The sequence below is a fragment of the Cydia splendana genome, chromosome 1 (assembly GCF_910591565.1).
Source record: "Cydia splendana chromosome 1, ilCydSple1.2, whole genome shotgun sequence".
Taxonomy (NCBI): Eukaryota; Metazoa; Arthropoda; class Insecta; order Lepidoptera; family Tortricidae; genus Cydia; species Cydia splendana.
This window is the reverse complement of record NC_085960.1, coordinates 12,607,459-12,749,167: the sequence shown is the minus strand read 5'-3', so window position 1 is coordinate 12,749,167 and position 141,709 is coordinate 12,607,459. Positions and strand designations below refer to the sequence as shown.

Here is a 141,709-nt window from a genome sequence, read left to right as displayed (position 1 = left end):
GCCAAAGCCGTGTCAAAATAGATATAAGTAGTAAAAAATGTTATTTGTTTAAGAAAATCTACAATTCTACATTGATGTTAGGTTATTAAAAATTAATTTTAATGCATATCGTATTTATTTATGATCCTCTGTCAAATGCTATTACACGCAACACGCATGTAATTTTAATAATTGAAATTTTAGGTAGATACTATGTTTATTTAGAATTGCACCATTAGATACCGGTTTTTTTTTTGCTTGTTACAAAGCGGACGACCAGTGTTGAATGCACATGTTTTGTCACGAAAAAGACAGCTTTGATGTTAATACATATATAAGTTAAATTTATAAACCCTATGAAAGGGTAACTTAAATTAAAATTAAATTGTGCAATTAAATCAATAATGCATGTTAAAAGTGAGTATAACAACGACAATATACTGAAATATTCAGAACGTAACCGATATTATTTCAAAACAACCATCAATAGAATTAAAAATGCTCATCATTACACGATCTATATGCCGAACAATACTATTGAAATACTAATGTAATGAAATCCGAGCAAAACAAAACCCACTCGAACTGACCGCTATTGTCCGTTGCAACTATTGACGGATTATTGCATTTCGCCTGATCGTATCACAGTAATACCATCTATATATGAATGGCTTAATTTCTCATTTGCATTCAAGATCAAAGATGGACATGGTTGCCCTCCACATAACTAGTAACTACAGTTTAGGGCCACTAGCACCATCCAGGGTTAGCCACTAACTCGGAGTTACCCAGGGTTAAATTGTACTGCTAACTCCGGGTTTAACCGGTTAACCCCGAGTGAGTGGCTAATCCTGGGTGGCGCAAGTGGCCCTAATAGGGAATATTAGGCAAAGCTCTGCGTAGGTGGCACCTTTGTGGCACATACAGTAAACAAACCACATTGACACATCACACGTCACGTCAATCACATGGTCTACCGCGAAACAAGAAAATCGAAATTTCGTTATCTAATCTCTCTATCACTCTTGCATATTCGAGCGATAAAGAGGCAGATAACTAAATTCCGATTTTCGCGTTTACCGGTAGCCGTAGGGCTTGCAATATCGGACGGTTTCCAATTCCGGAACTGATTTTCGATATTGGGTCCCAATTCCGGAATTCCGGAACTGGTTCCGGAGTTAGGGCTAATCATATTTCTATCCGATTTTTTAATAAAAACCAACAAAAAAAATTGAAATTCTGATACTTTACGTTTATTAAAGATAGTATTGTTTTAGTGGAATTTAATTTGCAGTATTATTAGTCGAAAAATGTTAATAAATTGAGTAGTTTCGTCTTTGCACCTCTTATTTTAGCACCGTATTACAATGGTCACTTTTATTCACTTCAATGATACGGCGTATTTATTTGGGGAAACTACGAAAGCTGGCAAACCATTTGATGCCTAATTTCATATTATAATGTCTAAATATAACGGCTTCGCAGACACTACCTACCTAGTGGCTCTATTTACGAAGATGAAGGTCCTGATGGGGTTCCTATCTCGATAAGGGCATTTATTGTGTTATAAGGTTTAACGATTATTTGTTCCTGGATTAAGGTTGTTTTTTATGTGCATATTAAATTGATATTCGGCTATATCTAACTGTGGCCCTAGTGAACAAGGGTACAAGTCTCAGGCAGCGCAGTTGTAAAAGGGCCTAAGTTCCACGTAACACTTATGCCCTTTTACACCTAAGCTGCGCGTGACTTGTACCCTTTTTCACTAGGACCACAGCTATTACCTTAATACATTGCCGACTAGTGTCCAAAACGCAAGCCTTGTTGAAAAACCAAATGGGCTAAATTATTTCATTATCTCTTCATTAGAGCCTGGTGAGAAAACAAGTAAATTTCCGCTTTTTCTTATTAAGTACGTGTAAAATAATAAAATCCGTTATTCAAAGGAGGAGGATTTGCGTAGGTAGGATTCTGGGCAAGTAAATGTATGGCTTGGCTTTAGCAAGAATCAAAAGTAAAAAAATCGATGGTTAAGTTAATGAGGCATGTTAATGCATGCTGCTAGACATCAGACTTTTGTCAGCCATAGCTAATACCACCAGCATAGTGTAGTTTCTTGGCAATTTTCAATAGTAAACGTACTAAAATCTAATAAAAGTACTTAAATCCAATTCCGGAATTTTCGATATTCAGTGGTTTCTATTCCGGAATTGTAATATCGGAAAATTAGTCCGAAATTCCGGAACTCCGGAATGCAAGCCCTACCGGTAGGCCCTTGTTAACAAACCGCCTTGATGCATCAATGTCATATTTTATTGTCTGTGAAAACTTGTCAAAAAACAGTTTAAGGCACAGTATGTATAAGTTACTCTATGAATTTACTGACTCGGTAGTGCTGCACTCTGGCGGCAGAACATTGCAGTAATATCCCCTATTGAAATAAATTTGAAAATACAATAAAAAGTACCTTGCCACTAAAATGTAGGGTGGGACAGTACAATCGCGGTCACAACATTACCTAATGGCATATCATAACCCGCATGTTAATTGTTTTTAATTGATTCTGCCCACATCAGTCCGCTGGATTAATTGCACGCACTCTGACCCGTATTGTATGTCGATTCGATGTGAATGGACTCATTGGTTGTTGCCTCATGGGTGATCGATTGTGTCATTATGCCGATGTTCCGGCACCTTAGCTGGGAGCCAAAATATTTTTTATTACGACGCATTTGTAGAACACCTACAGCTTAGATACATTAAAGTTACAGACATTCAGTCACGTAAATTATGGTATCGAAATCATTTTCATACGTCGCGTTATTGACGTATTTTTCACGTTGCTGCTTAGATTAAAATTGTGTTAGATATTTTTTGGTAACACTTGCATGAACTAAACCTCAAGATTATTATGAGACTACGTGCTTTTAATTTGAAGCCTTATAGTAGGTAGGTTAGGTACTCACAGCCGTTCCGGGAGTAGGCAGTCAACGTGAAAAAATGTTCAAACGCTGGAAAGTGCAGGGGTCAAAATGTCCATACGGAACCGGCTGTCTATGTGGCAAAAGTAGGTAGGTTAGGTTCGTTAGGTAGCTTCAGATGCCCGAAGGGCAAACCGCCCAGAAATAGGAGCCCCGCGAAGCGGGGCTCCGTCTAGTTACGTCTAGTTACATAGACAGCGGGTTCCGTATAGACATTTTGACCCCTGTACTTTCCAGCGTTTGAACTTTTTTTCACGTTGACTGCCCACTCCCGGAATGCTCACAGCCTAACATAAATTATGTACAACAGTAATCGACATAGCATCTAAGAAAATGTCATAACGAAATCTGTTTTGGATGGAAATTCATTGAATAGATATGAATCTGTCAAATGCCCCTCATTGGATGTTATCAAGATTTCCTCACGGAAACTTACTTCCTGCCATTCAGTTTGATTACCTACTGAGATTTAATTCCAATATCGCTGTATGAAATAATACGAGTGCGGTTCTGTTTTAATAATTTGATAAGATTTTTATCCTGTTTTGATATTGAGGCATGTTATTTAGGCATCTCGCTCGCACACATTGGTGATGAAGATGAAAACCTTAACAAATCATTAAACCAGAATTGGCCTCCGGTGGTGAGGCGTTCAATGAATATCACCGGCATACTTACATCGAGCACCGTGTGGGTGTGTGAGAAAAAAGCAGGTCATAGTAGCTCCGGGTTGTCCCACGGAAAAAAATATGTTTGACATTTAATGATTTCATAGGTCAACAAAGATAAGTATCTTATACAGGTTGGCTAAAAAATAACTGCATTCCCGTTGCCAGGGAGGTTTTGGGATTATACTGAGCAACTTTTACTATGTTCCCCGAAATTGCGAAAAAAGATTTGCCTGTTACATGAGCGTTTTCCAAAAAAAGTTTCATTCATGTCTTCAAAATATTGACTTCTGGGGCTCATTTTACTCAGAATCATTTGTACATTCACGCCTCATACATGAAAAAATGTGTCCAAAGATTTCCTTTCCAGATCGTCACATATTCTTGTATGATTTTTTTTATTCGTATGAACGTGACGCACTAGAAAAAAATTTTTCATACAAAATTTTGGGACACATTTTTTCATGTATGAGGCGTGAATGTACAAATGATTCTGAGTAAAATGAGTCCAAGAAGTCAATTTTTGAAGACATGAATGAACTGTACACTTTTTTCGGAAAACGCTCTCATACATTTTGGCTGGTCCATTTTCTATGAGAGGGTAAATTTTCGCGATTTATGTTTTAGCCACCCTGCATAGAAGGTAGCTAGTATGCAGGGAGCTCGCCCTTTTTTCTTTCAAACAGCAAATCCATCACTTCAATAGTTCAATCACACTGACCGTAAACCACAAAACAAAACACCGTGGGAACCTCTCGGCAACCATTCAACAAAAGGCAATAAATAATTTACATGCTAACAATGTAAGCGTCGTTTGCCGTTCTTAAATCAGCAGGCATCCTAATCACAATGATGTAAGGGTCCAATTGCTTTGTTTCGATTGAGAGGCTTTTATAAGAGACAATCTTCAATGATTTTGCTTATGTAATACCTACAATAAGAAGAAGCCGCCGCCGCCTACAGACTTACCACGAGATTATCGTCAAAGATTCAACAAAAGTACTAATTAAGTAAAGCACTGTAATGGGGTTAACACAAGTAGAGTTAATACTGACCAGCTTATTTATACTCTGTACCTATCTTTAGGTATTTAAATGAAAGTAAACAAACAATTTGTACATTTTCGGGTAGTTATAACATTTATTGGTTAATCAACCAAATACAAAATCGCCTGGATCAGTCACTGAACGACCTGACTTTAACCTACATTATTTGATCATGTAATGTTTTCGTATACCCTCAACTGGCTTTAGGAGCCATGTGAGTAAATTACAGACTAGACTTTAACATTTATGGTATCGACACACATAAATACGAGTAAACTGGCCCGCCAGTTTAAAGCCCTTAAGGCTTTAAACTGGCGCGATTATACTTTTAGATGCTATAAAATGCCTAATCGATTGTATTCCAATCTTCCTGTTTTGGAAAGAACCCCACCGTTATCACATGTTATCCTGTAATTTTATGGCGAATGTATACGCAAAGCAAGATAGTATAAATAATACTAATTTGGTAGATCGACCACAAAAGGTGTATTTTGCATTTATACAGGGTGTCCCGAGCCATTGTACAAAGCCGAAATGTACATATGCATTAGGGTATTTAGAATCAGTATACAAAGTATCATAACAATCGGTGTAGCGGTTACGAAGAAATTAACAAGTTACATTTTTTTTACTTTGGAGCAACCTGTATGTGTTATTAGCTCCTGAGGTAATAAATAGTATGAAACCTTCTTCGACCGTTTTGATTATCTTTTTTATTTGTGACATTAATAAGATCCTGACTTTTGACAAATGTCATCATTGCCGCACATTTTCAAACAAATTGTCAAAAGCACTGCCAATGATTAATACAGTATTTTTCTTTTTGTTGTCGATTATTGGAAATAACTTTTGTTTGATAATTGTTTTTTTTATCTTTTGTTCTAATTAAAAAAATATTACTGTTAGAGCGTTTCTGAGAAGTAACCCTACGTGGGATTTCAGGGTTTGTCCAATGGCTAAGGTCACCCTGTATAATAAAAATAAAATTCTTTATTTCAGGCCAATTTGCCCATAAATTGTTAGTTATATACAGACTTACATTACTAGTGTTAGTAGATCTTAACCTAGGTCTCACAGATTTTAGACTCATTTCTCATTTGGGGTCCTGGTACACAGGACGATGAGCAGACGCCCAGTGTCTAAGAAACGGACAGTCCCATCTCTCCGCTATATCTACCAGCAAGCTAAACCAAAAAGGATGATTAGTTTTTGGCTGAAGATGCATGCTGAAGCCTATGCTTGTGGGCAATGGATGATGGTTTCTTCTCAGATGCATGATATATAATATAAACCGCTTCGTAAACTGTTAAACCAGTTAATAAAATGGCAGCTAATAGTCACTTATCTTTAGCGTAGGTACCAATATGAATATACTGACGTTACCTCAATGACCTTTTATTTATGTAGACGTGTGACGTCCATAGTTGACAAAACTAAAATTTGATCCAACGATTTTGACAACTTGACAGGTTGGTGTCACCCATACGACTAACTAAATATAGGTTCCGGAACCTATATTTAATGGCTCACGATCGTGCGCCTGGTACCATATCTACCTCAATTTACTTACATCTATGCGTTACCTACACTATTTTTAGTGTTCCGTACAAAACTTTGTTCACGGAACACTTATTCATATTTGACCTGAATTATGGAAATTTAATCATTTTCATTGTCTCTCAATATTCATCAGCGCGTCGCTTTCTTACACAATTAATATTGTAAGCGAAAGCGTAAAACTTTAATATCTGACTATTATTTTCGTTCAAGAATCGAAACTCCCTTGTCTTTGAGTGACCTTGACACATCGCAACAGACACTGACCAAAGGGTAAAGCATGGGTAAAGACACAAAGACAAAGTAGGTAAACGGGTCAATTGCTGTCCTATAACCTAAGGTAAGTTATCACCTCATTATAGATACCTACGCCAATACCGCCCACGTCGCCAGTGAAATTGGGTGTGACCAAACAATAGGCCTGCTAATACAGCCATTTTCGTCGCCATCGCCCGAATTGCGTTCATTAAGGCTTTTGTGCGGGTTGGGCAAGTTTTGTATGAACTATTTGCGATGCGCAACACCGGGTATTGCAGCTTGTGCGCATATTATGGAGGTGTAAAGAGAACTGTAGATGGGGTTCACCAAGTTTAGCACCCAATTTGTAAAATTGGGGCTAGCTAACTGGAGTAGGTAGGTACGGTAAAAACCGTCATTATCCGTCACATCAAATCATTGATTTACAATAGAAAATAACACTGTAAATAAATACATATATATACTTATACCTATTTATATGCGTAGCAACATAAAAACTAGTTTGATGTATTCAAAAGGTACTTAAATACACAATACAGTCAGTAGCGGCCCGCTTTTTTAAATACCTGTCGTTAAATTTAAATAATCACGATTATTTAGCAGTGGCGCTAGTGTCCACGTTGATGGGCTCTTAACTAAGAAAGCCAGCCATGCAGTGTGTCATTGACTATTGATGTTTCAATTAAAAACTTGAAGGACAACAACACACTTCGTAGGTAAGTAGTTTAGTACTTACTATTTTCGATAATCTATCATCTTAAGGGCCTGACATTTAACCACAAATTGACCGTGCCCTTGCATCACCATACATCACAAGTTAATAAAGCTCAGATCTCCGCGCCGTATTCAAATCTATTGTCGTCTAGTTTAGGCCATCGTATTGTTACAATTCTCTAGGGCCAATTGATATTAATAGAGTTTTGGTTAGTCGTGTAATAGTAATCAGCCTTGAACTTTTGCTAACGAAAGGATGATTAATTTTTGGCTGAAGATGCATGCTGAAGCCTATGCTTGTGGGCAATGGATGATGATTTCTTCTCAGATGCATGATATATAATTGTCTGTTAACTAACTGTTAGTATAGTCTGTTCGGAAAAGAGAAGAGTCATGGAATGTATGGGGTCCAATATATTCAACGACTCTTCTCTTTCCGCACAGACTCTAGAAGAAAAACCTAGAGCATCCAGTAGGTAGGTAGGTACCGATTTTATAATCATGATGCCAATATAATATTATTATAGATATAATCTCACACAAAAACTCTGCTTACATCACTTTTAAGCTGCTTATTCTATATCATATACCTACACTACCTACGTTATCATTAATACCGTTTCAACTACCTATGCTTAATTTTAAAACGTTAGATTACGTTAATAAATTGATTAAAGTTGACAGTGTGAATTTATGTAGGTACACACTTACCAATTATGCTGCATTCTCAGAGTGCCTAACGAGACATACCTAGTTTTTGCAAACACCTAACACTTGCTAAAACTGGTTTCTGCGGAACATTTCTGAATAATGTCACTTTGAAACAATACCCAATTCAATCAATTTCACACGTAACAGGGCGATCGATACATCAACTGTGTTTTTTGTGGTATTTACAAAATAACCACATAAATTTTCCACGTAAATCTAGGAAAAATAGTTTCTATTGTCCATAGGGTAAGAGTTTCTAATGCCGCAACGTCATTATAGTTTTCAAAATATCGTGAATGGTGACACCCGGCCGTTTGTTTTCTCAATATTCTTTTGAGTGTGAACTTTACTTGCGCACGTAGAAACATAACATATTAATATTGCTAGTCACGAGATCGGAAAATTTGTGAGTTAGGTGTATGCCATTATGCAGTTTGCCTGGATTTGTGACAACCTAATAAATCGATAAGAAAAACTAGACATGAAATGTGTAGAACGACATATTCTCATGTTCTGTCAATTTTGTCTCGTGCCGGTGTCGGGTGTTCTTATGGCAGTCGAAGTTATGTAAATTTGACAAACATCATGTGAATATCTACTCTGAACATGCGGAAATTCATCGTAGGTAATTGTGTAGGTAACAATAGTCATAATTAAATGTCATCAGTTATTATTGTAACCTTTGTGATAGAGGTGACAAATTTAATGTGACAATGTATAACTAACGATGTGAGTGTAACGGTAGAGTCAACAGGAACTAGTTATGCGGTTGAGATGGTCATTCGAATATTGGATAGTGTGTATTTGACGAAGTATTTCTAGATTTTTTCTCACTGCACCCACCATAACAAATTTTCCTATTGCTGACATAGAGATGTGCGCCGATGGCAAAATCATCGGCGGCGGCGTCCGATGATTTTTTGACCGGCGGCGGCGGCGTGATCGGCGTGAAATCGGCGTGGCATAATTTTTGATACTGCATGAGAAGGTGGCTGTAGAAACTCTATATTAAAGCCTTCTGAGTATTTACTAGGCTATCCAAAACATATTATGTGTGTTTTCTAAATTATTGCCGAAAATTATATCCCATCATGACACCTGGCAACCATTTATTACCAATACCAACCTAACGGTTACCAACGGTATGTTTTAATATTAAAATAAAAGGATACTTTAAAACGCTACATTTTAGGCAGTATTTTTACTTACTTTGTAAGTGGAATACAAGTAAAACAAAAAAATATTTTTAAGTTAAGTCTTAAGTTAAGTTAAATCTATGTATATTGACTTTTCCCAGCCGCTGTCGCCTCACCTAGGATTTGTTACGAAATAATGATGAACATACTTTACATTTGTCTGAACTGAAGTTTAACAGAAATGTAATGTTAAATTAAAGATGTCTTCGTTTTCCAAAGAAAACGTCTCTGGCAGGTAGATTCGCTCAACAGAATGTCTTTGAAGTGTCCCGTTTTATGGAATACTAAGGTCTACTTTGTTTTCTTTACTACTGCAGCTTAGTGATGAATTGATGATAGTTGGTGATTTAAGTTCCTATAAGTAGGTATAATTGTTTAAGTATAGCTTATTGACGAAGAGCGGCAGAGTATAAAAACAGCAGTGACGTGAAGTTCAGCTAAGAGCACTATCGGAGAAGCAAAACGTTCAAAAAATATGGAATGGTTTCATAAGGAATACGAGGAAGCCCTCAATAAAAAGAATGAAATGCGGCTTAAATATCTCCAAAACGATGGCTTACAAAAAAAAGAACTTTAAAAGAACGAGAGGAACAAATGCAGAAAAATGGCGAGACGCAAAAAGAGAAATATGGAAAGGGAGAGGTTTAGGAGAATGGAGGATTTGAGGGTGCGTCATTTCGTACGACCTTTTTACAGCCTACGTAGTGGATACCAGCCGAAAACCAATGCATGCCAAAATACCTCTGGAAGTCTTCTCACGGAAAAGGCAGATGTGCTTAGGAGATGGAGAGAACACTTTAACGATCTACACGTAAATTAAACATCAATGGGCTGATCGACTACAACACAACTCAGCTTGCTGCGTATGCCGATGACATTGTCATTACCAGTAGGTCGAGAAACAGAATGGCCGATCACTGCCTAAACCTGCAGACAGAAGCCGCCACGTTTGGATTACGTGTAAACGTATCCAAGACTGAGTACCTTGCGACATCAAGGCAGACTGGACTGCCAACAAACATCTCTGTCGGCAATCAGGACATCAAAGGTGTGAGCAGCTTCAAGTATCTAGGAGCGACGGTTAACTCTCAGAACAAAACCGACGAAGAGATAAGGGCGCGCATAGCTGCTGGGCACAAATGTTTCTACGCGTGTAGCAAACTTTTGAGCTCTAAACTGCTTAGCATTAGATCCAAACTTATTATCTATCGCACCATCATCAGGCCTGTCGTAACTTACGCCTGCGAAACTTGGACCCTAACTCAGAGAGACGAACTAAAACTTGCAGTGTTCTAAAGAAAAGTGCTCAGAAAGATCTATGGTCCTGTAATAGAACATGATACCTATCGTCAACGCATGAACCACGAGTTGGATGTACTCATAGAGCACGAGAACATCGTCAGGGTCTGTAAGTCACAGCGGTTGAGATGGGCGGGTCACCTTGAAAGGATGCCGTACAAGAGGGCAGCAAAAGTCATGACAAGGTGGACGCCGCAACAAAAAAGACCGAAAGGCAGGCCTAAGAAGCGTTGGATAGATTGTGTAGAAGAAGATCTTAGGAAGATGGGAAAGTTTACCAACTGGAAGAAGGTCGCCAGACACCGCGACAACTGGAGGAAGATTGTGGAGGAGGCCAAGACCCACAAAGGGTTGTAGCGCCAACGGAAGTAAGTAATAGCTTATTGCGAAGCTTTAAACTGATTTTTATAATTTTGATTGAAATATATATTGTTAAGTAAAAGAAGCTGATAATCACCATAAAATGACTAAGAATTGATCGTGTGTAATTTTAAATGAAATTGTATATTATGTGATAAATAAATAAATCATATTTTGATTTATCACATAATATACAATTTCATTTACGTTCTACAAAAAAGCTGTGCGAAAAAATATCAAATAATAACCTTAGATCCAGAAACTAGATCTTGTTTAAATTAACACTAAATCGTTATCACAGCTAACACCGCAACGACAAAAATGATGCTAATTTGGTTCACCCGCAAATAATAAGCGAAAAAGCATAAGGATCTTTAAATTATACCTCTGACACTATCTATTCACTACGCAACATGGAATAAGACACGATAGGTATCAAAATTTCCCACGCCGATTATACGCCGGTCAAATTTATCGGCGGCGGCGGCGTGGAAAAATCGTCGGCGGCGGCGGCGCGGCGCACATGTCTATGCTGACATAGTCCATGGCGCTCACGACAAAAAAGTGCGATTTACGGCAATTGATGATGATGAAATTTCCTTTTGCAGAGTTGCTCCTTTTGACTTACAGATTGAGTTAGGAAGGGGAGCCAACCGAATTTTTGATGCAAAATTTTGACTTAAGGGGGGGGTGCCCCCTGAAATTTGTAAAAAAAATAATTTTGCTATGTGCTCAAGTTTGGTATCATTTTCGGGTAATCATCATCATTTGCCGTATAATTAAGTGAACACCAGGGACTAACAGGCATATGAATGCCTTAATTAAGGCATGAAATCTACCTTTTATATATTTTATTTCTTATTGTCCAAAAACTTTTAAATAAGTGTGACTATAAGATAATACCTGTAGGAGTGTGGGTACGGTTTCCTATTGCTTTCTGTATTTGTACCTACTTAGAGAAGCCTTCACATTTTACGAATATCATCTTGATTTTATATTAATGTGATATTATTCTCTGAAACGAACCAGAAGTACTTAAAGAAAAAGTGAAATCAGGATTATATAAAGTTTAAATAACAAATCATGTTTCGTTTCTTACCAAAAATGATTGTAGAAGATTTACTCAAATCTCAGATAATTAGAAGGTAATAAAGCTACCGACCAACCTACATTCGAGTTTGCTCAAAACAATGTTCCATCCAATATCCAATTAGAGGCAGAAAAAGCGCGCGCGCAGCTTCCCGCAAGATGGCGTCGCTTTAGGGTTTCCACATTACATTTTAGGACATCAAATAACAATTTAAAAAATGTACGTATTGAATGTCTAATAATGTATAGGTATAATTATATTGCAAAGCGAGATCATCAAGATTATGAAGCAAATATATTTTTATTTATAAGTGAATGCTTATTTACTTCAAAATAACAATATAATCGTGGGTAATTCGATATCAGAATTACCGAGTATCATTGAACTAGGTTGTTACTATCCAATATTTGAATGGTCAAAATAAAAATGTTCTGAGTTGAAAGCCCTATGTCACCACTAGGTTTGCGTCACTAGAAAAATGTCATAATAACAATGATTATAGCACCACGCGCGGCCGCGCGGGATCCGTGTCAACGCCGCCGCACCGCTAGGGATGCGCCATTATCGATATTTCATACAATAATCTAGACTGTTTATTAAATAACCAGAATAAAGTTGGTTTTAACAACCTCGAGAGACGATTCTTGGGAATTGGAAAATTGAGTAGGTATCTGAAAGTTCTGATCGGTTTTATGACTTCCAGCGACTACATCCAAGCCTTAGCAAACTGTACCTACACCTAAGTATAGCGCGTTTTGGTGAAGCCAATACTGAATACAAGCTTTAATATTTTTGAATAAGTTTAAATACGAAGTCTACTACAAAGGGTTTTACAACCTTAAAAAGTAATTTAATTATAAGTACGTCATTTCTTATGGCTTTTCGTAAGAAGAATCATCGAAGGGGGTGATCGATCAATCTTGTCAATTAATTAGTTTTTACGTCTCGATTGAGATACAAAATGCCCGGATTTGTTGAATAGCGGAAAGCATAAGGTACTTACAACTAGCAAAACAAAAAAAAAACAATTTAATATCTCTTCATTACTCAATTTACTTAGATACCTGTAAATAAATCTGTGCCGGTAAAACGAATAAAATACTACTATTGTAGATATTATCATAATTGCAATAGCTTTTGGTTAAAAGCTCCGCACTACTCTGGTATTTTTCGACAACTATATTTGCTTTATTCCAGGTTATCGATACACCACTTTCGTCGGAACGTCACTTGAAGAATGTGGGAACACATCTCAGCAACAATGTTTTGCTTGGAATGAGATCAGATTTTTCTTATTTTGTGCCATAATCTCCATCAACACGCGAGCGTGCCCTATATGCTCTTAAATTTTCCACTATCTGCATGTATTTTGGTAGATAGATATCCACTTTTTGTTAATCATAAATATAAGAAGTGACTAGATCTACTCTAATTTTGCAATATTGAGGATAATTTCTTATCAACTATGGGTTTTCTTTTCAGAATAGCCTATATAGTTAAATATAAAATATTTGCCAATAGGACATAATATATTAAACCCACCAATTGCGCTTAAATTTTTTTATCGAAATATTTGAACACCTTAATACTGTCATCTGATCTACTATACGTTAGTAGGTACGTAGATCATCGCAAGGGCGGGCGTGGTCTGCGTCGAACTAACGAGGTCGTCTACCAATTTCTAAAATTATCGATTCGATTTTCCAACTAGCTTGTTCTATGTAAGTATGAACAAGTCGATTAATAAAATCCGGCGTGAGATTTGTAAGTACTGGATTTTCATAGAATAGATTGAAATATCGGATCCCTTTGTTTAACATTATTATTGAAAGTCATAATGTAATGATTGTCAAATTGTCATTAGTCATCATTCTGAAACCTTTAACTTTTCAGGAGTTTCGTAAGGTTATCCTATAGATAGGTTATGTTAGGTTAGGTTTGTTTTATGGCAATCCTGAAAAGTTACGCGTTTCTGAGATAAACCAAATTATGACTAACGAAAATGTGGGCAAACAATACATTATTTTATGACTTAAAACTTTACGGGAAACAATAGAGACCCATTGAAATATATATATATACTGGTATTGTGGTATTGTTGTGGTCAACACAGCGAGTCACATTTAAAATATTTCACCTCATTCCCAAACTTTAACAAAAGCGAGTGTATGATTTAATATCATTTCAGGATAAAGCAAAACCTACAAAAGAAGAAATGCCAACCATGCGCTCGTGAGTAACGACAGATGAGCGATAAGAGACGGAGCTGAATCGTGGGTTTCTCACCAAAATCCGTTTCCGGGACGGTCTCACGTCGAGTTATGTCACCTACCGTTTGATGGGTAAGATAGGTACGAGTATGTAGAAAGTTTAATAATCCATGTAGCTACTTACAAGGGTAGAGCTGACTCTTGTAGACGAGAGAGAACGTGCTGTCTGAGAGTTTAATTTTTTTCATCAACAATGTTTTTTTCTTACAAAACCGGTAATAATAAGAACCAAACAAGATTTTATTAGTAAATATATTTGACATGCTGTGATTGTAAATTCTCTTCTTTCGTTCCTAATTAATATCTATCTTCTTTCTTCAACTGTAGGTATATTAATATGCTGCAAAGTAAGACAATCTACAGAAACTAAATGACCGGTGCCAAAAGAAAAAAGAAGAAATAATTTAAAAAACATGTAAACATAAGAATATATAGGTACTTACTTGAAATATAATACAGTAATTTTATACATTTCGTATTTGCGTTAAATCCGGTACTTAGTTCTGATTTTTGCAGACGTGTTTATAATGTTGGCCCAATGAATAATAATAATATAATACAAGTTTGTGACTTCGAGCGCCGAACGCAACTTTGTCAAATATCGAAAAACCCGCGAAAATTTCGGTTTTCTTTTAGATTTGGGCGATTATAATCCTAAAGGACTAGTTTTTGATAGTGCCTTCTCAGGACGTTTTTAAAGTAGACTAAATTTGCTACAATACGAGACTAGAATTGTCTCTGTACATCTAGTAGTTTCCGAAATAAAACCTTTTCAAATTTATAAAAGGGAGGCGCAAGGGTCGGATCACCAGGTTCAATCTATGCTATATTTCTTCCTGCTCTTTGCAACTTGGGCAAGTAATATATCATTTTCATATAATTTAGGGATCCCTTTACCACTTCAAAGCAGGCAGTCATACATTTTTTTGGAAAAATATGTAGCGGATTGAGTGACAATTTCCATAGAAATGTAATTATGACCAAAGTCAAAGGTTAAAAATGTATAAAAAAAACACTTAAGTTGGCGTTTTAAAAGTATGAATATAATGTGCTCGTCCTTAAATTATATGAAAATGATATATAACTTGGCCTAGTTGCTAAGAGCAGGAAGAAATATAGCATAGATTGCACCTGGAGAACCGACCATTTCCCCTCCTTTTTTGGGGGGTACATTGAGAGAAAAATCATCACCAGGAATTAAAAAACAGTTCTGTACTGGGGGAAAAAAATAAGTTTAGTAATAATTATGGACGTTTCACTATTTCTGTAAAGTTTATTTATTTCTACATACAGCTCATGCAGTAATCCTAAATCTAATTTCAACAAACAGATAATAGAAATTGCAAGAACTAATAGAAATTGCAAAAGTCAATTTGTTCCTATTAGTTGACCCTCCTTGTCCCCGGATTAAGTTTATTTTTGTAATTCTAAGTGTGTTTTTGTTATCCTTTTCTCTCAGTGTAGGCACGGTACGATCTCGTGTCTACCGACTCAATTCAGCTTTGTTTGACCTTAGAAACAATTGTGCCAAGCGGCATCGCCTGCGACAAAAGTGCATACTCACTGCACTTACTTAGCCTACGAATACAAGTTCGAAACAAAATTATAAATTAAGAAAGGCTTTATCTCGGAAACTGTTAAATGTACAGAGACAATTCTAGTCTCGTACTGTAGCCAATCTAGTACACTTTAAAAACGCCCTGAGAACGCACTATCAAAAACTAGTCCTTTAGGGTTATAACCGCCCAAATCTAAAAGAAAACCGAAATTTTTCTGGTTTTTCGATATTTGACAAAGTTGCGTTCGGCGCTCGAAGTCACAAACTTGTATTATTCATTGAGAGGTCCGGACACCTGCCATAACAATCTTAGTACACGCACTGAGAGAAAAGGATAACAAAAACACACTTAGAATTACAAAAATAAACTTAATCCGGGGACAAGGAGAGTCGACTAATAGGAACAAATTGACTTTTGCAATTTCTATTAGTTCTTGCAATTTCTATTATCTGTTTGTTGAAATTAGATTTAGGATTACTGAGCTGTTTGTAGAAATAAATAAACTTTACAGAAATAGTGAAACGTCTATAATTATTACTAAACTTCATTTTTTCCCCCAGTACAGAACTGTTTTTTAATTCCTGGTTTAGTTTACTAATGATTTTTCTCTCAGTGCGTTATCGAGGCAGGTGGTGACTCGCCGCTTACTAGATGGGCCCCTGAAACTGCCGTCGTAAAGACGACAAGGGGCAACACCGGTGTGAGCGGCTCAGGGTTGTCGAGAGGTGTGCGCCGTTTTCTACCCTGTGGCTGTTACCAGCCACTGTGCCAACTCGCGTCTTATGCATCTTTCACTTCCACCCCTGGAGCATATAGCTCTAGCGACTCCTCTCTGGACGGCCAATGAAGGCAAGCCAGAGCTGAGAGTCCTGCGGGTCCCCTTGGGGTCCACTCCGACCGACGAAGACACGCCGGAGACGGAGACCCTGACCGACTCTCGAGAGCACTCGGGTCCGTAGGGTCGTTACTCCCCAACAGCTCGCCACTAGCTGCCCCATTATTATTATTATTATATATTAATATGTTTACTTTTGCATTTAAATGCCTACGCAACGTCAGCTATCCTGACAATGTCAGAGGATGTCCTAACCTAACCTAGGTATATTCTATTAACTATTGCACAAAATAGTAACTGACAAGCATGAATGAAAATAATAGATAATTTTAATAAAGTATCAATTGTTGTTTTATAATTTGACAGAATTCTCATGCGAGCGTAGGTTCGGACATCGCGTGACGAATGGAATGACAGACCAACTGACACGTATCGAGTGTGATTAGCTCGCGTCCTTGACTGATGAACAGTTACGACATGGTTGCGGTCAGTTTTACCTAGCTAATAAGTATGGCTTTAGCTTTTTATGACATAATATTACTTAACGTTACGTTAGTACCTATTCAGGATAACACAATAAAGTAAACTGAAAGCAGCAACAAAGGTTGAAGCATAAGTATTAAAGTAATTGTCCAAGCGTTAGTGAAGGTATACGTTTCAGCTTGGGCAAATATGTCCGATTGTTCTCCTCTATAGGTCGTAATTCTCAACCGATTCTCATGAAATTTTGTGAACAGTGGGCGCAGCACGGTTCCATTTTTATCGTCTATCACTATGCGCGTCCCTTTCGCACTTACGTACTTGTTAGAACGTGACAGGCATGGTGACAAGGGATAAAAACGCGACCGTGCTACGCCGCCAGGTTCAACGATTAAATAGTTTTATTTGTCGATTTAGATTTAAGGATGACTCACGTTAGACCGGGCCGTGTCCGGGCCGGAGCTTCCGGCGCTTTGTTTTCTATGACATGACAGGCGATCACGTTTTGCTTTGTTTACGTTATTTTTTAATACATATTTCCAAATGGCGGAGCCATACTATTTCTCAGTTTAAAGTTATTCTCGCGAGGTCTACAGCTCACAGAGCTACTAGCGATATACATAACATATCCTATGACTGCTGGTACTGAATATTAGCTGGTATACATTTAGGTAATTAATAAAATATAAATATTGTCATACCATAACTGGTACATTTACCGCATTTCCTTAGAAAGTAAATGTTGTGTTGTTTTGATAAAATGTCAGCAATTTAATTACCTAATTGATACTTACTTTTGGATCGGATATATTAGTAGTTTATTTACATTTAATTTAAAAATGGCATATTTCAATTTAAACAAAGGCTTACTTTATAAAATTAATTGTTTTGCGGTAATAATAATTGCTTATTAAAACCGTCAATGTCGCAAAATTAATAGTTCAGTCCCGCAGAAATGTCAGTAATTATTAAAATAATATTAAAATTGCGTATTTGTCCTTGGCTAATATTTTCGTGACAGTTTCTGGTTCAATTTGGTATTCAACACCTTCTTAAAACCTCAGATGTACAATTACCAACTGTAGTTCATTATGTTAAGGCATAAATTCCTTCAAGCTCAAGTTTTAAGATCTAAAAACAATTCCCAACTTACATTTTGTAGATGTGAAAATAAGTTTATGGAAATAGAATCCTTAATTTGTAGTCTACAAGGTTCTAAATGAGGAGCAGTTAGTTTTCTACGGTACTGTGTAGTGTGGTCCGCATGTCGCAAACCACCGCAAAGAGGGAAAGATGAAAAGGCGACGCAATTTGTGGTCGTCTTGTTTTGTTGCGCAGGAGTTTCAGAAACATGACCGTATAAACCTTGAACTTGAAGCACATAGTTTTGTTTAAAACTTATGGAGCTATAGTTTGATATTCCGTATGATGAAGATTTTTTGGTGACGTCGTTGGTCCATTTCAACTGTATTGTAAAAATTAGCATTAAGTATTTTTTGGAAGTATTTAAAATTACTGACTGTTCATGACGTTGACCTTGTATTTTGTACCTTACATATGTTCATCTAAGGTATTGGTACACTTTAATATTCGATGACTTGTATTCAAAAATTCCTAACTAAGTTTGCGATGAGACGAGTATCACCAGTCCAGATTGCCTCGTTACTTAGGCGCCGCAGTCTGCATTTGTTCTTAATTATTCGTAGATAGGTAAAGAATGTCTTTAATAGAATAGTTAAGTGTTGTAGTGATAGAATAAAACAAGGTAAGAGTAAGAAAATACATGATAAAAAAAACCTGAGACAAGGCTTTTAGACAAAATGCAAAATAAATAACAAAGTAACACTTGAATACCTACCACAAGATACTTAATAGTTATAATTATTTGGACTCTTACAGGAATCCACGTTTTTTCTCGACAAGTCACGCTGCGGACTGTACGCAATATTATTGGAGTAATTATATTTAACAACCGTTAATGATGACACTAAGTGGTCAAAATGGTCGAATGTCTAGTTAGATTACATTTGGGAGGCGTCCATTCTATGGCCATGGTACTAAACAACAAAACACTGACGTTTTGACAGAGCCTTTATTTTGTGCTTACCCTATCTTCTTTGCTCGGTTTTTAGCTTTTCGATACTGAAATGATCGTCTTGAGCAGAAATCTTTATACTTTTCCGTTTCTACTAGTATCCTAAGTATGCCTTGAATTTACGTACCTGCAACGCCTAATCTTAAACGCCCATAGTTAACATTTCGGATTAAGGATCCGATACATTAGCAGTTAGACGTTACTGAAACACGACGTCGCGCTTTAAAGTACAAGTTAAATGAAAATGCCCTTACATGATAAATACTAAATAATAAGGTAATCTTTTAAGACAGTGTAAAGACATTATTTACTTAAAGTAAGTAGATATTTATGTTTTTCCAATTAATTAAAAAGTTGCTTGTTTACATAAGTACCTATACACATCTGGATTTTTTAATTATGGACACTCCATACGCAAGTAGATATTTTGTAGATCTCGTGCAACCGATTTCCGTATAGAAACGTGTGTGTCGTGTCGTGACGGACCTGGCCTGAACTGTATCAACTACTGGACAGGGGCAATCGCCGTTACGTGATGCTGGTGTGTGGTAGCCGTGGCTGACAAGTCACAAGCGAGAGCGGTTGGAAAAACCTTACTGTAAAAAAAAACATACAACCGTATTGATAACCTCCTCCTTTGGGATTTGGAAGTCGGTTAAAAAGAGTTGCAAAGGAACAACTACTGACCCAAAGTAAAATCATGTTTTTGGTTGAATTTTACATCTTTAAAACCTAAACTAAACTAAAATTGTATTTTTCTTATAAATACATATCAATTCTCAAGTGCTTTCAGGCTACAATCATGTATTTTATTGGGAGGTTAAAAGCTTATAGGTATATTTTAATTTATATTCTAACTTAGCTTTGTGACTTTTTTTACTGTGTCGTTTTACTACTTAAAGATTATTATGTGCTCCGAATTTACTTTTATTTTCTAATATATTAGATTACCTATTATATACCTATTTCTATATGTAATGTCTCGTAAATGACATGTTCTAGTTTTAATTAGTTATTTTAATTTGTTAATAACCTGCATGCTCACTCATATTTTATGAATTATCTTGTATTTTCTCTATTTAAGTGAAATGTTAAATTTCTTTTTGCGAAATAAATCTTTAACCACAGATTGGTGATTATTTTAAATAGAAGCGCTGATGGCCTAGCGGTAACTAAGAGCGTGCGACTTTCAATCCGGAGGTCGCGGGTTCAAACCCCGGCTCGTACCATTACCAAAGAGTTTTTCGGATCTTATGTACGAAATATCATTTGATATTTTTACTAGGCTTTTCGGGGAAGGAAAACATCGTAAGGAAACCGGACTAATCCCAATAAGGCCTAGTTTCCCCTCTGGGTTGGAAGGTCAGATGGCAGTCGCTCTAGTAAAAACTAGAGCCTACGTCAATTCTTGGGATTAGTTGTCAAGCGGACCCCAGGACTCGAGGAAGAAGGAGGAGGTGATTATTTTAAATAAACGTGCTGTGTTTCACTGATTTAGTTAATATTTTTCTTAACATACAACCTTCAATAACGAAACGTCTCACTAAGAGCGAAACGCTGATTCTAAATAGGTACGCAATCGCTCCATACTTATGACATCCAACTGCACAAAAATTAGACCAAATACATAGTAGTTGTGATTTATTGTTTCAAGGGCATGTGAACATCGCAACCAAACGTAGTGGCAGGTACCTATTACCACGATTGCTCTTAATAATTTACACCGTAACAAGCATTGGTAAAAAAAATCGATGTAATAAAAAACAAGTCCATAAAATAACGTTATAAATTAGAACAATTACAATAATGACTTCAAAATTACAGCCAAGTGTTTGTTTTGATGATGTACTTACTTACCTACACCTACATATAAAATATACTTTCGTATATTTACTTATGTACCTACATATTTATTTCTATGTCATCTAGATATTTCTTATTTTTTGTAGTCACTGAATTTATGACAGCTAAATTTTAATTTAATCTACAAGTATCAGGAAGACGCGAAAAATTTAATAAATATTTTATTATTACTATGTTAGCTCCGTTTACGGTAAGGTGGGGTAAAACTAATATAGTTTATTTTGCTCGGGGCAAGACAAACAGTAGGTAATATCAATTTGTTTTAATACTAAATAACTACTTAGACATTTATATTATATGAATAATGATGGCCATAAGGAAGAAAGCATAGATACTAGTTATCTACAAAATACAGGCATCGGTCTCAGCTCTCTCCCGCCGCGGGGCTGGTGCGGGCTCGTTAGATAGAGGGTCGTGGGTTCACGTCCTGTCCGTCGTCATTTTGTTCGCTTGACCACTGTTAGTGGTACCTATTATGTTTACGTGTCAGTGAATATGAATACCTAGTTATGCAAAGCTTATTTTACACGATGCTGACTTGATTACAATGATAGTTCTTTTGTGGTTCTTTTTAAACAGAAAAGGTACAATAAGTGTCATTTTGCTGAGACATCAGTTAGCCGCGAACACGACCAGTGAAACCTGTGTCGAAACGTCGGTAAATAAAGGTAATAAAATAAATTCGCGATAGACCTGTCTATAAATGTGAGTTAATATTTGTATGATGTTGTATTTTATACATCTTGTATTTTAGGTAAATAGACGAGCCAATATGTTTTAGAGCTTGATGACGTATATCAGGCAGTGAGAAGTCAGGCACAAACGCGGCATGGTTTCTAATAGTACGAGTGACCTGATGGAAGCATAGTGAAAAGCTAATGCATCACATTATATGGCTGCATGAAGAGGCATTTGCGATAGCATTACGGGTTGATTACATACAATTCTGTCCTTTCTGAAGCCCTTTTAGCACTTACAATATGTTTGATTAATGTACTTATTCACTCAGTAAAAGGCCATAGGATGACAGGAGCAAATTGAGTTACTTGTAGAGGTTTGCTTCGTAATCTACTGTTGTTCTCACTACACTGCCCAGTCTATCCAACTAATATTTACAACTGGCCGAAAATCCTTTGTATGTCTGTCCGGCAGTTTTCCTCTTCAGGTCGTATTTTCAACAGATCCTCGTTTTTTGTGAGTGAGTAGGTTCAATTTGGTTTATGGAAAATTTTCAAAATGGTGGAGTCATGAGGGTTTGCGTGATCTGCAGCTTACAGAGCCACTAGTAAAGTAGTAAATGTAATATATAACCTACCACTAGCTGCCCACAGCTCTACCCGCGTGGGATTCGATATGTGTGATTTGCGCTCCCTCCCTTATGGAGTGGATTTCAAAAGTCATGTACATCCCCAGAGGTTGAAATTTCTATTTCCCAATTAAAATTGATTCATTAGTGTAGCCGTGGAAAGGTAGCAAATTAAACGTAAGGCACATTCAGGTTAATTGGATAGGCCCTTAAAAATAACTTGAAGGCTATAAAAACAGTTTTAGTTACCTACCCATTATTTAATTATTATTACTTTCGAAATTGATTATCTTGATATTTCAAAATATATGGACAGTAATTAAATATCTGTTTCACTCACTTCTAGAACGTTTTCAATATTGATACTCGTATCTCTGTCTTATCATTCTGTCTCATGTTATTTAACTTTAACCTGGTATTTAACTGATCTTTAGGTTAGGTATAAGTAGCGTAATTAGTGGGGAACCTAAACGTACCGAAATAATGTCCCAGACAACTGAAAAGTAGGTACAAGATATTGAGCAAAATTTAACCTGAAACTGTAGGTATTGATAATGATAACCCGATATTTTAGTATTTTTTACTGAAACTAAACGATATTTATGACTATGTAAGTGAGTGAAATATCGTTCATATATTTTCAGACAGGCGAGGCTGAAAAAGATCTACTGCTTCAGCCCCGCCGAATGGCCTTTGTCCCTCCCCTATGAGGGTAGAATAAGTTCACTCCCAGGGCTTAAAAGCTTCCCACATACGTACCAAATTTTATCATGTGGCAATAGTTTAGCCGTGAAAAGCTAACACAGGCAGCCAGTCAGATTTACTATCTCATTTATAACATTAGTTTAACACATTCGGTGCGGCAGCGCAAAAACCCAAACTTACTGCCAGTGATATACGAGTCATATACTTCCCGTATTGAGAAAGCCAGATTTGCGGCACGTCCTACATTTTCCCGTATCATGTCCTGACTTTAAAGGTCCCTACAGACCTGGAATGTAATGGATTTGAAATAAAAGTAATTCTGATCAATAGACTGTATCTTTGTGTATATACAGCTGCCGTCGCCCGCGGATCTATATACAATTAAAAAAGATATAGGCGTTTTTCAAAACCCTTAATTTTACGGGAATATACTTCCCTTGCCGCACAGGCCGTATATAACACTAGTGATGGGATACAAAAAAATCGATAACGACTTTTATAATCGACAAAATATTTATTATCGTCATCGTGTCTGTGCGTAATCAAAACAAATATTATTTATCCTCATATAATTATAAACAGTTTAGTTTAGTTTTATTTTAGAATAGTTTGTATTTAGTTTAAAATTGTAATTTTAAGTTGTTTTTGGGCATGTTTTTGTACCATATATATGAATAAAAGTAAATTATAAACGGGGGTCGGACTTTTAGAGTAGGTAATTTTCAATATAGATGTCATAGTCTTGAATTGTCGCATTAATAAAATGTCGTATCGATGCGGAAACGTGAACAATGTGCAGCACTATGACCAATCTGAGCGCTGCGTACCCACCTTTCGGTGCGGTACGGGGTGATGGAGTACGGACAAATAGTACCCGTGCCGCGCCAGAGAAAAAAAAATACCTTTCAGTGCGTTACGCAAAAATACTTCCCGTACATTTTTTCTTTTGAAATAGAATATACTTGAAGTAAGAATATCGGGAGTATAGTCATCTTTCTCTTACTCACACGGGAACATAGAAAAACCACCGCCGCACCGGGGGTAAGACAAGCGCAGATAGCTGCCGCACCGGCGGAAAGTCAAATACGGCCAAATGCTTCCCGTAACGCAGCGAATGTGTTAAGAAATTAAGAACAAAACTGGTTCTACCAATGCTGAAAATTAATGGACTAATTTTTTTAGGTTTTACATGTTTGCGCCAAGTTGTACCTAACTACTGAGAAACATTCCAGTTGTTACCTATCACCAGTATTCTTAGATGGAGTTGAACCTGCGACGTCACCGTTTACATAGTGGGAACTCTTTGTTGTCTCTCAGTGTGCTTGTCCGAGGCCGCCAGCCCGCCACACAAAGCCTCGTAAAGATATCGAACTGATTTATCAAGATTTTTATTTGAATGCCTTTACTTTGTTAATTGTTAATTAGACCGTTAATTTGTTAGCTTTGCACTAGCCCGTTAAATCAATCTTGTTAAGGTTGATAATTGGCTATTTGTGTTAAAAAGTACATCTTATTTTAATTATTATGTAGTGAGATAATGGATAATGTATCGTACACTTATATACTCGTACCTACTTCATAATTTTAAGCTTTAAGAAAAACATTATTTAGTGAAATTCGCTATGACCCATATAAACATACTGCCATGTACAATGTACATGCACGAATGCTTTTAGGTACTTAAGGAAAATAAATATGTACAACAAATCTGATCATGAACATGAATGATCATAAATGTATGAAGTGATTGTCAATATAAGTATGTATGTACATTGCTTATTTATTTATTACTTTCTGAAATTCCAACATGTAATTGTCATAATAATGGTCACTAGTTTTCAGTGTCAGTGTCATTTTTAGGGTTCCGTACCCAAAGGGTAAAACGGGACCCTATTACTAAGACTCCGCTGTCCGTCCGTCCGTCCGTCCGTCCGTCCGTCCGTCTGTCACCAGGCTGTATCTCACGAACCGTGATAGCTAGACAGTTAAAATAAAGATTTAAGTGGGGCTCCCATACAACAAACGTGATTTTTGACCGAAGTTAAGCAACGTCGGGCGGGGTCAGTACTTGGATGGGTGACCGTTTTTTTTTGCCGTTTTTTGCATGATGGTACGGAACCCTTCGTGCGCGAGTCCGAATCGCACTTGCCCGGTTTTTTACATCGAAAGACACTAAAAGAAGATGACAGTTAACCTCTGCAGTTTAGATCAGCGATGATCTAAGGAAAATTAGACGTTATACAATGTCAGAGTTAGAGTTGGTTCTTCAGTGTTAAAAAAGTTCGTGTAGACCGACAACACATAAGGATGCAAGCGAAGGGTCGGTTCCTCGCGAGCCGCCCCGCCGTGCCGATGCGCCAGCGCAAGATCCGCGCAGTCTCCGAACGCGCCGCGACGCGAGCGCATCTTCGCGAGTGTAACTTGTTGGTTTGTGCACTTTCAAGCATTCAATACTTACGATTATTTTGGCTTGTGTTTTTGAATTGTGGTTTTGTAGATGAAGCATTAGAATAGTGTAGTTACATTTAAAAATTCGTAGAAGAAAGCCATATGCATCTAAAACGTATTAATTACATATGTTTATAGACTACATTAACCTTTTGTAATAGACTAACGTCGTTTATTCAAATAAATAAAATAAGATTAAATCATCTACACGAGCTTTGAGGATGAAAAAAAAAAACAAAATAAATCAAATTATACTTGATTGAATATTTACTATCGCATGCCATCAATTATCCACTCAATCACTCAAGATTGATTTAGTGAATCGCATTATAGGCTACCAGAACACATAATCTATTTTAAACAATCGTTCATATGGGAAGTTCTGTTATATCGCTAATTTAAAAATAATTATGTTTTCACGAAGGCCCTATTTACAACGATGCGCGCCGATAACATCGCCCTCTGACCCGCTCGGCACAATGCCATTTTTTTCTCAACCCCACTTTATGCTTTGTCAAATTCTTAGACAATGTCCGTTTTAAAAAAAGACTCTAATTATCTGCAATATTTGCGTAACGTGTCTTTAGCGTGGGAACGATTGTACCCAAGTAACATGATTAAGTTCTACTCAAAAATGACACATAATCCGTTGGAATAAGGTTGTTAGTTTTAACCGCAAGATAGGGTATAACCCGGCGGCGTAACTCCGTCGGTTTTTGTGAGATTAGGCTCAGTGTTGTTATACAACTTGCAGGAACTGTGTTTGACACTTGACGGGTTAATTTCCCCTATGTCTGTTATTTTCAGGGGTGCGTTAGTGAAGTGTACCTACCCGTAATTATTTGACAACATTGATCTTACTCATTTTCAACGATTATAGTTCCTCTATGACCATCCCTTTAGAACTAGAATATATTCCTATTTCTTGTAGCAAATATTTTCATTATTGATATGACTGCTTTGGTTCAATCAAAAATTTTAAACTTCATTTCTGAACAAACTAAACTGGAATTCCACTAGAGGTAGAATAAGTACCAATATGAACAAAATATTGATTATTATCGCCCTTATTTATGAAACTTAGCTAAACTTTGTATGTCTCTTTTTAACAAACACAAAATAATGTCAAAATGACAGATAGGGACAAATGATTATCAATGGCTTGTTAGAGTTAAAAAAAGCTTATGAATAAAGCCATATATGTGTAAGGTTGTCAAAAGTTGACTTTTGACAATCCTGTGACCACAAAACATAATATAGTGCAGTACAGCGCCATCTATTGCAGCTGTCAAACTAGGACCACGATTATTTCTTAGACAGTAATCCTTCTACAATCAATAACTCATTGGTACGTTATCATTATCATCATCATCAGCCTACTCTCGTCTACTGCTGGACATAGGCCTCTCGTATTGCACGCCATTGAGCACGATTTGCGGCAACTCTGATCCGTATTGGTACGTTAGACATTCGCTAATGTTTTTACAAGCGGAAATATAGAGACTAAATCAAGTACGAGAACTGAAAAATAATACGTTTTAATTTTTAGGTATTTTTATATCCTTCAGAATCAAGATTTGGAAGTACACTGACCAACAAAAGTGACTCAAGTGGCAAGTGCTTGACTTATAGTTTTGTGACAAGTTTGTGTTGAAAGCTGTTTTTACTTGGGTGAGTATCTTGAGTTTTTTTTATCGTATGTATTGTAGGCATATGTCTATATATGTAGCTTAGGTCAACCCCTGAATTAAAGATGTCTTTTGAGATATTTAAATCAGGGGTACCTACTGATGAAGCCATTTACTGATGAAACATTATTGTAAAAGACGTGACAATTTTTTAGCACAATGGTAAGTACCATTATCTGTCTTATTATTATTAAGCTAGAATCTGATATACTTAGTTACCTTATTTCAGTTACAATATAAAGAAAAAAATTCTATCATGGAACTTGGCCAGAAAAAATCCGCAACCAAAAAACGCTACCAAAATGAGTTTGGGCTTACTAGAAACATTTTGAAATTACTTCTCTTTGCACATACGCATTAAATGTGTTACGAGTATGCAAGAAAACGTTTCGTTATTCATTCGACACATTTCATAGGGCTACGATAATCCGTTCACCACAAATGATTACCGACGGTCAGATGCGATAATTCTATCTCGAAACCGAAAGTACAATAAAACGGCGTCATATCGCTCAATGCTTTGCATGTGCGTGTACTTATGACGGTGTCAATGTGTGTGCGTCATGCTCGTTAGCTAGAGAAAATTCACTTTTCTTTGAGTAGTACAAGATGTTTATTGTTGAGTGATATGAGTATATGTATTTACAACTGCATGGGTTAGATAACATGTGACATTATCTTGTAATAGGTATTATTTTACTATTTTTATGCAGATGTGAGTTCAATATTACATATTAATGAGGTTTTCCAACATATTTATTTATAAAAACTATTTGTTAAAATATTGTAAGGAAATAATTAGACACCCAAAAATAAAATGGAAAATACATATACTTATTACATTGAAAAAAAAAACAACTTAATCAAGCTTAGCAGCTGGCAATAACTCAACTCAAGGCTTGTCTCAAATAAAAGATAACGCACAACACAACGTTTGTTTATAATTTGTGACCAATACTAAAATGCTACGCCGCGCCGTAGAAATTTCGCACTCCCGCGCATTACGCCACATAAAGACATCAACGCGCGCCGCAAACTGATCTACTCGGAGCAATATATGTGATTTAAGCCGTATTTTTAATTGGTGAATATTCGACAGGTTATTCTTAATTTTTATGTAAGTAGTTATCTTCAATAACTACCAAATTTGAGAATCGTTTTATGTTTCATTGAACCTATCACTTACAGATTACTAATTATTTAAAATGAGTCATCCAGCAAATTATATTATATACCTACGGGTAAGATTTAAATAAACATTTAAATAGCATAAAGTTGTTAGTTACTCTATAAACCTTTCATTAAAATAAATGATTAGATACCAGATACGTAATATAATTACCTACTCTGAGTGATTAAGGAAACCTTCAGTTTAATATAAAATTTAGTAAACAACTTTCAAATAAATATATGTTTTTGCATTGGTATTACATACTGTTGTGAAAATAGCTACGCTCCTAACGTACACCGACTCTACTGCTCATAATCATAGTAAAACGCACGATACGTTTATTATTTAAATTATTTCTTATAATGTTACGTTCTCATTGATTCCTTCCTGACGTTCCTGTCACTATTATTGTTATTTATGATTATGTATTATTTAGTGTCATCGTACGTCCCCGAATGACACGCAGCCTTGATTCGACTGCAATCCGTGGTGAAGGTATAAAGGTGGAAGCGTAAGCAACTTTAACATTAAGTTTCCTCATTCTTACGCGAAGCCGCTGTCAGTTGATGAAAGAATAACTCATTGGTTTTGTTAATGTCATCATATCACGGTATCACGATTAATATGTACACTTTAAGCTTTACGGGTCTCATATTCTAAACCAGCGGTCGGCAACCTTTTAGCAGCCAAGGGCCACATAGTCCCAAAAGCATTATTGTCGAGGTCGAAGATTCCTCGATATTTTAACAGTCTAACTACTCTAACTAGGGTCATACACATTTTTTAGCAAACTCGTTCTTAATCTTTAACAACTAATCACAAAACAATCTTATTTAGAAATTTGATTCAACGCAATAAAACAATAAATTAGATTAACGTCGTCAAAGGGAAAATATACTATTATTTACTAAAGCGCATTTGCTATTGAGCAAGCTACTTTATCATAATTCGCGAAGCTACGTGGAGATGTGAGCCGAGAACTCATATTGCTCAACACAATATGAAAACACCTTGAAAAATTGACTAGTTAGGGTTCCGTACCTCAAAAGGAAAAAACGGAACCCTTATAGGATCACTCGTGCGTCTGTCTGTCTGTCCGTCTGTCACAGCCTATTTTCTCGAAAACTACTGGACCAATTAAGTTGAAATTTGGTACACATATGTAAATTAGTGACCCAAAGATGGACATGTTATTTTTATAATTTTAAAATACATAGGTTCGAAGTTATTTAAGAAAGAAGCCAAAAAATGACCATTCCCCCCCCCCTTTATCTCCGAAACTACTGGGTCTAAAATTTTGAAAAAAATACATATAATAGTTCTTTACCTATAGATGACAGGAAAACCTATTAGAAATGTGCAGTCAAGCGTGAGTCGGACTTATGTACGGAACCCTAGAAACGCGAATCCGACTCGCACTTGGTCGGTTTTTTTTATAAATATTTTAAAAATATAGATTTGTTTTTAAATAGTCTCAAACACTCATATTACTCCTTAATTACCATGCTTTAAGATCCACGTGCGAGCACCATGTGATCACCCATCAGTCGTCATAGAAAATGACATGTCGGACGCCTCGGCCCGATCTAGCGTGAGTCATCTTTAATCCTACCAATTATACCACAACGGCATGCATCGCATGAAAGGCCTAATACTCCGCGCGGGCGCAGAGGCGCGGACATTGAATGCGATTCGATACGATGAGAGTGCGGCGTAATGATTGCAGCTTCCATGTGTGACGCAAAGCACAGGTGGACTTGGCATTTTTATTTTGTACAAATATTATTTCGTCAGAAAGTATGTGTTCCTTAAATTGTATCCTAAATTACTTACCGGTTTTAATTATTTTAGGTTATTTAAGTAAAGAAAAAAGGAGGACAAACTGGGAGTTTATTAATATGATGTATTCGACTACTATAATATTATTGCATTGTATCCGTGACAAATAACTGAAGAAAAAAATGGTAACTCTTTAAATGATGAATATAACAAAAATGTGATACTTATTCATTTATATTATCATATTAATGCTATTTATATACAATTGAGGTTATAAACTGGTCAAACTAGAAACGCCACTATTGTGTGAAACTGTTAATTTAATAGTGACTTACTTTTCAGCTTACCTCAATAATTATAGTTTCGTCCTTTAAAAATAAACTAGAAATAATTATTTAAATAAATAAGCCAAAACGAACAAAAAACTTTACTTTTGCATCGCTATGTCTCATGACATGGGCAATAATTGCATCATATTTGTATAGTGCTATACCGAAACGACCTTTACGTAAATAGCGTTCGCAAAACTCGAAACACATTTGATCTTTAGGTTCGGATGTCGGATTAATATAAAGTTTTAGGAAAAAAATTACAAAATTATTAGATCTTTGTACAGGCATTTAATTAGGTACTAGTTTCTATTTGTGCAATATGTTGCAATACGATTAAATAAATAAATTAAACCGTAATCAAAATTGTAGTTTTCATATTGAATTGTTATGTTTTAACCAAGGGCAAATATAAAAAAGAAATCAAACAGAAACTAGATTATATTTGTATGGATAGTCTTCAGCCACAACCTTACTATATTAAATCGTCGGGTGACAAGCAAAAGTCACTAACTAACACCATTGAAATCATTGGACAATAAACCGTGTTACAAGTGTAATACAGTGCATTGTTACTTTAATTTTTTGATAGTACTTACCTACTTAGTGACTTTTGCTTGTCACCCGACGAAATTAAAGTTGACTCAATAGAAAATAAATCATTCAACTAGCTAGCGAGATATACCCGAGAAACGTTACGAATAAATTTCAAACAGAAGTATATACATATATTTTCAAGTAATTGAGGACCTGCGTGATGTCCTTAAATTCCGGCGCATGCGGCGCGCCATGTCTTTTGATTCCCTCCTGAATTTCCTGGTTTAACACTACACCCCCTCTTAATGAAACAATACTAATGTAGATTTTTTTCTCAAAAATGGACGGCAAAGTCGACTTTGCCGTTTAAAAAATAGGTCGCGAAGCGCGTAGTTTATGGTCAGTCAAAAATTAAAAAGTTAAAAACATTGCAGTCTCGATTTTGGGACTGCAATGTTGCATACAAATTCCATTATTTGTCGAGTTCCAAACTTTTTAAAAGTTGAAATGGCCATATCAAATGAAGGCACAGGCCCATTAAACAGCCAAACAGATGATTAGTACCGCGACTATTTAGCTGTCTCAAATAGGTTGACGTATTTTCGGCAGAAAAATACACTTCTATTTTTTTATTAAAAAAATAAAAAGGCGGCAAAGCTAATTTTTTCAATTGTTTCTACTTTTTTCTGTGAAAATATATACGTAAGAACGTTGCTTTTGTAAAATATTTCTATGATATTTATATTTCTTGCACCATTTTTGAGAAAAGCACTATATATGACTCGGCTGGAAGGCTACTTGCTGGCTTCGGATTCAATTAAACGGACTCCCAAGGTCGTCCGTTTAAAACGAATCCTCAGCCTGCAAGTAGCTACTTCCGAGCCTCGACAATAATGTACTATTCCATAATTAAGGACAAAAGTAGGTTACTATCTACCACTTAATTTTGTATTTATGATCTATTTTAGAAATGCTCTAAAATTTTACTTTATAACACATAAGTAAGTAACACACAGTTGCTGAAATATAAGTAAGAGAAAAACCGCCTGGCTATACTTTGTTTTTAAGGATAACTTCAATTAAAAACACTTATAATTATTTTCCAAATGTAGGTACGTCTGTCCGTCTGCCTATCAATTTTATGTACGATTACATATTTAGTTACGTTATTTTAACTTTAAAGTAGTGCGTAGTAAGTACCGAAACGATGTCATATTATGTTTTAGTAAAATACAAAAGCAAAAAAGCATTATTCTCTGCTCTCGCGCATCTTGGTATGACATAATGGCGCTCGCTCGTGGTTCAATAAATCATTCTGTATAAAACACGAGTCATTAGTTAGTCGTTCCACTTTTATCTCGTTGCGTTAGCGCTTCGTTTCCATAGAGACATCCGATACGAAATGAATAGGTTTTGTGGTACACCGGGATCAGACGATTCAGGTGACAAGATGAGGATGAGGAGATGAGGCTGGAATGATGATTATACATACTTACTGTAATTTTATCATAACATAAATTATTTAACTTATTTTAATAACATAATCTTAATTACATTCATTATTTTCCTTCGTTAAATTAGGCAAGTATCTATATATAGGTAAGGTAGAAGTACTAGTGCTCGACGCTGCACTAGTATTCGACATGGGCACTTTATGTCAAAGTAATATAGGTTAAATTTGAACGGCGAAGATTTTTCTGTATTCAAATTGAATCCTTGTCACTTTAACATAAAGTGCCAATGTCGTATACTAGTGCAGCGTCGAGCACTAGTACTTCTACCTTATCTACAAACTTATTTATTTAACGTAGTTATATTAAAGTATGTATACAAAAATACAACTTATCCACACATACCTACAGCACCTCTTTTTCAGCAATGAAAAATATAGTCATTTCAAATACGGCAACACATTACTTACATCTCAAATCTCAATTAAGCACCTATATAGGTATACATAAAGTAACTAATTTTAAACATACAGATAACAAGTCAGTTAACTTTTTGCAAGCTTGTGTTGTGGAAACGCAGACGTAGGTACCGACCGCGGAACTCGCACGCATCTTGCAACTGATAAATTGATAATCAATTAGGAGGTACTACACCTTATAGAGGCTGTATTTTGGCACAATCTCGTGTGCAAGGTCAGGGTGCACATTACATTCACCACATCACTTTCAGAATGAACGGAATACATCTTTAATAAGTTGCAACGAAACTGGATCAGTAGCACAGCCAATTACCGCAGTGTACTAGAGCCCTTCTATGCTAACTCAATAGCGACTTTGCAGAAACAAGGGAAAATTTATGATGCCGCTTCCACACTATCGCTATATCGCTATATCGCTTGCCCAGTCAGTGCAGAATTAACTTGGACTGAATCTACTTAATACCTACGTACCTATTTACTAGTAGATCATCATCATCACCTTCTCGTAACAACCCGGAGACTGAAGTTTAATGAAAAGTACTTATAATCCAATAAAATAACTTGAACTAAAATCTGATTGTTTTATTTCATTAACTTTTTAATTTAAATTAACTTTTTAAAGAATTTAAAGTAAATCGCACATTATTCGATTATTTTCATCCAATTGCCACCAACCAGCAATTAACGTTCAACGAAAACGGAACTCCTAACTTCTTAATTGTCAGTTATTAAAGTTTGCGTAGGCACTCAATTGTGTAAATTTACCGTAACCGTGGTAAAGGGCCTATGCAAACACGTAACACGTAACATCATTATAACATAACAATAATTGACCTTTCTACATACTTTGAGAATTTTTAAAGCATTTGAAAGTAAAGTTGCTATCATAACTTCATAACAACAATAACAACCGATTATAATTTGGAATGTAAACAGTAACGCACGGAATTATTGCTGTTACTGACACGCCAATCCTTAGGATGATTTACTAATTTATTAGAATTTTGGAAATCTCAAAACTCAATATGAATTAAATAAAATTTGGAATCACGAACAACATTCCACGGGAGGTCTACAATCATTAGTAAATTTATTTTGTAACGCTTACAAGAATAGGTAAGCATCTTTCTTTCCCAAATTTACGATTACATTAATATGTCAACATGTGTACGGTTTCGGTGTAATTTGCGGCACGCACAGGTCATAGTGCACGGTATTGCGTATAACGATAGAGTTATTTAAAAACGATTAGCCGAACCAATAAAACGTTGTATATGGTTAAATTTTAATGCTATCAAAATAAGACCTATATTTGCTTAATCATGATTTGTCTCTCATGAGTTAGATTTATGGGTAATATGTGAAAAATACATTTTAGGTTGGTTAGAACTTCTACCCACCCTTAAGAAATTATCTCATTTCTAACTTAGAAGTGAGGTAATTTCATAATTAGCCTTTATAATATGTTCATACGAATGACGCTATAGTCGCATAGTTGTTTTTAATCTGAATGATCGCGTTTGTACAATTTAATGTGAACCGGTGCAACAACGCGCCGCGGTGAATGTAAGCGAATGTTCGACGAGTCCACCAGGGAAAGGACGACACCGCTGCAGAGTACTCTAGCACTCCAGAGGGTTGACTAGCGAATGAAGAATGTAGCAATGATGTTACCCTTTACTTACTTCAGATAACGGTGTTGTAACAATTTGTAATCTTGAGAGTTCAGCTAATAATAAAATAGTCCGAAATTGTTATCAATAGAACCCTAAGTAGGTAAGTTATCCTACTAATATCAACAAACCGGCCAGCTGCTTTAGTCTAGTCTCTGCTAAGTTTCCTGTCTAGTAATGGGTAAGGGCATATATATTATTGTGGTTCAACACCGAGTATTAATTTATACCCATGACTTAAGCCTTATTGAGCTTCCTGCGGACAATGACATGTGACTTTCCATTCTTTAAATAGGATGTATCCAACTGAAATTCCAATATAAATTTTGATAAAAAGGGTCCTTATTGCAGATGAAGCATAAGGACCCTTAGAAAGCCATATATTCACTTATATTAGGTATAAACAAGATATATTCTTTTCCCAAAAATCGTATTAAAATAATCAAGTAGGCTACTCTCCTTGACTCCTAAGTGATAGAAACCTCTCAATGAAGACATTCATACCTACCTAAGACCTAAGGTTTAAGGGAAGCTTCTATGGCTGCTGTCGCCGCGCGTTATTAGCCGCGCGTTATTTAATTCGTAAAAATGGTAAAAGTTACATTAAAGTGGCAAAAAAGTGTTTTAAACAATAGACTAAAGTGTAATTGATAACAGTAAATGTTATCTCAAAAAAACAGTAGGGATACAAAGACGCTGCGAGCCAAATATTGTACCCTTACTTGAAGCTTTGAATCTGTGACTTTTTACGTAATATTTATACTATTATTCCACCGGTCTCAATACAGTGAAGAAAAACAGTGTTTAAATACGTAAATAAACAAAGATTCATGCTCACAATTAGTGTAATTATCGGAAAAATTCATATTACATAACTGCCACCGAAAGGACGCTACCTACTACGGTCAATGACCTTAAGCCAAAACTTTGTAAATATTGTAAATAAATACCATATAGATGAACAGGATTGTTTAAGAGTGCAGTGTAATTGTAATTTCAGTGTTTTGACAATATTGACATCATTAATAAAGTGAATTACTTAAGCAAAACATTTGAAGAAGTTTTAATATCGCCGAACTTAAAGTGTCGCTAAAAACTTGACATAATTACTTTACTTGCGTTATTACTCATTACAGTGATCAAAAACAGTGTTTATGTACTTACATAAACAAGGATTTATACTCGGAAGTAGTGTAAATATCGTAAAAATTCAAACAACATAACTGCCGCTGAAAGGACGCTACCTAGTAGGGTCAATGAACTTCAGCCAGAATTTTGTGAATATTGTTAATATAGGTGGACAGTATTGTTTATAAGTAAAGTGTAGTTATAATTTTAGTGTATTTTGACATTATTAGGTACTAAAGTGAATAAAGCAGAACATTTGGACTTAAAGTTGCCGCTTAAAAACTAATTCCGGTCATTAACCCTAATGCCGTATCTATGACCAAAACTATGTTCAGTGCATTTCAAATTGTTTAATATTGTGTATTAATTATTTTCTAATTTCGTAGTCGAGGTTCTGTCCTTACTCTGTTATCTGAGTGATCTCTAATTTGTTGATACAACGCCATCTGTTACCCTCCGGCTAAATCACTTGACTGAGCTTTATAATACTACTGCAAGATGGAGACTAAATGCAGCAAATGTGATGATATTATTAAGGATAAATATCGCTTGCAATGTGTTAATTGTAAAAAGTCATACCACATGGATTGTACGCACGTAACTATACATAGATTCAATTTGATGGAAAAAGACAAGAAAATATTCACATGTCAATCCTGCATGTCCACATCCACCTCGGATGCTAACTTGACATCACCAAAATTCTCTTGTGACAATGTTACAATCCGCAAGAAGTTTAAAATAAATATCCAGACACAGAACTCCTTTTCTGGATTATCTGAAGATGAGTATGAAGACGCCTCACCTTTGAAGTCGCCAGTATTAAATCCGTCGTACCGTGACCTACGTTTAAACACCAGTCACACACTCCAAAAAATGACAAACGAAATTAGTGAACTCAAAGATAAATTGAATTCAGCGGACTCTGAAATTGTACAATTACTAGCTTTAAATAAGTCATTAACTAAGAGGCTTACTGAGTGTGAAACAAAATTAAAAACGTTAACTCCTGTCAGCAGTTTGAACACAAAAAACCCAAATAAATCTGAAAATAAGAAGAAAAACGAAATTAAAAGAACCAAGCTGAACTTTTCATCGGCTGACGAAAACCAGGACCCGCATGAGAACATTGGCGGGAGTATATTGCGGTCCCCGAAAGATGTTAGTACTCCAGCGCCATCTGTTGACCAACTTGAAAAACAAACACCAGAGCCCACCCAAATCGCAAATACTTCTAATAAAAGGACACCATCGCAGTTAACAGCAAAATCTAATAGTACCGAAAATAAAAACTGTTCTCGTACACCCAACAAAAATCAATACTCGAATATTTATAACAAGCAGTTTCAAGATGACTTTGAAAAAAGAAAGGCGCATGGATTGTCTAAACGAAAAATTGTAATATTATCTGACCAGCAAGGAAGAAATCTTGGCTCATCAATGAACACAATGTACGGATCTTACTTCGATATTAAGTGCTACTCAAACCCTGGAGCTGACACGATGAATGTATTGAAATCACTACCGAATAGTGAAGCACTGTTGAGCAAAGATGACTTCCTATTTATTATGACCGGAACCAATGATAACAACCCCTGCAAACTATACGCGAATTTGTATTATTCAGTGCAAAATCTAGAGAATACTAACATTATAATTCATCAAGTGCCTTACAATAATTACTTAAATGAAATCCCACTGAACAACATGATTAAATTTATTGCCGAACAATTTAACCATTGTATTTATGTAACATGCGATCATAAGCCAATCAGTAGTAATTTCAGTAAGACTTCATTATTAAAACAATTGGCGACAAAAATGTTTCACGAAATAGCCTGTAAGCTGTACACTAATTCTTACCAGCTGCAACTGCTACAGAGCAATATGAATGTAAATAAAAACATGTACGCAGAATGTGAACGTCGGTACGTTGCTGAAGCTGCTTCCCACGGAACTGAACGTACTATGCATAATATGTCAAACACAGGTAATCAAACGACGGTTGCTAAAAAGTTTTTTCGCCACTACTCATTCTAACTACACCTTAACACAGCAGAAAATTAATATAGAGAGTAATAAAAATATAGGTAAATTTATAATTTTGCATCAAAATATATGTGGTCTATTGAACAAAATGGATAATTTAGAATTTACACTGCATGAATTTCAAAATAATTATGACAATATTGATGTACTCTGTTTTAGTGAAACATTTATTAAAAAAGGCACTGAACAAAACATAAAATTAAATAACTTTAAACTAGCAGCATCATTCAGTAGAGAGACATGTAGAGGTGGTACAGCAATATTGGTTAGAAAGTCATTAGAAGTTAAGTCCATCAATATTGTTCCAAAATTAGCATCTAACTTTTATTTTGAATGTTGTGGTATTGAAATTACAAGTATTAATTTAATAATAATTACCATCTATAGAATACCACAACAAACTCAGTCGCATTACGGTGTTTTTCTACATAAACTTGAGAGTTTGCTCCAATTTTTAGCCTTAAAATATAAAAAGAAAAAAATTGTTGTATGCGGTGACTGGAACATAGATATCCTTAAAGATAATACAGTTACGAAGGATTTAACTAGTATATTAAGGAGCTACAACTTTTCGATGCATATAAATACACCCACTAGGATCAATACCTGTATAGACCAAATTGCTAGTAACATGCGTAATGTTAAACCTGAGACCCATAAACTTGAGCTGTCTGATCACGATAGAGCCCAATCCATCACATTAAATATTAATAAAACTAAATCTTATACAACCTGGTTTGAGATGAAAAGGGACTATAGCCGTGATAATGTCAGAAAGTTTCATGATAGCATTAAAGCTCTATCTTTTTGTGAGGTTTTAAGTTCTGACAATGCACAGGAGGCTTTTAAAATATTTTATGATCTATTGAAACTTTTCTATGATCTATGCTTTCCCCTTATTAAAGTTAAAATTAACAATAGACAAAAGAAAATTAAGTGGCTGTCTACAGGTATCCGTAAGTCCTGTCAGGTCAAAAGGCAAATGCTCTTCCTAAGTCGGAAAAGTGGAGACAGTATAGACCATAATAAAATTACTCTAAAAAAATATGGTAAATTACTTGCACAGTGTATAAATAAATCAAAACAAATAAGCAACAATAAATACATATCTGCAAATAAAAACAAATGTAAAGCAACTTGGAATGTCATAGCCTCGCAGGTATCAAGCGTAGACCATTCAACTAATATAAAATATTTAAAAATTGATGACAAGACTTATGACAGTCCTCATGATATCTGCACTATACTTAACAATCATTTCATTGAATTAAGCAACGTAAATAAAATTAATATTAATACTATAAGGCCCTCAAAAATAAATATCGAAAATTGTCCATCCACTATGTTCCTGATGCCAACCGATTCAAATGAGATTTATAAAATTATTATGTCTCTGAACAACAGCAAAACTTCAGGCATTGATGATATATCAACTGAACTAGTAAAATTAACCGCATCGTTTTTAAGTGGCCCTCTGGCACACACAATCAATTTGTCTTTTAGTCATGGCTATTTTCCTGAGCAGTTAAAGACATCAATTATAAAACCGATATATAAAAAAGGAGAACGTAACGATCCCGGAAATTATAGACCAATAACAATTGTCCCGATACTGTCTAAAATAGTGGAAAAAGCCTTTTGTGTCAGATTAGATAGCTTTTTAACAAAACATAACATCCTACATCCTGATCAATACGGCTTCCGAAAAGGTCTTAACACAGAACTGGCATGTTTTGAATTTATTAAATATATAACTGAATCTATCAATAATAAATCACCTGTTATGTCCATATTCCTTGATATGACAAAAGCGTTTGACCTTGTAGATCATTCAAAGCTGCTTAAAAAATTAGACAATTACGGAATTAGAGGTCAAACAAATGACTGGCTTAGATCTTATTTAACTAATAGACAGCAAAGTACTGAAATATCAAAATTTGTTGAAATTGAAAATAATTTGCATAAATTAGTATACAGATCACCTTTACGTACGGTTGTTTCAGGAGTACCTCAAGGAAGTAACTTAGGGCCCCTTTTATTTTTACTCTTTATCAATGATCTTCCTAAAGCCACAAAGCCTAAAACCATACTTTTTGCAGATGATACAACCATCGTAGTCAGGAGTCAAAACCAACACACATATGAGTCTGATATCAATGATGCCTTGACAGACATGAATGATTGGATACTTGATAATAATCTTCTAATTAATCTGAATAAAACGCAGTACATGCAATTTCATTCTTCCAGAACAACGCCGCCACTAATTAATATTAATATAGACAACATTCCCTTACAGAAAAGTAATACCTTTAAATTTTTGGGTTTAAATATAGACTCCTCACTTAACTGGAGAGAACATATTAGTTCAGTGTGTAAAAAACTAGACCGTTTCATTTTCCCCCTAAGAAAGCTACGTCAGTGTGTGTCCTATGAAGCAGCCCTTACAGCTTACCACGGCCACGTCTCATCTATTCTAAACTATGGTATCATCTTATGGGGTAACTCTGTGGATGTGGAAAGGGCATTTAAATTACAAAAAAAATGTGTTCGCGCAATTTCTAATGCTCAAATTGGTAGTAGCTGTAGACCATTGTTTAAAAAACTCAATATATTACCTTTAGCATGTATTTACATTCTAAAAATATGTAATTTTGTTAAAAGATTTCCAAAATACTATGTTAAACGTTCTGATATATATTGTTCAAGTAACCCTAGACCACAATACAAAAACATTCTAAACCAACCGCGCTGCATGACCGACATTTACAGAAGAAACGCTTACAATGCGAGTATTATAATATACAATAAATTACCCGTCCACATAAAAGCACTCGAGGACAAGAAATTTACTCAAAATCTGAGATTTTGGCTCATGGAACGCTGTTTTTATACTGTAAAGGATTTTATGAATCATACGGAGTGATGTTTTATATTACAACCATTTCGGTGTCTTCTAATTCAAATTCGAATGTAACTGTTTTTATATTACTGACTCTTTTTTACTGATGTTAAGTTACCATTTGTCGGATTAATTTATGTTGTATGTAATTCTAATTAATATCCTCTATAATATTTGCATACTGTTTAAAACAGTTGAAAAAGGTGAAACATATTTTATTTTTACACTAACACATGTAATCTTTACCCTTTTTCTGCGAATAAAATTTTGTTTGTTTGTTTGTTTGTTTGGATAAGTTCGCCTTTGTACTAATGACGAATGTTATTTTTCCTGTTTTGTTTTGATTTTTGTACAATAAACTGTTTTACTACTACTACTACTAAGGTAAATGATTGATAAATTATTACATTCCAATTAATCATCATTGTATCATCACTAAAAATAGTGTAACAGTAATAAAACACCTCGATTGAATCAGGCTACGTTAAATATACATTACTGATTACTTTAATTGCGAAAAATAATTGGCCATAAATAATTTCAATAATGAAGAGCTAGTTGTAAATTGTGCCGTGTGGATTAGTAATAGAGTGTATTATTATTTGAAGTGACCTTTAAAGATGATCGTAGGCGTGGTCAAATAATAGTTACGTCGGCTTTTAAAACTTTGTAATAATTAGTGAGTGTCTAAGCGAAACTGTGATATATGTATTGTTCACGATTAAAGGATGACTCACGCTAGACGGGACCGGGGCCGGGCCGGAGCTTCCGGCGCTTCGTTTTCTATGGAAAGCACCACGTGACAGTAGAAAATGACATGTCGGACGCCTCGGCCCGGGCACTGCCCGGTCTAGCGTGAGTCATCCTTTAGACTACAATATCTAGTACAGGGAAATTAACTAATAACATACTTTGAGTACACTATTATTATCTACGTGATTGAGAAAACGATTTTCGAAAGAATGAAAATTATGTAGATTGATTGTTTTTTGTAGTTCATTGTAGTTAGATTCATCATTCATTGTAGTCAAATTGTAGTTAGATTTTTACCCCCTTATTCATAAACGTCTACTAAAGTTGACAAGCCGATAATAATCGTTTGTCCCTTTCCGACGTATTGTGGTATGATGGATAGGGACAAAAGATTATTATCGGGTTGTCAACTTTAGTAAACGTTTATGAATAAGGGGGTTAGAATATACCTACCTACAAATATATGTTGGTACAAAGAAACAACGTACTTTATACACATATCTACTAATTATTGATCGTTTATTAGAATGAAAGCTTTCGTAGTTATTATTAAATACGTAATACATATTTGAGCGTTTCTTTTATTTTTTGCCATTTTTATATATTGTGACCTATTTTGCCACTTTTGTGTTATTTCTACTCAGAATCACGAGCTCTTTCGATCCTAATGGGATAAAAAAATGTCCCAGAGTTTTTTTCCTATTGTGTTACCATTTCCCCATACACTTTGTATGGCGGTAACAAAAAGGAAAGTTTGAAAATTGTATGGAAATTTTAGGATTTTTTTTTTCTCCTATAAGGATGAAAAGGGCTCGCGATCCTGACTAGAAATAACACAAAAGTGGCAAAAAAGGTCAAAATATATAACATGGCAAAAAATAAAAGAAACGCTCATTTACGATATGTGACCCATTAAAAGGTGAAAGCTCTGTAGCGCATGCTACTCTGCGAGACACTTTGGAAGGAAGGTCACGGGTGTACTCTACAAGCACAGCTCGCGAAGTTGGCTAGGTTGCATAGGTCGCAATATTTAGGGTCTTTGTAACTCATTATTGTTTCTAAGTAACTGGTAATTCTACACTCTAATATATGTATGTATTTATTTTAATCAATTGCCTACCACTTCAGATTTGAGTGCTAGTAAATTATTAAGTTAGCAAAATTTATTTAACTTATAATGACAAAATAGTCTAAAATGAGCAAGCAATCAATCTATGCAAATATAAGATTTTGAATAATAATACCCAGCTAGTTTAGAAACTTGACATATTATGAAATGACGGCGGTAGTAATCTCATAAAGTTGTACTAATTAATCAACGACATTCGTTTGACAAAATTTTAAATACACAGACCTTCGATATTGAATATGTATAACGATGTATATGTTCCACGATAATTACGCGAGCAATTAACTATAAGTGATTACATTTGCAAAATGGAAGGTCAGCAATGAGCAATCTAATAAATAGTTTATGTTACCTATAGACCTATACCCATTAATTGAATATATCACTAACATCGCGTACGTTATCTAATATAGGGTATACCGGGTGTGGCCTGTAACGCGAGCAAATAATTAAAACATAGATGTACTCCTCAAACGGTGACACTTTTGTTCAACAACTTTAAAAAAATTATGAAGTATTTAGACTCTGTATTTTTCATACTAAATAAATATTATCTTCAATGGACGCCATCGCTACGCCATATCATTGTGATTGACGTTGCTTGTCACGCCTTAAACATAACAAAATTCGCAATACATTGCGTCTTAGAATAAACTTTAAAGTGTATTAAAAATCAAACTACAAGTTATTTTTAAAAGTCGCTGAACAAATGTTGGTCAGTATGAGGAGTACAGCATACAGTTTAATTTTTTGCTCATATTACAGGCCTCACCCGGTATATTGCAAACATGTATAGTATTATTGGATCCGTTTTTATAGGTAACTAACATATTTAAATAGTACAAATATAGAACACACGGCTTCTTTTTTTTATATGAGCCTAGAGTGTCTCACTGCTGGGCAAAGGCGTCCCCTTTCCACGTATCCCGGTCATGACCCTTCCCACATAAACAGATTACTCTTATTATAGTTAGTTCACAGGTAGGTAGTGGTTCTAATTGAAGACGCGCGTTACTCTAATCTAAGCTATTAGATATGTATTCGCTCTATGTAGACCTGTAATTATTTGCAAGTAACCGGAAAAAAACAAACCTACAGAAAAAATGTGCATGTATGTATTCAGGTAATTCACATTCGCCTACGAATGTCGAGTACCTAGTTTTGAAAATTGACTCTGATGTGACGGAATTATGGATGATTCACGTGTTCGATGTTACACTTCCTAAAATTTAAACTTTTTTGCGCAAAAAGACTTGCTGAATCAAGACAAAATGATAATAGAATAATTTAGTCATAGGTACAATGTAATACCTAATAAGCTAACCATCCGACCAGATGCATGCAAGCGTAGTAATTTGCAGCGTACTTAACTTGGTATTCGCAGAATTTGCGGTAACTTCTAACAACATCAAGTTCGAGATGAATGCGTAATACGTCCCCTATTTCGCAAACGACATAATACGAGTACTCGCTTGGGTAGGTACGTACTCGTCTTTGTACATACATTTGGACATTGCGTATAAAAACGGTTACCTATAAAGCATCATTAAAGTACAGTTAATTCGATTATATAGTTTTATTTAATATTAATTATTAATTGTTATTCAGCAAATAATGTAGTTAATGGTATATACAATCCTAAACATAACTTAAATGTATCTAAATTAATCAATAAACTACAAATAAAGTATTCAAAAAGACCTCCGCTAACTGTACTGGGTGCAATGGTGCCCATCACACTTGCCGCGTTACCACGTTGGATAGCGATAGCCATATAATGATAAAATGCTGAGTATTCAGCAATCAAATGATCAGTACTTTTGTATGATTTATAAAAACAAAGAAACGAGTCGATATAATTTAACCAAAACAAAGTACCTTAGCTTAGTTTACCAATTTTTTTTATAAAACTTGATGCTTTAAAGTTTGCTTATAGATAATAAAGCAACATTGTCCTTTAAATGGTTTATGAATGTATGTTTAATTTTGGACAAATTGTTGTAACAACACTGCGTAGAATAAATACGTGTATTAAATTACCTATAAAAATAATAACGTACACCCCGACCAATCCTCCGCCACACGATATTGTTACATGTCGTAGGATAAAGGTTAAGATATTTAATACGTAAACATATGTGCCATCGAGGATGATTTACGAGGATCCAAAACTTTATCCAGTATCTTAAATCCCGTCATGGTCCTCAAGCGTGAAAGCACTTTGACCATGACTTTTAAAGTAGAGTGAACGGTCTTGTGCAGGAACTACTATGTAGGATATTCTAAATATTCATACAAAGAAGTTGTATTCTTGTTTGTCGGTAGGTAATCAACTATTTACGTTACGGTTACTACACATACTACAAGGTCGCTCTTTCACTTCTGTCGTGCCGTTTTATGAATGAATAGTAGAATTAGATAACAATAGCTAAATAACAATTTAAAACAAACATATGAATATTCCTTAGCTACTTACATTTACATCTTAGCGCCATTTGCACCATCCCACCAACCGCTTAAACCTTAAGTTAACCCAGTGTCATATTGTACTGGTAACCATGGTAACTCCAGGTTTAACCGGTAAACCCCGGGTTAGTGTATGGTACAAGTGGCCCTAAAAGGGATAAATGGTAAACTTTTATTAATTATACATGTTATTATATGGAATTATACATATTATCTACACAAATCAAATCCGCTGAAAACGGTGTGCGACGCGTGCGCAACTTTCTTGGCCACGCACGCGACGGTTTCACCCTCAGACGATTACTCCAGATGATCATGATGATTAACGTGAATAATTGGATATTGCACTGTAAAACACAGGGTATTACTTACCTGTCAAATGCAATTCCTTTATAATTAACATAGATTCATTGAAGTTGTTGCATTTCATTATTATAGAATCGAATCGAGTAATCTTCTGCACAGATGAAAGACCTGATAATTAAACTTTATAGGCACATAAAGTATATTGTATGACCAAATAAAATCCGCAGTGGAAAACCGCGTACCTAACTGACTGTGCTAGACAGTCTGCCACAGGGAGAGATGGCGGGAGATCGTGCGAAGAGCTGTGTCCTCTACTCTATCGATGTGGACGGCGTGGACACCTCAATGAGACCACCATCGCTCTGTCAAGAGCGATACGACAGAGAAGAAGATATATTCTATATTTCTGGTTTCCACTAAAGATCCGACTGGGTAGAGTATTAAATATCTGGCGGGCTTTAAAACTAAGAAAGAAGGATAATAATTACCTGTACTTATAGTATGCTAAATACTTAACGATAAACCCGACTTACTAGTCTAAATACTGATTTAATGTTTACTACTTCGATATGGTTTAATACACGTCCTCTTACACTTGACAATTGGAACAAAAACTGCATCGAGGAAATGCGTAATGCATGCATGGCTCGACAAAGCAGCAGCACTCGATTGTCAACGGAAGACGCGTGCGACTCATTTGCATATTGATATGCGCAGAGGTAATTGACTCTCGAATGTAGCTCATTACTTTGTTTATTTCAGGTGTAAAGGTTTATTGTAATTACTTTTACCGGCTTTTACATATATCACTGTCACGGCGCGATTCGGGAAATGAATTAGAGATTCACTAGATATGAAATAGTAGAGATATGTGACGTTCCACGGCAAAAGGTACCTTATGGCGGTTGGCGTTTACGCTATTATTAACGCCGCTCCAATATTATTGCGGCCGCCATAAGGTACCTTTTGCCATGGAACGTCACATATCTTTACTATTTCATATCTAGTGAATCCCTAATTCATTTCCCGAATCGCGCCGTGAGGCACTGTTCAAAGATTGTACATACCTTTCCAAAATAAATTACAAAACATTACCACGAAAGTTTATCTAGGTACTTAGTTGTTTATATATTAATTGAATTTAATTATTTTAATTTAGATATATATGGGGGTAGGGTAAATTACTTTTTAAAGGGCTATTTGTCCAAAGTGACTGGTTGTGATGTGACTTTCACATGACTAATTTGCAAAATCAATTAAAAATACCTATGTACTGGTATGCACACATGAGTTATGGCATCTTGTCGGATCAAATATATCTCTTCTTCAATAGGTAGGCATCTTATTAAAGACAATATACCGTAAAATGACTATTGTATTGCTTCCATTCAGAAACTAGTCAATTCCGTAAATAGTCAACTCTATAAACACTACACGGTGCTTGTCAATATGTTAGGTATATAAGGTTCATTGTGTAACATGGCATCACAAAAGGCCGTAACTCTAAACATTTCACATCTACTGTGAATTTTACGATCGCATATGTTATATACATACAAGATTCCTAGTAATTGTGTGAAGCTAAACCAAAAAATATTTTGTGCCGCCGTCATTACTCAGTTATAATTGCTTGATAAAATAATTGTACCTATTCTATTATCGCACTAAAGTAATTTTATTATGTCACTATAACATATTTTTTATGGTGATTCACAGCATTCTGTTATTTATTATTATAATAAGCGACGTAATCGAGTTGACATGACATGGGTTTGGGTATTCACTCGCGTCAAATGATACTTAGTCCCTATGACAGTTCCTTCAAGTCTCTCTCCCTTCAAGGTGCTTACCTAATTTAGAAATATGTTTTAACCGTATTTTATTAAAATACTTAACTTAAATGTATATTTCTAAATTAAATTAATGTGCAAATCTTCCAAAAAATGTCTACAAATATTTTACGTGACATCTTACATGGAAATTACCTACTACTAAAGCAAGGGAGGTCTATAAAACATTACCCTTAGCTCATACTGATGGTTGAAACGTATAGGTTAGGCATTTCGCAAATATCAATAATAACAGATATTTATATCCTGGCCGACATAAAGACTAACCTTTCTAAATAGAATTAAAGATACCAATGCAACGATCAAGCAGTACCTATCTCATCACGGTATCTCGACGACACATTTCTCCAGACAATGCGTAGTGTCGACACTAATGTCGTGTGTCGACACTAGACCTTTCAGATTATCTTGTTAGAGTCCCGAGAGAAATGTCGGGTTGGGTAAGAGGAAGCGGCAAAGGTCGTGAAGATGCTATTGTTAGCCAAATTTATTTGCCCGGTGTCAAAGGGCATTCTAGATGGTAATAAGTAACACATTCTAGGTGCTTGTTACCATCCAGCAGGGAAAAAGTAAATATTACCTACTTGTAAATTCACATACGTTTTAATAAATTATTATGACATTCACGCCGATTATGATATATGTCTTTCCTTAGGGTTCGTTTTAACTATACACTATTGAAAGTTAGGTCAGAAAACGTGCACGTCTTAAGACTTTAAGTCTTAAGGTTTTTGTTTTCCAGATCCACTTTTAGGCTAGATATTGCTGCGGTAAAATTGAATATATATAGGGTACGGGTCGTCAATAACTGGCCACCCTAAACTAATACTGAATTCTGTTAGATACTGAATAAATCATTTTTATTTTTTAATATTATTATAAACAGCATTAGTTTTAGTATAAGGTTTCATTAACTGGCCACCCCTCAATAACTAGCCACCTTAAACTGCTAGGTGGCCAGTTATTGACGAATTAATAGGATAGGTACTTATTGTATAATTTTAGTTGCCGTTATTGCATGTTTAATTGTTTTTGCAAAGTGGTCTAATTCAAATCTCACTTACATTTTCTTTTGATTTCAGTTGTGATCTTGGTGCCTGTAAAGCGGTTTCAGACAAACTCTTGGGTAAGTCAAAACGTAATACATAATTGTTTGTATTTACTAATTTATTTACTTATGCAATAATGACTTAATGTGACTTGCAATGGAAGTGGCTTTGTAACTAGATTATAATGGCTTAGGACCGCGTAACTGGTTGAACAATTGTTCCCATCCTTATTACTCCACATATTTCTAAATGAGATGGATAGAAAATAAGTTATTTTAAGTTTTTTTTTCTACATGATTTTTAAACTTTGACAAGTTATAAATAGCCAACATTTGTAGAAAGATTAGCACAAAGTATGGGTTTCCAAGCAACCGACATTGTTTGATGTGACCGTTACATTGTGACGAACGACCCAGAATCGACACAGCGTTATTGCACTTTTAAGGAACTTGATAGAATTAGCAAAATAACAAAATTATCTGTTATTTATTTCATGCTTTCCTTATACGATTTTAGATAAAAGCTCCTAGAGCTTAAAACCCACCCAAATCCATCAAGTTATCATAGATCATGTATATTTTATCTATGTATTTCGAAATTAAATAAGTACCCGATCAGGCATACGACTAACACAGCTAGTAGTATGACAAATTTATGTATGCCCCGGAACCATCAAAACTAAAACGAATTTGTAATTAACCCCTTATCAACTTCATCTCGTGCAGAATTATCGGTTACGAGCAACTTACACAACTTATACAGCATCATTAATTGTTATTTACATAAGCATGCAACAATAGGATCATGGGAACGGTTCTGGGCGTTTTTAGTGTTGCGAGTGCCATGTGGATTTCGTGTTACTGTGTTATGTTTAGTTCAGTGGCTATATTTTGCGATAATCTATTTTGTAAATACATGTTCCTATTCAGCCAGTAATTAATTACCACCAGTCTATAATATTTACGCGTTGTCAAACAGTGAAGTTTATTTTATCACGTGTATAATGTCATCCATGATAGGTACGCCTGCAAATCGTCACATCGGTCAACCTCCATGAATTCCATGATTCATTTAATATCACCTGGAATTAGATATCTACATATATAACCTGAAAATATTTAATAAAGTTGGTAATTTCCGTTACTCAAGAGTTTTGTTAATCAAGGACCAATTTGAATACAAATATCCCTGTGGACACTTCGTGACATCCTACCTCCCTCGAACTTTTTCACGTAGGTAACTCCGCAATATGTTTAAGTAGTAGGTAAGGTATAGGTATCCACAATGTCAATTACTTGTAATTAATGGTTCAACAATCACTCAAACGGTCATCAAATATCAACTAGTAGGTGCATTTAGCCAACCTAGCTCAGAACAAGACTTAAATACCAAATGAACCTTCGAAATTGGATCAATTGCGACATTGTCAGTACTTTATTGACCAGAATACCCTGAGACGACTAGTTGATTTGTGAATGTGTAGATTTACTACTCTTATTTCATGTACAAAACCTGACCTAATCATTTGACATTTTTTATACGTAAATTTTTTACTATTTCTAGTATTTCTAGAAGAGTTAGAATCTATGAAACCAACTAAGGGTACAAGCAAAAATGATATAGGTAAAATAAAATTCGCACAATCGACTTGTTTCTCAAAAGATCTGTATTATACCCGCAGTAAACGAAACCATTCTCATATACGATAGTAAATCTCTCCAAACCCTCCATTAAGCGATACCATCGTATGAGACAATGGCGTGTCCGTATGTATGTCAGTGTGTATGTACTTTAGCCGCTAAACTGTTGTTGCCGAAGAAAAAGTTCAAGGACGTAATGGTTACTATTGAGGCGGGTAGGGACAGCACATAAATGTAGCGCGATAGTTATTATATTTTATTAAATATAATTTGTCACTTATGTACCTATTTTCTTTTTTATACAATTTTCATTAATCGATTCCTTGGTGCTCAGTGATGCATGAACATAATATTTCGTATTTTATGTCATCGCCAGACAGTGAACGAGAGATATCTCATCTGAATTTACCTATTTTCTAAACAAACGATCTCAGTAAGATTTGTTTAATCACTATAGTGGCAAAAATGCATATAGTTCACCTGATGGTAAGTCAATGGACTACAACTCCAAACTACTGCAAAGGTCTCGTATCCACGTTTTCATCCCCTAATATGAATGAACGAGGATTCTCTACTGTACTTAAAGCGTTAAAGGTCAAATTCACGCCTCTGTCTAGGTCTCTCTGCAAATAATAGACAGTTAATCATCAGAACCTTCCTATATACGACATATGGATTAAACTAACAGAGGAAATCAAATAATCAAATTACTCCAAAGCAAAGTACAAGATTTTTTTTTATTGAAGAAATAATATCATATACTTACACAACACCAAACTTACAATAAAAAGTAACCTAAAATTAAAACTACCTACAAAACTAAAACTAAACCTAAAAAGAAAAAAGAAAACAACCTAAAAATATATATCTAAAGAAGGCCCCTGGGGCATAGTGCCAAGGATGCTGGCAGCATTTCCTCGCTGAATCGCAACGCTTATTCGTTGAGCGAGGAAGCTGCCAGCTCTTTTGTCCCCAGTGACCTCAAGATTATTTTATATTTTCAAATACTGCACTACTTTACTTAATCTGCCAACGCTACTGATAATCCACTTGCAAAGGCCATCTTCCCATGTGGCATGTCGTGACGTAACGACTCGCCTCGCACTATCTAAATTTTATTGACCTTTGTCTAATACCTAAGGCCGACAATTGGGGTGTTAGGTTTCTCACTGCCCTCTTCTGTGCATTCCTTCAAGGACTTAGATACATTTAGTGTAATCCGTATGCTTATAAAACGAAAAACCTAGAACGTTAGTTTTTTAAAATGTTTCTGATAACTCTTGAATCTTCCTTCATCTACATAGCGTCACAATTTGCAATGTCATGAGATATCGGCACTATTAAGTGCTTTTAAGGTGCATTAAGGTTAATAAATTAAATAAGTATTAATTTGTTATGTGCTTTCTTGTCATGGACACTAACTAAAACACTGTAGGTATTTACTGCATGTCACTTTTGTAAATTATTTGTTGGTCGCAAAAACAGCGAAGTAAATTGAAGCAAATCTAACAGCAAGTTTAGTTTTTTCCACTAACTGTTGACCTCAAACCTTATCGTCATCAGTTCACGGGACATAACAGACGTATCAAATTTGTAACAAGTGACCATCCCGTTCCCACGTCACTCGTCAATACTGACATTTACGGCGACCCTGACATTCGGCCGAAACCGGCTTGCGGTTGTTGCACTTACTGTTACTTTACGTCATGCTAATAACGTTGACATTATTGCTGATAGAGTCTGTGCGGAAAGAGAAGAGTCGTAGAATATATGGGCTCCCTTACATTCCACGACTCTTCTCTTTCCGCACAGACTTTACTTGGTAATACGTGTGGTATGTCGAGAATATCATGATTGCACTTCCGCGGTTTATTCGGGAATTGATTTGCAGGACACGATGTCAGTCACCTAAATAAAAAAACAACGGGTTGCACTCCGGGAGTGCCGGCAGAAGTGAAAACTTGAATATTAACGTTGTGCATTTTTGATATTTTGCAATGGTTAGGGAATAATTTTGCACGAATTGCTTTAATTATCAGTATAAAAGTAGTAACATTTATGTGGTAAAATACAATATTCATTTATTGCGCTATCGTACACAAACATGACAATTTATATTACATAAAAAATTTAACACTTCAGAACTATTACAATTATTTAACTTCTCTACTGGCTTCAATGACATTGTAACAGTTTTTTTGATCAGGTCACGTGTCCGTCTTACGGATTTTCAATCTGTCGGTCACGTGACCTGTCGCGAGTTTAACATTTTTTCCCCATCACAAAAAATGCACACAAAAATATCGCATCATCACTAGCTACATAATTGCTCATATACGCACATTTCCTTACCATGTTTTTCCTTCGTAGGAAACCAACTGATATTTAATTAATTAGTAGTAGTAGTAGATAGATAATTAATTAATTAAAGGTAACTAATACAAATGATTCTAATCGAAAACACAGAGTCGAAAATGGCTCTTACGTAAATCTGTTTCAAATTTAGTTCCTCACAAGGCTGTAAACATAGCAACTTTTTACCGATTAGACATTTCTCATCAATCACGAATTGGTAAAACAATAGCAAATCACATGATTATTGGATGATCGCGTAACTCTTTTAATCTGAGTTAATCAGAAGCGTCCCAAATGCAGTAACAAAGGCGGTCGCACGCCATAACATAACGCCTTATATAACCAGCCAGTATTCTCACTTGGATATTTTGTTCTGTTCTGTCTGACATGACATAGTTCCCAAAACAACCTATATTTTGAATTCTTGATCAAAATCGCACAGTACTGCTTTCTACTTACAACAGTTTTTAAACTAACAGGTTTTTTTTAAGTATAGTAAAATTGCTCTAAAAAAACAACGGGTTGCACTCCGAGTGCCGGCAGAAGTGAAAACTGAATGGCATTGTAACAGTTTTTCGGTCAGGTCACGTGTCCGTCTTACGAAGCGTGTTACGTCTTACGCTGTCGCGAGTTTAACATTTTTTCCCCATCACAAATAGTGCACAGCGCCGCTAAAGAAGTTTTTCTTCAAAAAATGGTAGTAAACATTACTATTTTTCCACGTAATTTTTATTTACAAATATATAAAATTGGGACGTCTAATAGTTAAAAATATATTAATGTAATGAAACGAGACTTAATAAGTATTCTTAGTAGGTAGGTACGAGTAGGTATAACTATTTAGTCTGGACAACTCATTTCTGTGAAACCCCGTTTTTTTAAATCATGTGTTAAAATCGTAAGATAAATCTTATAATAAGTTGCATTCACTATTTTTGTATAAATGCAAGTAGATAAATGACTCTTATCTAAATCTACTTTTGCACGATGTGTCGAAATCATATTTGGATATTTGGATTGCAATACAGTTTATATTATTTACGTGGCCCAAATGATTTAAATGAAAATAACTATCAAAACAGTATTGCTTTCACCCCAAACATAGATAATAATAAGCAGCAATAAAACGGGCAGGTTAAAGAACTATATTTGTAAATATAAGCTACCTATTATTGTACAAGTTAGGTACCTAGGCACATCTGAACCTTCAAATGAGATAATTTCACTCTTTACTGATCAATTTTTTTGCAATATTATATAACTTACTTAACTACAAATTTTGGCTTGATATTCCCACCTACGCTAAGGTTCAAATACCTACATATAGGTTTTTGTGCAACTTATCGAAAGCACGTTTAATTAAAACTATTTTTACCGTCGTTGCTTATACTTAACCAAGACTAAATGTAATAAAATAATATCTTTGAACTTGCCTTTGAATATAAAAATACTTGACCGCAAAGTATCATCACATCTGATAATGAATACTGAGACATCATTACCAGTTAGAAAATCATTATCTTACTTTTAGCACCGTAGTCGAGTAAAAATATAAAGGTCGAATTTCGTAATGTCCATTGATAGTGAAATACTTGGTCATGTCAAGGCGTTTTTGTTTCAAATGCTGAAGGTCGTTATTTAGATTTGCTACTCATTTTGGAATTCACACGGTGCGATGTTTGTACTAGGTACATAAGGTAAATGTACTGGTGCTCGACGCGGTCCCAGTACCTACATGTCATCTTGAAACTTAAGTCATTGTCCATAGAAGTGACAGTAAGGTGTCATCTATTGGGCATTAGCATGTCGAGCACTAGTTTACGTTACAGTATTATTCAACAAATGGTGCATTCAACACTAACTAAATAGTGGGATGGTATGTGATGTTGAGGACGTTGAGGTAGGTCAATCGGTTTGTGATACTTAATCTTGTTCAATTCCCACATTACATGCTTCAGGTATTAATTATTAAAATGTGCGTTTAGATCCAAATCAACACTATTTTCTTAATGCAATAATATACCCATTATTCAATCGTGACTACATTATAAGCTGATAAAACAAATAGGTGCTCCTAAATGGACGAGGCCTGCACTGCACTTATGACCAATGCCATAGTCATGACTAATATAATGTGAACAAGTCTTGCGGTTTTTACACGTCTCGCCAAATGTCAAGTGACATTATTCTCACGATATTTCCTACGCATCCGGATGCATATGCACAAGGAAAAAACAGTGCTTTAATTCAATGTATACCTACCTATTATATCTATAATTAATATAACTATGCACTCTAGACAAAGTTTTGTCAAAGTGTGTGACGCTGGAATTCCTTCAGAAAAAGAAAAAAAAACCGGTAAACCATTTTCCAGTCGGGAAAACCGACTTCCATACCTCAGTTAAAGAATAAGTAATTTTCAATTTTTTTTAAATACATACAAATAATCGTTTGGAAAAACATACAAGTATCTTTTAAATATTCAGACATAAAACAGATGTTGTTGTGTGCACGTATTAATAAGGGCAGTGTAACAAATAAATGTAGGCCAATTTTTTTTATAGAAATATCAAAGTGCATTACGTTATAAATAGCGTTGTATCAGATCATCCGATATTCATTACCTATTCCATAAATAGAGTCGGATCCGTTACTCTAGAAATGCCAAATCGCACCATCGTTACATACGTTACGTGATATTTGCTCTAATCCCGGTCAATTACGAATGTAATGCAGTTAAGTATCTCGTAAGAAATGTCACTGTAATTGATGAATTGAGGAGGATGTGAGGAGATAATAAACACTGAGCAGACACTATTTGATTGCGATACTAAGTACCTATCTAAGATATTCAAATGTCGATATGTAACATAATGGTTGCGGAATATCGGATGTAGGCATTCTTGATCATTTCGTAAACATAGTTCTAGGACAAGTTAGGTATTGAAATAAGTTAGGAACAGAAATAACTTTTGAAAGTTGTAACGGTGCTAGAACACCATAGTTTTATTGAACTAATTATTGTAAGTTCTAACCCTAAGTACCTATTGTTAGATAAATTCTTCATGTTTTAATAAGTACAAAAGTGAACATTTAAACAGCTACCGTATGGTGGGGCTAAATATTTGAGAGCCGTGATGCTATTTTAAATTTTATACCATCTTAACTATCTTAAGTGTTAAAATACTTAAATAAATCATAACGATGTAAAAAGAAAAAAAAAACTAGGTACTGTTACTATGGTAGTGAAGATTGAACCCTATTGTACGGTAGGTACTTAATATAAGGGTCATTTGCTTGATGTTGATTACGTGACTACCAATCTTTGATTGTGTACCAATAAATTAATATGAAGTCGACTACTATCTTATGGTATTATCGGTCGTTGTCAAACTTACAGCACGATTTAATGATTAGCATTCTATAAGTATATATTATGACAGTGGCTTTGTACTAAGCTCATCTAAATTAATCACAACTCTATTCATATGCGCTAAACACATTCTAAGGTCGCATGAACTTTACGTCAAAGGCCCTAAAACAAAAGTCTCATCTTTTAATCGCTAACGAGACAAATGAGTAAATGCCATGTTCGTGCGAGCCGGTGTCAAGGATGCCGCCGAACTGTCATGCGCGGTGCGCGTACGCACCCGACCGTTAGCCGCGGGACAGTCACGATGACCATTCATCTGGTATCCGTTCATCTTTGATCTATTGATATACATAATTCTATTGTGTCGGACAGTGTCCAGCAATGGATCAAAGTCATTAAACCCCACAATAAATTCGCAATACTCTTATATCGTACAATGTGGATGTTTTTGTTCCGGAATCAAAAATAACTTTCATAAAAATTACGTCATCTTATTATATCCAAATCATATCTATCAACAAGCAAGTCAGTAAATTCATTCGGCAATCAAGTTGTATCAATTCTGCGAATTTTATCTTCGATATCTATCGGATGGAATCTTATAATTGAGAAAAATTGTATCACGCACAAGATCCATCGGACATTGTAACATTTGTAACCGTACATCTCTATTTTACGACATCATTATGTAAGGAACCTTGTGCTTTCAAAAGGAAAGGATAGCTCATCGATAGAAGGCTTGGTGCCACAGTGATGAACTTGAGCGTAAAGCGTTTTCTAAATTGGTTGGTATTCTTCGCCCAGACATATTTTAATCTAACCAGCCCCACCTTTTTGGGTGAATTCAATTTGTATTGATACCCTAATTGTAATACTTAGTAGCAAGTTTATACATGTAAGTCCCTATTTAATCACATTTAAGTATCATAATTCTTTAGCGCAATCTCCATCCCAGCTCCAACTAAGGTCCTCTGTGTAGGCTTATCGTTAGCAATAGAGCGTCGCGCCGCGGCTGTAACTCTTATTAACAAAAACAAATGAATTGTTGTTATAGTTCGTTTTTTTAGCATTAGAAAAAGACTACGCAATCTTGACGTGTCTTTTAATTGAAAAACGCTCTTTAAAAATCAGTAACTATTACTTATGAAAGCAAAAGTATGTTAATAATCGTATATGATTCATAATTGTTACATATTTGCCGTGACTTATTTTTCAAAGGTGTTTTTCAATAAAAAGATACGTCAAGAATGTTTACCCTATTTCTAATGCTAAAAAAACGAACTATGTATACCTATAGGCTATTCTTATACAACCAGAGAGCCTAGCCAAGTAGGTAATTGTAGGTACATCGACAATCGCAAAACGAAAAAAAATATGTATCGAGATGACAGATGCTACTAAAAGTCGCGTGACTATTTTCATAAATTACTTAGTTTCGATTGGCGTTTTTTATCAAAGATTGTCATCTTGGCTAGTCCCACTGTCCGCGTCAGCTTATCACTTGAGCGCAGCGCATCGGTCGTGAGCGACGGTCCGCCTAAATGCCTCCTATTATAACGACTTTCTTTCCTTTGTGAGCGAAAAACTAATCATAATAACGAGCTAATAGCGCGGAAGAATGGCGATAGATCTATAGAATTGACATACGTACATCATTCATACTGTGAGACAAAAGGGTGTGATGTATGCGGTAACTATGAATGAATCGTTGTATTACATACCCATGTAGAATTTCTGCAAACATTGATAAAACCTTAGGTAGGTAAATTTTATTTAGTGAATTAATTATTCTAGTTTAGTTGTTTGATATTTCTAAATGATAAAGGTAACAAAAGCCCAACTTTGGGTTTAAATCTAAGAATAACTAATAATTATATATGAGTACCTATATTAAAACTATAAAATAATATACTTACCTAACAATATTTAAAAGTGGCGGAAGAAAGGAGAAGCCTTTGCCCAGCAGTGGGACACAAAATAGACTATAGAAAAAAATAATCAATCACGTAAATTACGTACGCCTCCTATCTCTTCAGGTACAGCGAACTGCAAAAGTGCATACCCACTTTATGAATGGAATTCATTGACAAACACATTTGCACTTGTGCAACTGTGTGTACATGATTTAAAAGTTATTGTTTATCACAAAGTTATTTAACACAATTTAATCAAAGTAAGTTTAAGGATGAGCGTTAAGTGTGTTCGTAATCTAATTTGCAACATCTAATTTAATTCATTGACTGATCGTGGGAACTCCTTCGGTCGTGGGCATATATCAGCCTCCTAAAGATCCAAGGATCATTAATAACAATGGTCGATCGATTTCCGCTTGGGAACTGAGAGCCGCGTACTTACGACCTTCCGACCGGATCTGAGGCTTTATTCTTTGACGTGTACAAATGATAAGGAAATTGTATTGAAGCTCTCACCCGCTGCCGCACCACCTCGCATAACAGCCGTAATAATCACTAGAAAACTCATTAACCGGTTTATTCTCGATGTTTATTTATTTTTGTGCAACAAATCCAAATACATACTGGTTTTCCGATGGCTGTTAGATATACAGCGTTAAAAGTAGTAGAAAGTATCACGCGCAAGATAGACTATCCGTCTCTTTCTAATAAATTAAGTAAGAAAAAGACTTTGCTGGCGAGATACTATCATGGCGCACACTTGTTGAGCCTGCAGCTCCCATTTGTGTCTTCATCTACCAGCACTGTTAATCCTCTAAGAGCATTCATAATATAGGTATATGTGAGACCTCCGAAGTAGCAAGCGGATAGTACTATGCCCATTACCACCAGGCGGGCGCACGATTATTCGTCAGAATTGGAATTTAATTGCGTGGCGCGTTAATGTTCATATTGGATTGATATTACATTGGTACGAAGGTTCGTTTCCGAATACGGTCCTAGATCTGGATGCGCTCGAGTTTCGCAATAACCGGGTAAAAGCAAGGTCGTGTCTGTAGCGATAGTTATTTGGGTGATGGATCTTTAAATCACGTGAATGCTTGATACCGTTTAGGTAAATCGACCTGTTTTATTTTTTTACTTATTGATTTTTTTTGATATTATTATTAAATATATGTAGGTTATAAACACTAGTGTCAAAGTAATTATTTATTTGCTATGACTATAGTTTTTAAGTCGATGCCAGAAGTCGAGTTATTATATGATCGGTGTTTTATCTGGTACACAACAAGTAGATAGACTGACATCAAATATTCGGATTTTTATAGCTTAGATAAATATCATCCATGATTTCCAAATGGCCCCAATTTACACTATACAGAAACCATTGACGTATATCTTAGAACGGGCCTTACGGGCACTAAAAGTGGTACTAGTTCAGCAGTGTCACTCACGAATTCGAGCCAATCGTGCAGTCTAACGCAACTAGTTGCGACCAATCGCGCGCGTGATGCGACCTCATCAACCAATCGCGTTGTAGCGGTGTCACTCCGCTGTACTGGCCCCATTCATGCCCCACTCTTATTGCCCGTAAGGCCAATCCTGAGATATACGTCGATGACAGAAACAGAAGCATAAAACACGCGTTCAAAGTTTTTTTTTAACTGCCTTGAAAGCTATTAGTCCGAGTACCTGATGAAGCCTTTAAGTGGGAGGAATAGGACCTTTGGCCGAGTAATCAGTTTCACTCTGATTCGGCTCTACAATACGCGGGATGATGCTATCGCGTGAAACCAGATGAAAACGAAAACGACCTTTCATTGTGCGCACTTTTAAAGCAAGTGCGGACTCGCATGCCGGCAGCCCTACAAATAAATTAGCGTTCGCTGTATGATTAGATTAGATTAATTTATTTCTTATTGAAAATTACATGATATTTAACAATGTCATAAATGTCATAATGTTGCCAAATAACATGAATTCATAAAAAGATCGTCAGATTGTAAACAATAATAATACATTAAAGCGGGTAGAAAGCGGCGCACACCTCTCGACACCCCTGAGCCGCTCACACCGGTGTTGCCCTTGAGCCATCCTAGATGTCGCTTTTTGTGGGGGCCCATCTTGTGAGGGCGAGTCACCGTCTGCCGGAAATAAAATTGCATACCGTTTTATTAGGCAGGCGTCCGGTTTTTTACCCCATAGCTCAGTTCTTAGTCCATCGCTTTCACCCAATAACCTAGTTCATTTTAGATACCATCAACTCTCAATAGCCCTTACACCCTGGCGGGTGCTGCCTCTGCGTGCGTCCCATGACACGGGTAAGGGCAGCATCCGCTCGGTGTACCCCTTACATTTCATTAAAGTGTCAAAAGGGCCTCTACGCGTTGGCTTCGGCTCCGCGCACGCCTCCCAAAGGTCCGGAACACCATTGTTCCGTGATAGGAAAGGCATACATTAAAATAATTAAAAAATATAAAACAATCAAATAATCATAATAAAAATTAAAAGTAATAGTCAAATACAGTAAAATAAAATGTCAGAGAGCGTAATAAACATATGGAACTATACTCAAGAAAAAATTGATAGGGTACACTTACAGTGATACATATAATTGTAGTATTGAGGGCGCCACTGAGCTTTAACAAGCAACACATATATTGCAAACATCCATACAACCATCCCCTTCTGCCGCATAAGTGCGTCTTTTAATTTGACGTTTACCGTTGATATATAAATAACTCAACATGTAACCACAAAACTTCACAATAAGTAAGACCAAAAATAATGTTTATATAACTCTACCACATTTCTAAGACGTTTCAAAGATAACCTAATATCCCTATCTAGTTGAAACGGCCTAATATGTAGATGTACAGATTTTTAACCCGCTTATTACCTACATATCTAAGTAACGTTTATATGTATATCACATTTATTGAACTATACGCACGCAGCAAAGGTGGTAAGTAATGTAGGTATAGGTTCTCGGTCGGGTTTCTTACAATATAAAAATCCTCATCCTCCCATTACATAATTTCACAAATAAAAACAAAGTTAAAAAAATTGCTACCAAATATATTATATTAATATATAAAAGTCAAAACTACTTAGTGTTAGACCAAGAAAAGTCTGCAGCGATTTTGATAGTGCAAGTGTTATTTTAAACGTCAAACTTCTGTGAAATTATGACGTATAATTAACACTTTCACTGCGTGGGCTATCGAAATCACTGCAGACTTTTCTTGGTCTGAGTCTAACATATTTTAATCTACGCAAAATTATTGTAGGGTAACCGGTATAACGGTACAACATAATATCTAATTAACAGAGTAATAGGTACCTACTTGGAAGGCTGTACCTATTGCAATCAAACGAATTAATTATAGGTTCGGAGTACATATAGCAAATACCTAAGTGTGGAAAGAGTGTGGGATCGATACAATTATTAAGAATGGCCCATTTTAATATTGTTATGTCGGTTATCAGTTCTATCTGACTCGTATCTGTAACCATTCATTAAATTTTGTTGGCAATTTGCCTAACAATTGTTGAGGTTAATATACCTCCTACTATATCATTTCATATGAAATTCGTACTCTCATGAGGTTCTTCTTCTTCCTAGTGTTATCCAGCTTATTGTCACCATCGTGGGAGCCTGGGATCCCTTTGGCTTAAAAAGAAATAAGTTAAAAACATACTAAATATAAGTGAGTATCGGCATCGGACCAATTCTTTTGAATCGTGTATCGGAGGTCAGTTATTCATATTAAATACCGCTAAATCTGTTGGCTCAAATTGTGTCCATTCGCTTTATTAGTAAAATTAAGCAAAAAATCGCTTTATTAGTAAAATTAAGCTTACAGGATCTAAAGTATTTACCTATACAGTAGTAAAGGCTGTTACGGCAACGCAATCATGGGGCTAAATTCTAAAAGGCTAAATAAATCAAAACGTTTCGCACGCATATCGGCGCATCTACCTACAGATTGTCTGATTACCATCTATCCCAATTTCTTACGAGTATTGTGGTACAAGTCAAAGAAAACACGATAAATGGTTAGTATTATATACCTTAAGGCCCGGGTTCGGGTTCTTCTCGCACTCTCACTGAGCGTAACAAGCCAAAGCGAGATGGCCGAATGTTTCCTTTCTCTGGTAAGCAAGCACCTACTTCTTCTTCTTCAAATCGCCTACATAGCCTTTTAACTATAGCCAATTGTATTTCTAGTAAACAGGCGTTCTATAACGATGTGATTGAAATGAATTATTGTATAAAATATATGTCATTAGTGAGTTGCCCCGCGCTCCGACACTCCCACGGCGGTTCGCACGCTCGCTTTTATCCAAGCTTCCTACTGCGTGCGTGCATCCAGTTCGCTACACAAATCGATTTTTTGTCCTACAACCGAAGATTGAGTGGGTGATGTTGATAAACTAATAAGGTCACTGAACACTTGAACAGACACGTTGATGCATATATTTTGATACTAAATAGTGTACGTAGGGCTGCCATCTGAGACTGCCATTCCGGGACAAATGTAGGCCACTAACAAAACTAGGCAGGTCCTTATATTATAACTGAGGCTATAATGTAATCTTTTTTTCTTAGATAATTATAATGTAATTTGTAAACAGTCTATTTTATACATAGGTCTATCATTTGAGATCGTAAATAAAAAAAAATCGGGCAAGTGCGAGTCGGACTCGCGCACGAAGGGTTCCGTACCATATAAAAAAAAAAAAACAAAAAAAAAAGCAACAAAAAAACGGTCACCCATCCAAGTACTGACCACTCCCGACGTTGCTTAACTTTGGTCAAAAATCACGTTTGTTGTATGGGAGCCCCATTTAAATCTTTATTTTATTCTGTTTTTAGTATTTGTTGTTATAGCGGCAACAGAAATACATCATCTGTGAAAATTTCAACTGTCTAGCTATCACGATTCGTGAGATACAGCCTGGTGACAGACGGACGGACGGACGGACGGACGGACGGACGGACGGACGGACGGACAGCGAAGTCTTAGTAATAGGGTCCCGTTTTACCCTTTGGGTACGGAACCCTAAAAAATGCACGCAATATACAAATGTTATTTGAATAGAAATGTTGTGGAAAATCCAACAATAAGAGAAGTCTCATGTAACTCAGCTAATAAGGTGTTAAATCCTTAGTTAGCCGCCAGGCAGTAACATAACTCCTCTGATGCGATCTGCATTCTGCTCTCACTGTCGTTGTGCTTTATGCGTGTGCGCAGAGCATATATCGCCCCTTTTTGCTGTTGGGTAATCTTGGTGTTATCTACTCTAGTTAATTGTATTAACACATTACTATACAAATTAGGTTGACGAGAAATTATTAATTAGTACCTAAATTTTCGTGTTTTTTTCCTCAAAACATCCTAATCCTGGCCGAGGATTTCATAAAAGTCCTACCTTCAAGCTGATACTCGTACATATATGTAGTATATAGTTCATGACATTAAATGTCTTTTGTATGAACAATATTGGGGTTAAACCAGCTTGTTCGTAAACTCATAGAGTCAGACCGTGAAAAGTCTGCAGCGGTTTTGATAGCCCTCGTAATGCAAGTATGTATCATTTTAAACCTCAAACTTCTATGAAATTATGACGTATAAATCACACTTGCACTGCGTGGGCTATCAAAACCGCTGCAGACTTTTCTTGGTGTAAATCTACTTACAAGCCCATCAACGTGCACACTAGCGCCACTTCTAAATAATCGTGATTATTTAAATTTAACGACAGGTATTTTAAAAAGGGGCCGCTACGTACTGTATTTTGTATTTTTTAATAGGTACCTTTTGAATACATCAAACTAGTTTTGATGGGCTCTTAAGCGGCTTACTTTTAGGTCGTGGAATCTAAGTTGGTACAGCGACATTACGCAGCGCATGCCGTCGCGAGCGCTCACCGCGTTGCGTGCGCATCTCTCGTACGGCGCGGCGGCGCAAGCCACAAACTACACTGCATAATTATAAATTACAATGCAGATTATAATATAAGTAATAAGTAGGTAGTGTTTTAACTTCAATATATTGATTAGAATTCATTTTTAGAACTTTAAGTAACTAGCCAAGCGTGCTACCGGTATCCGGTGATAGTTACCTAAGTATTATCATATCATTTATCTGTAGAAAAAATGTGACAACCATTGACTTATATGTATATTACTTCGTAAAGACGGGCCTTACAGGCACTAAGAATTGTGCCAGTACAGCGGTGTCACGCAAACGAATTCGAGCCAATCGTAACGCCACAACGCCTTTGGTTGATGAGGTCGCATCACGCGCGGGATGGTCGCAATCAGTTGCGTTAGACTGCACGATTTGCACGAATTCGTGAGTGACACCCCTGAACTAGCACCATATGTTCTTACAAGGAAGGGTACCCAACTGTCCGACTCCGATTTGATTTATTTTGATATATGTTATAGAGTAGTCTAAAATAACGGACACATATTTTTGACGTGTCCGTTATTTTAGACTACTCTATAACATATATCAAAATAAATCAAATCGGAGTCGGACAGTTGGGTACCCTTCCTTGTTAGTCGAGTGATAACACATTTGCTCAGTGAATAATTAATTAATGTAAAATCAAAACATATACTGTGCGAAACCATAGGTTATATAAATTAGTTTAAAAGCAAGAAAATGTTTAAGGATTATTGTTTATCTTATGTTGTCAATTATTTTACTTTATTTAAGGTAAGTAGGTATGTGTTATCGAACGAGCGAGCGAAGCGAAGTGAGGTGGAATCTTGGTATCAGATACCCAGTAAGTGTTAATAATTTAGGAGTATCACCCCATAATAAGGAAGCAATAAATTTAAAATAGTTAGACGCACAAAAACGACAGGCTAAAATAAACAACGATAAGTTAAAGCGAAACCATAAGTAAAAAGGGTGTAATTTATGAGTTGTCCGATGTATAGTTTCGAGGAAATTACAAAAACTACGCAAACAACGTCGATTCTGGCTTTCGCTGGGAGAAATAAAGGGCCGTCACTGTACACAACGGTAAACTAATCTAGAACCTCAACACATGACCCTAAGGTCTACAATACGATACGTAGCGGTATCTACTTTGGTCAATTCGAATGTTTCAGTAACATGTGCGAACTCTGCGCGCGCGTCGCTGGTGGCGGGCATTTTGGCATCCCTGTGCGAGCGAGCGAGACAGAGCAACACCAGCTGATGGCGCCATGTGTGGGAAGAAGACGACAAAACGCGTCTTCGGACGGGACGTCACGACAAACGGGGATGTGCAGACACTTGTAGCGAGAATGTATTTTATTCACCATTAATAAAGTCGACCCTAATTTAAGTAGAGATAAGCTAGTATTGTAAAGGGTTTTCGCTAAGAACGGGCGAGGAGAAGGGGCACTCAGATTCCAGACACCAAAGAGGGCGGCGCGACCATTAGATTTGCTCTTGCTACGAAATATCGCCAAGTGTTATCTAACTTTGTAAATTATATTTAATTCTGTATAAAATCAGATCTAGAATCAGTGGTTCCGGTTGGGCGATATAACCAGTTAAGTACTTACCTAGCATTAGGCCAAGAGTAATAATGTTACCTATAGCCTGCCAAGCTATATTATGAGTATTTAAAGGTGACATCCTATAATTATATTACTTATATCTAATGAGTTCGACTCTCATTATTGTTGTCTAATAAATATGGTTAAATACAGCTATAGAATCAGGGATTCAAGCTCCCGCAGATAATTTGATGTAAATGAATTGTATATGGAAATATGTACCGGTATTGTATTTTGTAGTTGAATATTACCGACTAATCATGTTAAACCGTCATTCGCAATTATGCTGTGTATACTGTCTTGGAAATTACGAGTAGATTGTTCTTTATTCTTTATTCTTTATTCAAACACTATGTATAAGTTTACAGCTCCAGCCATTAAATGTTTATTGTTAGATAACTGAAACGTGTAAGCACCAATGTATCTAGACATTACAATGTTGATAATTAAGGGTCGAGCCAAGGTTTTCCTGGGTTTTTCCTTGGTTCGAAGAGTACATACATATTGTTCCCAGGGGGGTATGTGCGTTGGTAATTGTTATTGTATTTAATAAAGACTTCATTAAATTTTGGTAATGGTTCGAGCAATAAAAGGCATAGGTTGCACTTCATATTTGTATTACCACAGTGTAGAGATTACTTATTGAGTTTATATCCAAGCACGGATAATTGACTTCCAGAAAACTAATGCCTAGTGGAATTTTTCATAGGAACGCACAATACCCCACGAATTTGCGATAATAAATTCAAGTATATAAATCGCCATGCGCATTTTTTCTACAGACACCCCAAAGTAGTTCAGACCCCTGTTATAAGACAGGAATTACATCTAGTTTCTCTCTTTATGATCCAACTACTTAGACTGGTATATTTTATCAACCCCAAATGCCATCTCAGAAGTGAAGTTCTTATCGAACGAGCGAGCGAAGCGAAGTGAAGTTCTTACATTCGACTTTGAACACACAGCTGGCTAGGGGCACGTCCCGGCATTTCGATGTTTTTAAGCTGAACTATCAGAGGATAGTTTGATACTCAATAACTTAAGTAAAAAAGTTCTAATTTAAATGAAATTGGGTGAACGTATAGTTGAGGGCATTATATTTTAGTCATTAAATTTTGAGCTGGCTCGAACAAGAGGTTATTGAGCTAGAAGCGCTGAAAATGCTAAAAGCTATTTGTGTTGCTATTCTGGTCATTTTAATTGCAAGAAAGTATGGTCGAGTTTGGTATCAAATGAAAGTGCTCGGTTTACACATTTATTATTTTAGGTTGTATTGTAGGAACAATTGCTTCATAAGTCAGAAACGCGCATGTGACACCCTTAATATATGAACATCCATATACTACGAAAACCGCTTAGCGTTACTTGTTAGTCTCCATAGGCTACGGTGGCTAAAATCGAGAAAAAAACTGTCTAAAAATTGAATTTAGCAAGAAGCAAGTACCAGGGCCTCATGAGTTACGAGAAGGTGTCGTTGACCAACCCGCCGTGGGGCGCGGGGCGCGGCGGCCGGGGCGCGTACCAGTATGAAGGTATTGCGGCTACTCGCGTATCTTAGCTGTATACTTTTGGTTTGGTTTGTTTGTATGATTCTACTAGTTTAAAGTATTATTTTTGTGCCTATTAAACACGGTACTCGACTGAAAAGCTCTCCATTATATTACGATTGTATAATAGTACATTGTGCAACATGGGGCGTAAGTTGAATATTGCAAACGAGAGTAAGTTAAATCGCGACGGCTTGCCGGAACGATTTATAGACTCGAGTTTGCAATATTATTACGCCCCGAGTTACACACAATGTTTTTCATCACACTGCGATACAAAAATTAAGTATAAAGACAAAAAACTGTTAACTATGGCTAACTAACTAGAAACTTCATAACTCCCTAGGGAGAACGCTTTTTCTATAACTCCCGCTAAACCTGCGTGCAATTCCACATTTACTGAGCGAGTGTGATGAAAAATACTATTTCTATATGAAGATTTTTTTTAAATGATGAAAATTTTAGAATCTATGATGGCGGCCATGCCCTATGTCATAAAAGTCGTTATGGATGTCGTTTTATAGGTTTTAGGGGGCCCCGATTTCGAAAATGATGACCATTTTGGAATCCAAAATGGCGGCCTTGCATAATGTCATAAAAGTCGTCATAGATGTCGTTTTATAGGTTTTAGGGGGCGCAGATTTCGAAAACGATGACTATTTTGAAATCCAAGATGGCAGCCATGCACTATGTCATAAAAGTCATCATGGATGTCGGCTTATAGGTTTTAGGGGGCGCAGATTTCGAAAATGATGACCATTTTGGAATCCAAAATGGCGGCCATGCAGTATGTCTTAAAAGTCGTCATGGATGTCGTTTTACAGGTTTTAGGGGGCGCAGATTTCGAAAATGATGACCATTTTGGAATCCAAGATGGCGGCCACGCATAATGTCATAAAATTCGTCATTGATGTCGTTTTATAGGTTTTAGGGGGCGCAGATTTCGAAAATGATGACCATTTTGGAAATCAAAAATGGCGGCCATGACGACTTTTATGACATACAGCATATGTCATAAAAGTCGTCATGCATATCGTTTTATAGGTCATCGTCATCATTATCGAAATCTGCACACCTGTTTCAAATAAGGTACTTATAGATGCATCCTAGTAAGTCAACAACATCTATATCTACTATCGAAATGTACTTTTGATAGTAGTAGTACGAAATGTAATCTGAAAGGAATCATGTAATGCATTCCTGTAATGAGGAATCGACATTGATTCCAATTACTAGTAATTGTAATATTAGAAAAATTTATTCCTGATTCCTAAAATGAAATTGTACTTAGTAATTCGGTATTGTTAGATTACAAAGTAATCTGGGAATCGGTAATCAGATTACAAAGTAATTTCAAGTAATAGTGGAATTAGGAATCAATTACGAAATGCCCATCTCTAAGACTAAGTAGCACTGCATTCAATTGATCTTTTTAGCGAACCGCGAGTTCTCAGTTCGGGGCGAACTACTAGTCTTATATGTAATTATATTGTTATCGTATATCGCCGCCCACCGCTTATGTCTCGCGGCCGCACTTTCACCAGTCGCAGTCGGGATGCGCGGGAGTCGCCCAACCGCGAAATCGATTCAGAAATCATTTAATCGACTCTCATTGCGCTGCTGTAATACGATGTAATCCCGCGTCATTGTTCCACCATATCAGTGTAGAATTGTAGATGAACTTTTGAGATTTTACTTGTTTTTCTCTAACATCGTGATAGGTAATTTGGTGGTGAAACAGCCAATCGAACATGCCAATCTATTCGCCATGTCGAAATGAAGAGCCTCATTTTTGGTGCCATCCAGATGCATCTCGATTGCGAAATTCTCGAGAGTCTAGATGTCGAGATTTTATACTATTATTCGAGGCACGGCAAAAATCTTGATGACCCAAGGAGTTGGCCTCTAAGCAAATGAGAGCTCTTGACGCTGCATTACTTAATCCCGGTAGGTTAGGTATTCTTCATAATTTCATAGGTCGTAGCAGTCAGTTTTAATTCAATGGCAACATTGAAAATGTCTTATGTTGAATTAAGTTGAACTCGGAAGTAGATACCTATTTATTTCGTTGAATATTTACAAGACACAACCAGTCTACCATACGCTATGTATGTAATTTTGTAGTGTAGCCGTTGTTAAAAAATTTTCGCAAAACGGGGTTTTGAACGTTAACAAATGAGCTTTTAAATATTATCGACCTGTAGAACAAAACTAGTTTCAGCGCGAGACATGAAAAATAGACATAATCTACCTCTATATATAATAGGTGAATACTACCCCCCTCTTAATATGCAAATACTACCTACCCTTCGTGAGAGCTCCGAATTGTTTTAGAGCCAACAACATTGTTTCGTTACAAAAACACGTTTTTCATGTCATTGCTATTGTTCCAGAGGATTATTTCGTTACTTCACACGGTTTTAATTTGCCTAAGGATTTTGTCAAACAATAATTAAACAATGGACATGCGAGCGACCGGCATGCTATGTCAAATATGTGTTTTATTGCTTGAGGGTTTCAATTTGACCATTTTGTATAACCGTGTCTGGCAAAATACGGACGATATTAAACGCATTTAAAACTTGTACTCATTAAAGTGATTAGTGTGTATGAATCTTAACATAACCAATTAACTACCATAACCAATATAGATCCAGTTACAATACAATTTCCGGTTCATTTAGCGTCAGTGGCGTAGCTAGGCGTGGGCGAAGTGGGCCTTCGCCCACGGCCTCGCGCCCCAAGGGGGACCTCACGCTAGGCTCCTTCGGGCACAGTGAAAGAAAAGGGCCTCGCAGATGCACGGCTAGATTAGTTCACGCTACGCCACTGTTTAGCGTCGTTGACAGGACGCACTGATCATCAGACATCGTAAATTTATGATTTCGGTGCAGCGGAGTGGTGTTAACGGAATTGGCATAAACAATTTCAACCCTAATGATTAATTTGCGTTAATTACGTTAATATCAGAGTATTAACGTACAGTATGGACACTCCCTGCCTCCCGTTGAAAGTGCCGCCCACCCGCTCTCGGTTACCACACAGTTACCGGCTGGCAAGGACGCGACGACGCGGTGCGCAGAGCGGAGGCCACGTAAAATATTCAAATATTAAACAAATATTTACAAAACCTATCAGATCACACTGAAAACAACACAATATCTAAGTATATGAACAAAAAAATCATGTTTTCGACTTACGTAATATTTTGGTGGCCTGAATTTCCTTACAAAAATTTTGTTACTTCGTTTAATAAATACTGATTCAAAATAGGAAACTATTGTATAAATCGAGCTTAGATCCACCTTACAGCATAATTCACGCAATGACTTTTGAGTCATTGAGGTCATCGACCTTGACAACAAAATGGCGGGAACCCTAGCAAGTCTTATCTCACTCACACAAGCTTGGTACGCGTTCACCTACACGAGCTTAGACTGTGTGCGTAGGAACGCGTTTGTTTCATACATTTGATCGCCAGTGTCCGAGGTGTATTAATATTAACCTTAATTTACCATTTCAGTTGGAATTATATATACCAATTCTGTTAACACCACTCCGCTGCACCAAAAATGCTATAAAATTAACGATGTATGCTGATCATCCATGGCGGGCCATTGGCAAAAAATATGATCATGCTGTAGGCCCAGGGGCGCAGGCGCGGTGATAAAGCTTGCTTTCGAGATGCTTAGAAATACATTAAGGCAACTGGCGGGTTTGACCTTTGCACAGATTTCCACGTGTCACAGTCAATGAATCAGCAACACACAAACTCATTTGTAGACCTACAGGCCAATAGGGGATATTACAGCAATGTTCCGCCGCCAGAGTGCAGCACTACCGACTCAGTAAATTCATAGACTAACTTATACATACGGTGCCTTAAATAGTTTTTTGACAAGTTTTCACAGACAATAAAATATGACATTGATGCATCAAGGCGGTTTGTTAACAAGGGCCTACCGGTAAACGCGAAAATCGAAATTTAGTTATCTGCCTCTTTATCGCTCGAATAGGCAAGAGTGATAGAGAGATTAGACAACGAAATTTCGATTTTCTTGTTTCGCGGTAGGCCATGTGTCAATGTGGTTTGTTTACTGTATGTGCCACAAAGGTGCCACCTACGCAGAGCTTTGCCTAATATTCCCTATTCGAACACTGACATCAGAGTTATATCTGAACTAGACGGGCCCGCAGCTCCGCTCGCGTAAATGAAATAAAGAGTTTGTCTTATGTTTAGTTAAATACCGATATTATTATGTATTGAACCCTGCCAGGGTTTATAACTGTGATAGGGACTTCTTATTTGTAACCGATATTTGGATAACTTAATTCGCAAATTTCTCAAAAAATTATGTGATTTGATAAAAGGCAAGATTGTATTTTTTCATCTACGTACTCGTAGGTATTTATTTAAAACTTGTTTCAACATATTTTTTTTTATAAGCCCAATTGCAATAACGTTCATTAGATTCATTTCCGCCATAAGACGAATATGTACGACCACCGCCCATAAATCGCATTTTCATACAAACGTAGTCTTATAGTCCCCATTTCCCTGTCTGGATATTGACATTAATACTTACGACGGCTACGGTGACGCAATGACCCAAAATGAGTCCTGGCCTCCGACACCAGATCACGCCATGTTTCCCGGTCTTGCGATGGCTGTCGCCAGTCGCCATGGCCGAGGTTGAGCAGATCTTGAGCAACCCTTGAGCTCCAAAATATCTGAACATGCACTTTAAATACATTATAGAAGTCGCACCAAGAAAAGTCTGCAGCGGATTTTATAGCCCACGCAGTGTAAGTGTTATTTATACGTCATAATTTCATAGAAGTTAGACGTTTAAAATAACACTTGCACTGCGTGGGCTGTCAAAATCGCTGCAGACTTTTCACGGTCTGACTCTAATTTACATTGTTCAGATATTTGTGAATACCTCGGCCGTTCTGATATATCTGATGGTGACTGTTCAGCAAGAAGAAAAAATCCTGCCTGGTCAAGTCGTATCGTATTACGCGAGAAAACAGTTCCCGAATTGGTTATATCTGTAAAGTCATTAAAGTATAATTATCACACACACATTATTACGGGCACCTTGAACTTATTAACTTGCTCTCAACTTTGTATTTTTGGCCCATCTCGGCAGCCCGTTCCCCGGACGAATGGCAATGTTTGCCGAAGCCGTGAAAGTCAATCTGAATAATATAACTCAAAAAGAAATTTAAAACAATATAATACAAATTAATAACACGATAATCATACGATAATACTAATTTGATTGATAAGTTTAGTGATATATGGCATATGGCATAAGTCACTCGTATAGGCATAGACTAATGTTGAGGTTGACAGCACTTTTTATTTTACTTCGTGTAATAAAACGCCGCAATAACTGTATACCAACATGACAAACATAAACATTTGGTATGTCTGTAGCGCCACATCAAATAATTTTGTCTGTAGCACCACCACCGAAACGAAAGCAACCGAGAGTTGCCGAAAATGGCCGATCATCGTAAAATGAAGATTGTTATGAAAATTTCTTTTGCTTATTGTAAATTAAATACGCATCGAAGGCGATAGTTTTTATGCTCTAGTTCTATTCTCATATTTAGATAATACATTGGAATAGCTTTTTCTTATCATACGTGCGTCATATTCGAGAAACGTGTCAAAAACTTTTTTAGAAATTTGTAAGGCGCCATCTCGCTTCTTCCCTCGTTTTTTATCCCGTTCTGGTTTTTAAATTTTATATATTTGATGGTTTTCATTTGCTTAGTTATCGTACAGCGTGCGTTCGAATTGGCCTGCTATTCTAATTATCAAATTTAAACTAGTCAGATCTGTAGACGATTAAGTTCAGAATCTCTTTAGGGACTCTGAGCTTTTGCTAAAAATATTTCGATTCGTTCTGTTCTGTACTTATATTTGCCTTCTATTTACTAGGTGATGAAGGTGAATTCTACTTAAAAATATGCCTTCGTTTTCCAAATTAATTAGTAATTATTAAAAATAAAAGTAATTCATCAAACAAGAGGGGTAAATAGATAATTCAAATTGGTCACATACGTATTATAGATATTACGTTCATGAGTTAAGCTACTGTTAAATATTGTGTGTTGCGGATTCACGCTAGACCCTGAGGCCAGATTGCCGTCCTAGGTAATAAAAGGATGTCTTAATCCGGTCTAGCCATTTAAAAAGGGAAACTTAAATTCCTTCCACTTTCACCACACAAGAGAGCAAAAGTCAAGTTGCGCAAAATAGTCATTCCCATTAGCGTTTGAGTTTGACACAAATATAAGCCTTTGCAATTTATCCGTAGGATACCTACACTAGCAACCCGCCCCGGCTTCGCACGGGTTACACAAAACCGTAACAAATTATACACCTAAACCTTCCTCAAGAATCACTTAATTGACAGCTTAAACCGCATGAAAATCCGTTCAGTAGTTTTTAAGTTTATCGCGAATATACATAGGTAAACACAGACAGACGCGGCGGGGAACTTTGTTTTGGTGTAGTGATATTGTAATAAATGAAATATATATAATAATAATATAAACAATAAAATTATAAATTTTTACTTTTAAGATTGACAAGCGAAATATTTTGCCGATTTTGCCGTAGTGGGAGAGACAGTATTAAGCATTGATATAGAATAAGAACTGGATACCCAATCAGCCGCAAAAAATGGCCCCGCAAAAGTAACGTTAAAACAGATCACGCGTTACTTTTTCGTTTAGTCTTGTATGGACCGCTCAAATGTGAAGTTGTCAACAATGTCGTAAAAATATGCAAAAATAACAATGATAAAACAAGGAAAAAGCATGGAATGTATTTCTTTCGGTTAGTGCTTTGGATAGCATTACATAATTTATGTAATCTGGTGGTAATTTCATGGTTTTGAATAAATTATTTTGTTAGTACCAAAGAAGGGATGTGAAGGAACAAAAATCTAATGAGTCGATGTGAGGTTAATACTTTTTTATTTTTATATGGAATTCGTAACATATAATATTATGTTTAAATTCAAGATTTCCAAGAAAACCTATGCGACGTGCAGAGTGGACTGCTATTATAGCAAGAAATAGGGGTGATGCAGTTTTAAACAAAGGCAAAACGGCACTTGTGTGTTCAGCCCATTTCCTTGTTTCCGACATATACACGACCAATAAGGTCATCGACTAACTGTAAATGCTAAACCTGTCTGAACACAGTGACAACCACAGGATTTTTTGATAAAGACCATAACCAATCAGTACCAGTAGCGACCTAAATGTCCCCGTGCACTATATTGCAAAGAACTAAAGCGCGAAGAGTATTATGTAGATCTAAAATACACAGTTATTTAATAAGTTGAATTTATTTCAAGGAAAATAGTATTTAAAGACGAATGCTTACTTATTAAAAATAAATTTGTTTTATGATAACTTACAAGGGTTGTTACCATGAATTAATTTTATTTGAACTCCCGATCAAATTAAATTTGTTTCATTTATTACTTTGATTTTTCTGTACAGTAATACCTATTAAAATGTACCAAAGGGACTCTATTCGTTCATTATTCTCGTTTGACGTTGTTTGACGTAAATACAATGGTGACGTTACGTTTAGTGCCATCGGACTTAAAAGTTTTAACAGTGTTGGTACTAATGTTTACAAATTTGACACTTAATGCTTACGACAGTAAGTTCTTTCCGTACAAAATATTTATCTTGACTCAAAATTTACGTAAGCGTTTTTATCATCAATGCAAATTTTCCGCTAATGTCATTCTGACCCACATTTTGTTGACGTTTTGGTTCCGCTCTGTGTGTCTATTTCTAATATTAAGTCAGTGGTATTAAGTGACATAGGTACCTATACCTATATGTTTCTAATATACATAGCTTGATTCTTACATTCAGATATATGGCTGGCTGTGCGCAGGCACGCGGTTCCACCTGTGTGGAATTACGTTCAGGTCATTTCCTCGTTTTCAAAATATAGTCCCACGCTTATTAATACAAGTTGTAGTTTGTAGTCGATAGTCAACACTGAATTTAGAGGATATAACCAAACGGAGATGCCTTGTCTGCAATTTTCTGTACAAAACAGTCCCCCGCAGCGGGAGGGGCACGTTAAATGTATACGTAACGTAAAAATAGCCATGTCAGATAAACGTCAGTCCATACAATAATGTGTATGACCATTGGCCGCCTATTTTGGACAGAGGGGAACGCCTGTTAATGGCTACTCCGTTTGGTTATATTATCTAAGACACTGAAGGATCATAGACAATTATCTCACAATATATTTACAAACAAAAACCGTAGTTAAGTAGCGAACCTCCTTCAAAATCACAATATCAAGGTCAAAGTACTCAAAGAGAACAATGCCATAAGTGAACTATTCAGCCAGTGTCGAAATATACTAATATCCGTTCCGGAATAACTTCCGAAACGGGTTAATTGTACCTACTAACTGGATAGATGGATCTTATTGTTACCGCACACTAACAAAGGATTTGTTTAATATCGGAAATGAGATGCCGAATTTGTAAATGAGTGATGACTGTGAGACCCATCACGAACGAAGTAACCGTCAAAAATATTTTTTGATACACACTTCAGAAGCTAAATAAGTGTAAAAAACAACGGGTTGCACTCCGGGAGTGCCGGCAGAAGTGAAAACTCAATGACGCACTATGTACAGGTAATTGAGGTTAACGCCATCTAGCGTTATTTCGTCGCATTACTTGAAACCCCTAAGCACATCACTGTTAGTACTCGTGTTATATTAGTACCAGTTAGAGGGAAACTTACTAGATGGCATTTAAATCAATAAAGAAAAACTCATTGTAACAGTTTTTCGATCAGGTCACGTGTCCGTCTTACGTCTTACGGTCACGTGACACCTGTTACGAGTTTAACATTTTTTCCCCATCACTAAAAGTGCACAGCGCCGCTAAAGAAGTTTTCACTTCAAAAATAAGGTCGATGATACCTACACCTACTGCCTATAGTGCCTATACTAGAGCGTAATTGACAAGAACTAGCCCCAAATGTCCCCAATGATTGACTAATACATGTTCTGAAAAAAACATTGGATCAAGAAAAAAAATTGAATTGAATCATTAGTTCGAACCCAAGACCCACAGGTTTTAAACATAAGAACTTAACAATGAATTACCGTAAACGCAGGTAACTATGGTCCACATCACGCAACTATGATCCAATACACGCCTATATATATGCATAGGTAAGTACTTACATATTTTTGAAACAATGTTAGAACCGTAAGCTAATAAGCTCGTCAATAATGTTAATCGTTAAATCTTGGACTATTGTTGCAGTATGGGACTTCTATCTATCTATCTATACATATAATAAAGCTGAAGAGGGTCGAAAGTCTGTACATGGAAGATATTTGAAAAAAAGTTGGCTGGGGATACTTAGAATTGATAACAGAACACGTTCCAACAGTTTTTAGAATTTTTGTCTGTTTGTCTGTTTATCTGTTTGTCTGTTTATTTGAACTCGCATCACGTGAAAACGGCTGGACGAATTTTGATGAAAACTTTACTAATCTGTCGAGAAAATTCCCGGCCAGGTTATAGGCTATAAAAATTCAACCCCTAAAAGGGGGGCTAGCCACAACACTCGATTGACTTAAGTTTGCCCCTGAACCGTATGGCGCTACTTAGGAAGGAGAGGCAAACTTTTTTCAAATATGTGCTAACACTATAGAGTATCCTGGTAAATTAACAGATGGCGCTGAATTTAATACGATGTGACATAAATAAGTCACCGAGGAAGGATTTTGCCATATTAACTCTAAGTTTAGAAGACCCCTTTTCTAAAATTTCAATCAATTGTACGGATATCAACAAATTTAATTGAATAATTGTGTTGATTTAATAATACAACAAAATTAAACGACAGTAAATTAATTGCCCCTCATTGCACAGTGCCATCTTTTGGGGAGCTGAGTAAACATTAAGTAACCAAGAACACTAAAAATGGGTTTACACAGTTACGAAGTGGTAAAATAAACACACATATCAACACGCGTATACTTGCATAAAATTATTTAAAATTATTTATTTTCTCCGTCATGAATTATACCTAATCGTAATTATATCGCATCCATATCAAATCCATATTCATACGTATCGCCTCCTTAAGGCCACGAAGGTGGGTACTTTGAAAAAAAAACATTGACCTCTGTCATTTGCAGTGCCGGATTAACCCTTTTAAGCAAAATAAGCAATTGCTTAGGGCACCATGTCTAGGGGGCACCAAAAATTATCGAAAAATTTTCGCGCTCGCTTCGCTTGCGTTTTCAATTACATTCTAAGAAGTTTATGATGAAGGTGACATTCGGGTGGCGCCTGCAGCAGCATTAGGCACTCTGTTGCAACGTTACTGCTGCAGCACTGTCAATTTTCATGATAAAATGATGTGACTGATTTCTACACTAAAAGTAAAATACAACTGTCTATCAAATTGCGTTTTTTTATATCGAAAAATTGTCGCGCTCGCTTCGCTCGCGTTTTCAATAACTTTCTAGGATATGATAAAGGTGACATTCGGGTGGCGCTGGCAGCAGCATTAGGTACATACTCTGTTGCAACGTTACTGCTGCGGCACTGTCAATTTTCGTGATAAAATGATGTGACTGATTTCCACACTAAAAGTAAAAATATACAACTGTCTATCAAAATGCGTTTTTATATCGAAACATTTTCGCGCTCGCTTCGCTCGCGTTTTCAACAACTTTCTAACATATGATAAAGGTGACATTCAATTTTCGTGGTATAATGATGTGACTGATTTCCATACTAAAAGTAAAAATGTACAACTGTCTATCGAATTGCGTTTTTTTATATCGAAATATTGTCGCGCTCGCTTCGCTCGCGTTTTCAATAAGTTTCTAAGATATGATAGAGGTGACATTCGGGTGAGGACTGCAGCAGCATTACTCTGTTGCAACGTTACTGCTGCAGCACTGTCAATTTTCGTGATAAAATGATGTGACTGATTTCCATACTAAAAGTAAAAATGTACAACTGTCTATCAAATTGCGTTTTTATATCGATAAATTTTCGCGCTCGCTTCGCTCGCGTTTTCAATAACTTTCTAAGATATGATAAAGGTGACATTCGGGTGGGGACTGCAGCAACATTACTCTGTTGCAACGCTACTGCTGCAGCACTGTCAATTTTCGTGATAAAATGATGTGACTGATTTCCATACTAAAAGTAAAAATGTACAACTGTCTATCAAATTGCGTTTTTATATCGAAAAAATTTCGCGCTCGCTTCGCTCGCGTTTTCAATAACTTTCTAAGATATGATAAAGGTGACATTCGGATGGGGACTGCAGCAGCATTACTCTGTTGCAACGTTACTACTGCAGCACTGTCAATTTTCGTGATAAAATGATGTGACGGATTTCCATACTAAAAGTAAAAATGTACAACTGTCTATCAAATTGCGTTTTTATATCGAAATAATTTCGCGCTCGCTTCGCTCGCGTTTTCAATTACATTCTAAGATGTTTATGATAAAGGTGACATTTGGGTGGCGCCTCCAGCAGCATTAGGTACTCTGTTGCAACGTTACTGCTGCGGCACTGTCAATTTTCGTGATAAAATGATGTGACTGATTTCCATTCTCAGCTGAAATGCAGCAATGAGCGTCACTCAATTTACCAAAAAAATTCAATGTACCATGGTCTAGAAATACTTAGGGCATCAAAATATCTTAATCCGGCCGACTGGTCGTTTGCGGAGTCAAACGATTTGGGACTCGCATTTTATACGCATTACCATGCCTTCCCGAAAAAAATCTGATCGCATTGAGGTTACAAGGGGAACGTGGTCTTCCTCAGGAGCCTGAAGAAGACCACGGTAAGTGGCGCTCTAGCCAGGCAGGCCGCTTCGCTTTCGCTCGCGCGCGTATACCTTACTGTATCGTCCGATATTCACCTACTACTCTGTCGTTTAAATTCTTAGAGAATATAACCTACGGAGACGCCATGTCTATAATTTTCGGTACAAAATAGTCCGGCGTTTTTTGCGGACGTTTTCTGACCAGACGTCGGTTGACCATTGGCCGCCTATTTTCGACAGAGGGGAACGCCTGTTAATGACCACTCCGTTTGGTTATATTCTCTAAGTTTAAATCACGTGTAAAATTTGAATAAGGGCGAATAAAACTATTGATTTTGGAGTGTAGTTTTATTTAGTGGTACCTAATTGTAAAATATTTTATCTGGACTTCAGTCCTCTAGCATATCCATATGTCAACTTTACTTCAAGTTCCGCCTCCAGGGCAGAGGGGGAGACATTAGGATTAGAAATTAGCCGCTTACTGACACAGACCGAATTACACGCGGGCGGAGCCGCGGGTACAGCTAGTACCTAATAAAGGACTTAATAAAGGTACTTACCTTTATAAGGTATCTATCTATTGGCACAAAATATAAGCAGACAGGCATTATATTCAATTCACCCGTGATTTTCACGTCCGGTTTGTGGGGGCGTGGTGGGGGTTTGGGGGGGCAGTGGAGAAAGCAATCGGTTTAGTGCAACAAAAAGCTACATGCACTAGGATAGGTCGAAGTGTAGGTGTCCGGAGGTCAATCTAATGAAAAGTTAAAACCGCTTACAGTTTAAATTACAGTTTTAGCTTTTACAATCGTTTATGGATACAAAATGACGAATCTTGGCTTTTATAGTAACTAGCGACCCGCCCCGGCTTCGCACGGGTTAATAAATTATACATTTAAACCTTCCTCAGGAATCACTCTATTGATATGTGAAAACCGCATGAAAATCCGTTCAGTAGTTTTTGAGTTTATCACGAACAAACACACAAACAGACAGACGCGGCGGGGGACTTTGTTTTATGTATAGTGAGTCCCTTTCTCCTCTGGCAGTAGGTACACATATGTACATACTAGCTTTTGCCCGCGGCTTCGCACGCGCAGGAGAGTTTTTTTAATTTTGTTTTTTTTTTTTACGGACTGAACAGTGACTGACCTTAGTCTCACCTGCTGGAAAGTGATGACAAGGCCGAAGGTGTAGGGTTGTAAAAAAACGGTTTTTTTTCTGACTTGAGAAAAAACATGAAAAAAAACCGTGAAAAAAACGTTTTTTTTCTGGAGTACGTTTTTTTTCAAAAGTATGAAAACTCAAAATCTGCAAGGCAGTTAATACTTTTATACGGTTGTTTTACTTGTTTTAGACTTTATGTCAGTTTATGTTAACCATTAAACCAATTTAATTTAACAACTTTGATTAATAACAACATAAATGAAATCTGTAGTGGTAGTTATCGCAATTTACTGTTGGCAACACCAACGCCTCTCGTCGCCGCATCGGGGAATTCAGGGATTCCCCAAAAATTACTTAGTTTTGAGTTACATATACAAATAAATCACGAAAAACCGTTATTGTGGCATATTTTTGTTCATCTGAAAAAAAAAACCTAATTTAGAAAAAAAACCATGGTGCCAGGTTTTTTTTCATGTTTTTTTTCATGAATTTGAAAAAAAAAAACATTTGTTTTTTTTTCTATTTGCAACCCTACGAAGGTGTAGCTCACTATTTCAGTAAAAGCTTATTCACAGTATTCACTCTTGACTTGAAGACACCAATTGTAATTATATCGATTAATCGAGCTCGACTTATTTAATATAATCTAATGTACGTTTTGTACCTAACACCTTTTAATTTATATTTTTTATTTATGTAGTTGTAGCCTTTTGTACCTATAGCACCTCCTTATACACTACATTAGTGGTTCTCCCTTGGATTGCTAGAGGACGATAAACATTGGGACTCAACTTTAGAGGAAGCTGCGTTGTGCGATTCTCCCTTCAAGCTGCGTGAACTTTTCATAATAATGTTAGTTTTTTGTCAACTTACTGACCCGTTAAGTCTCTGGGAAAAATATAAGGACAGTTTTTCGGACGACATTAAACGGCAACTTGAGAGAGAATTGCAAAATGGTGCGGAGTTTTACATGGATGAAGTGTATCAGTGTGTGTGATTTGCTGATACCTAGCGGAGGTGTCACGGTTTACCTCGGGGTGGGTTTGCTGATACCTAGCGGAGGTGTCACGGTTTACCTCGGGGTGGGCTTGCTGATACCTAGCTACTGCTTCTCTGTGTACACCAGGGTTAATTTTTGGTAATTGCTTACGGCAGCTTGGTGATCTGATGATTTGTTTTGCATATATTTATTTGCGGCAGCTTTTAGTTGTTTGTTCCGTGTAGTATTCGTGAACCTGGCACGGCGTTTTTTAGTAACTGTTTTGGTAGCGGTAAGAGATAATGATGAGTCTGATTCTAAATGGAGTGGTGGGGTGGTAATCTCTTCATTCCTTCTCGTGGTAATCTTCTTGGCAACCACAGAGAGGAGTGAAGAAGGGGGCTCTGATATTGTGGGTCTTACGAGTAATTCACTGCGAATATATACGTCAAAATGACCGCTAGACAAATCACTTGAAAATCTTAGTCGGCCCACCGGATTACCCACAGTACCAACTCTCATATATAGCTCATTGTTGCGGTAAACTTCGAATACCCACGGAAACAGTTGTCCTGCCGCTACCAACTCGCAGAGACTACCGTAAGTAAACGGGCGCGACATTTCAAGGCAGTATTCAACGGAGCTGGAGTAATTATCACCGTTACTGTTATGAGACATAATAACAAACTCCTCCCAGTTGGCCACCACGTGACTAACGATTTGCTCGCGCACCTCCCTGGCCATCACCTGCGTATCATACAGAAGATAGGAGATGGCGCGAAACAGACAGGCTCCATCTCCAATTATAGGTACTACGGTGTGAGCCAACATGGTCCCATCAATATCCAACAATTCAACAGCCATTGTAGGTATTAGTGAAATTTTCCCTGAGCTAATAGCTAAAAAAATTTACTTTAAGGGATTGCATTATCAAAAGTCTGGATCACGTGTGGCTGTAAATCAGCGTGTATGTTACAACCGTCTATGCTATCTTCGTAATTAGCATTCTCCACCAGGGTCCATAGTTCACGTCGGCTACGTTATATTTTAATTTTGATCCCATTTTTGTAATTAGCGTCCCACAAAACCATGGAAATGATACCCATATTGATATTTTGAAATTTCAACCCCATTGCACCCCCACCAGGGGGATGATTGTTCACTTCGGCTACGTTCATTTTAATGTTGATGCCATTTTTGTTATTAGCGTCTCAAAATACTATGAAAACGATACCCATATTGATATTTTGAGATATCAACCCTATTGGGGACTTTTCCCCCTCTTAGGGGTTCAATTTTCAAAAAACCTGAAACACGTGTTTACTCATTTATCTTTAGGAATACTCCTGTGAAATTTGGAATAAAATAGTCTAACTAATCTTGTTTCCCCATACAAACTTTGGACCCCCATTTCACTCCTTTAGGGGATGAATTTTGAAAAATCCTTTCTTAGTACACCCTTAGACCTTATAAGGAATCTAGTTGCCAAATTTGGACTTTCTAGTCCCAGCGGTTTGGGCTGTGCGTTGATTTAAGTCAGTCAGTCAGTCAGGTCTTTCACGTTTATATATTTAGATAGATGAAGGGGTGGGTTCCGGATTTTTTTCGTTTAGACCTCACTTTGAAGAAAGAACTAATCGCGACAACAACGCGACAACGACATCAACAACAACGACATAAACGCTGCAGCAATAAAGTTGCAACAGTGACGTTGCTGCAGTCACCATCCGTAAGTAATTTTTAACACAACAGTCGTGTTCTGAGTACACTCCTCTGTAGATCCCCATACAAAGTACCTAATCTGTTTTCTCCTGAGCGTAGTAGAAAATACGCAATAAGTCATTTTAAGGTACTCCTATGGTGTTCTCGACAATTATGCAAAATCCACAATCGGCGTAAGGCCGGCACCGATTTGTTAACAAACAATTGCATCGGAAACACTCATTGTTGCCTTACATCTCTTAGGGTTGCCTAATTACACGAAAATGGATAAACTAAATAACAGGGTCGTTAAACTTACGTCATACAAAGTATAGGTTTTACTACGAGGTATAATATTAGGTAGGGTATTATTTACATAGTAAGTATTGTTAAGATTTAAGTTGTGCTATTGTGGTAACTGGTATTATACTGGTCTTTTAATTATTGTACATTTCAAAATTATATTTTTAATTTTTAACGTTTGACCCTATTTTACAAGCTTTTTATTAATTATTAACTTGCAATGTATAATGTAGGTATGTCACTAATGTTTTCACCACACCAGCTCGGAAAGGCTTACCTTGCACTTCAAAAACTGATAGCAAAGTTGCATTTTATTCACATGTGAGGCAAAGTAATCAAATGAAAATTTTGAGTTGATTTCTTATGTTTGCTGGTAAAATTGACTTTTAAATGATGATTTTGGATGATAAATATTTAATAACATTCATTTGGATTTGATTTAGTTTTATTTTGTGTGATATTTTACATTTAATATTTGCTTCGGGTTGGTGTGGTGAAAAATGTTGTGTTTCACTCGGGGCAAATTTTGTTTAACCCTCGTGCTTTGAAACCCTCGCAACGCTCAAAATTCCATTTTTCGAACCACTCGCTACGCTCGTGGTTCAATTTTGGAATCTTTCAATATTAGCACGAGCGGTTAAACAACAACTTTGCCCCCTTGTAAAACAAATAATTATTGTACGGGTAATACCCACTTCTCAACTTCCAATGAAGCTGAGAGATATACTCGACTACTTACTTGTATCTTTTTTGTTAAGCTATAGTTAAGAAAATAATATTTATGTCCTATCAAAAGTAATAATTTTTAACGCATACCTAATACTCGTTGTCTGATAAAGCTGCTTTTGATGCTGACTGTACCTATAAAGTTAAAATTCAAAATCTATTCATAAAACAAACGAATGGTTTTAAAAACATGATATTTTGGGCAACCCTACGGCTAGTTCACCAGACGCGTTAGTGGAGCGATCGCGAGACAAGTTGGGCGATTGTTCGCGGCCCCACCGCGTCAGCTGCAACGCACATTTGCATATACTGGCTCAAATTGAAATGAGTTATTACTATGTTTAACCATGATGAAATTGCTAGAGTGTCTGAAGACAATGATCTTTTCTAGGAATTATAACTAGGATCATTTTAAATTAAACTAGCATCAGGATTTCAGTGTGCTACTTAAATGTATTTCGGACCGGTCGCTTTACCACCCGACTGCAGTTATATTTTACCTACCTACAATTTAACCCGTATTTTAACCAATTTCTACCGTTTCACTACTATTTCATCACACTTGCTCCACAAATACCTTATTTCATGCAGGCGTAGGGGGAAGCGGGGCAGCTTGGTACACCTTTTTTTGAAATCGATTTTGGGCCCCAAAATGAACTTCAAATACATTTTTTTTGTACTTAGTAGATGACAAATTTACTAAGGTATACAAAGTGTATACTTTTTTGTTAAATTTATGGCCAGTAAAAGAGATATATGGATTTTAACAAAAAATGGGATTTGTTCAATTGTGCCCCATCTGCACTTTGATACACTACATGGGACACTTTGATACATCATTTTGGGGTACTTTGGCACGTGAATCAAAGTGCCTCGTAAGTGTTTCAAACTGCCCCCCGGAGCACACTTTACAGATCAACTCAGTTAGCTGACCAGTAGTAAACTTTTAAAACATTATAAAACGTCTATTAAGTGCGGTGCTATTAGAACATACTACAGTTATTAAGCAGCAGGTGCACTAACACTACAAAAAACAACTTTTAATTAAATCAGTGTCAGTTTTTGACAAACAGCTACTTTGGTTATTTTAACTTTTCTTTGTCAATTTTCTTTTTCTTTGTACGTTCGCACTATTCAGTATAAGGATTTGAAAAAAAAAATTACAACAAAAAAACTGGCAGGGGCACTTAAATACACTAGAGGGGCACTTTGATATGTTCAAAACTGCCCCAATCTTTGTTGTACCAAAGTACCCCAATGGTCAAATAATTTAAAAATAATTTATTAAAAATATACTATTAAGTATTACTTTAAAATAATAAGCTAACCCTATTACTGAATAAACGTACTAAGCGCTCATTATGATGTTCATCCGGTAAAGTCTAAAATTTCGCACCACCACTCGATAAAAAAATCAGAATTTATTTACTATGCGACCGCGGAAACACGTTTTCACGCACCAAGCGGCAACGGCTGTCAGGATAGATGTGCCGAAGCTCGTACCTCACTCACACATACAAAGCCACGTTTTAGTGTTGCAGGAGGTGAACATAAGTTTTTAGTTAAGGAATTAGTGTGGGTGTTCAAAACTGCCCCTTGTGCCTATCTACCCCGCTTCCCCCTACTGAAGGACAAAGGCCTATATTGTTCCCGCGGGAGTTATGGATTGTGAAAAAAAAAGCTATTACTCCCTAGGGAGTTATAGCTTTTTTTATTTTTTATGTCACCAATTCATACGAACCATGTAGGTTAAAAGTAAAACAGGTACTTTGTTTAAAGTCAAGGTATAAAGGAGTTTTACTTTTAAAATACCGACGTTTATTATTTAATATTTTTGTTTATGCTTAAAAATATTTAAAATGAATTATTTAATAGCTGTTTCAAATATTTTTACACAAGTTTCAATTGTGGCTGAATGTCGATGGGTCTGTGCCTTCGATGCCTACACTGCCAAAAAAATTCAATATGGTGGACGAATGTTTGAAATGTCACCGTATTTAAGAATGATTTCGCTTCAAATTTAGTTTTTTCTTCGCAAGTGTGATAAAAAACGTTGTGTGTAACTCCGGGGGTAAGAATATTGTTACTCCAGTCTTTAATTCACTCCAGTCTACGGCTGTCGTGAATATAATAGACTCTCGTACAATATTCCATTTACCCCCCACGCTGCACAATTGACTATTTTACAAGGTTCCAACTTGGTACCAACACCAAAATCGCCGAAAAAACAATTGACTGAAAAAACAATTATTCTATGTGGCAGTCAATTTCGTGATTTCGGGGTTGGTCCTGTAGTGAAAGATGTTCAGTATAAACATAATTACTTAAACCTTTGTTCAGATTAAGTGAGATAAAGTCTATTCATATTTACTTAAACGTTACCATTGTATTTATTAATCTAAGGTTAGAATACCCTCAACGTACATGATTTGCATGGGTCAAACCGTTTTCAAGGGTGTGAGCTCATTGTTTCATCCCAAATTACACTTTGCAAACCGTTACCTTCAACTATTCATTATAATCTCATATTGTATGGAAACATACCATAACTTTGCATTTATAACGACTTAAGTCGAGCAACTAATCCGTTACAATACTAATCTTAATACGACTTGTTAAAGTTGGTAGCCTCCATAATGGACTTCCATTATAAAGGTGACCACTTGGTCACCTAACTATGTCGGTCTTCTGTTTGTAGTAGGTACTTAATACATAATGATAGCGAATGGTTGACCGATAATCGCCGCTTACGCAAAGTAGCATCCAAAGAAAAGGCACTTAAAAAATCAATATTAAAAAAACCTATGGCAAACTTTTCTATATTTACATACTGTATTCTGTTTTACTGGATATTATTCTCTTTTAGTGTTACATAATTATACCAAATTGTGGAGACCAAATTGCTCTTTAGAATATTCTCGTAAAATGCTCAATATTAGTTATGTAGTTTTTTAAAGTCCACTTTCTGTTTAGGCAATCTCCAAGACAGAACATTACTAATTTCAGACCACTCGTAAAGTTAACAGCGATCCGAAGCACCAATCACATTGCGCACATTCGCCTTCGCAGTTGGCAAATGAAGAGAAAGCAAACCCTTCGACCTTACGACATCTCCCAGCGAAAAATCGTGAACAATCCCAACTGATACATATTTCATAGCACGAACTTTCGTCACATCTCGAGCAAACAAACTGACAAATGACGTGATAATTATTGGTTATAATCGTAGGTTAATAGTTGGTGATGGGTTGACGTCTGGTTGTTAGGTAAGGCATAATTGTTTTAAAGGTGAGGTGCTATTATTAAATCATCGGGTGACATTCTGAAGGCCAATGTTAATCCTGAAGTGCTAAATAGTTAGGAAATTAAAGTGGAAATTAGCTCAAGATATCCATCCACGAATAATTAACTTATAGAGTTTTGTACGAGTATGACGATTATCCAGTATGGAAACATGTGGTTAAGTAGAAACTACAATTACAAAGATACCAACCATTTAATAATCTTCTTTAAACAAAGTTAGCTTTGAATATTTTTCGCCGAATGAATGAATTAAAAAAAATAACTTGTAGGCGCGTCATAGTTATTGAAGTAACATTGCACTTTGCTTTGTATAATTTATTTTAAATGTATTTTTAAACGCATTGATTTCCGATCTCGCGTCAAGCATCGTTACCTGTTCAAAAAGCATTGCATCCTTGAGGCCAGTGCCGCCAAATATTTCATCATCGCTTTTAAAGTATTCTCTTGAGGGGTGAAAAGGGGGTAAAATTTGTTATGGAAGTGGTAAATGGAAATAGTGATTCTACGCGTACAATGTCGCGGGCAGAGCTATACCTCCTTTTTAAAGCATCAGTTGGAAAATAAGTTATAGCAAATATATAACATTTATATAGCAAGTATGTAACATAATGATAACGATATATCATTCACTTACATTTTTTTGGTATCATAAGTAATAGCTCAGTCTAACAGCTGTCTATTTACGTGTTCAATTGTTATGAACGTTTTAACTCTGCAGTCTGAAATCTGCATTATCACTACACCTCATTATAAAATAAAGTCCCCCGCCGCGTCTGTCTGTTTGTGTGTATGTATGTTCGCGATAAACTCGAAAACTACTGAACGGATTTTCATGCGGTTTTCACCAATCAATAGAGTGATTCTTGAGGAAGGTTTAGATGTAAAATTTGTTGAAGTTTTATGTAACCTGTGCCAAGCCGGGGTGGGTTGCTCGTATTTAATAAACGTGTACATCCACTTTCTAATTAACATATGTAAGCACTAAATACCTAGTTCGCAAATAACTCAGTTTTTTCTTTACAAGTAGTAAATGAGTTTGTCTAAAGATTATAGCTTAGACCGTCTTCAAATAGAGACGGTATTTAGCATCATTGTTTTGGCTTAAGCAAAGGAATGCTTAAACGGCTTAGAGATGACTTATTCCTTGACCTGAAATAATATTCGGGTCAGCCTGAATCATATTCAGGCTTTTATAAACTTTGTTTGTATTTTTTTTCATTCAGCTCACTTTCAGCTTAGTCGTGTTTTCATTGGCATAATACCATGGCATTATATATCTAACTTGGCTTGGATAAACAGCAAAGGCCATTTCGTAATTAATATGTAAATAATAAATAATAATAAATAAATAAATATTATTAGACATTTTTAGACAAATTGACTAAGCCCCACGGTAGGCTCAAGAAGGCTTGTGTTGTGGGTACTCAGACAACGATATATATAATATATAAATACTTAAATACATAGAAAACAACCATGACTCAGGAACAAATATCTGTATCATCACACAAATAAATGCCCTTACCAGGATTCGAACCCGGGACCATCGGCTTCATAGGCAGGGTCACTACCCACTAGGCCAGACCGGTCGACAACAAATAAAAAAAGGCTTTTGAAATTAAATAATTGTAAGTATTAAAAATGTAATACTTTTCCATTTTCCATACAATTACCTACTTCCTGTACCGTTATTTTATTTGGCAGACGGGTAAAGCAGATACCTAACCCCGAATCTCGATTTCATCTTGAAATTATCGTCTGTCCACCGATCAGATCTGTATCGCGTTGCTCACGATAATAGTATTACAACCAGTACTGTTACTTATTATAGGAGCGGTAATTCAATATCACACTATGATTTGAATTGATGTGATGCAACCCGTTCAACTAAATAAAAAATCATAGGTATATTACCTACCGTAAAATGGGGTGAGTAGGGTCAAAACTGAAATTCAAACCTCGATAACATTTTATTTTTACATATGAAAACTGAATGGTGTATATAATAAGTGTTTCGGATGTTTGTATTTTAGTTTTTATTTTATTTTGGGTAGTTCCATTTCATCACTTTGACGATAAAGAGGAAAACCCACCTCACCCCGTAGTACCTCGTATTTGGGGTGAGAGGGGTTTTCATACAAAGGTGATTTTGGAAGATTGTTGGATCGATTTTTTTTTATTATGCGTATTACTATAGCTCAATTTTAAATTGGAATACATTATTTTTGTAGCAGTAGCCTTAAAATCCCTTCTCACCCCCCTCTCAAACCTTCTCTCCACATTCATAACCCACATTTCCCCGCGAAACCTACTCACCCCGTTTTACGGTACTTAAATGACAATTTGTTGTTAAGTTATTAATGTTAATTATATTGTGATGCAAATAAAACATTTATTTACATACAATATATATACAGTGGTACTACTAAACGAAATTAATAACTAGCTTAAATCTAAAATAGGCCCTTGAGGCATTGTACCAAGGATGCTGGCGGCATTTCCTCGCTGTATCGCAATGCTGATACGTTGTGCGAGGTAGCCGCCAGCTCTTCGGTCACCAGTTACGTCAACCAGACGCTTCGCGATTTCTGCGAACAACTTATGCGCGCTGGGACCCCATGGACCTGTGATTATTTCTCAAAAGTTACCTATAAAACGTCGTTTGATACACGGGAATAAAAGTGTGCTTTTAATTCACCCCGGGTTTTATCTCTCGGACACTTGTGAAGTAGGTAACTATAAATATCGCTTCAACATTTATTATTAACGCTTATTGCTATTAGTTATTCTCAGAGTATTGGCGCTCTCAATCTCAATCTTAATCTCAATGTAGCATATTAATACTAGTATAGTTTCCAATGATTGACGTCGGAGATAATGTAAAAAGATACTTTACAGATAGGTATCCAAATATGTATGTATATAGCAAAAATAAAACGTTTTATTATTAGTCTTACTACGGTTGCAATATTTTAACTGTGTCGGTCGCCCAACGATTTGACCGACGGGTCGAGTCATAATACGCGCCTGCACACCCGCTAATTGAGCTGATCTCGTAATATTTGCCATTGCGCACAGAACGACAACTGGCGACAAATGATTACTGAGATACAACCTATTATATGGTAGGACATTTAAAACTTATTTAGACAGGATTAAATCATTACAGATACGATTTATGAAACTATTAGTGGACAAAAAAACTAAAAATCGCTGTAAAAAAAGTGAATATGAGGAATTATTTGTAGAATGCCGTATGTTGCCAGTTCATGAGGAGGTAGGGATGTTGCTGGCATTAGAGCAGTTCAATAAAGATGACTTTAAAATCTATATAAATCACGCTAGATTCACGAGAACAATCAGTAAAAAAATGTTAGAAGTTCCGTCAGGTGGTAAAAATTATTATGGAAAAAGGAGTAGGAAGTACTTGATCCCAAAATTGTATAATGAAATACCGTATGATATAAGGGAATGTAAATCAGTTAGGATGTTTAAATTTAAAATGAAAATGTTTCTATTAAACAAAATTAAAAACAAAATTAAGATAAAGTTAGCAGCATAAGCAATAAGATGTATATAAGTTAACAATTAATTAGGCAATTAGCTAAGTCTACCCATCTATGTTTTAAGGGAGTTCCCTCTGCCAACAAACTGCCCTGCAGTTTGGCAGAAGAAAAAAAAAATCTGTATAATAGGGTTTATTTCATCTGAATAAATGATTTTTTTTTTATTTATTTTGTAACCATGAATATTTGATCTGAGATCTAGCTTTGTCTGAGATTAATGCCTTATAATGTACTTATAGATAGGTAGGCTTCGATGTAAGTAGGTATGTACCTTGTACCTAGTGTATTGACAGGTAAGGACTACAATTTTTTCTAATCTCTAATTTTAATTAAAGAGGAAACTCAATCACTCAGTCACTATCAATCACCATCTTCATAAGTATCATAACCATGAGATAATAACTATAATAAGTTAAGATTTTTTTTCAATTTTATTTAAAATCGTGAACTGGATATTTGTAAAGATTATTATTGAAAATCTTAGATTTTCATAAGTACCTACTTTTATGCAGTACCTTACCAATCGTACCTATGTTACACAACCGGCATACATGCGATGTAACCTAGTAAAGCTTGCGGGAGCCGTCCAACGTAATTAAAACGCAGCTTTCGTTCCCGCCTGGTACTCCCATCGATTTCCTCGGCGCCAACGAGCTTATATCACAAACAAGCCAGAGTAACGAGGTCTCTCTACCCGTAACCACTATACATGGTAGGATAGTGCACTTAATATTATTTCTCTTGAGCATTCAAGTCTCCAAGAGACTGAAACGACAGCTCCGGGCTGCGCTGGCGTCGCACGATCCCATCGCGGCCGATAACAGCTCTCACTCACGCGCAGAATTATCGCCGATCTAGCGCAGCTTTGACTATGGCTAGATATGTGTACCTATTTAAGCTACAGTTCACACGCAGTCACAACCTAGGTACTTATAGATGACATAAAATTTAACGGACTTATATCGAATGTGTTCGAAAGCTACCTACTTGTAAACCAACTGCACTCGAGGGCACATCATTTCACGAGTAAATTGGTCATTTACATATAAACTAATAGGTGTCTTAATATTAAAATAAAAATTACCAACCTCTTCACTGCAAGTAGTCCAGTGGCCTAGTGAAGTGCCTCCAGCAGTGGGTTTACTTGTTTCAATGCATTCGTTACGGGACATCGCTGGTTTTGGCTACCATTTAAAAATTGACGCGTTTTTGTTTCCCTCAAGAAACCTCAGATTATACTCATGTTTCAGACTTTTGTGTTACTTTAATGTAGGTGACGCCGTGCGCCGTAAGTATACATATAAGTAATTGACGCCATTTAATTCCATGTGGTGCTATTTTGTCCTTTTGACATAAGTAAATGCAATTTGAGATTGAGATTTACCTACGCAATTTTATATATCATATTATTTAATAGGCAGTTAATTTGTACATAAAATCTAGGTATTTACTTCAAGTCTATGCAGTTTGGCACCACTTTAGCAACCCAAACCTGAATCACCCTATTAACAATCATTAAGATCGTGTTATAAAACACTGGATATAAAAATGGTACCTACGCTCTTAAACAATCTTACACAACCAGGAAATGGAATAATCGTTGAACTTTCACTGTTTATTGACGCTAAAATCACACAAATATGTAATTTAAAATTGTGCACATTGTTACCAAATTGCATGAAGTCGACGATACTGATCGGATTTGCATAATAACTAGTTACAAGTTGTTATAGTCGAGCCAAAGTGAATAGATGTCAATTAAAATGCTAGACAAATTCTTCTCTGTATAATAACACACTTAACTATTGTTAGAATAAAGATAATGAATGAAAATTATATACCTACCTATAATAAAATATAGATTATACTGGTTATGAATTTTCTGTAGATATCAAAAACCTATTCAAATAAATAATACTTACTGCTTACATTTGTCATAACATTTAAATTTTTTGCACGAAATTTTTTGAATTAGAGACATATTTAATGTTAAGGTAGCAAAGTAATAAGTGCATACAAAATTTATATACAAAAAGGAATTATGTTTGATAGGTAAGGCTATGGATTTTAATGTTTTATAAGGTATAAAGCGCCTGTCACACACAAGTCAAGCTTAAATATTTTTTTGCAGAATTTTTCATTTTAAAAAAAAAAACATGTAGGGTTACTTGTTGATCAATGTAACTCTAAAAGTTCAAACCTTCCTATCTCTGGTGTTTTTAAAGTTATGAGTGTGATATTTCGTATGAAAATAAACAATTTAGTTGGCTATCATATGGCATTCTTGGTTTCTACTTATCTTTATCAGTTTTTGTATTATGAACCTTTTTTAAAAAAATGAGTTTTGTTTCATTGTGTACTTGTGCATGTTTTCAATGAATCACTCTAATTTTTACAGTGAAACAGATGTAATAATTTTAGTCTACCATGAAACATCGTATATAAACATTGAAACGGTGTTATAAATAAGTGACATTAATACATATATGCTTTCAATCAATTAATGAGAAAGGAAAGGAGAAAATAGTGGTAGGCTGAAATTGATTATTTAAAAGGTTTCCGACATATGAAATGATTATAAGATTGCTGAAATATATAAAAGCGAAAGACTTGTTTCATTGTATACAACTTGAGTTTCATTGTGAATCGAGAATCTGGTCGGCACGTACGGCATGCTGCGAGATACGCACGCCTTTTATGTCCACGAGCATGATTGCCAACTAGGTGGACGCGGTAGGGTTTTGAGCACCTGCATGCTTGATATGATATCATACACTTTTTGGCAACATAGTGTTTTATAAACGACTGTTTCATTGTTCGACAAGTGACCTATAACCTTGCCATCAATGAAACATTCAAAATATAAACCATCCTATCTCAGCCGTTTCTAAAGTTAAGTATCTTATATTATGCCATATGATCGACAAATTATTATCAATATTCACGGTGTTTTACTTTCACAAATTTCGCACATATTCTTTAATTATTTAAAAAAATAATGAGTTTGTTTCATTCTCTCTTCTTCCTCGCGTTGTCCCGGCATTTTGCCACGGCTCGTGGGAGCCTAGGGTCCGCTTGGCAACTATTTGAAAACTAACTAAACTAACTGAACTATGACTAAACTATTTGAACTATGAGTTTGTTTCATTGTGTACTGGTAAATGGTTTTCAGTTAACATCATGTTTCATTAAACATGAAACCTGTTTCATTGTATACTACATACAAGTGTTTCATTGTGAGACATGGGGATGTTTTTTAAAACAATTTAAAAAAACTGCACCAAAGAGTGAACCAAATTTAAAAATATTTAGCTCCAAATAAACTTTAATACACATAGAACACAACAAAAAATTAAATATCGCCAAACTCGATTCTATATCTTGGTTAAAAAACTTAAAAATTGCGAAACATAAATGAAAAAAATTACTATTGCCGCACGAATTCACAATAACGCTCGTAGCAACGTGCTCCTTCTCCGAGGCGCGCTCGAGTATTGGTGAGGTGCTGGGGGTCCATAAGCCTGCCCTTGCTTGACAGACGGCACTAGCGGGTAACTCTTAGGCCTCATACTAACGAGCGCTTTTTCAACGCGCGTTAAAAAAGCGCTTGAATCCGTCGACACGCTAAATTCGATTTAACGACCAAGGCTTAAAGTCGAAAATCCAACAACGTTAGATAAAAATCGCCACCGCTGTCGTGTGAATAAATACACATGTATCTAGGGTTTGCAATCCGGATCCGAAATGTATGAAATTATCCGGATTTGGATCCGGATCCGCGGATATTCCCATACATTTCGGATCCGTCGTGCAAACCCTACATGTATCAATTTGTGTAATTCGAACGCTTTTTTAACGCGCGTTGTAAAAGCGCCCGTGGGAATGGGGGCTTCGTTTCCGAGATATCGCAAATTTTCACTGTGTCCGTTTGTTTCAATGTAGAACAACTGACCCTAAATAAATATTGTTTATACGAACTATAAGGTTAATATAATAATTAGACAAACTTTCTTTAAAATTAATGTTACGATTCTATTTTTAGTGTTCTGTGCAAAACTTTGTTCACGGAATACTTATGGGATCACTTCGGTCTTGCAAATCAGTTAATTTTTAATATAGCATACAACAATATTCACAAAATATTTTAATATCATAACGCGCAAAACATAATGAGATAATGACCCATAAAATACATTCATCAGTAGGTATGTTAGGTATAACCTAGTCCTATTATTTACCCATATTATGTCACGGAAATAGTATGGAGTAAGAAAGTCTCGGCCCCGGCCCAATCACCCTCGATCTCCCGATCTCGATCGCCTCGTGACAGTCGAAAGCGGCTAGCATGGGAAACGCCGGGTTTTGCAAGCGATGAGCCGAGGAAGTCTCCTGCCTGCGCTGCGGTCTGACTCTAAATACACCATACGCGGACTATTATGCCAAGAGCAATTTAATATTATATTTAAAAAGTATTACATTCGTTCAAATTCTATGAATGGTTCTTATTTATTTGACTATAGTTATTTATTGAATTTAGTTTCACGTAAAGTAAAAATATGAATAAATACCTAGCTACATGTAACCAACCTACTCGTAAAAGATAGAATAGGGCTGATATAGACGATGCGAGAACTCGCATGCGAGGTTCATACCATTGCGGATTTTGATCGGTCGGTTGAATTGCACGTAACCAACAGCCCGCAATGTAACTTAAATCGCATGCGAGTTCGCGCGCCGTCTAAATCAGCCCTTATGGGCCATTGAAATATTTCCATCGGAAGTAATTTATTTTTGCATACCTACTAAGTACCTATGTGTTTCATATACCTAATGCTCTCCGTATTCCACGGCAATTAACTGATGCAAACTAACCTCCAACCAAAAAATGGCTTATAAATGAACATCAAATTAGAAAACGACAGATATTAGGCAACCCAATGTCTTAAGTAACTAGTTCAATAGATACCTACACTTGGTATTGGGTAGATAAAATATTCATAAGCCAAGGTCTTACTTTTTTGCTTTTAGTATTTAGTAGATGCACTTGGTATTGAGTAGGTAAAAGATTCATACAAGTCACACGACACACATTGTCAATGTCACAACTTTAACATGCGAAATATTTTCTCAGTTCATGTATAATGAATAGGTAAGTACTTACTTACATGACAGTATCTCTCACTGTGAAAATCATTCCATGCACCTACTTAAGGCGGACCTGTGCTTCCGATCAACTCGTAACGTAACCAGCAGCCATGCAGATCACGAGATCACAGACCACACGCCGTCTTGGTTATGCTTGGATAACCGCTCGTTTGAGGAGCAACCGATGGCCAACTACCAATTGATTTGCGACCTGAGCCAGCACGATTGTTGTACAACTGCCATAAAAGTAGGAAGATGGGCTGGTAATTCGCTGTTCTAGAAAATACGATTGGATAAAAATGGTTCGCATAGTTACCTGATCAGATATGTAACTGGAAACCCTAACTATAGTTTGTATTTAATGGGCTATGCCGTAAACATTGAAATTTTAGCAACAGCTTTGAGCACTTTGAGGTAGGTATACGACGTACGTATATACATAAATATGTGTTATACTCGTAACTAAGTCACTATTGCTAATTCTATTGTCTACTGCCGCTTCCTATACGATATTTTATTGTCGTAAAATAGAAAGCTAAAGTCACTGAATCTTAATAGTTGTTCGATTAAAAGATAAAATATGTATGTCTTCATATTTATTCAACAAGTGTATATTTACGATGTAAGATATTCCAAGCAGGAACGGTCCGAGTTCGAATGTCAGAGGGAAAGCTCGGATATGCGCGATATTAATTGGACGGAGACAGGGAAGCCGTCGCACGACTTCCGTGCGGCGCGGCAGCGCGCGCGCAGCCTGGGGTGTTTAGTTGGCAGTGCGAAATTCTCATTGCCCGTTAGAGTCAGACCAAGAAAAGTCTGCAGCGGATTTGATAGCCCACGCAGTATTAAGATTTTTGTATAAATTGTTATGTTACTATCATTAGTAAGTATATAAAGGGTCTCATAGTAACTAAATGATAAACAGAACTGAGTAGGATAAAAAGGGTTAATGAAACTGTCTTATTGTTCAAAAATAGTAATTGTGATCAATAGAATGGTACTTATCTCTTTGTTTACTTCTAGAAATGTAAGTGTTATTTTTAAAATAATAAATTACTTTAACTCAAAAGGCATATTGAGTAACGAATTTATGCATTAGCAGATAAGTTAGTGAATAACTATTTATTTTAATTTAATTAATATTAGTCCTCAAATAATAATGTTTTATTATTAGCATAAATATTTATTATTCAATAGGAAAGTCAAGTGTTAATAAAACTACTAAGTTTATATGACAGATACTCATTATTTATTGGCAACAAAATATGAATCATTCAATAAATAAGGTCTCGTATAGATTTAAAATCGCATTTTTAATATCAATAAAAAAGTATTCAAAACACAACAATAATCATAAAATGATAATACTACTTATTGACTCTAAATTACATTTACATAATAAATTTATTTAATTTAAATAATGAATTTATTTTATTTTATTTAAATTGTACAAATAATGAAATATAAATAATCAGATTAAGGTACTTAACTCTGTCCGTGGCGCTGGTAGCACTACAACTGCCCGCTCGTTGCCGAGCAGCCACGTTTTATACCTGGTTCAGGTAAGTTACCTGTTCGACCAGTTTTCTTCGCCTACCGACATTATTATAGTATTTTAAATATTTGAGTGAAATGTACCTTAAAATGTTACAATAATTAGATTTAATAATGACAAATCCAACACGGCCATACTGACTAGTACTTCGATCTCGAAGTACATAACTTATAAAAATAATCCAAGCTATAATAATATATTGCACATGTACATATTTTATTTTAATACACATCTTAAGTCTACATTTTACACATTATATTGTTCTAGATTATATAATTCTTATGTGAAGTATAACATATAATCAACCGTTCAACAAGTAGCCAAAAGCCCTGACATGTATGCCCCAACACCTGCTGCTCGTGAAGACAGGCAAACATCAGACTAGTGACCGACCAGCAGTATACATATAATTAACAATCATATTAGTAGCCAAAAGCCCTGACATGTATGCCCCAACACCTGCTGCTCGTGAAGTCAGGCAAACATCAGACTAGTGACCGACCAGCAGTACAGGTACATTTTATCAACAGTTATATCAGTAGCTATATGTCCTGACATGAATGCTCCATCACCTGCTGCACGTGAAGCCAAGCAAACATCAGACATATAACCGACCAGCAGAATAACAGTAGTCTCGTTTTAAATTTCATATAACATCACAACATTACATGATAATAATCAGTTTATTGTATTAATTATACCAACATAAACAATTTACACATATCCAACACGGCTAAGCTAGATATAAACCATTCTACAAAAATATTGCTATCACATGTAGTTAATTATTGCATTATTTAATTTTAAAATAAATTGATTAAATCAAATCAAGATTATCAATCATAGGCGTCAAACAATAGAGCTTATATTTTTAGTGGAATGCTTTAAAATAATATTATGTACGAACTATTACTATTACGAAGAATCGTCTATGGAGGAGTTTTGATCAATCCATTCACCAGGCCAATATCGCAGTTTTTCTTTTGCTACAGTAATTTTTCGTAAATTTCCTGTACCATGCAAAACAAATCGATGATCCAGAATTTGAACTATGCGATATGGACCTTTAAATTTAGGGCTTAATTTATCATTTCGTCTATGTTGTTGGTTAACATAAACCATATCACCGATATTATACACTTTGTTATTGCGCCTTACTGAATCAAAACGCTCCTTAGACTTTTGTGCTAATAAACATAGTCGTTGATATGCAAGTTGCCTATCTGCTTGTAAGTCAGTATTAGAAGTATTTATATTGTCTCCTAAGACTTCAATTAATCGAGCCTGTATGCAAGGGATATTTACTCTACGACCAATTAATAAATATTCTGGAGTAAATCCGGTGGATTTCTGGACACTGGTGTTTAAAGATTGCTGAACCTTCCACAAAGAGCTCGGCCAGTCTGACCTATCATCACAAGAGGTTCTTAACATATTAACTATAGTTGAAACGTAACGCTCTACTTGGCCGTTACCCCTTGGCGTACCTGTTGCAATCATATGATGATCTATATGTAGTTCCTCAAACAGTAATTTAACTATATTAGCACTAAAATTAGTTCCTTGATCAGTAATTACTAACTGCGGCGCAAACAAAGTCAGTATCTCACGGATAGCAAATATAAATTCGTTAGAATTTAGAGTTTTAAGAGGTTTTAATATGCAAAATTTAGTAAAACCATCAATCAGAATTAAGATGTATTTAAAGCCATCATTTGTGACTGGAAAAGGACCAGTACAGTCTAAATGGATAGTTTGAAATGGCACTGGTGTTTTAATAATCGGATGCAAATATCCTTGCTTAGGGCCGGAAAAGCTCTTACGTTCTATACACACTAAACAATGAGAGAGATATTTTTTTACATAAGCTGCCATTCCTGGAAACCAGAAATTCTCACGTAGTTTAGAAATGACTTTCTCGAAACCGAGGTGACAATTTTGATCATGATAGAGTTGTAAGGTACTAAATCTACTCCCTTTAGGTAAATATAATTTTGGGTCATGGTCTGGATGTGTCTTATAATGTAATAAATTATTTATGGTCACATATTGATTTGAATCTAATTCTCCCTGATGAAGTTGTTCAACAAGAGATCGCGTCTGTGGGTCGTTTTGCTGTGCTATTTCCAACCATGATCGAGCTTCGTTATTGTGGCTTTCATTTATAAAATGTATGTTATGTTCAGAGGGTGATGGAGACTCAACAGGATTGCGGCTTAAGAAATCAACATGTGAAATGTACTTGCCTTTTTTATATATAACCTCAAAACGAAAGTCTTGCAGAAAAGTCCACCATCGTGCAACACGCGGTGACAAGTCTTTTTTATTAACTGTAGATTTTATGGCATTGCAATCAGTTATAATTTTGAATTCAATACCCAGTAAGTAAACACGAAAATGTTTTAGAGCATTGTAAATGGCCAGAGTTTCTAAATCATATGAACTGTATTTAGATTCAGCCGGGGTCGTCCTTTTACTATAATATGCAACTACTCTGTTTACGTTATTATGTCTTTGAAGCAAAATAGCGCCATAGCCTAAGGCACTAGCATCAGTATGGACCTCTGTTGATAATGTCGGGTCATAAATGGCTAATAATGGTTTAGTCACTAACCGATCTATAATGTAATTACGAGCCGCATCCTGTTCGGGTCCCCATTCCCATTTTTGATTATTTTTTAACAATTTTGTGATACACGCTGTACGACAGGCAAATTCAGGTATAAATTTTCGAAAATAGCTAGCTAGACCCATTAATTGCCGCACTTGTTTAATGTTACTTGGAACAGGGGAATTTATTAACGCCAAAACCTTCAAGTCGCTGGGTCTAACTCCCTCACTCGAAATATGTCTACCTAGGTACTGAATACTTTCAGTGAAAAACTGACACTTTTCAGGGTTAATCATAAATCCGGCTTTGCTTAATGCCTCAAGGGTTTGCTCCAAATATGACAGTCCTTCTTCAATTGATGAACATGGAATTAACAAGTCATCTAAATAAACCAGTAAGAATTTCAGGTGATGGACAGCTTTATTTATTGCTCTCTGAAACACCGACGGGCCATTACAGATGCCAAATGGCATTTTTAAAAATTCAAAATGGCCATCAGGCGTAACAAAAGCTGTGTATTTAATAGAGTCCTGCGCTACCGGTATTTGGTAAAAGCCATTCTTCATATCTATTGATATATAAAACTTGGCCTTTCCTAATTTGTCGATTTGATCCTCGATGAGAGGGAGAGGGTATCTGTCCTTTTCGATATTTTTGTTTAAAGCCCTGTAATCAACACACATTCGGTCGCTTCCGTCCTTTTTCTTTACAAGAAGAACGGGGCTTGCAAATTGGGACTCACTTTCTCTAATAATATTTTTGCTTAATAAATCTTGAATTATCTCATTTACCTTCTCTCTCTCAATCGGGGCCAAACGATACGGGCGATAGTTAACAATTTCCTCCTTTTTGAGCCTGATTCCTAATTCTCCAGTCCTAACTGTGCTTAGTGATTCGTTTGTAGGGATTACCGATGAATACTTTTGGAAAATATTTATAAGTTTATTTTGTAAATTTTGGTCTAAATGCTCAATAGCGGGCTTAATTTGGGACATAACGTAGTCACTGGGATATGAAGCAATATGGTTGATTACTTTATCAAGTGTTGGTTGTTTACGCTTTAATGTGCAACCAGAAGAATCAGCAACTATAGTCACGTCATGATTTTCAACCGTATTCCTTCCTATAAGCAAGTCACAATCGAGATCCGTATCCTTAACTACGTAAATTTGTAGTTCTAAACAAACATCTGAAAATCTTACGGGGACTACAATAGTAGCAAAAATATGCAGTTTGCCATTTCCTACGCCATTGAGGTAAAACGAACATGGTGACAAGGGACAGTTAAATCGCTTTGCTACAGATTCTTTTATAATACTGTTAGCAGATCCTGTATCAATAAGACAATCGAGAGATGTGTCATATATATCTACTTTAGTGAGTCATAAATTAGCTTTAGACTTTTCACTTTGAGAGCTCGAATTTGTGAGAGCAGTAAGATTTTGCGCCTTGCGATCTTTATACCAACAATTCAATTCCTCGTGACCAATTTTTTTACAAATAGTACATTGTTTCTTGGTAGAGGAATTCGCAACTGAACTAGTATCAACCGATTCTGATTTGACATCCTTTTTTAAATCAGACTGCAATTTGTAGCACTGCGATCTAAGATGCCCTGATTTACCACAAAAGAAACACTTTTTTCTATCTTGAGGTTTGTCATGCTGTTTGGGGTGCTTGGGGCTCGAAGAAGCATCGTCTACTTTGTCAAGGCCGGTTTGTTCAAATGGTCGTTTCTTAGACTTAGCATAGGTCGTAAAAAGAGTCATTAACTCGGCGGTTGTCTTTACATTACTGTTAAAGGATGCCATTTTGACATTTACATCGCGTATACTACCACAAACTAGCTCGATTAACTGCGGTTCTGTAAAACTGACTTTAGTGTTTCGAAGAAGTCTAAGTTTTTCTCTTGCATATTCACAATATGAGTCAGCAGAATCAGAGTTGTAAAAAACAGCTTTGCTTAGTTTTTCAGATAGGTTTTTCTTAGGTGGGTACAAGTCTATTATTTCGGAGCAAAAGGTTTCCCATGTCCTACCCTCCTCAGGATCCCAAGAGTTAAACCAAGATAATGCAGAGCCCTTCAGGGCCTTACCGGCTTTAGCAACCATAACGACGCCAGTCCATCCGAGTTCTTTGCCGAGGGTCTCGATATTGCTGCACCATGGCTCAGCTCCATTGTCGCTGGTAGCAGGATCGAATGTAGGAAGCGCGACGTCATCCTGTCGGCGGTTCGCAGAAACTGCATCTCGGATGGCGGTGAGCAGACTGGTAAGCAGATTCGAATCCATACTCTGAAATATTTTATCGATACTGTTAAGAGACGTCTAGGTAAAACTTATCTCCACTTCTGAATTAAGATTTTTGTATAAATTGTTATGTTACTATCATTAGTAAGTATATAAAGGGTCTCATAGTAACTAAATGATAAACAGAACTGAGTAGGATAAAAAGGGTTAATGAAACTGTCTTATTGTTCAAAAATAGTAATTGTGATCAATAGAATGGTACTTATCTCTTTGTTTACTTCTAGAAATGTAAGTGTTATTTTTAAAATAATAAATTACTTTAACTCAAAAGGCATATTGAGTAACGAATTTATGCATTAGCAGATAAGTTAGTGAATAACTATTTATTTTAATTTAATTAATATTAGTCCTCAAATAATAATGTTTATAATTCTCTTTATTTATTTTTCGTCTTACGTTAGGTTTGTTATAATATGAATATAAAAGTAAAATATAAAAACACTTACAAAACAATAAAAAAATACATATAAACACATTATAAAAAACCTAACCTAGGGTGCCGCCGGCAGCGGGGCTTGGCCCAAGCTGCCGGTGGTCAGGGCCGCAGAGTGAGGAACCGACGTACTATACGCGCCGTGTCCAATATTACCGCCTTCTGCATCTGACCCTTGATCCAACCACCCAGCGAGAGTCTCTCTAGGTGATGGTCGAGACTCTTCGCTATGAGACCGTTCGCTGACACAACTATCGGAACAATGATCGTCGAGTCAACATCCCACATGGCGGTAATCTCGTGAGCTAAGTCTAGGTACTTGCTGGACTTGTCCTTCTCGGCCTTCACGAGATTCTCATCATGGGGGATGGTGACGTCGGCGAGCACGGCCCGGCGCTGCGATCGGTCTATCAGCACGATGTCAGGCTTATTGGCGACAATAGTCCTGTCGGTGATGATAGATCGATCCCAATAGAGCGTGGCACGACCATTCTCGAGAACAGGCGCAGGTAAGTACTTGTAGTACGGTACTTCGCGGTCCACAAGGCCGTATAGAAGAGCAAGTTGCTGGTGAATAATCCTGGCTACGAGATTATGTCTGTGCAAGTACTCACCGTTAGCAAGATGAGAACAACCGGAAATGATATGCCTGAGTGACTCTCCGGGACGGCGGCATGCCCGACAAATGTCGACCGTACCGTCCTTCAGGATATATTTCCGATAGTTGTTCGTCATCATCACTTCGTCCGCAATTGCACAGGCAAAACCCTCGGTTTCTCCGAAGAGGTCCCCGAATCGTAACCAGTTCACCGACGCGAGCAGGTCCACATCGGGTCCCGTGAGGGCCTTGTAGAACCGCCCGTGTAGCGCCTTACTCTCCCATGCCGCCTTGCGATCCGCAGTACTTAGTACCACAGGTTTGCGCCAGTTCTCGTTTGCCAAGGAGAGCGGCGTGAGGTTCCTGTCTACTGCCACCACATCACGATGCATCCCACACTCGTTGTTAAGGAAATAATTCCTGAGATTGTACACCTCGCGGTTGTGGAGATCCTTGGCGTTTAGGAAGCCTCGGCCTCCACACTTCCGTGGGATGTACAATCTCATAACTGACGAGCGTGGGTGTAGCATGCGATGTGTGGTGAGCAGTGACCGGACCCTCCGATCCAGGGCGTCCAGCTCGGTCTGAGTCCACCTTAGTATGCCAAAGGAGTATGTGAGAAGAGGCATTACCCAGGCGTTGAAGGCGCGCACTTTGTTGCCTCCTGACAAAAGACTGTTAAGGACTTTTGTGAGCCGACTGAAAAAGCGCTCCTTCACCGACCGTCTAATACCCTCGTCCTCAATACCCAACGACTGTGACATACCAAGGTATTTATAGGTCTCTGATTCAGAGATAGACCTGAAAGACATTGTCTCAGAAAGTTGTAAATTTGTTGAATTTACAACCTTCCCCTGCTGTACATGCATAACCGCACATTTATCGACACCAAACTCCATGTTGATGGCACTACTGAAGACTTCGGTGGTTTTCAGTAGCTCCAACAAGCCTTGGGTATTTGGTGCAAATAATTTGAGGTCATCCATGTACAGAAGGTGAGAAATAACTTCACCCTCTCTCCGAAGCCGGCAACCTAGTCCCAAATCCTTCAGCAAGGTGCTGAGGGGATTCAGAGCTAGGCAGAACCATAGCGGACTCAGACTGTCGCCCTGAAATATTCCTCGCTCAATCCTTATAAAATCCTGTGGGCCAGGTCGGTCATCCCCGCCTCCTGGTTGACGAAGGACTGTGGTCCACTGCCCCATACACGCGCTTAGGAAGGCTCTCAAAGCTGCATCAACTTTGTACAGCTCTAAGACCCTCCCCAGCCATGAATGAGGCACCGAATCATAGGCCTTCTTGTAGTCAATCCAAGCGGCTGAGAGGGCCCCCTTGGTCCGCCGGATTTGTTGGCAGATGGTCATGTCTATGAGGAGGAGCTCTTTAGTACCACGGGACCCAACCCTACATCCATTTTGAGCAGAGGCCAAAATATTGTTTGCGACAATGTGCGCGTTGATTTTTGCTCTCAAAATGGATGTAAGGAGCTTGTAGAGTGTAGGCAAGCATGTGATGGGTCTGTAGTTCTTCGCTTCCGTGGTACTACCGGACTTATAGAGCAGGAAGGTGACACCAGTTGTTAAGGAAGGTGGGAGAGAACCAAGTTCGAGGGCTTGTTGAAATTGTGCTGCTAAGTAGGAGTGCGAGCATCGGAACCATTTTAGCCAGAAGTTGTGCAATCCATCCGGCCCAGGACTTTTCCAGTTCTGGGCCGTGCGGATGGCACAACTTACGTCATCGGGGCTGATGGTGACTGCCCCCATAGGTTCAATGGACTCGCACTCACGCTCGACAACACTCATCCAACTCCCCTCGGTGTGTCCGACAGGCACCGACCAGATGCTACGCCAGAAGTCATTCATGACAGTAGCATCCGGTGGCCGCGAGTCGGATGCACGAAGGTTGGTTTCCTCCCACCTTCGGTACATCTTCCTTTGGTCACTCTGGAAAAGACGATTCTGCTGGAATCGGTCCACACGCTCTCTGTAGCGGCGAATACGGTTTGCCCATGCATAGACTTTCTGCTTTAGAAAGTCGATGCGCTCCGTAACGTTGGCCATGTAGTCGCGGGGCCTGATATCCGTCCCCACGAATGCCTGGTTTACAAAGCGCATTACTCGGGGGCGATTGTTGCCCCCCCTGAAGCAGATCAGCTTTGCGATAAGAGTCCTAAAAGAGCTGATACGTCGCTCGATCCGTATTTGCCATGCGGGGGCACCTCCGGCGGTCCTAGGTGCACGTTCAGAGTCCGGAAACTTGACTCGTGCAACACGGCACGCCGCGATGGCTCCGCAATACATGATCGCGTGCGTATCATCTAAATCTTTACTAGTCCGCAAATATGGCTCTAGTAAAGCGTTTAGGGCTCCCATTAGCGCTAGATTGTGTTTATTCATAGGCAAACGTGGTAATCGTGGCCTAGTATCGGGTGTGGAGCGGTACCGCGTAATCGCCTCGTCCAGAGTCCTCCTCAGTTGCTCATTGGCTGTACTACCCACACTCTGCGCGAACTCCTCCTCGTCGGCACTGAGATCTACCCGCGGCGCCCCCGGTGCCTGGTCGGGTGCCGGCACCGGATCCGGCGACGTGGCGGGCGGATCCCGCGCCGAGGTAGAAGCTGCGCGAGCAGAGAGAGCCTCCAGGCGAAGCCGATCAAGTGTCGAGTCATCCAACCGCTTTTGCCGCTGGATGACTCGCACCTGATCCGATAGTCGTTGCGCAGTCACGTCGATGGTCGGTTCGAGGGCCTGAAACAGTGGAAGCATTCGGACACGGTACGCGCATAAGTTGGTTCCCCCCTCTGTAGCCCCATAGTAGGCGCGCATGACGTTCTCATTATTGGTTTGAGACCATCGCATGCGACGCACTACACCACCGGCAGCGGGAGCCGTGGGCGGGGCAGGATGTCCCGCAGGCCCCAAGCGTGCCGACAGCGGTGGCCGCCCGCGCCGCGCAGGTGGTCGTGACGGCGGTGGCGGCGGCCCGCACTCATCGCTCGACTCGCTGGTGTCGGGCGCGGTGGCGAATTCATCGCCCGACGACGATTGCGAGGAGACGGATGATGCGGACGGGGGTGGTGGGCGTGCGTTTCGTGGAGACGCTAGTTGAGCTCGTGTTTTGCTTCTCGTTTGCATTTTCGTTCACTTAGGGAGTTTTGTCGTACATGTTGAACATTATTTTCCATGGTCGATTATGATAACCCGTACATATATACGTAATAGTATGTAGTAGTCTTGGATTATATTTTTCGTAAAATTAATGTAGAAAGCAACATGTAAATACAAAATCTAGAAAATAATTTAAGAGATTTTACAAAAACACGACTGACGTTGACAGCGTCATTTTACTTTTTATGTTTTATTATTAGCATAAATATTTATTATTCAATAGGAAAGTCAAGTGTTAATAAAACTACTAAGTTTATATGACAGATACTCATTATTTATTGGCAACAAAATATGAATCATTCAATAAATAAGGTCTCGTATAGATTTAAAATCGCATTTTTAATATCAATAAAAAAGTATTCAAAACACAACAATAATCATAAAATGATAATACTACTTATTGACTCTAAATTACATTTACATAATAAATTTATTTAATTTAAATAATGAATTTATTTTATTTTATTTAAATTGTACAAATAATGAAATATAAATAATCAGATTAAGGTACTTAACTCTGTCCGTGGCGCTGGTAGCACTACAACTGCCCGCTCGTTGCCGAGCAGCCACGTTTTATACCTGGTTCAGGTAAGTTACCTGTTCGACCAGTTTTCTTCGCCTACCGACATTATTATAGTATTTTAAATATTTGAGTGAAATGTACCTTAAAATGTTACAATAATTAGATTTAATAATGACAAATCCAACACAGTGCAACTGTTATTTTAAATGTCAAACTTCTATGAAATTATGACGTATAAATAACACTTGCACTGCGTGGGCTATCAAATCCGCTGCAGACTTTCTTGGTCCGACTCTACAGACATGTGACAAATATTGTATGTTGTAATACTCGTATAAGTTGTTTGTAAAGCTACTTTCTGCGCTTTAGGTATTTTGAACTCAAAAAATGATCTCGTCTGGTTACTTTTAAATTAGAACAATATGTTTTGTTACAAATGCATACCTACCGTGTTATGCATTTGTAACAAAACCTTATCTAAGTAATATGTAAATGTTAAACTATATTTTCAGGTACATACCTATACTTAAGTAATATTACGAAGGTAACCAAAACGGGATTTAATTTTAGAGTGATGATTTAACACAAGAACTTTGTTCAAAAGAATAATAAAATAGCAAATAACTACTTAATCGCCCTGTATAGGTAGGTACTTGCAATTCATGCATGTGCAAACCAAGATATGAAACATAATTCGCCTGTCGTGCGAACCCGTGCTGTGCACATCGAATTGTCTCCGAACCAGATTTATTAACAACAAGGGTTATAAATAAAAACAAGAAAGCATGTCTTAAATGTTAAAAGGTCAAACTAGTATTTTTTTGTAAACTCTACATAAATATGTATTGTAGAGTTCGAAATCAAGACTACCCAACACATACTAATTAGGTACCTTAGCTGATATCTTGACATTCAGCTTAGTTTGTAAAAATGGTAGGTATAAATAAATACGCTTGCAACACCACATCGATAATAAATATTCTAGCAGGCACAATGCAAGCACACAAGTCACACAACAAAAAGTCTTTCGGAGAAATGATACCTTCCATTAGGCACCACAAAAGACCTATTTCGTGGGCTTGTAACGAACTTTTACAAAATAAGTACAAATATTTTATCAAGATCATAACACACCTATATAATTCGTAATTCGTCTAGTCAGTGCTATAATATTGTTTATTTTTTGTTTCAGAGTAATATGCGGCGGAGGTGGAACGGTTGCGAGATGACGCGAGCTGTGCTGATATTCACCTTGCTGGCAATTTGTAAGTGACCAACTAATTTTCCTGGATCGACTTGGTACAAATACCCGTCAAGCCCGTGTACCCAAGCACCACTAATGGATACATACATAGATTTTATTCCTTGTTATATTTAATTTATTAGTCATATTTCAACTGTGCTGGTACAGACTCAAAGGTGTAACCATGGTGTAACATAACTTTCATTTGTAACAGAACTTTATTCGCGGCGATAAACGACGTAATTACGATAATCTTACTCGTACCGATGCTCTAATCCAGGACCTAAAAAGTCAAAGCTCCAAAGACATCATGAACTCGCATTTCTTAACATAACAAAATTATAATATCGATAAGAAAGTTAGCCAACGCCAGTGCAATTGCAAAACTCGATCATTAGAGCCCGAGGATCAATGATCTTGGATCACAATAATTATGGATGCCGTCTCCGGACCGTCTTGCGCCAGAGGACCAATTCCACGCTTGAGCATTGCTATGATGATCTTGTTTTGACAATATTTTACAAAAGAATACCGGCAGGCAGGTGTCATGGCATCCAAAAAACTCCATTCCCATCAGCTTGCCAATTCACACATGCTAATGAGTAAAAAGTAAAACCACTTACATTTGGCTTGCCTTTAGATTGATATGACGTCTTGCCATCGCACCATCCATACTTATAATAGGTACATAAATAGACATCTAATTTAAATAAATAGCATGTAATTTCACGGGTGTGGTTATGGTAACACACTGTTGCGTAACTGTAAATAAACTACACCCGAAATGTCAGTCTCGTTATTAGTGTACATAGGTATGCGTCTAAATTCGTATAATGTCGATTACTTATGAGCAGACTATCCACTAGCGAAAACGAGTACCTAACTAAATAAAATATTTATATTCATCTTCTTGAGACAGTTTTACTACACGGTATTCATACCAAAATTAATTGTTTTTATTTAGTCGCTTCTATATCGTTTAACGAAATTTCTATAATTCATTAATGTAAATGAACAGGTGATTTTTTAACATTTTAACTTGACATTATATTGGCATCGATTAAATTATGTAGTTTTCCTATACAAAACAGTTCTGGCATTTTAACTTGCATAGCGTACTTACGCGCATAATATCGGGCATATCTAATTAATGACTTCTTTGAAGGCGTAACAAACCGCAAACTGCAGCTTTATTCTCGAATATGTATCAATATTATATTGATATTGAATTGCCCTAGCTAGCTTTAGCAGTTACATGGGTGTGAGCGTGGTGCATTGGTACGAGGATTGAATTGGTATTAAACATTGCTCCTGGATACCGCAGACAGCATTGAATGTCGGTTACAATGCGTCTTCTATCATGTGAAGTCATAACTAATGTGACGAAACTGAATCAGTTATGGAGCGAGATGTATTGTGGTTTCCTTATTGGATATTATACTGTTTTCTATTTCACAGTGTTAGCCGCAATTGAATATCTGAAAGATTTTATGTAAAAAATACTTGACGTGAATAATTTTATCGTACAATTTCATCGGTTATACGGACCCAACCATAAGAAACTGTACTGAATATCCCTAAATTACCTTATTACTTTATTACCAAATTGGTTTTGCTTTATAATATCTTGCTCAACTAAACCTCTAAACCTTTCGTCAAACCGTCAACAATCTTGACATGTTGACAAATATGATAGCTCATTAAACTGCCTCTCGCGATCACGGGTCGAACACTAAGCAGTGTTACTAGTAAACTACAAACATTGGAATGTACTGCTCCTTTTAGCTGTTTGACAGGTTGTTAATTATATGAAAAATTAAATTAGGTACTGGCATTTGCTAAAAACTCATGTTTACTAGTCAAATTTGCAAGTTGAGTTAAGCCTGTTATCTAGAATCGGGTACAATGTAATGCTACGAAGTAATAGAATGTCAACAGCTGAATTGTGTTCAATACGATCTGATAATGCGCTTTTAGATAAAGACGCGTCAAATGTCTAGGTATCTATGAAGTCATCTCCAACGACATTAAGGTTGTATTAACTCAATTGAGACATAAATGACACAATCTATGAACTATAAATCCATTGATCATAAATGACATCGTTTAATAATAAGATCGAAAGATCAAATTATTACATCTTTAAAGTCCTTAGTCATTCGTTGTGCTAGTTATATATGGCTTCTGCTATCAGATTTAGTTATCTTATGAACGTCAAAGTAACTATTCAAAGTTACTTTCACAATTATAATGTACCTACTAAATAAATTCTGCATAGCAATGTTCGATCGATATGTTACCTCGCCGCATAATCGATGATAGGCCTCTGTGTTTACACATCATCAAGATGATCTAAATAAAACAAAAGGCGATCAACACGTAATAGAATGCCAATAAGGCATCAATAAGACAATGGAGTTTCACGATAACTCGTCAAAACTAATGAACGACTTGTAACTTTCGCCTTTGCCCTATCCGACAGACAATTAAATCCCTCGTGTGTTCTGTCGAAGTTTGGTACTGAGCTCGTATTTGGTTCCATGTTATTTAATATTTATCCCACTTGGGATCTGGGCCTGCATTCAGCAACAAACAATATATGATTATGATTTTTAATCTGATTACGCTCTCATACATCATACATCTGGATATTTGCTACAGCAAGTACATACCTTATTCGCCTACCGCCGCCTTTTTTTTCGATTCAATGTCGATTATCAACTTAGAACAGTCTAAATACAATAAACAACAAAATAATAACCAGATGTCTGATAGGTCCGGTAGGTATTGGTTTGATAATCTGTTATGCCATTGGTTTTATTCTGACCGAGACATATATCTTCCTCGTGTTGTTCCGGCATTTTGTCACGGCTCGTGGGAGCCTGGGATCCGTTTGGCAACCTAATCCCAGGAATTGGCGTAGGCACTAGTTTTTGCATGTCGCACGCTCTTACCGCTAGGCCACCAGCGCTTCATTCTGACCAAGACATAATGTTCAAATACTTAATCAAAGCAATAAGTAACAATCCCTAAATGCTAATTAGCAAGGAATGTGTATTTTATTGTAGGTAATATATATTTTTATATTTCAAAATACAAATACATACCTACAGACTTTAAGGAACAAATAAACCTAAAGATGACTTGAAGCGTTGATTTGATTTTTTTTAACGCTTGCATACCTATAAATTAACAGATAGGACTCGCTGTACCAACGCTTGTTTTATTCGTAATGCCCATTATTTAACAGCCTTAGGCGATTTGCAAGCCTTTACATTGTTTATTTATCTTACTTGTGAAGACTGTGCTAATAACAACTAGTGATGTGCCGAGAGTAAAATACCATTACCGGTATTTTCCCATTTGGGAATATTACCAGTAAATTACCATTCTTCCCGGTAATATTCCCAAAAGCGGGTAATATACTCGTACTTGAACGCTTACGTTATAATTGAATTAATTTAATTTATACTGGGTCAAGCAGATCTTGTCAGTAGAAAAAGGCGGCAAATTTGAAAAATGTAGGCGCGAAAGGATATCGTCCCATAGAAAATTTGAATTTCGCGCCTTTTTCTACTAACAAGATTTGCTTGACCATCTATAAAACATGTAGAAATGGCTTAATTATCTTTACGTCTCTTCCACTCGTAGCATCAGCTATCTCTTTCACTTAATCTTAGCGGAGTTGCGAAGCAATATAGTATTACGCTGTATCCCGTACTTGGCTATCACCGCAAAAATCGAAGTTCGTCAATTGCGGGCCTTTTTCTGTCACTAATAAAATAAATAAAACAAATAAAACAAAAACCAAATAAAACAAATAACACAAATAAAACAAATAAAATCAATAAAATTAATAAAATTAACAAAATTAATAAATAGAAACTAGAAAAAAATAAGAAAATATTTAAGAATATTATTACATCTTTGTTATTAAGCTATAAAAAAATGACCACTTAACATATAAAAACAATGTCAATGTACTGTACCTACTCATGATTATTATTAAATCAATGTGATTTTTACATTTTCGTTTTAGTTTTACTTAAATTCTGGTATTATTCAATGAGTAGGTAACTGGTTTTGACTATGCCCACTTGCCCAGGCAAGGGGAATACTTCCTGGTAATATTGGGAAAATACCCAGTAACATTGGGAATATTCCCAGTAGTATTGGGAATTTACTAGAAAAGTAAACCTATGTTGATTTTTTGCACTTCGTATGATGCATTTGTTGACAAGTAATGATTTAATGTAAAACAACTTAAGTTGACAGTTACTTAATTTGAATATTACCGTAAATTACTGATTCTTGGGAATCTTACCGGTAACCTTACTGGAAATTTTCCCACCTTGGGTATGTTACCGGTAACGGCACATCACTAATAACAACCTAGTACTGAGGATTTAGATATTGATAACGAAATTTCACACGTAATTATGGGTTTGCTTTCTTATATCTTGTAGAACAATAGAGGCTCAGCTTAAAAATATTAAAGCACTTAATTAGGCATACCTAACAATAAAACCGCGTAGTGATCTTATTGAACTCTACGGCTACCACTACCTACAGTACCTATTTGCTGTCGTATTGTACAGTAACAATAGAAAGTGTTCATAAATATCGGTTAATTTTAAGGAAATAGGTTCTGTATTTGGCGCCGAAACATAAAACTTCTCTAACCTTTTGGTTGATAGAAGAATGCATGTATCTGGATGTTTTCTATTGACCTTTTTTTTAAATCAGCTATTTATTTCAGACACACGTTACACCAAGATTTGATTATCCTATTAGCTAAGCTTTATGTTAATTGGTTGAGCCTGATTTTTTTCAGACTGGTTTAATAAGGATGATTTTAGTTCCTTATCGATAATAATGGCATTAATGGCAGACGAAAAAGTTACATTTTGTCTCGATAGTAGGTATATAGATATAACGTTTATTTGGATATGTCAAATGCATAGGTATTTAAGTACCGTGACGATAACTAACGATTGTCCATGTTAATTCCATAGTACATGTAAATAATGGAGGACATATACTCGGAGGATACTTATTCATATCTATAGTACCTAGGTACATTGATCGTTAGCTCCATTAAGTTCCTAATGAATCAGCATCACTTTCTACTCTCTCCAATCATGGATATTTAAGCACTAGGCATCTATTTAATATTGTTTAAAGTTTGATAGTTATTACTACAATAATTAACGCATTCACTGCCAGGGGGCGTGGCCTAGGAACAAACTTGTACAACGGTGGACGCACATGTGCGTCGGGGGCAGTGATTGTGTTAAAAAAAACTATCATTGGGTTAGATTGAGATTGAGAAAAATAGCAGTGGTTTATTCCTAAGTCCATTGAATTATGCATCAAAAAGGTATTAGGAATCCTCTAAAATCGATTAAACAGAAAAAAAATTACAAAATGTCGTATACCTACAGGAATTTTGGAGTATGGCACTAAAGGTACCTATTGTCTATGTCTACGGAGGCTTGATTTAATCTTGAACATAAAATAAAGAGTTTCTGGAGTACCTACCTAAAGCCAGATACAACACTGGATACAACCTAATCATTTGACTTAAATGACCACCACACATCACTTGACAGAGATATCCATCCGATATGCTCTATAGGTGTACCTACAATTATACATGTTTTAACCATTATCTATGATCGTATTTATATCATTAAGTTGGCTAGACGTAATAAATAATGCTTAAAAGATTCGTTTGATACTATACGTTCAATGTAGACAGTTATTGTGCCCATGTTGTGCCATTATTGTCCTACAATCACCTTACTCGCATTCATGTCGATCCTAACTTTCTCCCAACAAATACTAATCATGTTCACAGCTCAGAATGATCTATGCCTAGCGGTGATTTTAATCGCCAAATAATGAACACACACAATAACCTGCCGCTTTCTAACACTGTACTGACGTTTGTCAAGAAAGGCGGGGTCCTGACCTCCTCAATGTTATTGGATCATATCTGTTGACAAGTGCGTTTAGACTACTCTTTTGCCAGCGAAATGATATTGATCTTTGATTGACGTTAGATCTATAAGGTCGTGGTAAAATAAATCGTTTCAGTATCCTATAAAGTGGGAGTATTTATTTGAATTAACGACATTTATTAATCGCCATCAAAAAGGAGGAGGGGAGGAGGTTATCTTTTTTTTTGTGTGTTTGTTACCTAACTCCGTCGTGTGTGAACTGATTTTGTTTTTTTTTTCTTTATAAGGATATAGTTCCAAGTTCGTCCCATTTCCGCACGAAATCCAGTTCTGATTTTCGGATCGATGAGGAAATGAGGGAAATTCTCAAATCTTGTCGGAATACCTACATATAGAGATTTCTGTATTTTCATTAACAATTCACGCATTTGCATTCAAAATAAAAACCGGACAAGTGCGAGACGGACTCGCCCGCCGCGGGTTCCGTACAAATTAAATTAAGAAAAAAGGAGACCCATTTTTAAGGTTCCGTAGCCAAATGGCAAAAAACGGAACCCTTATGGATTCGTCATGTCTGTCTGTCTGTCCGTCTGTATGTCACAGCCACTTTTTTCCGAAACTATAAGAACTATACTGTTGAAACTTGGTAAGTAGATGTATTCTGTGAACCGCATTAAGATTTTCACTAGTGTCCGACCAAAACATGTTTTTTTGCCGAAACCGAAACCGAAACCGAATGTTCGGCTTTGGCTCTAGTTTCGGCCGAAACCGAAACCGAAACTTTTGTAGACTTGTTAAAATCGTTGAAAAAATGTCATAAAACCGCTTTTACACACATATTATGGGGCTGTCAACACCCAATGTCCTTGAAATTGATCAGTAACTTACTTAAGCAGTTTTTTAAGAAAATTACTAGAGTTAGACCAAGATAATTCTGCAACGATTTTGATAAGACATGCAGTGCAATTGTTACTTTAAACGTCAAAACTTCTATGAAATGATGACGTATAAATAACATTTGCACTAGTAGCACTGCGTATGCTATCAAAATCATTGCAGAATCTTCTTGGTCTAACTCTATTCATTCACCAGTCAAGCTAACATGTAGATACAGGGTCAACCAAAAAAGCAACCAAAAACGCAAGCGCAGCGAGCGCGAAATTTTTTGTTAACAATATCGCAAGGCCGGGTACCGATCTACACCTGGGCCTAAAAGTCCGAAGTGCCCCAGTGAGGCGAACTTTCATGCGAAGTCAAAGCAGTGCTTCAGGCTTCAGGATAAGTAGTTAAGGACAGACTCCAACCAATGTCCATTGTATTAAAAAGCGAGACCGCAGGCCGAGCATAGCACAGCGAGGCCAAAGGCTAAGCTGAAGTAGAGGACATGTGGAGCACAAACCCATGGTAAATTGAGGTAAAAAGTGAGGCTAAGGTCGAGCATTCGTATGAAAAACTGTACTGGGGACACTTTTAAGGGTTTTTTCTTCGTTTTAATCAATAGTCAGCTGTTCAGCTTCGCTAAATATTAACTATTGAGAAAATCAACTTTGCGGCCCTAGTTGAGCGTAGCCTTTAGCCTCGCTTAAAATTTGCTATTAGAGGTAGATAGAAAAATGACTGAATAAGAGCGAAAAAGACATCGTTCGACTCGGGCCGAGCTGATACTCGGCCAACGGCTACGTGCGACAGTGCTATCTCATTCACTCCGATACAATTAGACAGTGTGCGCTTTATAAGTATTGACAGCCTCTTAAGACTGCGTCGACCGTCCAGTGGCGCTCTCATTAGTGGAATTGTGTTTTATAATAAACCAGTTAATTTCTGTACCTATACATGAATCAGTATATGTAGATATGTATTAGTATTGTTGTCCTACTTATTCCCCAACTTTTGGTCTTTGTCCGAAGCACCATTTCGTAAGTTTCGGCCCGGCCGAAAGGTTCGGCCGTTTTTTGGCCGAAACCGAAACTACAGCCGAAACATGATTTTTTGGCCGAAACTGGCCGAAACCGAAACCGAACCTTCGGTCGGACACTAATTTTCACACAAAAATAGAAAAAAAACAATAAATTTTGGGGGTTCCCCATACTTAGAACTGCAACTAAAATTTTTTTTTCATCAAACCTATACGTGTGGGGTTTCTATGGATAAGTCTTCAAAACTGATATTGAGGTTTCTAATATCATTTTTTTCTAAACTGAATAGAGAGACACTTGCGCGAGAGACACTTCCAAAGTGGTAAAATGTGTGTGCAGTCCGACTCGCACTTGTTATAGTTAGGTACTAGTGACTCCTGAATTAAGTAACAATCCCGAAGTGCTCTAAGAGAATTAAAACGATCAACGAACTTCGAATGCGCTCTGGCGGCTTATTACGCATACGCCTTTTCGTGGCTTAATTACGGGATAATCCTTTGGGGAAATAGTACAGATATAGAGGAAATATTCATATTGCAAAAAAAATGCATACGCACACTAGCTAATATCACAGTACCGGACAGTTGTAGACCCTATTTTATTAAATATAAAATCCTGACATTAACATCAATCTACATATTTGAAATTTGTAAGTTCGTCAGAAAATATCCTCATTTTTTTCCAAAATTTGCCGACCGTCCTCGACGATATGAAAGTAGGTACAAGCATAACCTGGCGCCACCCGAACGTTCAGAACTACAGCTACACAAAACAAGCCCAAAAATGATGGCCATTAAAATATACAATAAACTCAGCGACGACATTAAACTTCAGACATCAGATAAACAATTCAATAAACTGTTGAAGAACTTATTAGTTAACAAGTGCTACTATAAATTGGATGATTTCTTGGAAGACAAAAATGATCACGAATGTTATTAGCTTTAATTATTACTCATTTTATTATTTTTATTTCATTTATCTTTTACATATTATGATTATTAAACATTGTGTGACATACAATTTCTAAATCTTGACATAACTATTAAATAAATTAACATTATATACCTACCTACCCTACAATTTCAATGTTAACTTCAATTATCAATAATATCTACCAGACATTAATAAATTTGTTGTATTAAAATTTAAATTGCAATCTCCTAACCATTGCTATAAGACCTAAATTATATAACTATTTCATTAACACTGTCTAGTACCTAGCATAATTATTTTAGATTTAAGACTATTGCTGTGCCCTACCAGGGCCCATGTGAAACTTACTTTTACCATGTAACACCAAATGTAACCATGGATGCAATAAATAAACTGATAAACTGATAAACTGATAAACAGTGTCATGAATCCGTAGGCTACATAAGGCGAGCTGTAGATATATTTAGCACTTCGTAAAGCCTATTATATTGAAAGTATTGAGGTATGCAAAGTTTGCACTATGCAAAGTTTTTGTTTATGCACATATTATGTTTAAATTACCTACTTAGTTTCTTATTATTGTTCGCAAATAAATGTCATTGCCACGTCCGGAAAGGCGCATGCGCCACGCTCGCTGCAGCCGCGCACGACAGCGACAATGGGCCGCAATTAGTCGCGGGTTAAATTTGACGCACGACCGTAGATATGCGCACGCGACGAAGCTACGGTCTGACACACTTCCTATTGTCACAAGGAGTATAGACGGGAATGCTACCTATGCAGTCAATTTAACGTCCCAGTAATATGAACCTATAGATAAAATAATACTCACTGAAAAGTTGTAGGTACCTACAAATTATTGAAATTGCATTTGACAGCAGCTGTACGGTTTCGTACATTACCTAGGGTCCTAGGCAATATCTAAGTACGCAATTACGCATATAGTTTATACAAGAAAAACTTCGTTGTTAAATTTGCGGCTACAATATTTTGCTAGGACTCGACTGACAGGCCTATTCGGATTTCGAGATAATCACAAGATCTTGAGACGATTTAGAGATCTACATTAGATATCGACTAGATGTGACTTGGATATCTAAGTCATAACTTATCGAAATCGTTCAAGAGGACCTCCAGAATCGCGGAAACGTCAAATTTGACATATCTATCTTACAAATATCTTTAAATTATCCGTATCGTAACTTGTTGAAGTCTAGTAGAAATCTAATTCATTTTCCGAATCGAGCCGTACATTCATTATGCAAGATCGGACTGAATTTGGTAGATATTTAGTGTAGGTAAGAGGAATAGAACTTCGATGGCGACCGAGTCTTATCGCACATAATAAAAGCATGTGAATACCACCCTAAGCTACATTATATTTCCTGTCCTGTCCAATATATTGGTCCAATGTGTATTACGTCTCACATTTTGCTTAATAAGATTGTTAATAAGAGAGTGAGATGCAATGACATTGGTCAAAGAAATATGCAGGCGGGTGCAATACCACCCTACGGTAGAAAGATCTTATACGTAACTTCCTAAGCTTTGAGTATTGTTTGCAGTTTGAAATTTGGATCTCAGCCGATAATAGATTAAAATTCGATTTGAATCTGTCTTTATACTATAAAAGAACATCGAGACTTGGGAGGTTAAACAAAAATACTAACTTTTTGAAGAACAATAACGCAAGGACACTGGTTATGTAAAGTGAAATAATTATGTAGGTACATATAACCAGTCGTGATTTGAAAGTATTAAAATGTACCTGTTTGTGTCATCCTGGACGCTGCACATATCGTGACTGCACTTTCGCCGAGTCCGTCACGCCTGCTCCTTTGTTCTTGTCTGTCTGCTAATGTTGTCAATGACTAGCGTAATTTATTAGGGCATTGTCTACATACCTAGATTTGGGTTAGGTTTTCTGTGAGTCATGGCCGGTTGAATGGTTATTTATGTGCTGGACATGTTTGAGGCGTGAGAGTATTGTGTACGGTATCATGTAACTTTTTTGCGTTATTCAGAATCTCATGCCCACATCCTCGCATAATACTTATGTATAGCCGTATCCCAAAAGATGCTCGGAGTAATGTAGATTAATAAATTGTTGGCAAATATTCATGTACTACTCACACTAGGTAGCCCAAAATGTATAGGTACTTAGAATACGTGGTAATTCATTGCTAACCTTACTTATATTTTATTTTTCAGCAGCCAGCAGTTGCGATGGGGCGCGACGAGTGCAACGGAGAAAGGTATACTCCAATTACAATACCACACATTAAGTACTTGTACCTGCGCTAATATAAGGAGTCCCATTTTTCCTATTGCAAATACAATTACAAAAAACATGTACAAATTTTTTCTTCAAAAATTGTATTTTTACTTGGCTGCACTGGAGAAGAAAGGGAACATGAGACCGTCTTTTCCGCCTTTTGCACCCTGTCACACCTACCGTAAATTACTTACAAACGACATCCTGTTTTCACGTTTTAATACCTTGAATGCAGCGAAGAAATGTATCTAGGGGGTCATCCATTAATTACATCACACGTTTAGGGGGAGGGAGGGGGTCAAGAAAATGTGACATGTTGTGACAAGGGGGAGGAGGCGTCACAAACTTTGTGACGTCACTTTAACTTCATCTGTAACCGAAAATGTATTTAAATTATTTTATACGCTAATATACACTTAAATAACTAGTTTTTGAAACGATAATCGTTTTTATTCGTTTAATTTTATTTCTTAATCAGTTTTGGATTATAAAATTACTAATATTTCTTTGCCAACGCGCCATGGAGCGCAGTATTCTAGGTGTCAAAGTAACTGATCGCATAAGAAACACCACGCTGCGCTCTAAAACCCGCATTGCTGACGTAGGCGAAAAAACCGCTAAGCTCAAATGGGACTGGGCCGGTCACGTCTACCGCATGCATCCGGAGAGGTGGGCTAGCTTAGCCACCAAGTGGATGCCGGTAGAGGGACGTGGCCGCGGTAGGCCCAAACGGAGATGGCGAGATGACCTGGACAGCTTCCTGAACAACTGGCCGGAGGAAGCACCAAATCGGGAGTCGTGGAAATTAAGGGGAGAGGCCTTTGCCCAGCAGTGGGACACTCAAATAGGCTAGTAAAAAAAAAAAAAAATTCTTTTGTCAAAAATATGTTGATAAAATATCAAATAAATATTTGCCGATTTCGTTGAAGAAATGTGACGTCACACCAGGGGGAGGGGTTTGCCAAATGTGACCAAGTGTGACAAAACTCCCCCCCTGGGAGGGGTAGAAAAACCTAGAAATTCGTGTGACGTAATGAATGGATGACCCCTAGGTAGTTCTTCGGGAGAAAAAAAAAACCTGCACACATTCTTAAGCCTTGTGGCAAGCGTGCACCGTGGAAGAACCCCACACATACAGAAGTCAAAGCCTAGTTGTACACCATACTTATGTATGTATAGACTGATAATGATAATAATAATTAATTCCAGGATACGGCCCGAGCTGAGCTGCCGTCAGCGGCTCCGAGTGCCGAAACCCTGACAGCTCTCGCACAAGCGATGGGCGCTGCTGGATTTGAGCATCGCGAAGGTCGGACCTTGGTCAAGAGGCTCATCCCTGCTGACTCGCAGCCTGACTTGGATTTGGTGGAACATCAAGGTACGTATTGACCACACAGCGAAAGGGTTTCAGAGCTGTTTCTCAACGATGTTTTTTTCACCTGGAACCCTAAGTAGAAGAATATATGATAGCCAGGTTTAACCTACGCCACCATCCGCTGGGCTATAATGAGAAGATACCTAAACCATTGAGCCCAGCAGCAGGCCGTATTAAAGTTTGGTGACGATGACCTTTACTGAATACTGACTTATTGCATTGGCAATAAGTACGGAGAATTCATGTTTATAAAATAATAATGAGACCTTATTTGACCCGTTTTTATCTAGCTACCTAACTACCTAATTAACTAAAAAATAATTTATACTTACAGGAGTAATCGGCAAGGCGGGCGTGGACTTCCCAGCATACCCGAGCATCCCGAACACCGGCTTCAACTGCAAGAACGTGCCGACTGGCTATTACGCCGACCTGGAGACCGACTGCCAGGTAAACACACAATCTGTGTTCACTATTAAGTATCAAAAGTGTATCAGAAGTGTATCAAAACCAAAGAATCTCTTAAATTGCAAGGTGGTTTAAAACAGCGAAATCTTCTTTCCTGCTTAAAATAAAAAGAGCTTTACATCTTAAGCACTAAGCCATATTGTCTTCATGTTTATTATTTCTTTTTGCAGGTCTTCCACATCTGCGACACGTCCCGCAAGATATCCTTCCTCTGCCCGAACGGTACCATCTTCAGCCAGTCGCACCTCATCTGTGACTGGTGGTTCAAGGTGGACTGCGCCTCCGCGCCTGCCCTCTATGAGTCCAGCGCCGAGTACTACTCCAACGAGCAAAAGAAATCTCAAAAGATCACCCAAAGTCTTAGCAAGAATATTGACCTCCAGCAAATTGCTGACAACAGCGCCAGGGCCGAATCTAGGAGGTCGTCGGTGAATGTTCCTAGTACCACGGAGAGATTGCAAAGACACAGGCAAAGATTACAAACTGAGGCACCTAAAGCAACCGCTAGAAGCTTCCATGCTTACTTTGCTGAAGTTAACCCAACGCTGAAGACTGAAACCACGACAAACATCGACAAAAGGAGGAGAAACCTCGTGCAATTGATAGCCAACAACTTTGGTAACGCGCCTGCCAGGACTACCCTCCCTACGTACACGGAGTCATCGACTTATAGAACTGATAAGGCCGCAGGAGACTACAACAGCCTTAAGGAGATGCAAGTCGCAGCGGAGACAGCTTCGTTCACTAATAACAAAAATAGGCAATACTTACAAGATGCATACAATAAGAACTATCGCCCCTATCCAGTTTACACGCCCAATCTTCCCAACCACCAACCGCTCAAACTTAGCAAACCCAAAAGCAACCCTACTTTGACTACATTGTACGATTTTAGAGATAAAACTTTGAACAATCAGGGTGCTAAAGAAGTGACTATTACTACAAAACGACCAACCCTCTTACCCTACACGAAGAGTTATTCTACTACTTTCAATGACAGACGCGAACCTTACACCAGACCTGGAATATCTTCCCTAAAGGAATTTCTTGAAAAGGAAAGAAATAAGACTTTAGCGGCCAGTACTACTGAGAAGGTTGCTCAAGTTACAGATAGAAGTGATCAGTTTACTCCGAATGTAGAAAAGACAGTGTCCATAGAACCAAAAAATAATTTCGAATCCGTAACCAAAATCCCACAAACAACAAGGAATCAGTACTATGGTGAACCCGCCAGCGACAGGATCTCGACTGTTAATTTCAACCAGATAACTACGGAACCTTCATACCAAGAGCGGAGGGAAAGGTTATTGAAGAAACTGAATTTAGAAACATTCCAACCAACTGAACCTACCGTTCCGTCTACACTCACTGAGAAATATTACGGCGACCTTCCAAATAGACAAGGTCTTCTCGTACCACCGTCTCTAACTCCAAAAACTTTACACACTCTGGCTATCTACTACGCAACGGCTTTAGATAATCTGTCCACGACTGCATCTCCTGAAGAGGTTAGCGAAGCCAGCACACCGACATATGAAGACTATGGCGCCATGGAGGACGCTTTACCAGCTCTGTTTAGCCAGCACACAATTAATAAATACAGCAAACTTTTTGGCCATGGTACAGAAACATCTGAGTTATTAGAAGAAATTAAACTAGACCCCAATGGTACGTACAATGAATTGGCCGATGACTTGGCTGTGCAGCAGAGTCAAAATCCTCTCGCTACCTCGCCTCAAATTAGAGAATTAGCTCAAGTATTCACACACGCATTATCCGCTTATTTGCAAGACCCTGTTCAATTTAGAAAAGTGCTTTCGGATATTCGTCCAACCCACCCATCTTTCGGTGATATGCTTTTGACGACTGAAGAATCTTACAACACTGAGCCAACCACTACAGTCAACGAAGACGATGATGAGATATTAGGATTTTCCGACGACAATAAAGTTAGGTCACCGTTTGTTTCTCTAAGAGACGGCAAATCTCTAAATATTGCCACTGATTATCCGACAGTATCCGACGACGCAGTGACCACACCCAGCACAATTAACACTGAATTCATATCGACGACTGTGCAACCAACGACGCCTAGAAATCCCTTCAGATGTTGCGGAAGAATATCAGCGTCTTACACTACTGCCTCAACTCCGTTTGCTCGTAACACCACTCCCTTCTCATTTACTAATACGGTTGCATCTAACGTAAACACTTTGGCAAACAACAGTACTGATTACACAGTAACCACAACGGAAGACAACTACTTGGGACAAAGATATGGTGGATTCCAAAACAACTCTAACAATTCTCCATATGGCAAAGAGGTCTTACAAACTAATGCGAAACCTTTGACCGAGTACGTTGAAGTGACAAATCTACCTTCCGCTTGGGGGGTCGACGTTTCCGATGCAAGCATTGCACCAATCACCGATTCGGACAATAATTTTGAAAGTAAAAAGATAAGAACAACCACAGGTATTTCTGAGACTACACCGGTGTACTTCACTGAAGCCGATAGTAGCATTGAATTAGAAAATGAGGAAGAATTACAAAGAGCGCACAGCCAATCATTTGTAACACCACAAAATAACTTGCGTCAAGGTAAACAAATCAACTTAGAGGAATCTAAAACAACTGTTAAGAAGCCTTCCGAAGATTTGGAAGCACCTACAATATCAGACATATCAACGACGACAGTACAAACTACAACTCAACCCAGTACCACGATAAAAGAAGAAGTTTATACAGTTACGCCAACTTCTGACGTGTTCACTTCCCCAGAGAGCGACAAAACATCTGATTTCAACTGGCCCACTACTTTCGAGTATTGGCAAAGCACCGTTATAGACCCGATAACCTTGAATGATGGTCTAAGTCCGTCGGCTCAAGAACATGGAGTATCACAACTGGCAAGACAAACTAACGCTTGGGCTCAAAATACTCTAACGACGCCAGCCACAGAAACGAAAACAAGCGAACAAGCGGTCTCTTCGTCAGTCTTTTACGAATCAACAACACCAAAAAATGGTAAAGAAGAAAGAGCAGGAAAATTGATTAAAGACCCTACTTCTACAGAGCCTGCACAAGATATAACAACTATTGCTGATACTGTGGTAGAGAAAGCTAAAGAAATCATGGGTGGAATGAACGCTACAACAACGGAAAAACTGATGAATGTTATGAAAAAGACAAAGTCAAAAACAGTGAGGAGACTAATCCTTTTATTAGTGCAAACTTGTGATGATGACCATAATACAACGGCGGAAGCTTCTAAGAAAGCGCTACTCGAAGCTTTAATGGCGGTATCGCAGAAAGATATGGACGAAATCACGAAAGAAGAAAGCGCGGAGGATCTTCCTACGACAGTCACTGATATCGAAGTCAAAAACTACAAAAGGAGCGATAAAGTCGCTGCTCTAGAAGAAATAAGGCCCAAACAATTCGAAAGAAGAGGAAAAAGCATTAATTTCAATCCTTCCGCCATCAACTCGTTATCAAGCCCATCTACGACGACTACAGGGAATATAGAGACGACTACCGAGTTGTACACAGAAACCACACAAGCTCCTAGAACGACTACAACCAGTCGGAGAGGTGTCAAAAAATTCTTAGTAAGAACGACCCCTATTGAACAAAAGACTACAAAGTTTCCCGTTGTTGACAACCCTATCGCGGAGGCTAGGGTTGCGCCTCCCAATGAGGAACCCAAAACGCCCGCTGACACAAGAGCGTTGGAGCTATTACGATCGCTTTACACGATCGCCGCTAGATGGGGTTGATTCAACATAAAGTTATTAATGAGTGACTTCAAAATATTTAGGGATGAGTATGAGTTTTCGTTACAAAGCAATTGGTGTAGTCTGTATTTTGTATATTATCTATGTATGTTATCATCCCTAAATATACATAGTTGTAAAATATTGTGATTTTGTAGATAGAAGGTTCAGGCTCAAATTTTGTTAAATCATCTTTTTCAATTATGATTGTCGGATATCGATATTATTGTTGAAAATGGTGATTGGTACGTTGCCTTAGCATGTAACTAGTTAACTTATTGCGTTGTGTTATTAAACAATGGTTTATAGACTTTATTTTTATTCTGATACTTGGGTATTCCCCATATTTGGGAGAACAACCTGAAAACCTACTGAGTTACCTATTTTAGCCTAATTAAGCTATTGTTACATTGCCAACTTGATTTTACTGTAAAATACTCTTAAGTAGATTATTTTTAGTTGTGTAAAATGTGTTAAGGACTTTTTATAGTAAATTTAATAAAAAAAGAATAAAACTTTTACTGTTTTTCATTTGACAACCTTCACTATGTGAATTTTTTACACGTTTTAGTTCATCGGCACCGTACCGGAGAATAATGAACACATACATATTAATCTAATTAAAACTTATAGATTTCAAAATTTCGTGTCAGTATTACTCATGATAGCTACAACATATTAGCCTGAGGGTACTAAAGGTACACTCATTAACCCTTAGTCTCAAATCAAAGTATAATTTATGGTTGCTGTGATATTGTAATTAAAGTTAACTCGTTCAAGTTAATGCTAAAAATAGAGTGAAAGAAGCCTATTTTCAAACCAGCATAGGCAATTTAAACTATAAGGAAACAAAAAAAAAAGTGGACTAGAGCATAATAAAAAATATTTAAATTTTTACCTTTTATTTTTTCCCCGTCTTTACAAACGCTTACTTAATATCTTTCTTATTAATATACCTCTCGATCTCCTTGTCGGTAACCTTGTGTCCAGGCTTGAAGTAGCTCTTGACCTTGCGTTTCTTCTTCATCATCAGCTTGGTGGCGGCCAGGGCACCGCGATGCTGCAGGGATTCGAAGCGCTCGCGGAGAAGGTTCGCTGGAATAGACATTGTTACTTTAGAACTAAGGAGCAAATTAGCTTAAAGCACATTCAATCAATTAGTTAAATAAACCATGAACAGAGCTTTGTTTCTAGATTAGTCGACCCAATTCTGACGCAATAGGATCATGTAAAATAAAAAAGAGATAAATAAATTACAGCTATATCGGCACACTTCACGCGTTTAAATACTCATCTGAGTGAGTAATGTATCTCTATTTCTCATTCTCACGAATATAGTTTAGCTTTGTAGAATACTGTTAGGGGCCAATCTCGTGAGATTCCCGCCCAGATCAGCTGGGTCCACGAAGTCGGATGGCTTTTGAGGTGGTTTGTTATTGTACAGCCCCAGCGTTGCTGAGGCATCAGCATTTCGTTTCCTACCACTACTCTTTGTCTATAAAGTCTTGGTACTTATACTTACTGCTAGGGGGCCAATCTGGTGAGGTCAGCAGGGTCAACGAAGTCAGGTTCCTTCTGAGGTGGTTTGTTCTTGTTGAGCCTTAGAGTTGCTGAGGCATCAGCATTTCGTTTCCTACCACTACTCTTTGTCTATAAAGTCTTGGTACTTATACTTACTGCTAGGGGGGCAATCTGGTGAGGTCAGCAGGGTCAACGAAGTCAGGTTCCTTCTGAGGTGGTTTGTTCTTGTTCAGCCTTAGAGTTGCTGAGGCATCAGCATTTCGTTTCCTACCACTACTCTTTGTCTATAAAGTCTTGGTACTTATACTTACTGCTAGGGGGGCAATCTGGTGAGGTCAGCAGGGTCATATAAGTCAGGTTCCTTCTGAGGTGGTTTGTTCTTGTTGAGCCTTAGAGTTGCTGAGGCATCAGCATTTCGTTTCCTACCACTACTCTTTGTCTATAAAGTCTTGGTACTTATACGTACTGCTAGGGGCCAGTCTGGTGAGGTTCCCGCTCAGGTCAGCTGGGTCAACGAAGTCGGGTTCCTTCTGCGGTGGCTTGTTCTTGTTCAATGCCGGCGGGGCCGTCTCCGCTCTCTCCGCGCGTTTGGTCGAGCGCAGTTCTCGAAGATTCTCCTGTTTCTGCTCCTTTGTGGTTATAGACGACTGGAGCTTGCGTAGTCTGTCAAAAAAAACAATGTAAAAGTCTCAGAATAACCTTTATTACGCCTTCACACTTCGCCATATTTGGATTAGATAGTATCCCATTTCTTTTTAATTCTATTTAACTTGCGATGTCTGAATGTAAGCGACGTGCGACGCATAGGCCTGAAAAGTCACGCTTGGGCCCTGGGATAGTGGCGTTACACACACAGCTTACGTATGGAAACAAGTGGCATGTCCCACTTTAATTAATTGATTTTTTTTAATATTTATGTATTTAATAACAAAACTTCCGTGAGACACAGACATATTAAATATATTAAGAACGGGTCACTCACGTATTTCATTATATACTATCCTATTATTTGTGTAACACTTTTGGACGAGCATAAGATTAGTGCTTCCGCTATTATTAGGGATAAAGGAAAGGAAAAAGGAAAGGAAAGGTACCTAGTTCTTGCACTCACTTGTAAAGATCAGTAATCTTCTTCTTATCAATCTTCTCCCTCTTAAGCCTCTCCTTCTCGAGCAGCCTCTCCTTCTGCTTCCTCCTGGCCTTGTGGTCTTTCTTCTTGTTCTGCACAGGCGGGTTGACGGCACGGTACTCGGAGTCGGAGCCACTCTCCTCGGCTGGGTTGTGGGGCTGCTCGTTGAGGTTCATCTCTTCGCGCCATTGGTTCTGGAAGTACATTGATGTGTCTAAACCAGTGGTTCCCAAAGTTGGCTGGGCTCCGACCCACTTAACAATACCTGCTAAATTCGGCCGTATTAAAAAGCGGGAATAAAATATTATCGGTAAAGCTCAGATGCCCTAGTACATATTACCTACTTTCAGGGCCCACTCAACATTCGCGAAATGCTGGTCTAAACGAAACCCCGACGATAAGTTCAGATTCCTGCTCGTACATTCTAAACAGATATTAATTATCTGAGCTTATTTATGTACAGTCAACTGTAAAAATTGATCTTCAGTGAAAACACCGCGACGAAATCGGATTAATCCTGTTTAGGCCTAGTTTCATGAACATTGGTTGATAAAACTAGGCTTTTTCGTAAAAGCCTGCCTCAATTCATGGAATTGGGGTTCCAAAGCGGACCCCATGTTCCATTAGGATGAATCAAGAAAGCTAAGCCCGGCCAATTGTTAAGGTATTGATTATAAGCGAGAAAGAGAAAACGTCACGTGACGCATAAGCGTTAGAGGGAGAACTTGATATCAAATATCGGTTTCGTTTGACAGTGAGACTTTTGTATAGATGTAGTGAATAATACTCTTCCATTGTATTTTTACGGATCTCACGAACGTGTCATGCTATTTCAGTCAGTCTCAATACAAAAAGTACTGAGGTTGACTGAAGTAACATGACAAATATGAACGATTCCTAGAATTCCTAGAAAATGCGATGGAAAAGAATTATTCACTACATCTGTAGTACTATTATCTAGCAGTTGTTCAAGAAGTTTACCTCCTTCTCCTGCACGGTGACCTTGCTGAACATGCCAGTGGTGACGCGCTGCAGGTGCTCCCCGCGCTTGATGATCTTCTCTTCATGCTGCACCACCTGCTGCAGCAACTCTTGGTGCTCCTGCAAATGTTCATATACTGTTAGCTCTATTTTTAACCGCATGTATGTGTTTGCTGATTACAATAGATTTGATGACTGAGTCGTAATAGTCGTAAAGCAGTCATGACATTAAGCTATTAATTAAGAAATTAGTGGTTTTTGAAGTTGTGTCTATTTTATTATGCACCTTAAAGACGCGTAACCTCCTACACATTCGTAGAACCATAAATTAACTAACAAAATACATTCGCGTATCTTTTCTTCAATCCTTCTCATTTCACACTTTAAATGAATACCTTACAGAGAGCTGATGTAAACCTTTGCACAATTTACATATTTTTGTATGAACATCTGTAATGTATGTTTACTAATTTTATATTGGTAATTAAATAACTGATAAAATGAATCTTAGAAACATATATTGATTTCATTTTACCCTAATCAACTGTGTTGTAATATTAATTAGAGTTAGACCAAGAAAAGTCTGCAGCGATTTTGATAGCCCACGCAGTGCAAATGTTATTTTAAACGTCAAACTTCTATGAAATTATGATGTATAAATAACACTTGCACTTTGTGGGCTATAACAATCACTGCAGACTTTTCTTGGTCTAACTCTAGCTACTAAATTATTCTTCCTATTGCTATCTCATTTGACAATTATATACAAAATTAAACCATACCTTGAATGAAGGATTATAACTGATTCCAGGATGAGGCAGCTCAACAGCCTTCCTGTTGACAACAGTTTTAGCCAGTGGAGGCTTAGGTCGTAGCCTGCGGTCCGGCAGTACATTGTGAAGCTGAGCCTCTGTTGACACAAAGTCATCAACCAGAGTGGATGGAATGCCCTTAGCTTCCGGTACTGCAAAAGAGGGTTAGAATTTTATTCGAAATTAACAATGTCAGAAAGTGGAGGTTGTGAAGTATAATCAAAGCAAAGAATTCTGACTGTTTTGAGACTTATAGATATTATATTGTTGCCATTTCAAAATTGAATTATAAATATTTATTAATACAAGAAAAATTATCGATTGAGTAGCTAATAATTATTAACTGGTCAACCATACTAAACTATTTTATTTATGTACCTTCATTCCTTTCATTAGAAGACTAAAATAAGATTTTTATAATAGGTACCATAAAAACAGCTATACATATCTAATCCACTCACAGTCCTGGCCCCAGAGATCTAAACCAAAGTTTTGCCGGGTTCTTTTCATTTTTCTTTTCTGATTCAATGCCATCTTCCTATTCTTCTTTGCCAGTTCTGCCTTCTTTTCATAAATTCCTTTCTCAATGCGCCGTTTCTCTTTGAGTTTGCTAAGTGCTGTTGGCTTTGTACCCGTTGGATTAACATGATTACGCTTTGCATTGGGATCTTGAACCTGGAAAATAATAATGTTTTGTTTATTTTTATGTTTTCTAACCTTTTGAACGTCAAACCATTCGCATCCATTTCCCGTGCCACTGACGCCACAGGGGTAAAATTCGTCGTTGTCACGATTTTGCATTGACGTCAATTGCCGTCTGTGGCTAATAATAAGCAATATAATGATGACTCAATGTCACACTGTTTTCAAAGACCAAGGTCATTTTAAGCATTAAGAAATTGGGTTAGCTGGTAATGTTGTATGAGTACTTTTTTTTCTTAACCTTTTGAACGCCACGCCTATCGTGCGCGACGCGTCATCGTGATCCTTGTCGGAATGCACGAAGGTTGATATTGTACTGCAGCTGCGCGCGTCAGTTGACGTCTTTAGCGGTCAAAAGGTTAAAAGTTAAATTCCTACAATGGCTCTTGTTAATAATTTTTAAATTTTAAAGGTATGAGGCTATTTATTTACCTTTGAAGAGGGTACAAGGACTTCATAACATTTAGGAGTCTCTGCAAGCTTAGCTCTTTTCTTTGCTTTAGCTGTGAGGGGCCTCTCTTCCTTTACTTTTACTTCATCTCCTGCGGTGTCCACTACAAACAACTCTGCATCAGGCTTAACTTCAAATTTACTGCAAGGTAATCATAAAAAATATTTCTTATGTGTAAATTTATTTTGTATATACCTAGCTGTTGATGTGTACCGAACACAAACAAAGAAATTACATGGATATGACTCGAAAAATTCTTCTTCAAAAAAAAAATTCGAAAAACTCACTGCGCGGAGCTTCTTAACCTCGCGAAAGATTCGGAGAGATATACCTACCCTACTGAGTTGAATATTATACCAACATTGTGTTGGGAAGGCAGGAGAACATAACTGGCTTTAATATTTTTTTCCAAATGAAATGCTTTAGTAGTAGTAGTAGTAGTAGTAATCACTTTATTGTACACAACACAGGTTTACATAATATTTACAGAAATAAAGGTACAAAGGCGAACTTATCCCTGTAAGGGATCTCTTCCAGCTAACCTTCGAGTAGATGAGGGGAGAATTCAAATTAGATAGACAAACTTACGGAATGCACAGTAACATTTTAAAAGTAAACTAACCAAAACGTCCAAAAGTAAATAAAATACATAAATAATATTATAAAATAAAATACATGCTACATACATAAATACTAAACATATATTACATATAATATAATTATATATATTTATATATATTTATATATATATATATATATATACACACAAGTGTCAACAAAAAAAAAATATCAGTACTTAACCAAATCACGCTTGGTTAGAAAGCATACGTTTCTTCAAATTAGCCTTGAGTGACGCTACAGACTGGGACCGTTTGAGCGACAGGGGCAACTCGTTCCACAACTTCACCGCGCGTACCGTGAACGAATTCGCATACGATCGTGTCTTATTCGGGGGAATAGCAAGCGTAAGATTAGCACTTGAACGTAAGCGGTGTTCACTGCCTTCAGCCAGATAATTAAATCTCTCGGTAAGGTAAGATGGAGAGCAGGGGTTAAAGAGTACGTTGAAAAGCAACGACAAGACACGCACATTTCGGCGTCGGCGGATCGGTAACCACCCGAGCTGAGAGCGGAATTCAGAAATGTGATCGTACTTACGGAGGCCAAATATGTACCTGATACAAACATTTTGTAGACGCTCAAGTTTATCCAGCAATTCCTCAGTAAGGTCCAAAAATGCAACGTCGCCATAGTCAAGAAGAGGGAGCAATAGAGAACGAGCAAGAGTTAGTTTGGTGTGAAGAGGGAGGAAATTCTGTAGTCGTCGAAGAGAATGGAGAGATCCAAAAATCTTTTTGCTCACCTCGGCTACGTGAGGAGCCCAAGAAAGCGTCTGATCCATGATGATACCCAGATTTCGGACAGTAGAGGAAAGAGGGATAATAATCCTATCAAACAAAATGTCAGGTACCACCATGTCCGAGAGCTTGTCTACATAGTATGGACTGGCAATGACAATCGCCTGTGACTTCTGAGCATTAATTTTTAAACCAAATTTGCACGCCCAATCCCGTATGGACTCTAAGTCATAATTAATCTGAGCAATTAATGAGGGAAGATCGTCTATACTAGCCGCTGCATAAATTTGTAGGTCGTCTGCATAAAGATGGTATGAAGACGTAAGCGATGTGGTGATACCATTAATAAAAACAGAGAACAGGAGTGGAGAAAGCACCCCTCCTTGCGGGACGCCAGCGGTGAGCTCACACCAGTCGGACAGTTTGTCATCTACTCTAACACGCTGGCGTCTGCCAGAAAGGTAACTACGGAACCAAGATAATGAAGTTTGGGAAATGTTAAGTGTGTTGAGTGTGCCTAGAAGGATCTCAAAGTCTACCGTGTTGAAGGCACTACTAAAATCAAGGAGGACAAGGACAGTAAGCTTTTTTGATTCTATATTAAACCGAATATCGTCGGTGACTTTAACCAGAGCGGTAACTGTGCTATGCCCGGGGCGAAATCCAGATTGGAGGGGATTAAATAAGGAATGTTTATTAAGATGAGATAGGAGACGACGGTTAACATAATGTTCAATAATTTTGGATAATATTGGGAGAATGGAGATAGGACGGTATTGGGAGAAAGATGCAGGATTGGAGGTTTTTGGGAGAGGAATAACATGGGCATACTTCCAGGATGCCGGAAACGTGCCATTGGATAGAGAAAAATTAATGATGTCGGAGATGATGGGTGATATGAAATCCGCCACCTTCTTCCCGCTACCGCAACCGCTTTAGTCACATTTATTTTTATAAAAAAAAAAGAAAGAAACGCTGATGATAGTTTTAAATTAACATTATATACCTATTGATATTTTTGACATAAACTGTACCTAACATTTATTTAAGCATGAATATTTAATTTTATTATTTTTAGTGACATATAATTTGATAATTTGTTATTGATGTTAGTAAAAATTATATAATGTTTACAACTATTTATTAATTTAAAATGAAATAAGACATTGTTAATGGTACCTACATACATACAAACTCAATCCTTAGAGTTAAGAATATTGCCGTGCCCTACCAGGGCCCATGTGAAACATCTATTACCTATGTAACACCTGTGTACTTACCATGGATGCAATAAATATATGAATTATGAATTATATGATCGTAGTTATTGACTGAATTTAGAGGCCAAAGTAAGCTTTTAGAACATTGCTAAAGCGGTTCGCAGGTGATCGCTGTTTATCTATAATAAGTCATAATTATCGATATTACTCCAAATAAACGTTTTATCTATCTATCTATTACATATCTTCAGGGAGAGCCCTAATGCAGTATTTACAAATTTTTATTTTAACAGCATGCTGTAAACACGTAAACATAACCTCACCCTAATCTCTCCTCTAGTCGTTGGTCTTCCAGAAAGGCCTCGACGTCAGTAATATCACAGTGCTTCCGCCACGCTTTCTTGTTTTTTTTGGACACATGCTTCTTTTTCTTAACAACAGACATTATTGTTTATTTAAAATAATACTACAATCATGTGGTACACGAATAAGTTCGCGTTTTGAAGTGACAGCGTGATTGTGATGTGACAATGATTATTTGATTTGACACTGACAGTGACAGCAGTGACAGCTCTTATTGGGAGCCACTAATGTACAACCAAATAATGCTCAACCCAAGAATGTACAGCCCAATAATTGGCGTCCATGGTGGACGCGTATTATTGGGCTGTACATTCCTGGGTTGAGCATTCTCGGTCCGCGCAAGATTGGTCCGGGGCGATAATACGAAGCCACTCTTTTCACAGGGCAATAATGTACGACCCCATAATTCGCGTCCACTAATTTGAGTCCCTTGGCTTTCAATTATTGGGCTGCGCATTATTGGTACAGGTCGAGAAAGCCCGACCCAATAATGTACGACCCAATAATTGGAAGCCAAAAACCAGAGACATTCTTTTTTTTAAGGTAGCTGTCAAAATTAGTAGGGACGTTCTGACATTAGCTCTTGACAATTTAAAAATAATCGGTTTTTTCTAGTGCCATCTTTCAGTGACATTGACAGTATTGACACTTGTTGGTTTACAAATACAATAAATGAATTCTAATAAAAGAAACAGTAGACTCAGTAGAAGCACGAGGTACTGAAAAAATATTAATTAATGGAGAAGCCGAAGTTGGAGGTAAGTGCCGCAATTCAACAACTTAAGCTAAAAAAATCTTCGTGTCCGCATGGTATTCCCTCGTGCGTATGGACTGTACAGCATGGTGCTGGCGGAGCCGCTATGGCACATATTTAACCTCTGTCTCGAGCTAGAAGTATTCCCAGAAATTTGGAAAATTACTTGAGTGATGACCAGTACTGAAAGGTGGATCAGGAGATAAGGCAAGAGGGTTTCGACTTTCGAGCGACACAAAGTTTGTACCCCACACTTAATTTTTTTAGACTGCATGAGAGACAGACAGCAGTAAGTATGTAGATTATGAAGGGCACAGATTGAAACCAGCAGTGATATGGCAGTTTGTTCAAAAGAATATCTTGGTTATATTTGACAACCGGTCTGGCCTAGTGGGTGCCTAGCCTAGTGATCCTGCCTGTGAAGCTGATGGTTCTGGGTTCAAATCCTGGTTAGGGAATTTATTTGTTTGATGAGACAGATATTTGTATATTGAATAATTATATTGTTGTCTGGGTGCCCACAACTCAAGCCTTCTTGAGCTTACTGTGGGACTTAGTCAATTTGTGTAAAAATGTCCCAATATATTTATTTATATTGAGATTGACTGAGAAAACAAGGTGTATGCTACAAGGTGCAGGTTTCTGCAAAACATATCGGTGAGTCCATTAAGACAGCTGTTTATCAGAAAAACTGAGACTGGGTCACTGATCAATGGATCAAACACCATCAAAAACTACTACTTTATAAGAGCAAAAAAATTGTGTTTATATGTTCAGCAAAACTACAAAAGGATACATACCTATGTTGGTGGATCCCCTTAGTTAGTTAGTTATACTGGGCATTTTCCGCAAGTCGACAACCATTGGCCTATTTTGCGTGAAAACGAGGTAGCACTACTCTATAGTTCGTTTTATTTAGCATTAGAAAATATAAGGTAAACAATCTTGATGTGTCTTTTAATTGAAAAACACAGTCTAAAAATAACTTACGGCAAATATGTAACAATTATGCATCTAATATGTTCATTTATATTCTTCTGCTTTCTTACCGTTTGTCAACTGTTTCTGCATAAAATAGTTGTGATCACCCATATATCATCTAAACACTTGACTTGTTACAATTCGCTCCTTAAAAAGCGCATATTTAATCTACCGGTACCTAAAGTATCATCTGCATTTGCTAAACGTTTCGGGGACTACATAAAGGCAGCAACTTACAACGCCATTCTCAAGCACTGTGATTTAAAAGATAACACTGCAAATGAGGCCAAAAACACTACCTATAAGCTACTTCAATCACTGAGTTACACAGAGACAGAAGCTATTTTGCAAAGTGTCACTTCACTGTAATTTTTACCTTAGACTATGTTAATTGTTAATTTTAGTTTTAAGTATTAAATGTAAGTTTTAATGTTATTATGTGATATTATATTAATAGTATGACCTGCACACGATAACGAAACTCTGTTATACAAGTGTAATTGGTTCCCCGCGATACAGGTGTAACCTAGTGCGGGGGCCCCTGGTAACTATGTTTGTAACAGTTTTTAGAAATAAATTATTCTTATTCTTATTGTTATAAGTAATAGTTATTGATTTTTAAAAAGCGTTTTTCAACTAAAAGACATGTCAAGATTGCTTACCTTCTTCCAAGTTCTTTCTAATGCAAAAAAAAACGAACTATAGCTATCCCAGCTCCTCCATGACACCTAGCAGTGTCTTCAGGTTGCTAACTGCCTCCTTCAATGTGCACGGAGTCCCTAGGTATTGGTTCCTGTATACTTCTACCTTCTACCTACAGTGTAGGAGAATATGCTTTACTGTTTCTTCTTCTTCCATGCACACTCTGCACATGGGGCTGTCTGTTTTACCCATATTATGTAGGTGTTTGATTAGTGCAGCGGTCGGCAACAAGCGGCCCGCGAACCTCTCACTTGCGGCCCGCGAGCCTTTCACTAGCGGCCCGCAAACCTCTCACTTGCACCCCGCGAGTCTCCTAGGCTATTTTGTATGTAATATTGACAAACGACAATGTCTGATAAAGTCATAAATATTAACAAAGTGCGGCCCGCATCAACTTCGGTAACTACTATTTGGTCCTTGGCTGCTAAAAGGTTGCCGACCGCTGGATTAGTCTGTTATGTCCTGTGATTATTCCTACTATTTTGCGTAGTTGGTGTCTGGGTGTTTTTAGTAATATTTTGGTGTAAGCTTGTAGTTTTGTTCTTTGGTCTGCCTACAGGTGTTCATTTTAGTCCAGTACTTATTGTGAAGCTGTTTGTGATGTTGGTCTAGCTGGTTTCTGAACCTTTCCTGGCCAGTTCATCCGCTGCATCGTTTCCTCTTGATCCACTATGCCCCTTTATCCATTATACTGTTACTTTGTTGCCTTCTTTGCTCACTTCAGTGAGGCCTCGATGACATTCAAGTATGAGTTCCGATGTAAGTTTGTAGCTACCTAGTGCTTGCAGTACTGATTTACTGTCTGACAGTATTACTATATTTTCTTGTTTTACTTCTCGTCTTTTTATCGCATTGCAAGCTTCTATTATTCCTACACATTCAGCTTGGAATACCGTATTGTGTTCCCAGTGTAACCCAGGGGTTTTGAGATGTATATGTTCAGGTCCTCCGAGAAGACACCACATCCGGTCCCTTCATTTGTTTTTGAGCCATTTGTGGATATTCTTAAGTTTGTTTGGTATAGTCCTTATTAAATATATATTAAAAACGGGTCACTCACGTATTTTAAGTCGAAAAACGCTCGACATGTTTCACTCCGTACCGAGGAGTGTCATCAGGAGCTTGCGTTTACGGTGACGGACCGGCGCAGACTGCGGGCCGCAGCTCTCCGCGCCCGATAACTCGGCGCAGGCGCCGGTGGCGGCAAGGGGGGCGAGAAACTACCCTCATTTATGGCATTATTGTCAAATACGTGAGTGACCCGTTTTTAATATATTTAATATGTCTGTGTCTCACGGAAGTTTTGTTATTAAAATTGGTATAGTCCTTGTACAAAAAGAAACATAAAACATGAAAGAACACACATCATTAGTACAAAGGCGAACTTATCATGTAATTCATGTATGCGGCACCGCGATATAATACATTCGGTAAAGACACACTGAAAGAAAACGAACTTAAAGATGTTCTTCTGTTCTGCAGGAAAACAAGAAGATTCGAGGAGAATGGTGTGGCACTTAATGCCGCCGGGACAGTAACCTAGCTGCAGCTCCAACTCTAGGGAATTGGGCTAAATGAACGCAACACGTGATCGACAGCCCACCTGCTTCCTGCCGAGCGTCCCTACACTACCTCTACATGGATGCCTCGCTTATTCTGCTCTACAAAACTTCTGTAAGTAGAGAATGTACAAGTGCAAGAGTTGAAGGATTGAAAGAGCTTGTCGTCTTACCTGACAGTTTTCCACACATTTACCTTAATTCATTTAAATGATTTTAATAATTATAGTCCTTTTTAGGGTTCCGTACCTCAAAAGGAAAAAACGGAACCCTTATAGGATCACTCGTGCGTCTGTCTGTCCGTCTGTCACAGCCGATTTTCTCCGGAACTACTGGACCAATCAAGTTGAAATTTGGTTCACATATGTAAGTTTGTGACCCAAATATGGACATGTAACGTAAACAAGTTAATTTTAAACATGGGGACCACTTTTGGGGGGAAAATGAAAAAAAAAAATTCAAACTATATCATGTTACATATCAAATGAAAGAGCTTATTGTAAGGATCTCAAATATATATTTTTTATAATTTTCTAATAAACAGTTTAGAAGTTATTCAAGAAAAAAGGCAAAAAATGACCATTCCCCCCCTTTATCTCCGAAACTACTAGGTCTAAAATTTTGAAAAAAATACATAAAATAGCTCTATACCTATAGATGTCAGGAAAACCTATTAGAAATGTACGTCAAGCGTGAGTCGGACTTAATTACAGTTTTAGATCCGACCCCTACGGATTTTTTAAAGATATTTCACTCACATATTTAATTACACAAACGGGTCTACCGCGATATAATTTCATTGTTTTTTTACCTTTAATTCCGACGTTTCAGCTGAGTTGCACCAGCTGTGGTCACGGAAAGACTGACGTCCCAACAAACCCACAAACGCCAACCAAACGCGGTAGACCCGTTTGTGTAATTAAATATGTGTACAAAACGCGAGAGTTTAAAGTGTTAGATTTCACTCACGTTTCACATAAAAAATACATTGTTAACAGTGCCGGATTAACCAATGAGCAAAACAAGCACGTGCTTAGGGCACCACGTTCAGGGGGGGCACCAAAATGCCAGGTTGAAAAAGGTGAACAAATTTTAAAATTAGGGACAGACACATCGTTTTTACCACACGATTTTTTTTAGCTGTCCAAAAGCTAGTTTGCAAAAATAATGGCGCGTATTTCTTTGGGAAACAATCGGTAGCAGTAGAAGAGGTGTGACTACATGCATAGATTCGATTTCAACCCACTCTTTTGCGGTTCGGCGTTAGGTCTTATGCGAGGCCTTCTGCCTTACGGCAAAGTTGATCTTCTGCCTTAAGTAATTACACTTGGGCGTGGATCCAAATCCAAGCTTTCCTCTTCGCAGCTGGGCCTACTGCCTTGCTCACATTTCGCCAATTCAATTCACTTGGTCAATTCCAAGCTCTACTTTCTTGCATATTTTATGCATGAAAACAACCTCGCTGAGAGCCTTAAATATCGAGCCCTATGCGAAGCTAGGCTGATAGAAAATTGTCCCATCCTTTCTCTGTATGAAATCCTGGATTCGGGCCTGGTTCGGACTAAAAGTAAAATTGCGTTTTTTATATCGAAAAATTTTCGCGCTCGCTTCGCTCGCCTTTTCAATAACTTTCTAAGGTATGACAAAGGTGACATTCGGATGACGACTGCAGCAACATTACTCTGTTGCAACGTTACTGCTGCAGTACTGTCAACTTCCGTGATAAAATGATGTGACTGATTTCCATACTAAAAGTAAAAATGTACAACTGTCTATCATATTGCGTTTTTATATCGAAAAATTTTCACGCTCGCTTCGCTCGCGTTTCAATCACTTTCTTGGATATAAAGGTGACATTCGGGTGGCGACTGCAGCAGTATTAGGTACTCTGTTGCAACATTACTGCTGCGGCACTGTCAATTTTCGTGATAAAATGATGTGACTGATTTCCATTCTCAGCTGTAATGCGGCATTGAACTTCTCTCAATTTACCAAAAAAATCAATGTAATCTTGATGACCCTAGGGAGAGGGGGCACCATGGTCTAGAAATGCTTAAAGCATCAAAATATCTTAATCCGGCACTGATTGTTAAAAATTGTGTAATATACATATATATGGAACGCGAGCCCGACTCGCACTTGGCGGGTTTTTTTTCAAGTTAACCTCAATTACCTCTAGTATACTACTTTTGAGGTTAGAACAACCCACCAAAACATTTAATGTAAAGTGTTGCCAAGACTAGTTGCATAAAGCTTTTACACTAAAAAGTTATCAGATCCCGTAGTAGGTACCAAGACTTTTACTCTGTCATTCCTAACTTTATAAGCTCTAACAGTATAAAGCCAACATCTTGGTCAAACAGTACGGCTTGGCCGTTTCGTTGGTGTCATACTCATATGGACAATCCCGTAATGACACTTTCAGAATTTGAAAGACCTTTGTTGCTACAAGTCCACTGAGGGAGTGTTTGTAAAAACGACATATCAGTTTATATAAACTACGATAATACAAGGTCATATAAGCAGGCATAATTTTAAAACATTTAACATTTAGGTTTTCATAAAAGTTACGTACCTATTTCTAGCGCCATCTGTGTATGTAGGGCCTATATAAAATAAGCCAGGAAAGTTATGAAAGTGAATTAAAGTTTATGTTGCACTGATAAAATCATTTTAAACAAATATTCTAAATATAATTACTCAAATTTCAGGAGCTGATACAAGCAGCCAGAATGAGTCTCTGCTGAGTCGCCGGCGCCGGACGTGCGTCGCGCGCCTCGGGCGTCTGACGTCTTCGTGTCAGTCGCCAATTGCAGGAGAAGATACGAATAGTTAGGTATAAAAGCTACTTTAGTCAACCTCGCCTCAGTACTGTTTGTATTGACTGAAATACAAGTAGCATATATGAGACGTTCGGACGTATCCGTGAAAATACGAAGGTAAAGGAAATTGCACTACATTTTTAGAACCTATTCACCTGTCAGTAAAATATTGAAAAGGAATGTTCATGAGTTTTATAATTTTCTTTCCTCCAACAGCTTCACATGGAGCAAATGTAAACCTTTTATGTTAATAATATCAGTAATGTCAAGGTACAACGCTCTTTAGATCATATTGCCATTCCTTTTACTCGAGCGGCCTGTGGGTTAACTATACGAAGCGAGCCTACAATGCATTAAAAGTGCAGTATAACAATGCATTCAGAATGCTGTTGGGCTTACCTCGTAGATGTAGTGCATCTGGCATGTTTTGCGAAGCTAGAAGTTTTCTGGCAATCATGCGCAAGAAAATAGTATCTCTGCTAGGTCGAGTTAGAAGCAGTCCCAAACATACATGTTCGAAAAGTAGAACTCCCTTAGATCGTGTTTCAATTTATCGCCTCTCGTTGGCAATTAAGGTGGTTCGCTTTCCATACAAAAAACAATTAAGTACCTAATAGTGTGTAATTACTTAATATAACGCAATTGTTTTTTGTATGGAAAGCGAACCACCTTAACTATTCGCACAACGTTTTGTAGTTGCAGTAAGTACTTACATATGGCCGGTAAAATTTTCGAAATAGGTATGTATTTACGTACAGTGCTAATTGCCGCACATAGAATAATTAAAGTTTGATCAATCGGAATATGTTCATAAGTCACTTATTACATTTCGATTTATAAGTCTGTATTTTCCAGCTTTAGATGTGCATGACTGCATATGCGCATCTAAAGCTGAAAAATGCTTTCATGAATACGTTTATAATTATGGCTAAATTATGTTAATAGGGACAAATGTATCATTTTCAACCAAAGGGGTACTTATTATCTGTTGTCAATAAGGCGCTAAGTATTTCCATAAAGCTTCAATTTGAAATCAGCCTCGTCGACAACCGACAATGTTAACCTTTTGGTTGAAAACGTCACAAATTATGGCGATAGAGAATACAATGTTCTGTTGCCAGAGTGCAGCACTAGTAAAACCCGTAAACGAGTGAATTGCAAAAAAGTGTAGGTAACACAATGGAATATTCACAAAAATATGCAAGAATGTAACACAAAACGAAGAAAATGTATGTGTTTTTTTTTGTGTTACGTCACACAAAGGAAGCCAAAATCGACGCCGCAATATTTTTCACGACGTGTAGAATAAAAGTGGCGTCGAATTCAGGAATCCGCAAATACCATACCGATAGCCAAGTAATTTATCTATAGAACAATGTTAAAACGGTAGTAGAAACGGTTAGCTTTGCAAACTTTTAGTAGATTGGTTTGGTTTTGGTAGATCTCTCGGTTTGGCATGCTTGATGCTCTTCACATCACCACAGACGGAGGTCGACAGTTCGAATCTGTCTTGTTCAACCAATTGATGGAGGCACATGCACGCATACGAACCACATATTACACTACCATCCTGGAGCTAATTGGATTATTTGCATTTACTATTATAGTATATACCTATGCCTTATTTTTACGCCTAAGACCCTATAAGCTTTTAACAAATACCATTATTTCTTTTATACCTACGGGCGGTTTAGCTCCCGTACCTACCTCTATTATACCTAGCCACGTGCTAAAGCAACAATGTCCTTTAAATCCGTATCCTGTATCGTGATAGTATTAAGATTCAACTCGTCTACATTGAGATGGTCGATCGTCCTAAATACATTACCAAAACATGTTAACTCGTATGAGCTGTTACATAGATTTGAACCTTAATAC

At 37.1% G+C, this 141,709-nt stretch overlaps 2 protein-coding genes across 2 annotated transcripts; one reads left to right on the top strand and one right to left on the bottom strand.

The window, feature by feature from the left end:
• Positions 1–48,197: 48,197 nt before the first annotated feature.
• LOC134794800 (mucin-2) lies at positions 48,198–124,979 on the top strand. The gene is made up of 6 exons (XM_063766598.1): positions 48,198–48,236; positions 107,717–107,789; positions 118,794–118,837; positions 120,067–120,235; positions 120,567–120,682; positions 120,871–124,979. Exons 2-6 carry the CDS (start codon positions 107,723–107,725, stop codon positions 124,477–124,479), a joined length of 4,005 nt encoding a protein of 1,334 aa, XP_063622668.1. The 5' UTR covers positions 48,198–48,236; positions 107,717–107,722; the 3' UTR covers positions 124,480–124,979.
• A 388-nt stretch (positions 124,980–125,367) lies between these two features.
• Positions 125,368–133,156, bottom strand: LOC134795529 (ribosome biogenesis protein NOP53). Its single transcript, XM_063767420.1, has 8 exons — positions 132,974–133,156; positions 130,054–130,213; positions 129,381–129,594; positions 128,890–129,071; positions 128,108–128,227; positions 127,109–127,320; positions 126,464–126,660; positions 125,368–125,571 (listed from the first exon to the last, which is right to left on the bottom strand). Exons 1-8 carry the CDS (start codon positions 133,093–133,095, stop codon positions 125,405–125,407), a joined length of 1,374 nt encoding a protein of 457 aa, XP_063623490.1. The 5' UTR covers positions 133,096–133,156; the 3' UTR covers positions 125,368–125,404.
• Positions 133,157–141,709: the final 8,553 nt, after the last annotated feature.

Excerpts from the sequence above, each read along its gene's own strand:
- LOC134794800 (XM_063766598.1), top strand. The coding sequence starts at position 107,723 with ATGCGGCGGAGGTGGAACGGTTGCGAGATGACGCGAGCTGTGCTGATA. Across the intron at positions 118,838-120,066 it reads GACGAGTGCAACGGAGAAAG|GATACGGCCCGAGCTGAGCT; the intron begins GTATACTCCAAT and ends AATTAATTCCAG. Across the intron at positions 120,236-120,566 it reads GGATTTGGTGGAACATCAAG|GAGTAATCGGCAAGGCGGGC; the intron begins GTACGTATTGAC and ends TTATACTTACAG.
- LOC134795529 (XM_063767420.1), bottom strand. The coding sequence starts at position 133,095 with ATGTCTGTTGTTAAGAAAAAGAAGCATGTGTCCAAAAAAAACAAGAAA. Across the intron at positions 130,214-132,973 it reads CGACTAGAGGAGAGATTAGG|TAAATTTGAAGTTAAGCCTG; the intron begins GTGAGGTTATGT and ends ATTACCTTGCAG. Across the intron at positions 128,228-128,889 it reads GTTATAATCCTTCATTCAAG|GAGCACCAAGAGTTGCTGCA; the intron begins GTATGGTTTAAT and ends GAACATTTGCAG.